Source organism: Cyprinodon tularosa, unplaced genomic scaffold (genome assembly GCF_016077235.1).
Source record: "Cyprinodon tularosa strain WSP-4 unplaced genomic scaffold, ASM1607723v1 ctg154, whole genome shotgun sequence".
Taxonomy (NCBI): Eukaryota; Metazoa; Chordata; class Actinopteri; order Cyprinodontiformes; family Cyprinodontidae; genus Cyprinodon; species Cyprinodon tularosa.
In genome coordinates, this window is record NW_024038375.1 from 2,363,368 (window position 1) to 2,485,263 (window position 121,896).

Below are 121,896 nucleotides of genomic sequence, written 5' to 3' on the forward strand. Positions count from 1 at the left end.
GAGTTTTCTGCTACACTCTTTCCTTCCCAATGAGGTGCCTTGATACAGCACTCTGGGAACAGCCTATTCGTTCAGAAATATCTTCCTGTGTCATACCCCCTTGCTTTAGGGAGTCAATGATGGCCTTCTGGACAGCAGTCAGGTCGGCAGTCTTACCCATGATTGGGGTTTTGAGTGATGAACCAGGCTGGGAGTGTTAAAGGCCTCAGGAGTGTTTTGCAGGTGTTTAGAGTTAATGTGATGATTCAGATGATTAGGTGCATAGCACGTTTGGAGACCTTTTTCATGATGTGCTAATTTTGTGAGATAGAAATATTGGGTTTTCATGAGCTGTATGCCAAAATCATCCGTATTAAGATTATAAAAGACCTGAAATATTTCAGTTAGTGTGCAATGAACCTAAAACATATGAATGTTCAAGTTTTAGTATTACATTATGGAAAATAATGAACTTGATCACAATATGCTAATATTTTGAGAAGGACCTGTACATATCAGTGAGGGCAAACATGCAAAAAAAAAAATCTCACATACTCTCCTTTGGACTGCAATTGCAGATGACTTTGCATCTTCTTTGAAGATCTGTTCTATTCATACGAACAAACATTATTTCAATTTGAAAACTCACACAAAGAGAAAAGACAATTAGGAGAAATTTATTGATACAATTACTTTGTCATTGGCGCTCAGACCTCGGCAGGAAACATAGCGCTTAATTTTGATAGATATGCTTGAACAGGAGTAAAGAACAGGGCTGTTTCCCCCCAGGCCTAAAACTGGTGGTGGAGTGGAGATGGATGAAGTTGGTCAGTCTGTAGACTGCTGGTTAACGAGACGGTATGCTGAGCTTTATGGGGAGATCCAGTGGACTGCATGGGCTGATACTACAGCTTCACTCAGGGACCTGGAAGATGGAAGTCAAGTTGGATAACACAGGTTGAGAGAACTTGTCCATGATGAGCAAGCATGAAGCAACAGTGGAGAGGAAAAACTCCCTGTTGGGAAGAAACCTCTGGCAGAACCAGGCTCAACATGGCGGTCTTCTTCGAACCGGTTGAGATGAGACAGGGAACGCAGTAAGAGTCCGTTAGGAATGACACTGATGAAGCTTTAGCTTCGATGGTGGAGGAGGGGCTGGAGGTGGGTTGAAACGGTGTCATCTGAATGAAGTCACACAACACATCCGCCGCCTGCCCACAGGAGCAGACAAGAGCGGATCGGACGCCTTTTAAGATGGACTTTGGATGCTGATTGGCTTTCGTGGAGGTGTGGTTCAAAGCTGATTGGCTGTGTTGCAGGTGGATGCAGGAAAGCAATGAGTTTCTTCAGCTGAGGCTCCATATAACATTTGAAACCCACAAACTATCTGAAGATCTTGTCCTAAGAATAAAGCAGCATTGAATGAAATTGAGTGAAAGGTGGCAAATCTAATTCTAAACTTTATCCAAAAGAAAATTTGTGGGGATTACATAATCCACGTGGTTTCTGAGGAAATGCCAAGTAATAAAGAGGAGCTATAGAAAGTGATTTAATTACCCTGGGCTGAAATGTCTATTGCAGATTTCAGAAGCTGAATGACTCAATTTTTCCATACACAGATCGTTCTTCAAGCATTTTTCATTTATTCAGAACATCTTCAGCTAAATTATTCCTTCCTTTCTGTATTGATAACTTTGACAATTTCTAAGTTCTGCTTTACAATAGACTGTGTAGCATTCCAAATAAGTTTACTTTTACCATCTTCTTTTTCAGTATTCCCAAGTACAGAATATTGCAATTAAAGATACTTTCTTAATCTGGTGAAATTATTTACAAAACAGAAACCTGATTAATGTTGAAGTTAAGATGAAGAGAAGTTTGGATTATAAAGCATCACAATAACAAAATCTAAATTCAATCCAGCGGTTGCCAGTGTCGTTTTAATGCTTAAGTAAAATAATCGTATATATGGCTTTCTTTAAGAAGGAAATAATTTTAATGCAAAGTGCTTCAGTTCAGATTTGATCTGTATTTTATATTCTTGACTAAAGAAATGAAAAAAAACAAAAAAACAATTAAACTTGACTCTGAAACCAATGTAATATATCATCTTCAGTGTCATTAACCAGCTTATGGCCGTATTTTCTCATACAATGCAAAGTCCATTGATTAAAAAAAACAAGAAAAGCCATTCTTCTTTCAAAGTTCTAAGTTCACCGGTAAATAAAAAGCTCTATTAATATAAATCTGTGATGAATTGGGGAATATAAAAAATCTCAAAACCCTTGTCAACATTCTGTGAAAATTGGTTTTATAGATATCTTAATCAAGTTTATATTGCTTCTTAGGCATTTGATTTATACATCTAGATGTTATTTTTCCCTGAAACTTGCAGAAATAAATAACTGGTAGAATTAGAGGGGACTGAGCTTACATCACCTTGATTAAATGGCTAGTTTCTTAACCCGATAAACCAATTCTTCAGAGGTCCAAAATCTTTCATATGTTCTTGTTTAACTTCTATTACATCAGGTTTAAGACATTGTTTACAAACAATAATCTCTGTAGTATGACAGTGTGAAAGCTCTGGTTCATGTTATGCTGAGTTGGCAGTTTCATTTTATCAGAAAGACCCAATTAAAGACGTACATTAAAAAAAACTCAAAGATATCTGAGTGACAGCTTAGTATCCATAACCCATCAACATTAATGGATCTTTATTAGAGTAATTAAATGTGCAGATCTTGTACAATTGGAGAATCACATCCGACGAGTCTGATGACGTCAACTGCTGTTAGTTCCGAACATGAGAACAGAAATAAGTTAAAATGAAACCGTTTCACTGCTACTGAACATATAAGCTTCTTTTCCAATAAAATATTAATTAAAAAAAACTGTTTGGCAAGCTTGATGAGAAAAAAAATCAGGTCATGTAAGCAGATTATCTCAGCATTTCCTAATATTACATCACTTAAACATTGGGTTGAAGTTCAGAGGATTCTTTGTCATCCGTCTCATTCATATGTGCGTCACTCCTCCCTCTTGATTCATAGATGTCCTCCGGAGTTTGACCAAACATGGCGGCGGTCCGCTTGAGGAGGTAAACCCCGGCATGTAAACCCCCAACGTTCACCCAAACAGTGTGCAGCTTCCTCCACAGTCCTCCCATTCTGGAAATAGCCTGGAAAGAAAAAAAAAAAGATCTTGTTAAAGCCCTCGAATAGATGAGACGTTTGTTTTATATGACATAAGAGCCCAGTGTAGACAAATGTAAGAGGGGGCGGACAGGTTTTTCCATGAGGCTGAGTTTAACCTGAACCACTTTAACCGCTGAGTGCTAATTTGCAGAGCGCTTCAGAACAAGCCCATTCATGTTTAGACTGTTTAGAGATGAAGGATATCTACATAAACATAACAGACTGTTGCTGGAGAAAATAAAACATCTGCATTGCCTCCTTCGGAATAGAAAACCATAAACTACTTTAAGAGAGTATTTATATAAATTGAAGGTTTTATTTCTATCAAACATTTTTGTAGATAATTAAATTGTATTTGACAAACCAACACAAGAGTAAAATCACTACGGAGATATATGTATCAATGTTTGTATGTATATATTTATGTAAAAAAAGGATATGAAGCATCTTATAACTTTATAATGATTCTATATGACACAAATTGAAAGAAATATAAGCTAATATACTGTAACTTCCTTCCCACTATACATTATTCATTCCCTCCTTTCCTTGCTGAATCAGAGATGGGTGTGGGAGGTGGGTCCCTCTAGAACATACCCAGACGACAGCCCAGACTGGGATCCAAACCCAACATGTTATGGTCCAGCTGTTTATACAGAAAATGTACTACAACCTGGATTAAAGTTCAATAATTTAAAGACACAGAAGCTGAACAAAAAACAGAACATTAAAGTTGTAGCAGGAAGTAAACAAACTAAATTATCCCTGAATCTCAACACCAGACTGCAGCAATTAGCAGTTTAACACCTTTTCACCTCATCAAGGCTTTCCCAAAAGATCCTATTATTGTTTCCTTTACAATCACACACTGAGCTGGTATTTCAAGGAGCATGATGGAGTCAGACACAAAGGAAAAGTGATCAAACTAAATTCTACTCTGACCAATGAGCAATTAACCATCTCAGTACCAGCAATGTAAAATACTATTGGTGGACTTTTCAAACATCAGAAACTTTTTTTTTGGTTAAACAACAAATGCTTTAACAAAAACAGCAAACATTTCCCCATTTTAAAGAACCTGTTGAGAGTCTAGACAATCTATATGTTGTCATAACCATCTTCAGCCTTTGGGGTCATCCTCAGTGCTTCCCTGTGAGATGATTGTCTTTCACAGAAAATGTCAAAGAGTTGAAAAAACGTCAAGGCTACATTGTTCTCCTTGGAAGGGATGTCAAAGGTCACCAACAGGTTTTCTAGTTTACCAACACTCCCCCCCCTCCCCCCCAAACCCTGTAGCAACATGAGACTTTCCATTAATGTGACAGAGCGTAAACTTACAACATAACTTGCAACACTTTCAGCATTAACCTGAGGCCCTGACATATTAGAACTTAGCATCAACTTCTGATTCCTGATTTATTAAGACAAATGCACTAGAAGCAGCTTTTCTTTGATGGCAAAAAACTAACTGTCAGGCAGGGCATGTTACCTTTTATAAAGATATTCTTTACAATATTTACACTCTCTATTTATCTTAAACATCCAGCAGAAGATTTTCCAGCTCCTGAAAAGGTTTCTCACAATCATGCTCTAATAAACAAACAGCCACTTCATTAGGTAGACCTTCCTGGATCCTGTTTTCCCCCCAAAGCAGCTGTAAATCTTTGTGTAAAGTTCTATTTCTTCTGTGGGTTTGTTGGTTAAACCATTGACCTGTCAGTCTTTATCAAAGCCAAAAGAGATCAGTGTTTACTGGTTACCATGGTTAATCTTTTTATTTGTTATCAATGACTAAGTGTGTGTTTTTGAATCAGATCTAGTATTGGAATATAACTAACCACAACTTGCAGAACTTAATATCAGGAACACCTTGCAGGACAGGACTTGTATTGAAAAACAGTCGTCATGAAGTCTGAACTTCCTGAAAAAATATGTTTAGCTTGGAAAAAAAAAAAGACACCTGGTATTGTATTTTACATGAGCTTTGGTTACCTTTGTAAAGCACTTTTTGTCCTGAGTCAGAATCACGGCTTTTCCTGAGCCTGGTCTGCAAACACGAGCCATTTCTCTGAGACAAGAAGGGTACAAGTCCCAGTTCTTCTTCCTGGAGCCCATTCTTCAATCAGACAGACAACAAAACAGCCACATGATAAAGCTGAATTATTCGTTTAATTTCAATGGTAAACAGGTTTTCACTTTAGCTGATTTCATCAAACTTTCCATTAATGTAACCGAATTGCTTGTAGCCACACCATCACTCAAATTCTTACTTAAAAACAGTCTGCATTCAGTGTTTAAGAGCACCATAAAGTATCTGTTAACAAAAATTACAACTGTCCCATAAGCCTTTGAAATGCCACAGTACCTCTTCCCAAAGGGCATGTCAGTGACGATGATGTCCACAGAACTGGTCCTCACGGGTAAATTGCTTAGATCCCACTGCACTGTGTCAATGGGTAATCCAGATGGGCTGGATGAAAAATATGCATAAACAGAAGGACTTCTTGGTATCTGTAAAACATGCAACTTCAATGCTGTATATTGTTAAACCTTAACACGCTTTTTACTGACACTTTTCTTTCTTTGCAGTAACACATTGTTTACCCTTCATGAGCTTCAATAGCACCCAGAGTGGGACTATCCAACATTTTAAATATAATTTCCTAAAAATGTTTATGTCCAATTAGGTTGATTTTGATTCAGTACAGTAAAAATAACAAATATTTATAACCCCTTTAAGTCCATTAGAGAAACTGTCTTATCTGACTTTGATAGGGTAGAACATGGGCAGAAATTAGATTTTTATATTTAGATTTCTGATGTAAAAATCTAGAACCATACCTCAACAAATCTGAAGGTTCCATTTAAGGCTGCAACTAACGATTATTTTGCAAATCGATTAGTCTCTGAATTAATCAATTAATAATCGGATAGCCAAAGGTTCCTTAAAGATTTTTTCTGAAATTAAACCAGTTGAAACCAAAACATTTCCACTTGAGGAGTTCTGGATAGAGAAAACTGACAACAAAAAGGTTTTCTTCATCTTAAATGCTAAATTTTTTATGTATTTTTTAAAATTTTGATAGAATCACTTTTCTAATTAGGTTGCTCTGTCAGCTCAACGCATGGTTTAGAGCTCTCTATGCTCCAGTTAATGACTGGAGCATAGAGATTGATTACTAAACTAGTTGACAATTATTTCAATATTCAATTAATTGTTTCAGCCCTAGTGTTAATGCAGCAAAAAGGGCTGGTCTAGAAAGTATTGAACTAGTTGTAGTTAATCTAAATGCTCTATGCTTTAAAGACTATTTTTTTTCTTACTACTTTGTGCTGACCCCATCACACTTAATCCAATTTAAAAAAAACAATGTAAGGTTATGCTTCAGCTCTGTCAAACTAAAGAAGTTGCAATGATATAAATCTTTCTAGACCAACTTATTAAAGGAATAGTACACCCAAAATATGATTAGCCTTCATTTTCTACTCACCTCCATGCTGAACAACACTCTGGAGTACTTTTTTGATATCTCAAATGCATCTGGAGATCTGGGAGGCTTCTTGCTGTCTGCTGACATTCAAATAATGGAGGTCTATGGTGACCGAGACAGAAAGGTCCATAAAAGTCCACAAAAAACGTGTCAATATTCCTCCATACTGCTCGTCCAATGTATTCCAAGTGTCCTGAGTGGGTAGCATCCAGAATTTACTCGAAACGAAGTCATTTAGAATGTTTTTAGAGCATAAACAGTAGTGTATAGGATTTCCTGAAAGCGCGCACCTGCGCGCTCACGACGCTACGGAAGCCGGCAGACCAAACCAGATGAAAGTGCGCATTCAGCGTCTGCTCTGCCAATAATGCAAGCGTAGAAGAAGAAATGTGCTGTTTACCTGTGCAAAGAAAGAAACAACGAAAGAAAAATGTCTGAGGACTTCAGTGTTGAGGAAGAGCATGAGTTCTTTGCCGAGCTGAATGCGCTGGTTTGGTCTGCCGGCTTCCGTAGCGTCGTGAGCGCGCAGGTGCGTGCTTTCAGGAAATCCTATAGACTACTGTTTATGCTCTAAAAACATTCTAAATGACTTCGTTTCGAGTAAATTCTGGATGCTACCCACTCAGGACACTTGGAATACATTGGACGAGCAGCATGGAGGAATATTGACACGTTTTTGTGGACTTTTATGGACCTTTCTGTCTCGGGCACAATAGACCTCCATTATTTGAATGTCAGCAGACAGCAAGAAGCCTCCCAGATCTCCAGATGCATTTGAGATATCAAAAAAGTACTCCAGAGAGTTGTTCAGCATGGGGGTGAGTAGAAAATGAAGGCTAATCATGTTTTGGGTGTACTATTCCTTTAATACAAAAAAAATAAATAAAAATGTTTGGTGAAACACTGTTGCAGCAGTTTGAAAAAGTAATATGAACCAGAATAGGTCCACCCAAAGCCATTTGCACAATCTGGAGTTGGAAAGAAAAAGCTGACGCTGGGCCCAGCAAACAGTTTCGGTTGGGAGATAACCATCATATTGCTTAATTTAGAAAAAAAAAAAATTAAGGAGGACAGAAAATAAATCTAACTTTGCTGCAAGAATGCTGGTAAAAAAATCTGAAGTGAAGGTGTTTATCATATGAGGGTTCCTGCTATATTAAAGATGAGATTAAGAAACAAAGTTTTTATTATATTTATATATACATCCCAAAATACTGCCTGACAAGATGACCTTCAAACAGTTGACAGATGAAGATTCCATCGTACTCCAAAGTAACACATTGTCAAGGATTTTCTGAAGTAATAAAGCAAAACCTGGATCTGATTTAAAAAAAAAAACTACCTGGAAGAAAATCAACATTTCCATGAAGGCGCTTCTGGGGAAAAGTTCTGAGGGTAGAACGGGTCAGTTACTCAGGAAATAGGTTCTGTTGGTCTCTGCTCACTCACCTGCCTTTCTCCGCCCTTCTTTTCTGAATGTGACATATGTTGTTGACTGTGCGGCTCACTGCCATGTCATTGTTATCTCCTGCAATGTAGAACGATTCACCAAATTCAATAGCACCCTGTAGACAGAAGACAAAGACATCACTGTCAACACGAAAGGTGGAAACCCCTCATATTATCTTGGTGGTGGTTATGTGATTCTGTTCTAATGTGGCCTTCAACTCATCTGCATCGTTGGCTCTGATTTCTGTAATCTTTCTCATGACAAAGCATAGATTCTCTACAGGTTGGTCATGGACAGCAGCCAATTCCTGCCTAAAGTGGGGTGGGATGTGTGTTCTGCTTTGATTATATGCCTCTCCACTCCTCACACAGATCCTGGAGCTGTGATTTCTGAAAGCAATTTGAAATTGACTTTGAACCGCTGAGCTACAGGGAAGAGCTAGTTCTCCTCAGCCAAGGTAAGACAAATCTGACAGTGTCTTTAGTTTATGAGTGGACAAACAGGACAAAGGTCACCCATGTCCAATATCTGGGCCATTTGTGGGGACTTGAAGTATGAGCTCTAGAGATCTCTCTATTCAAAATATCTGGAGTAGCGTTTGAGTTTCCAGGCCTATAGTGGCCCAAACAATTGTTGGCCTGGCCAGGATTTTGACTTACAAAAATGCCTCCTTCACTAAAACAGTGGTCAATTCAGGCTACTTTATCATCCATAAATTTGATACCTAATAATACGATGCAAATGTTCACGAAAAAGCAGTTGAAGAATTTATGGATTTAATGCTATGTTTGGCGGTCAGCAGATGTTGATTTTTATGATCAGCGCTCGGCTCCCAAAATCCTGACCAGTACATGTCTAATTAATTAATTGTTCTTTGGGGCCGCATAGTTGTCATGGGGCCTTAAGCAGTGGTTTAGTTTGCTTATGCCTTCAGCCAGCCCTGCATGGAAATGTACAGTCCCTCACATCATCTTTGACCCAATGCATACAGACTTTTTGGCAGAACTATGGCTGCATACAATGATCATTTATCTAAATGATTAATCTGCTGAACAATTTTTTGGTTATTGGATTTATGTCCAACAATAAAATGGTTCTCAATAGTTGTATACAAATGTATACATTTTTATAAAGTTTTGGCTTAATTACTGCTCTGAATGAATTTTTTCACTGAATAGTATCTTTTAAAGTCTGTTTACTACAGTTAATGATTACTGAGTTACTAAGTAATTTAACAAACATCTTAATTATGAATTATTCGCAGTTTATCCAGTTGTTTCAGCCCTAGTGAAAACACCCAAAGACACACATTTTATCTAAACAGAATTCCATATCAAAGCCTAATAGATTAAACAATGTGCTGTATGAAATGCAGTTCTTTTACATTTCAGCCTTTCAATGAAACATAACATTTACGAAAAAAAAAATTTTTTTTTTAAAACACGCTTTTCTTCATTCCTCTGCCTCCTCCATACCACCTGTATCTCACATAGCCAAATTACTTAATGTTTGTAGAGATGTTTTCTTTTCTGTTACTGCATGCCCAAAACTCTGAAGGGCGTTACAGCAACAAACAGTTAATCACACCCATTCTGAATAAATGTCGTAAAGCTGAACCTCATCCAGCCAGCTGATGTAATGAAAGGATCATGAATTGTCTCACCTCTAGTGGTATGGCTCCAGTCCCACACATTGGATCCAGTATTATATCAGACTCCTGAGGTTTACACAGCCTGCAGACATACATTAGAGGATAAATATAGTCCCAACATCAGTCCAGAGCTACGTAAAGAAGCAAAGACCTGTAGAAGTTACTAACATCCTAATTGGTCCAAATAATAAAAATCATATTTGGCCAATTACCAGATAAGATTCATATTAAAGGAGATCTGGTATTAACTCAATGCAGATAGATCTTTGTTATTAACCTAATGGGAAGTTCTTGTGTGGGTTGCCTTGAGGCTAAACAAACTCGCCTTCAATCTACTGGCATTTTAATTTCAACTGTAGGAGTTAAAAATGACACCTAGACTGGATCCCTCTTCTATAGCTGTATTGAGGGTGACCCCCACTTGAAAAGTTTTACCTCATCTCACTCCACAGAAAATATTTTGGTTTCCAAGCAAACAGAATGTGACCATAAATGGAAAATGGTTCTGTTATTCAACACTCCTGCCCTAGACACAAATACTGTGAGGAAAATAAGTATTTTAACAACCTGCTATTTTGCAAGATCTCCCACTTAGAAACAATGGAGGGGTCTGACATTGTCATTATAGGTGCATATCAACTGTGAGAGAGATAGTCTAAAAAAAAATCCAGAAATCACAATATTATTTATTAACTATTTATTTGTATGATACAACTGCAAAAAAGTATCTGAAAATCAACTCGGTTGTTTGTAATTACAGAGGTTAAATTTTTCCTGTACTTTTCACCAGGTTTGCAAAGACTGCAGGAGGGTTTATGGCCCAGTCCTCCATGATTGCTAATTGGGAGAACTTGCAAAATAGCAGGGTGTTCAAATACTTATTTTCTTCACTGTATTTGTGTCTAGGGTAACTCCCAGTTTGAACATTGGCTTGCCAATTTAAACTGCAAGCACGTTTGTCACGTCTGAAATACCTGTTTGTCCTTAATGAAAACATTTGTAGCATCAGTACTTACGCTGCATCACATTGTTATGCATTCAATGTTGGGGAGGACACTGTGCACTTCGGTGGCGCGTGCAGCTGCTAACTTTAACTTCTGAACAGAAGAATCTAAAAAGGCTATTTTGGACTACAAACTGACAGGACGAGTAAATGTTTAAAGGTCAAACTATTTACTGGAGCAGTCATTAAAATGTAGAAATGCATGCTGTGAGGTCCACTTTTTTTCTAATGAGCCTTAAAACAGAGAAATAAAAAAACTCTTCACATGTGTAATGGTGGGGTTTCTTTAAAATATGAAACAGAATCAGAATGTGCTCAGCCAGCTGGATGTTAGGGAGGCGTCCCAGGAAAAAAAAAAGAGACTAAGCTCAGCAAGCTTCAAAAATCACACAACTCCAATATGAGTTCTTTAGGAGGCAGTGACTGCTGCTAGTGTGGTAGTTAAGCTATTTGATTCAGACATAGCATGAGAGCTTGGAGACTGACGAGTAGCAACCCAGAGAAATGCAAGCTGGAAATTGGAAAAATCAAAGATGGAACTGGTTTTCAAAGAAGAAAACACAATATCCAATGTATTTCAATGCTTAGTGCCAATTTGTCCTCTGGGTTAACTCCTTGTTATCTTAAAAGGCAATTATTTAGATATACTGTAGATTTGAATTCTGTCTTTCATTGCCTACACGATTAGCTCATTATATTTTAAATATAGAACTCACTTTAAATATAGAACAGAATTCTTTATCAGTATCAGAATTCAGTATCAATCCTAGACTGATCACACCCAAATAAAACAAGCATAATTATTAAAGAAATGCACAACAATAAATGCAACATACCTAACAATAATAAACTGCATAAATAGAGACAATAAAATTCTTTCGATAATGATGCTCATGGAAAATATCACCCAATACGACAGCCACCTATCTATTTAGTTACCATGCCTAAAACAAACAAGCTTTGACGTACAAGACAATTTCTTTTGTCCTCCACAGTGATGCACTTGTTCGACCTGTAATTCATCCAAAGCACATATGCTCAGTCAACCTGCCCTACCTTATTTCCAAAACATGAGTGACTTCATGAAAATAGCATAAAAAAATGAAACATTTGCGAGGCCCCTAGGATCCTGAAAAACTAGCCACCTGAGCATGCCGTAGCACAGGGTAGAACGCAGGGTAGTAGGTCCAAAGTGACTGATGTTCCTCCTGTGAAGACTCTCCTCTGTGAGTGCGATCCCAATCACCACCTCTTCATTATGTATGTTGAGCAGAACCTGCAACAAATGATGCAGATTTAAGATGAAATAATTACAACCATCAACAGACAGCATGAGCAACCACAATTAAGCTCTACCCAACAATTGCTTCCTTTCCAGGTTTTTTTATTAGATATTCAGCAAATGAGGATTGAACCTTCCCTCATCACTCATACACAGGTGAAGCATCTAAAGACTACATAGTTTTACACCACTAGCTGGGCAATAATAATAAGAGAATACATCCAATAGAATATTATATAATTTTACTGAACTTCAATCAAGAACTAGATTGCATTTTGGGGAATAAAGGGAGAGGAAAGGATTTCACCAAGTTATTGTTTACGGCACTAGTGGATCGTTTATTGTACAGTGGGCTGACAGGAAAGGGGGTATGAGAAAGGGGGAGAGACACCACTAAGGACCACAGGTCGGATTCGAACCTGGCTCTGCAACTAAGACAGACTAAGGAGCCTAAGGCCTCTGTCATACAAGGATTGTGCACGCTAACCACTGCGCTAGAGAAGCACGTCACCCTCACCTCTTTTTAACAGTTTAAAGCTCTAATGGAGGATGTTCTATTTTCGGGTGGATTGTCTAAATAAGTGGTCATTCTGGTGATGTGTTTACGCAAGGCCGTCCTACGTGCTCGTCCCCATTTTAAGTTATCAGTGGTTAGTCTGACATAATTGAAAATTTGCAAATCTTTTGGTAAGTAAGCTTGTATGAGTGATGCAAACTGCAACTTTTGAATAGAGCGTGCACGAGGAGAAATGATGTCACACGCATTTAACAGGCGTTCCCTCTTGGGAGTTGGTACAGGGTTGTGCGTGTGCATTTTTTATAAAGCGGAGAGGGCGGGTCATTTCAAAATATGAAAATGAAACAAACAGCTTATTAATAATTATAATTATCAACTGAGATGAAAGGCTGACATCATGATACATTTCCTATTCCCTCTACCACCTAATGACACTGAAGTTGTTTAATTCAGAGATTCCTATTCACACTAGCTTGGAAATCAAAGACACATAAACTCAATGAACTATCAGTTAAATGTCGCAACACCACAAAACTAGGAGTCTTCAATTTTATCACTAAATTCTCTTCTCATCTGCCTTTTTTTCTTTATTTGGATTGTAATTTTTCTTCCATATTTATCAAAGAGAAGACATGGTTAAAATGTTACAACACCTGCAGTATTCCCCTTAGTTCCTCTCCATCCACCACATGTATCATTGGTTCAAAGTGAACTAGAGGGTAAACGGAGAGCCGCTTAACTAATGGAGATTTAAAATACTGAGGTTGGAAACAATAAGGCACCAGACTGGAAAATCCAAGTTTTTCATAAACTCTCATATTATTTTATATTAGAAAATACAAACTTTAACAATGAGGCCTCCACAGGACTTTACCATTTTTGCAGGAAAATTCATCCCTGATTAGGCAGACAGCCTTCACCAAAAATTTTCTTATTCAGCCCTCTTCTGGCTGAACTCTTCTGGTTTCCAGTCCCAGTCCTCCTGAAGGCCGCGACCCCACAAACCTCAACCATGACAACCAGTTAGAATTTGTACAGATAGCGGCTAGAAGCACAGAATAATACCGCAGAAGAAGACCCAGGCTTGAGTGATGGGCTGCTACAGACTGCTCCGGACAGGTTATTTCCCATTATGATAGCATAAAGTGCGTGATTTTAAAACGGCGCATTTTGAGCAAACATTAGCTAAGAGGTGGAGAAAGGCAGTGAGAATGGGGAAGGTTTTTTTTTTTTCATTCGTGAACCTCACACAAAGGCTTCAGGACAATATATGACTGACACTAAATAGTTATAATGTGAATTTTACATAATAGAAAAAGTTTAAATGTAGGACTCTATATAGACAATATAAATGCAATTCAGCTTTTCGCAAAAACATGCGAACATAGAGTTATTAATAACATACATACTTGAAAAAGACTCATAAATAAGGTCAACTATCTACTAAAGGAGCGCTCATAGGTAGTCATTCATCATTTTGATCATTACAGGCTGACTGGGCTCTTGACAGAGGGCTCCTGAATCCCTACATAAGCTGCTGGGCTGATAGACACCAAAGCTACAAATCTTTTGATTACATCGTCCACACTGGATAAACACCATATAAATCTTCACTTTGAAATTAAATTTTAATTTTTGATTTCACCATCACTACTTCAGTCTAATTTATTTAGTGAATGTTGTATCTTTTTCGTTGATGTTTCTTTAGAATTTTTTTGTTATCAACTTTGTACATTTCAGCAGAGTACTTAGTTTCCTTGTCTTTGCTTTTTTCTCTCTCAGTATTTCTCAATTTTGGTCAAGGACACAAATATAGTTATTCTGAAGAAAATATGTTGCTAAGCATGATGACAAATAGCCTTCTGTCAACCAGCTTTTCTCTTATCACGTTTCTTGCAGACACGTGATAAGATTTTAAATTATAGAGAGAATGGAAAAAAAAAACAGCCATTTTCAAAACCTTTTACTTCACATAGCCATTTTTCAGTTTTCCAAAGAACTAAAAAATTGCACCTAAAAGGAAAATGCCACCTAATACTATTCAGATAAGATCTTTTGAAACTCCCTAAAGTAAATATGAGCTAATCCCTTGCATGTTTACCTCAGTAAGCAGAGTTTTTCTTGGCTTGGATGCTGATATTTAATATGTCCTCTGTTAAGTCTGAACAAGCTTTCCTACCTCAATGTCAAACTTCGTCATGTCTGCTTTCCACTGGAAGAATTCCTGCACGGCTCCTCCGAAGTCCCTGGCTGCCTCATTAGAAGAAAAGCTGTGTTTGTCACCGGCCCTGTTGCATGTCACACGGAACTTGATGACTTTGGCATCGTTTGCAGTCTCCTCCAAGTCCTGCTGACACGTTTCTGAGTCTGGGGTGACCACTGACTTGGTGTCACTGTCGGCTAGAGACATCTCCTGAGGTAACTTGTGCGGCGCTGCTTCAGCAGAAGCAGAAGCAGCCACATCACTGGACGCTGCTTTAGATTTTGCTCTAGTGGTGTTTCCCACTTTTCTGTGACCTTTCTTCTTCTTAAGGGTTCTGTTAAGTCTCCAGACCTCAAGAGCATTAGTCCAGGGAAGCGTAGATGCAAGCTCCTGCAACTCCTTCAGGGTCTCCTCCTGTAAGGACCAAAAGTCAAACATAACATTATGAATAATATGAAGCTTAAAATCAGGGGGAACAGCTCAGACTGACTCACCTTAGATTCTTTAAACTGATAACAATCAAATTCTGCAACCACAACAAACAGATTGTCCACAGAACACAAAAGATGAACCTGCAACATAGAAAAAGATAGTTAGATACTGTGCATCTTGAGATATGCATCCTCTGCACAAGGGTATGCACTGGTTTGAAAAACAAAACAAAAACATCACTAGATCCTATATAAACAGAGAGGAAATATTAAGCTGAAACAATGTAAAGATCCAAATCCCTAACATCTTATTTTCAGATCCTTATGCAAATTTCCAGGTATCCTAGAGGTTTTTAGTAGCTTTGTTTTGACTTTCAGACAGAATGACAAATATTTACAGCAAAAGAACAACATCAGAAAGCTGTCTTTAAAAAAAAAAAAAGGAAATCAAGGCCCAGAAAACAGCTGATGTTGGATCTGTAAGATGAGAGACGATTGTTTAGAAACTATCACTAAGAGAAGTTTATCCTTGTAGCACAATAGTATTTGTCTTATTTAGCTTGGGGAAAAAAAAAACTATCATAGTAAATACAGGAGGTACATAAGCAGAATAAGGCCCAGTCCCATTTCTCTAACTTGCGGTTGTTTTAGAGCCTAGCACTCGGTTTTGCGGGTTCACGTGCAAGGTTAGTGTGTCCTAGTAATTTTAAGAATTAGGGGAAAGTGCCCTTCAACCCTTAAAATTATCCCTTCAGACCAAGTGAGTCGGGAGCTGACTTAGGAACGGAGTGGCTTCCCAGAACTCATTCGGTGAATGGAAAAATGCCGTTCGGTTGTTGAAAAGAACTGCGCAAATGTACGTATATTTTTAAACTTAACCACGCATTTTTTTAAAAATAGATTAGACGTCAGCAGGATCTAGCTCACGGTTGATTACACTAACCGATTATGGAACAGAGTCATAAACACCTTCGATGACTATGTTGTGGCATCAGCCATCTATGGAGCAGCTATGCAGCTATGGACCAATGTCCATAGCTGCATATTGGTTATTTATTCTACAGGTGCACAGTTTTTTATTGTTAAAACACTTTACAGTACAGTATTTAATGGTTTATCTTTTAACTCTTCATCATTATGTTATTCTTATACATTTTTCTAAGGTCCACATTTGTGTGACAATTCTTTCTATAATCTTTTTCTGCTGCAAACACCAGAATTTCCCCATTGTGGGACAATAAAGGCAATTTATATTCTATCTATTCTATTGCTAAATTACTATTTGATATCTCCATTTTTTAATCTTTGCTTTTCATAGATAGAGCAAACAAAATGGGCTTATATTTTTTAAAGTGCACAAGCTTGTATTCCAATCCTCTTCTCTGGAAGGTTACCTTTATTTAAAGAGCAATGGAAATCAAGCTGTGAAAAAAGAAAAACGATCATTGCTCACAACAAACAATGAAAATATAGCAGACTAAATGTTTGCAACTGGTGGTATCACACGGAGCTAGTTTTATCTTCTATATGTACACATCTAAGAGCAAAAAGGGAATCAATGATAGCACTTTGGAAGCCCAAGAAATGGATTGCTGTATATACATTTTTCAAAATTAAAAGCTTCATAAAAAAAGAATTTAAACAATCAATAAAAGCAATTAATCACTTAGCCCTAATTTGCACCAGAAAGCCCTTCAGGGGTTGTCAACACAAACCCCTTCAAAACATTCCACTCAGCAGCGTAGAATGTGTAGCTCTCATGTTATTTTTCTGTTTGAAAAAATAATGTCTTTTTATACAATAATATAATATTGTGAATTACATCTGGGATAAATAAGTTGCTTCTTAATAAGTTCATTCTCTGCATGTGTCTCTTGCATAGAATAAGCACTATATAGAGCTACAGTTTACAAACCTGTTAAAAATCTGTATTTTGTGGGATAAAAATTAAACCCCGATAAATCTTTCAAAACTCAAATCCATAATTTGACATCTAGTCCATATCATTCAACTGAAAATAGAATAAATATTGAAATAACTTTAAATAAAGGTTGAGATCATAACCTGGTTGTATACATGTGAACACCCTAAGACAGACTAATACTTTGTTGAAGCAGCTTGTGATTGAATTACAGCATTTAGCCTTCTTTGGTAGGATCAACAATACAATATTTTCATATCCTTTCTTTAAAAAAGGTCACAATATAAGGACATCTCTCATCAATGCTATTGTCCCCACAGATAAGTAGTAGATTTTATTTGTAAACTTTGCCTGTTCTTTATAAATCCCATTTTGCATGCTTGGCTCCATTGTAATGCTGAATAATAAAAAGCCAGGTGATGATATTTTAGGTTTTCGGGTCAAAACTGGTTTGGAAAAGTTCTTAATTTGATTCAACTCAAATACCTTGGTTCCACCTGAAAGTTATCCCAGATCATGATACTGCCACCACCATGTATCTTAACATGGTGGGGGGAGTCATTGTGGGGCTGATTCAAGGTTTTTCCATTCTTTAAACTAGAATGAGAAAGGCAATGACTTACTTGGAAGAGCTTGTCAGTAGTGATGGGAAAATATATACGGCCTCTATCTTTGCTGATTCGAGCATCACTCCCAATCTTCTCTTTGACCTCCTCTGCAGCAGTGTGCTCAAATCCAGTGGGCACGGTTGCTCCAATGGTGATGGTTATGATTGCTCCAGTGCTGGGATCAGTGTCAGAGGATGGTGAAGAGGTGGGTCCCTCCACCGTGTTCTGCTCCACAGCCTCATCTTCCAGGGAGGACATAGTGAGGAGTTATTGATCTGTGGACTGCTTCTGTCTTGACAAAAGGTGTCAGTGCAGAGTGACTGGCTGGGGGGAAGCTCACCTGTAAACAAACGTAGTATATATTCAGATACTGTTGCATGCTTTAAACAAGGAAGGGGAATGCAACTACAGAAGTTCTGTTGGTATATAAATCTGTCATTGAGTTAGCTAGCTAACGTTAGCTTCAGGGTCTGATGCTTATTAGTTATAGGTATGAAAAAAGGTAACAGTACTTTTTTCATATCAAGCACATTGTTTAGCGATGGATGGGTGACTGTACTGTAACCCTAATGCATTTAAATAAAATTCAGCAATCCTGTAGGAAGCCTACCTGCAACGCACGCGGTAACAACGAGCTGTTTTCGCTTAACAGCAACCAACTTCCGGTTTAATATTTTCAGATTAAAAGACTCACAGCACATCCAAGTACATCCCGCTGCAGCCTGCGGGTCAAGCCCCGCCCACATCAAGGACAGCCATATTGGAAATGCTGACGTAACAGGGCAGGGAATATGTAAAGATATGTTTTCATCTTAATTGTGAAAAGTTATCCCTCGAGCCCTGACGTAAATAGTCTGTAAATTTAAACAAAATACGCCGCACAGTGCTGAGGCATCATTAGAGTGTTCAGCTTGAATCAGCATGTTTGAGTAGCAGGTCGACCGCCCAATATGGCGGCCGTAATTCCTGCGCCGCGACAGCCAATCCAATCCCGCATTGCTACTACTGATTTTATTTTTATTATTTTTTTTTTTTATTTCACTTAAAGTCAGACAACAATATATAAACAAACAAACAAACAAATAAATATGCCAGGGGGTATGTCACAATAAACAAGTACAGTTAGGAGAAAAAAAACCAAGCAATTATACAAACATATGCGCTGGGGAGTGTCATATATATATGTGTATGTATTATACAAATAAATATATCTTTTACAACATTAAGTTGTCTAGAATTTCTAGTTGGGAACAGATTGTTATGGTTTTTTGAGCTGTCTGATGAGAAGAAAGATGAATTGTATGAAAATATTGTTTGACTTCTATTAAATAAGCTTTAAAGTCCGTTTTTTTTTTTTTTTAGAAATTTAAATTTATGCAAGTGAAATTTGGCCAACAAAATTAAAAGATTGATAAGGAAAGGTTTGGGAAACATTTTACTTTGCAGTTGAAAGCCAAATAAAATGTTTTTCCAATGAAGCTGAAATTTTTTCATAACATTTGAATTCACATAGTTGCAAAAGTGTAACCAAAACGTCTTAGAGTATGGACACAACCAAAACAAATGTGTTACAGTTTCTGGGAGAAGATCACAAAAAGTGCAGTTCACAGGAATATCAGGTTTAAACTTTTTTAGGTAGTCTTTTAGAGGATAAATCCTGTTGGGGTCTACTGATATTATATTATTATTTGAACTTCCGCACCAGCAAGTATTTGGTTATATTGCTTTTCTTAATCAACGCTGGAGATAGGCACGAGCAACCCCCGCGACCCCATGAGGGATTAAGCGGGTCAGAAATTTGATGGATAGATTTTTTCTTAATCTGCGATGAACTGGGAATCTGTCCAGAATCCACTGCACCAGCCCTAACGACACCATTATAGGGATAAGTGTGCGTGTATGATAATTATTGGATAGATAAATGTGTCCTCAATGTAATGTACATTTGTCTCTAAACTACAAATTTAATTTACATTTTATGACATTTGTTTTTCATAGGGTTTGAGGATAGATGAATACATCTTCATAATAATTCCTTATTGTTGTTTATTTTAGACTGTTTGTTACTAATGTTATTTTAACATCTGAAAATTTAATAAAGATTTAAAAATAAAAAGGACATACCACGTGACAGACATGTGACATAACAAATTTTTTTGGCCATTTCTCTCGCCAGCGCCTATAGGCAAAAGCGGTCAGCATTTCCAATATGGGATGGCAGTTATATTAAGCTTACATTGGGTAGAGGAGGTTCGACCAGACAGGGTGGTGATATGTACAGACTCTAAAGCAGTGTTAGAAAGTATCCAGGGAGAAGGAAATAATAGGAAAGAGTTAGTATTAGAAATTATGCATAGTTTATTTAGATTATATAGAGGTGGCATTAATGTCTGGTTCTGCTGGGTTCCAGCTCACAAAGGGGTTAAAGGAAATGAAAAAGCTGATAAATTAGCAAAAAGGGCTTTAGAAATGACAATGAAGATGATAATTCCTTTCGGGAAAGGGAAATCATGTATTAAAATGAAAGAAATAAAAGAATGGCAAAAAAGGTGGAAAGAAGATAAGAAAGGGAGAAAATTATATAAAGTGCAAAAGTCAGTACTAATTAGAAATATTGATGAGAGAAACAGAAGGGAAGAAATAATTATGACTAGATTAAGTGTAGGACACACCTATTTAAATGACACTTTACATTTAATAGGGAAGAAAAGTAATGATAAATGTGAAGGATGTGAAGAGAAAGAAAATGTAGAACATGTATTAATGAACTGTAGAACATATGAATCTGAAAGAGAAAATCTGAAAAGAATTGTTGGAAGGACAGGAAAAGAAGTGAGTCTTAAAGGAATATTAGGAAATGAAGGAAACATAATGGATATTTATAGAGTAAGGAAAGCTTTATTTACTTTTCTTAAAAACACAAGATTAATAAATAGAATTTAATAAATGTAGAGAAAATGTTGCTACACACTCGTGTACAGTAGGTGGCGGTATGCACCTAAAAGTTACTTGCAATCCGCCATTAATGAGAAGAAGAAGAAGAAGAAGAAGAAGAAGAAGAAGAAGAAGAAGAAGAAGAAGAAGAAGAAGAAGAAGAAGAAGAAGAAGAAGAAGAAGAAGAAGAAGAAGAAGAAGAAGAAGAAGAAGAAGAAGAAGAAGAAGAAGAAGAAGAAGAAGAAGAAGAAGAAGAAGAGGAGGAACCCGGAAGATGGCGGAGCGAGCAGACGTGCTGTGAATAGCTCAGAGTAGCGAAACCTTGCAAGTCAATAGAACAAATGTATGTCAACGAAACCCTGACTTACTAGATGTAAGACTGGAGAGATCTTACTTATATATCACAGAAACGTGTAAGTAACTCTGAAAACCTCCCGGAAAACGTTATTGTAGAACATGGCTAACGTTAGCACCAAAGCTAACGCTAAGATGAAGGTGCTGCAGACACACGACTATTGTGGTCCGGAAAGGATGGAAACTAACAGTAGAGGAACCAAAAACACTTTAACATCTCCTGCCAAACCATCACAGAAAAAGACCAAAGTGGACGACGTGGTAGGTGCTGAAGCCCGTGTTGAAGAAAACTCTACCGCTGCCATCCTGTCTGCCATCGGCACGCTTCAGACCATGATGCAGGATTTCAGAGTGGAGTTGAAGCAGAACACACTGACTATAACCAACATTGCCAAAGCGGTGGAGTTTAACTCTGCCGAAATCAAACAATGTAAAGAACAGTGTCAAAAACTGGGCGTGGAGGTGAAACAACTCAAAGAGGAAAACGCAGAATTTGGAAGAAAAGCAGCAGAAATGGAAAAAAGAGCTGCAGAGATGGAGCGCTATAAAAAAAAATGGAACCTGCGGGTTATTGGATTACCGGAAGGAAAAGATGAAAACACGAGACAAGTCATTTCTGATATCATCGGAAAGATAGCACCACACTGGAGGGAGAAGATAGATTTCATCCTAGATTCTGTGTACCGACTGGGACCAAACAACACCAACCGCCCTCGTCAGATCATCCTGCAGTTCACAGGACGCCACTTCAGGGATGAACTCTGGAGGATCACCAAACTTCACCCCGTCTGCAAGGAGCTGAACATCCGCCTGGCAGAGGATCTCACCAGGGAGGACAGGGAGGCACGGAGGGCTGTGTGGCCCAAAGTGGAACAAGCAAGGAAAGCAGGACTAAAGACGGTGTTCCGAGGCCCCCATGCCTTCATTAATGGTCAAAGAGTCTCACCATAGACACAACCGTTCAGGGTTTTTAACCCCAAAATAAGTAAGTTTGAATGAAAAAGTATTTTCAGGGTTTTGCTACTGTCATATCTCCCTAAAAAGGAACCGTTACTGTTCTAAGCTCAGGAATCTAGTGTTGTTGATTGTTAATTTGTTTTTGCTCTATGTTCAGTTTAAAGAGCAATATTCTTTTAATTTCTGTTAATGCAAGGGGTTTAAGAAACATAACAAAGAGAAAAAGTTTTTTTTTATTTTGTAAAGGGAAGAAGTCAAATATAATTTTTTTGCAGGAAACTCATTCTAAGAATGATGATATTGTGTTTTGGGCCAAACAGTGGGGAGATGATGCTTACTTTAGCCATGGTACTCCAAGATCAGCAGGTGTCGCCATCCTCCTAAATAACTTTAAAGGTCAGATAATGTCCCATATAGCAGATGAGTATGGTCACTGGATCATTCTTATTATTAACATTGATGGTCTAAAATTCATATTAGTCAACATTTATGGATACAACGTCCGCAGAGAAAACCAAAACCTACTGGATGAAATTGGCTTACATTTGGACAATCTCAAATTAACATTCTCAACTGATAATGTCATAATTGGTGGTGATCTAAACCTAGCTCATGATGATTTTTTAGATAAATATCCTAGTAGATACTCTGCAAGTCACCCAAACATCACATTCACAAACTTTTACGAAAAACATAATTTGGTTGACATTTGGAGACATTTAAATCCAGGATTAACTAAATACTCCTGGTTTAGCGCGAACCATAAATTTAAATCCAGAATTGACCACTGGCTGATTGCTAATCATTTACTATTATATAATATTAGCTCTGATATCTCTGCTGCACCTCTAACAGATCATTGTATGATCTTACTGCAGATCAAACCTAATGATAACACTGTCCACTCACACACATATTGGAAGTTTAACTCCACTTTGCTTAAAAACAATGACTACTGCCAGAAAATCAAATCATTAATTAAAGAAATATCCAAATTGGAGGAACTAATAAATGCTACCAAAAAATGGGAATTTTTAAAATATAAAATACGCTTATTTACCATTTCATTCAGCAAAATTGTTAAAAAAGATAGGGAAAAACAAGAAGTAGACATTATTAATCAGTTAAATATTTATTGCAACAGGCCTAACCCAACTGAAGACGATAGACAGAAGATTCTAAACCTCCAACCTAAACTAGATGAAATTTACAACCGTAAGGCCCAAGGGGCCTTCATCAGATCCAGAGCTAAGTGGATAGAGGAGGGAGAAAAAAATTCTGCATATTTCTGTGGTCTTGAGAAAAGGAGACAGGAAAAAAATAGCATCAGATCCTTAATGGTTAATGATAATGAAGTCACGGATGAAAAATTGATCTCTACTGAAATCTTTAAATTTTATAGCCAGCTCTATAGCTCTAAGTTCTCTCACATGGACTGTGAACTTTTTTTTCTTGAAATAATCAAACATATTCCCCAAGTGGAGGACAGCCTCAAACAAACATGTGATAATCCAATAACAATTAGAGAACTTGATGCAGTGATTGGTCGTCTCTCTCTTAACAAAGCCCCAGGATCTGATGGTCTCACAGGAGACTTTTACAGACACTTTTGGACAGATTTAAGAGACCTACTGTTACAAGTTTTTACTGAAATATTTGAAACCTGTGCGCTTCCACCAACAATGAGACATGGGGTTATCGTCTCAATTCCAAAACCTGGGAAAGATCCCAGAATCATAGATAACAGAAGACCCATTACACTTAGAAATTCAGACTACAAACTTCTAACTTACATCTTCAAGTCTCGTCTCCAAACAGGTATTTCAGATCTAATTGCAGATACACAGTCAGGATTCTTAAAGGGAAGATCAATCCATAATAATATTAGATTGGTAATGGACATCATTGAATATAGAAACCAAATAGAAGATGATGGCTTCCTTCTCTTCCTAGACTTCTACAAAGCGTTTGACTCTGTGGAGCATCCATTTATTCTTTCGACTCTCAAACACTTTGGTTTTGGAGTCAAGTTTATAAAATTTATCGCTGGATTGTATCGTGATATTAATAGTTGTGTCCTACTGCCCAGTGGCACCACCCCAAGCTTCAAGGTTAATGTGGGGATTCCTCAGGGCTGCCCCATCTCACCATACCTGTTCATCTTAGCCACAGAAATGCTAGCTATCTATATTAAGAACTGTAATGATATCGAAAAACTTAATGTACTTGGCACAAACATAATAATTAGCCAACTAGCAGATGACACAACTATATTCCTGAAAGATAGACACCAAATTTCAAAAACTATTGATAAAATTGAAAAATTCTCCAAAGCCTCAGGCCTAACATTAAACATTAAAAAGTGTGAATTACTGGCTATACATGAAACCCCACTGAAAGACATCTGTAATATCCCTGTCAAATCTGAAATTAAATATCTGGGTATCCATTTATCCAAAGACCAAAAACAGAGCCAACTTCTGAATGTAGAAAATAAAATAAAAGAAGGCAAGTCACGACTAAACTTATGGTTGCAGAGGGACTTATCAATACTAGGACGGATCTACCTAACTAAGATGGAATGCTTATCTAGATGTATCTACCCGGCTTATTCCAATGCCATTCCAAAAAGATTAATTAAATCTATCAACCAAATCAACCTAAATTTCATTTGGAGAAATAGACCACATTATATGAAGAAAAGCAGTATGGTTAAAGACGCAAAAGATGGGGGTCTCAAAGTTATTGATTTTGACTGTCTAAATGGGACCATAAAAATAAATTGGTTAAAATCTTGGATCAAACACAGCAACTCCTTTTGGTTTTGTATTCCAAGGTCCTTGTTCAAGAAAATTGGAGGATTGGATTTTCTTCTTAGAGCGGACTTTAATGTTGACAAATTGCCAATAACACTATCAGAGTTTCACAAACAAATCCTCTTGTACTGGAAAATGTTATATGTGCATAACTTCTCACCCCACACAACTGTTCTCTGGAACAACAGATATATTCTGCACCGCAGCAAATCTTTGTTCTTTGAAGACTGGTATGGGAGAAATATATGGTCCATAGTAGATTTAATGGATGCCAACGGAGCCTTTTATAATTATAAACAATTTTGCATTAAACATCATTTCAAACCTTTAGAGTCAGACTTTAACAAATTACATAGAGCACTACCCCAGGAATTTGTTTTTTTAATCAAAAATACTTTGGCATATCATCCAATTCACCCACAATTAGCTACTCTGTCAATTCAAGGGATTAACATTATGGATAGGAAATGCACTAACCATTTTATCAGAAACTGTTTTAATGAATACCTTTACCCTGAAAGACAAAATAAAAATAACATCCTACAAAAATTTGATAAAAGCTCAATAACTAAACTAAGAACAATGTATCTAGCACTTCCTATACCCCCAAAGGTGAAAGAAACACACTTCAAAATAATGAACAACATTTACCCCTCTAAAGAATTATTGAGACTTCGCTTTGGTATAGATGATAACACATGTACGTTCTGTGAAAATGACATTGAAACTACGGACCATGTTTTCTTCTCATGTTCAGTGGTGCAAACATTTTGGAGTGATTTGCATAGGTGGATTAAACAACAACAATTTTCATTCCCAACCGTTATTTCCAGGGACGATATCACTTTTGGTCTAATATTGCAAAGTAAAACTGATGAGCTCTGTATTAATACGATTGTATGTCTAGCTAAATTTTTCATTCATAAATGTAGAATTGTCAAATCATCTCCCGAACTTGTTGTTTTTTTAAACGAGTTTAAGCTATATATAAAATCATTAAAGTTTCTGAAAAGTTCTAAAGCACAAAAAATATATGATACCCTAAAACGCTTCCCTACAGAAGTAAACAGCTAAAACAAAGACTGAATTCTCCCCTCATGTTATACTTTCTTATTTTCCTTTACCTATATTATTGTTTATATTTTAAAATTATCCTTATAAATTTCTATTTTATTTATTTATTTGATTTTATGTCTTTGATGTTTATGTTAACAGCCCTCTATAGCAAGTCTATGTTATAGATATATTTCAATCTGTGTGAAGAGTTGTTCCCCCTGGCTATATTTTCTATGTAACCTAACTTGAAGAAACGAAATCTATGCAGCCATGTTTGTCTGTAAATTTTGAAGTTTTCAATAAAAAAAAAAAAAAAAAAAAATAATAAAAAAAAAAAAGAAGAAGAAGAAGAAGAAGAAGAAGAAGAAGAAGAAGAAGAAGAAGAAGAAGAAGAAGAAGAAGAAGAAGAAGAAGAAGAAGAAGAAGAAGAAGAAGAAGAAGAAGAAGAAGAAGAAGAAGAAGAAGAAGAAGAAGAAGAAGAAGAAGAAGAAGAAGAAGAAGAAGAAGAAGAAGAAGAAGAAGAAGAAGAAGAAGAAGAAGAAGAAGAAGAAGAAGAAGAAGAAGAAGAAGAAGAAGAATTTCCAATATGGCTATCCTTGATGTGGGCGGGGCTTGCCTTCCCGCAGGCTGCAGCGGGATGCTTCTCCGAAAAGTGGGCTTTAAGACACTGTTGTCGATGGCAGCTAACCGTTTGTTTTTTTATTCAGATAGAGGTTGTCTCCAGAGCTCTCTTTTCATAAATAATAATAATAATAACATATATATATAATAATAATAACAAGATTAAGGCCAGACTGTTGAACTTTTTAATCAGTGAAGCTAAACTGGCTATTTATTTGTCCCGTAGAGACAGACTGCAGGAGAGACCTCACCTTGACGCCGTGGCTCTGTGGAAGTGCAACCTTAAAGCCAGGATCAGGCTGGAGTTTCACTTCCATAGAGCCACACAGAACATTGAGGATTTTATTCAGTTGTGGGGTTTTAAAAACATTTTATGTACTGTGTCAGATGATGGAGAACTGCATTTTAACAAGCTCCTTATTTAATGATTTTTAACTGACACTTGTTTTACTATAATAGGGATTTTAACTGACACTTGTTTTACGTCAATTGTATATATGTTGTGTATTTGTGTGAATTGTGTAAATAAAGTGTTGTTAAAAGTAAAAAAAAAAGTCATAAATAATGCAGATACACAGCATTCAGAAGAATTTTTTTATCTACCTGTGAATTTTGTGTGTTTGAGGGGGATTGTTAAACGGGAAGGAGATTTTTTGGGTGAGGATTTGACCATGATAAAAGTACCAAGATGGATATTGTTTAAGGATATATCCATTTTCACTTGTATTTCTATAGTTTTTTGTTTGTTTGTTAGTTGTGGGTTGTTGTTTTTTTTACCCCTAATTTGTTTATTTTGACACTCTAATGCTTAGAATGTTGTAAATCACTGCATCGTCATATATGAAAACTGTGGTGTGATTGGTTCGATCAGTTTAGAAACGGTTCGGGATTGGTTGTAAAGTTTAAGGTGGGTGGGACTTGTCGCTAAAAATTGAGCGCTCCATCGACAACTTTTTTGTACTTACTGAGCAATTTAAGATATTAGCTGTAAACGACCAGAAGATGGCGACACAACACAATACTCTGATCAGAGAGGAAGCTCCATGTACAAAAAAAAGAACCTTAAGCAACTGAGTTGTAGAATCATTAATAATTGCAAGAAAGAATACCATATCTTTACAACAGTATACATTTGATAAAGCATGCAAGCATATCTCACAAGCATGGGAAAATTTAGTATCATTCTAATTAGTCTAAAAAGGTATATACATTCTTAAAATAAACCTTTTCCCCTCATGTAAGAAAAAGAAAAAAAATATTATGAAGCCTAATTTTTGCAAGCATAATGGGCTTACGGTTGAACAGCACTTCCCTTGCACCTTTTGTTGTTGTTTTTTCTGCAATAACATTAAAGATATTTGAATCTAAAACATATCAAACTAATCATACAAGACAACATTATGCAGTCATGCTATTAAGATTCTATCAACTCATAACAGTTTAATATTTTCTCAAACAGTATTGTCAATCCACCTGGCCTTCGCATATCTAATTGTAGTCCCCCATAATCTCCTTTCCCCATTTATCATTTATGATTAATGAAGTTTATGTTCAACATGATGATAAGCATAACTAACTTCTCCTCTGTGTCACATTTTTCCTCAGTGATTAATAGCTTGTCTAGGCAGGGACAAGTGAAGAGCTCTCCTGAGCAATAAAGTCATGCCTGTATTTATCATCTTTGTTGAAAACTAATGCTTAAACCTTTATGTTTTTTGTTTTCCTAACTTTCTATTATAGGTCAAATGATTAGTAAGTGTGAAGTCTGAGAGAAGTGGGTGTTTGCTCATGATTAGATGAGAACAATCCTGCACAGCAGATGGCCAATATTGCACAGAGTGCATCCACACCCTGATAAAAAAAACTTCTGACAAATAATGATATACAGTATGTAATGACCTAATCAAACATGGAAATACTTTTTTGTAAGTCTGCATTTTATGCTAACCTCCAATAATCATTTTTGCACAGCTACACAGTAAACCAGTTTGCTTTAAAAAAATCTTTCCTGCCTTCTTCACATCGAAGCATTTGCTCATCATATGCTAGCTGTTTAAAGATCCCCACCGGCAGATATCTCAAATTAAATCTGATCCAATTACAGGAGCGACAACTTACAATAGTTCCCTTAACACCTTCACTGGAATCTGTGTAAATGACTGTCAAGATCTAATTGGATGTGATGTACAGTGTCTCCTACCATGGCAACAGTAACTGAATTCCCTTTTCAAAATTAATCAGTGATGAAAGTTTCAGTTATTGTATAAAGAAAAAGTATAAACAGAAAACAGAACGTGTCATTTTAAAACTTGACTGTTTGGATCGCTGTGGGGAGTCGTGTTCAGCGTCTCAGATCTAAACCACGCAGAACAACCAACAGAGTTTTAAACACAAACAAAAGCAGGATACAGTGAGTTTTTCCTTTTCCACAAGTGATGTGTCCTCACTGTCTCTCTTCACAGGCCAGACATATCACAGATACATAAAGTCTGGCAAACAACTTACTACTAACCGCTGGAACCACAAAGATGCACAAAGATTGTGATTTATGCAGAGAAACACAAAACAATACTCCGTCTGCCTCTGATTCACTTCCACAGATAACACAGACAATTCACACTACCAGAGAACATTTCAAATTCTTTGAAGGTTTTTACTGTGAGAGGGGATTCATATAAATTGTGCTTAATTGGCAGGTGATATCTTGAAATGTTTAGGGGTTAAGAAATCCAGGAAAAAGCACAAAATCTTTTTTTTTAATCTCTGCTGAAAGCCTAATACCAAGAAGGAACTGTTTATCTAACTTCACTTTATTTGTGCAAAGCAAAACACAGAAGTTTTATGTTTTTTTTCGATAACTCTTGTTTCTACAGTAATTAGGAGTTTTCACCAATAAATGCAAAAAATAAATAAATATTTCGAATCAGGTCAGTTTTGAAAATCCAAGTGGTTTTACAAAGAATAGATTTTAGAGAGCAATGGCATAATGTACTCAAATATATTTCTCCACAATTTTATTTTTCTTTTGCTTTGCATCTGAAGCTGCAGTTAAAAATGTTACACACATATCTCCTGTGTGTCAGTATGCGGTTTTACACTGACACAGGATCTGAGTTAACAGCATGCTCCTTTTTGAGCTGAGAATAGCTAAGGTGACAGATAACAAACACAGTGTTACCCCCCTCACCTACTGCTCTACCCCCATCACAAACAATGAGGTGTCATCCAGATGACATATCTGCCAGTAAGGGTGGAGGACAGGGGCGTTGCTAGGCACAAAGCTTTACTGGGGCACTGGCCCCCTAGTGCATATGCCCCTCCTTCCATACATAAATACAGACAAGCACACTGCCCCACCCTGATACATTCCTACCAAAATTACCAGTTGAGATATTAATGAGTATAAGAGCATATTTGTTTTAACAAATATGAACATTTTCAACATTGCAGCTATAAAAAATAAGACATCAACAACTTTGACAAAAAAAAAGTTTCCTTATACACATTCTGAAGTAATCATTAATTCCTAGGTTACAAAGTTTTAGTTCGGGGGAAATTTTAACTCATCCTGAGCTAAGTTTTCCTTTTATTTTTTTAGCATTAAAGTGTACCTCCTATTTATCATTTTTGCAAAGCGGTCAATCACTAGACTGTGACTCAGCTTAGAAAGTTCTTCCTTTTCAACTGATAAAATAGCAAGATGATGGAGCCTATCTTGTCCCATTGTGCACCTCAGCCAAGTGTGGAACCTTCTCAACACACTGAATGACCTTTCACAACTCCAGCTGTAGACTGGGATTGTGAGGGAGATCTGGATGACCTGCATTAGTGTTGGGAATATGATGTTATCAAGCAAGTTGAAAACACACTGCATATCCTTGATAACAAGGCTTTCTTTTTTAACCAGGAAAAGCTCAAACCATTTTGAATTAAATGAACGTTTTTTTACTCCAAATTTGTGCTGGGGATGGTGGGACAACTTCACTTGTTTAGGACCATCATGCTTTCTTCCTAAGTCACTAATGTCCCCTTCTTGTTTGTGGAAGCTGGTTGTTGCATCCTCATCACCTTCATGGTCCTGTCTCTCCTGTCCTTCACCTGTCTCTTGCCTGTCAGTCTCGCCTCCTCCTCCCTTTGTTTTACTGCTTCCCTGTCTCTGCTTCGTGTGAGGAATTTCCTGATATCCATCTACAAACCAATGCAGTAATTTTCAGATAGCGATAGTAGCCTATAAATCATGTGGTTTCACTGGGGAAATAATAAAATTGACAGGTAAGAAACATTACCAGAACTAAAAATGCGTCGTGGCCGCACAGTGTCCCATCCAAAACAGTTGAGAGCAGCGTGTTAATTTACCTGCAGTTCATGCAGTGACATGCGCTGACGTGGGGGCGCTATTACATCCTCAATTTGGAGTTACCAACACACTTGCTGCGCATTTGATGAGAAATATACGTCTCCTTCCGTTGGAAATATCTAAATTGATGCAGTAAAAAAATGTAATACTGTTGCAAATATTCATGAGATTTATACTGGGGCACAGCTCATTTATACTGGGGCACGTGCCCCAGTAAATGGGGTCTGGCGACGCCGATGGTGGAGGAAGAGACCTGTGTCTGTCACCACATTGCTTCCAAAGGTCCTTCTTTTTTGGTAGCATAAATTTAAATCCTCTCAGTTTACTTTTTGTTGGATGCAATATATTCATTGCCTTCCAAAGACTCGTAAATAGATATATTTTCAGCTATTAGCTTTGGTAAAACTCAAAACACAAGGGAAGAATTTTGGTGTTAGTAGAACACCAAAAAATTACATACCATGGAAACACCATCACCAAGGTGAAACATGGTGGCCAAGTCATGCTATGGGGGATGCCTTCCTACCATCAACATGAGCAACTGGACAGGATGGATGGTGGGATGAAGGTTCATGTTAACGATCACCACATTAAATCAAAAACTACTGTATAATGTATTAGTTTAGGTCACATCTTATTATGGCTCAGTTAGGGCTACAGTATATCTAACTGAGGATCTGTGATCATCTATTTAGAAATAGATTGAGCCACTTTGTAAGGAAGATTGAGCAGAATATTCAATATCTAGATGTGAATAGGCTTATGTAGTATACAACCCACACTTGATGTAGGTATTGATAGTAAAGGCAGAAACGATCTTCTGTAGTGGTCTGTCTTGCACCAGATCTGAGGAAGACTCTGACTCAAGACACTCTGCTGTAGTTTAACGAGCTTATAAAGAGGATGCTCACTATAAAGTTCTTCACTTATAACTCTTCTTTGTTAAATCATAGCTAGAGGTTCAGTGGAGCTCTTTGAACACAGCAGACCTTTATCGTTATCTATTTCCTGCACTTGGGAGATTTTCATTTGCTTTTGTAGCATTACAATTTTACACTTCTTTGTGTTGACCTCCCTCATGAAATCCTTGTGGCAGTGTATAGAGAAAGCTTTTACTGAACCATTTTATTATAAGAATGATATTTTCATAATTAACAACAGCTATGACCTGATCGTGGTAAATTCAATAAAAAGAATGCATGCGAAAGTGATGCATTTGATAAGAGTGGGCTGCTTGAAATGTTGGTAAGTGATGCACCATGTCCTCTGAGGTGCAGGAGGGGACTTTGGGTGGATGGAAGGAGGGTTGGGTGATGTGAACAGGCTCACGTGATGATTTTTAAATTCCTGTTTCCCTGCAGCGCAGTTTGTCAGCTCTGTGTGTGTGTGTGATGCCTTGCTGCTCGTACGCATGTCTGTTGATTCCTGCCACAGAAGGACCTGCCTGAGACCTTCCAGCTCCGCTCATCATCATTATGTTCTCCTAGTCCGAGGCTCTTTGTTTTTCCCGCTGAAGCCTTTCAGTGGACTCGTAGCCGAAGAAGAAAGGAAGACCAGAGAGAAAAAAAAAAACATGCAATAGAGCTGTGCGCGCGCTGATATCAGGGCAGCGGGAATACAATAGCGAAAACCTCTCTTTGCTTTTTTAGAGGCCACAAGAAGGAGGAAAAAAGGAAACGCGCTGAAGCTCTGCAAGCCGACAGTAAAGCCTCGACTATCGGGGGTCTCACCCTGAAGCCTAAGGAGCCATGTCATCCACGAAAATCAAGAAGGATAAGGAGATCATATCGGAGTATGAGACCCAAGTGAAAGGTGCGTCAGGATCTTTGATCATGTTTGTTTTTTTCCCCATAATAATCCAAAGTGTCTCCACCTTTGTACTGCAGAGCAGAGCAGAGCCTCCAGTCAGGTGGCAGGTAATCACTGACAGCCACTGGATGGACTGACATGTGTTTTCACTTATAGATCAGAGTCTCCTGCTTTCATTAATTCGCCTGTTGGGTGTGTGTGTGTGTGTGGGTACATTTGTTAGTGGGTTGAAGGTGGCCTTGTTACTGGGTGTGTGTGAGAATCACTGCAGAATGCTGATCTGGTTTGCATTCTTTATTCTATGAGTCTGATTGGCTTGTTGTTCTGGCTGGTATAATAGTGCATGCACATTATTACAATCTGCATGCACTATTTAGAGGTTAAAGGGTTGAATATCATTTGGTAGGGTTACCTCCATCCTAATACTCCATTGAGATTCCAAATAAAGGAACTGACTGGTGGTCATTTTTATTGGTTGACTGGTGTTTACTGTTGATGTATGGAGCACTGCCCCTGCCCTGTTTGTTACTGCACATTACCAGGCATCATGTCTGGAAAAAAATGGTATCTGCAATTATCTTTCAGTAATAAGAAGCGATTAATTTGACTGAGATGTTTACGTTTTTCTCATCTATAGCTGAAATGAGTTGACTACACTTTGTTCTCAAGTGGAACACATATAAATCCATAAAGCAGTTTTGAAATATAGATGCTGAGCTAGTTTGTTAAGCAGCAGCCTGCAGGCTAGTTACCACAATAGATACGCTGACAAATAAACCAGCTAAAAACAGTTAGGTTAGCCTTCGATTTAAGCCCGTTTTGTGGGTTCCATGACCAAGACCACTGAGAATTTACACAGACATCAGTTAGGTTTGCATTTAAAAAGAAAAATAGGGATAATTTAGGAATCAATCATCAAATTTATTTAGTTTTGTTGTTATTATGTTTTTATTTTTTTTGCACAAACTCAGCGATGCAAGATATTGGAATTTTGACTGACATCTCATATAATTTTATAACTAAACAGATGTTTTGGTTTTTTTTTGTTGCTTTTTTACTGTATCTCAGTAATTGAAAGTGGTGGAATGGCCAATGTTTGGTAATCAGTTTTTTCTACCGATACTGATAGAAAACAAAGGCTAACAAAACTGATATTTATTTTTGGATAACACTGTTATCTACAATGGCCAATGGTGCAAATAGCATAGTCTGCTGCAAGCAGTAGCCTACATTACAAATGCAAACACCAAAAACAAACCATACATTAAAAAACCCCGCAACCTCAGAAAATGAGACGGAAGCATAAGGGAAATTGCTGCATGGCAAAAACAAATTAGGCTAGTAAATAAGCATATTTATCCACACTGACATGGTGTTCTATGATATTGTAAAGAGTAACTCTATATAAAAAAAACATAAAAAATATACCTCTTTTTTTCATCCATCTTACTTCTGCACATCCTGTTAAAGGGGTTCATCCAAGAAGTGCTGATTGGTAAGGGCTCTTACCAAGAAGTGAAACATTGATTACCATGTTTAGTGCCATCCAAATTGTGCAAGCAGTAAGAGAGGAGGTAAGAAAAAGAAGCAGGAGACTTCCTATCAATAAAACATTTAGCGTAGCCCTCCTGACGTTTCTATCCAATGCATAGAAGCTATATGGTTGCCCACAATCCACTGCCTGGGAGGACGTAGAGCAACAGCCCACATAATCTTTTTTCAAGACCTTTATGGGCAACAGTGGCATCAGACGAATAGGTTTGCCCTGAAACCTAAAGGTTGTTGGTTCGAGCCCTGTCTCTGGCTTTTAGTGTTGTTGTGTCCTTGAGCAAAACACTTCACCCGCACCACCTTCAGATCAGATGGTGGTATCATCCTCACTTCTGTCAGTGCGCCCCAGGGCAGCTGTGGCTCCAATATAGCTTACCATTAGCGTGAATGGGTGAATGAATGAATGTAGTGCAAAGCGCTCTTGTCACACAGGCCATTTACCATGTAACGTGTTACACATGAAAATATATGCAATTGTTAAAATTAGCAAATATAACATACACTCACTGGTCACTTTATTAGGTACACCTGTCAACTGCTCGTTAACACTTAATTTCTAATAATCACATGGCGGCAACTCAGTGCATTTAGGCATGTAGACATGGTCAAGACAATCTCCTGCAGTTCAAACCGAGCATCAGTATGGGGAAGAAAGGTGATTTGACTGACTTTGAACGTGGCATGATTGTTGGTGCCAGAAGGGCTAGTCTGAGTATTTCAGAAACTGCTGATTTACTGGGATTTTCACGAACAACCATCTCTAGGGTTTACAGAGAATGGTCCGAAAAAGAAAAAACATCCAGTGTGCGGCAGCTCTGTGGGCGGAAATGCCTTGTTGATGCCAGAGGTCAGAGGAGAATGGCCAGACTGGTTCAAGCTGATAGAAGGGCAACAGTGACTCAAATAACCACCCGTTACAACCAAGGTGGGCAGAAGAGCATCTCTGAACGCACAGTACGTTGAACTTTGAGGCAGATGGGCTACAGCAGCAGAAGACCACACCGGGTGCCACTCCTTTCAGCTAAGAACAGGAAACTGAGGCTACAATTTGCACAAGCTCATCGAAATTGGACAATAGAAGATTGGAAAAACGTTGCTTGGTCTGATGAGTCTCGATTTCTGCTGCGACATTCGGATGGCAGGGTCAGAATTTGGCATCTACAACATGAAAGCATGGATCCATCCTGCCTTGTATCAATGGTTCAGGCTGCTGGTGGTGGTGTCATGGTGTGGGGAATATTTTCTTGGCACTCTTTGGGCCCCTTGGTACCAATTGAGCATCGTTGCAACGCCACAGCCTACCTGAGTATTGTTGCTGACCATGTCCATCCCTTTATGACCACAATGTACCCGACTTCTGATGGCTACTTTCAGCAGGATAATGCGCCATGTCATAAAGCTGGAATCATCTCAGACTGGTTTCTTGAACATGACAATGAGTTCACTGTACTCAAATGGCCTCCACAGTCACCAGATCTCAATCCAATAGAGCATCTTTGGGATGTGGTGGAACGGGAGATTCTTATCATGGATGTGCAGCCGACAAATCTGCGGCAACTGTGTGATGCCATCATGTCAATATGGACCAAACTCCCTGAGGAATGCTTCCACCACCTTGTTGAATCTATGCCACGAAGAATTTAGGCAGTTCTGAAGGCAAAAGGGGGTCCAACCCATTACTAGCATGGGGTACCTAATAAAGTGGCCGGTGAGTGTATACTTCAACATAATAATAGTTATTTTTAATCAAATAAACTAAATCTAAACACCAGCATTCATTTTACAGAAATAGGTTCAATAAATAGCAATTAAAGAGATAAGAAATGATTGATAGGACACAAAATGGATGTCAAATGTCAGTAAAGTGTGATATAAAAGCTAGACTATGTATACAACTACATTATTTACACTATTTACAATGAGGCAAAGAGAACTTGCAACTAGAGCAGATCACCTGTCTTCGCCTGGCACAACTCCTGCACATATCTTTGCCTCTATGCTGTATGTTTTTGAGGTACACTATAGGTGCAGCTTCTCTGCACCTGCAGTGCCTCCTTTTTTTAATTTACTGCTTGCTTTTCCTACATGCTTTTTCCACATGCCTTGAAGGCTGTCTACCCTCCATAAAAAAACCCAGCAATGGGACTTCTTAGGATTCCACAAACCATCTCCTTCGCCATCTGATCTGTGATACACCTTGTGTTATCATAATAACCGTATGCACAGATTTGCTGTCGGTCTATCAGTAGTGTTTGAACCTATCTGCAGAGCTCTGAGAATGTCAAGATTTTTGCATGACTTTAATTGATAAATAATCAGCACTGCATATCAGCATTTCAAAACCCTTGTGAACAGCAGCTTCACTTGTTGATTGGTTGAAGGTCGCAACTTAGACAATTTCATTTCAACTGCACAGTCTTCCTAGATAGTTAACAAGCTGAACAACAATCCACAAAGTCCTTCACCCATTTACACCATCACTAAGAAGGAAGCTTGGGAAGCCTCCCTTTTGACATCAGGTGTACAGGAGGTAGTTCACTACATCTGTCATATTATAAAGTTGAAATGAATGATTAAACTAATGTTGTCATATGGAAATTCAACCTTTACTTACATTATTAGAAACCTGCTGATAAAGCCAACATACCGCCTATAGTTAGTCCAGCGAAAAGCCCCCCGAGGTGAGCGGGGGACTGTTAGAGGACATAAGGCATCTTGTTTCCCTCGGGACGTCCTACTTAAGCTGCAATTAGGGCTGAAACAATTAATCTGATTAATAGTGATAAATTGATTGTTGAAATAATTGTCAACTAATTTAGTAATTGATTAATCAAGTATAGAGAATCTAAGACATATCTTTAGCTGAAAGAGCAACCCACTCAAAGCAGATATTATAACAAAATTGTAAAAAGTCTTAAACATTTTTGCATTCAATATGAGATATCTTTTATATATTTATATGCTCTATCAAGAATTCTTCAAAGGACAAAGTTTGAGCTTGACTATGTTTAAAATGTGTGTAAAATATCAATCTAATCGAATAAAAAAAACCAAAAAGACAGATTATTCAATTAGCAAAATAGTCATTAGTCTTTTTTCCAATCAAATTAATTTTCCAGTCCGGATTGTGCACACATCCAACATTCAATGACTTAATTTGTCGTATTTCTGTATTAAAATACAAATCTTGCAAATTTTATCTTAATAAAAATGTTTAGTGTGGCATGTTTGACATGCCCATAAGGTCCATGCGCCAAAATTATGTAATTTTGGGCTTCCATGCTCCTCGCCACGGCGTTCTGTGGACAGAATTTCCGCACCACGCACCTCGGAAAAATTTGTAACTACGCGGACAGGTACATGCGGCAAACATGGCGCTTGAGCAGTTCGAGTGCCTCAAAAGTAAACATCTAGAGACATCCTGTGATTTAGCTCATAAAAAATATCAGCGTTATCAAAAGATTGTGGAAAAAACCATTGAAAGAAATGACTATTGCTCTCGGACGACACACAGGGTTTTGGAAAGTTTCATACAGCTGAGTTTTCTACTTCCTAGTATTGTGTGGTGATGTCACGCCATAGATTGTATCTCGTAATAACAAAAAATTCTGGTTAAAATGAAAAAAATAAATGGTCTTTCTTATGTGAGGGTTTTCTGGTTAAAAAGAGAAAGTATCTTCTTAGATTGATATAGCTGTCTCGTAAGTTAAAGAAACGTTGTCATTCTATGAAGATGCATCTGAATAATAGTTTTAAATCTTCTACTTTTCTAAGTGTTCTGCACTTCCATACAACCAATCAATGCTTGCATTGAAATAAACAGTTAGACACTGCAGGGGTTTTAGTGACATTAAGCTAGTGTTGAATATTTACATTTGTGGGTGGGTTTGCAGATGCATTTTCTTTCATTACATTTGTATGTGGGCCTTGAAAGAAATCTCAAATTTTAAGAGTTAATATTGTAGCCAGATTTCACCCTTAACTGGAAATATGATCGAAGTTGGAAAATTTAGACTTTTTTCTTTGTCTTGTAAATACAATCTCTTGAGAAAGATTACTGTAAATATGTCACCATTCATCCAGTCCTTCTTTCTTTCTACCTTTCTCTGAGCCATTTCTGGTGACTCAGGTATGATTTATTCAACTCAGATGCAGTATTATAGAGGCTGAACTGCTCCCTTGTCACAGATATGGCCCCTGCTCGTGGCCTGTTTTAACTGTGGACGTTAATTTACGCAGACCGCTGCTTGGTTCTCATTCACAGCTGGTGTATTTCACATAGCCTTCGGACACAGAGATTGCTCTCACTCACAACAGCCACCACCTCACAAACACAAAGACAACGAGCCCGAGCAGGCAGTGAGTGAGACATAATGATATTCAGATTGGAAATTGCACCTGTCTCATTGTGAGTTATTACTTTATGGTTAATGTGCAGTCAACATGGCAGATGGGGCCATTTCATCCAAGTGTCACTGATTAGGTCATAACAAGACGGCAGGGTTGCTTTATTATGTATGAGCTTTAATAGACAAGTGACAGAAAAATGGCTGGTTTCAGCTTAACCAACAAAGGATAAACAACTGATAGTGCATTTGTCAATGATACATAATAAGCTGAAGATGACATGAAATGTAAACCCTCCCTTATAGAGGTAAAACCCACTGTGCTAAAATGTTAACCTCCAGCCATTGATGAATTCCTGCTGACCCCTGAGAACTGCTGCCAAAGCTGAGACCTCTTAAGGACCATGGGTGAGGGTGTTCACTTTGTGCAAGCTGTTCAGCTGGCTGATCTTTCATTTGCATGTCAATAGAGGAGGGCTCCACAGAGAGAGAGAGAGAGTCGCTGAGGAGTCTGGACTCTGTTTTGTTGCTAACCACCATGTGGTTGCTGGACTGCAGCACTGCCTCCCCCTTTTCGCCAAGTTTTGCAGGCAGCTTGTGAAGTGGGCTCAACTAATAGCAGCTGCTTGACATTTACGATAAAATCTGTGGCCATAAAGCTATGCTCCCTCATTAATATATATATATATATATATATATATATATATATATATATATATACACATATGTGCTTTAGAATGTTTTTGAAAAAAAAAAAAAAAAACGGGCAGCGGAGGATAGAGGGGATATTTCACTAAGCTTTCAACTAAAACAGTCAATTACTTGAAGTCTTGTTGATGACAGTATTTGCTTTTATTGAAACGGTTTATTTTTTGGGTCTTTTTTTCCTTTTTTGGGAGCACTTTAAATTGACTTAATTAAATGTTGGATCTGTTGGCTGCGTTTTTTGAGTCCCACACAGCAATTAATCACTGATTCCACTAAATGGAGTTCAGTAAAGCTTTGCCCTTACTGTTTCATCATGAAAACAGTAGGGCTTAAAGTGATGTTGTTCCTTGGTATATGCTTTACATGAAAAGGGGATATGATCTACTTTCTCAAATTGTTCAATTTAAAACTGCAGAATCTCATACTTACTTTTTGTTAAAATAATTTAAACTTGTTAAAATATTCATATCACTTTTTTTTTTTTTTTTTTTTTTTACTAACAATGAATCATGATTTTTAAATATACAGTATATCTCCCTATAAATCCAGATGAAACTAACCCATTACATAGATTACAGGGATGTCTTGAAGGCATAGAAACCTGGATGACTCATAACTTACTGCTCCTGAATGCAGACAAATCAGTAGTCTTTGAAAAAGAAGCCGTTTAGTTGATCTCAAACAATAAAGTAAAAAATCTTGGTTTTATATATGATCAGCACCTGTCATTTAAATCCCTTTAATATCAGGAAATCCACAAACTAATCCAAGCTAATCCAAGATGCTGCAGCCAGAGTCCTGAGTAAAATTAAAAAGAGATATAATATTTCTCCTATCCTAGATTCTCTTCATTTGCTAAGTAGTTAGAGCAGTGTGCTTGTGCCCTGAGAAGGTTGCAAGTACCTGGTTCCATCCCCACAGCCAGCACTCTGGGTCCTTGAGCAAGATCCTTAACCCCACACTGGTCCCCGGGCGCAACACAATGGCATCCCGCTGCTCCCCAAGGAGATGCCATCTTACATCAGAGATATGATTGTTCCTTATGTTCCTAATAGAGGAATTCACTCTCAATCTGCAAGTTTACTAGTGGTTCCTAGAATTTCTAAAAGTAGAATGGGAGCCAGTTCTATTTGTTATCAGGCTCCTCCTTTGTGGAACCAACTAAGAGTTTTAGTGCGTGAGGCAGACACCCTGTCTACTTTTAAGGGTAGGCTTAAAACTTTACTTTTTGATTAAGCTTATAGTTTGAGTGATTCGGGTTATCCTGTGCTATCTCTATAGTTATTCTGCTATAAGCTTAGACTGATGGAGGACATGGGGTCCCCTTTTTCTTAATTCTGCATAATTTTTTCTCTATTCTCCCATTCGGCTATATCTGTTGGTGTAACCGCAAAATTTATGCTCGCTCTGCTTTTACTCATCATAGCAGCTTCATCTGGTCTGTTCTCCCGGAGAGAAATGTCAGCTGTGCTACTGCCATCCATGTCTTTGTTAGATATTGAAACTTGGCCTGTTTTTCACTGTAGTCCTATTTCTCTGACTGACTAACTGCATGTGCTGTCTTTCATCCTCTGACCCGGGAGCTGGCTCGGAGCTCGTCTGCCTGGCTGTGTTTTTCCTGATTGGGGCCCTCTGTGGAGCTAGTTAACAGTTCCTTTTTATTTACCTCTTCTTTTTCTATGTTCATTTCTGTCTCCTTGAACCCCAGTTGGCTCGGCACATGGCCAATCACACTGAGCCTTGTTCTGCCGGAGGTTTCTTCCTGTTAAAATTGAGTTTTTCCTCTCCACTGTCGCTACAATCATGCTTGTTGTGATGACTTTCTGAACAGTCTATAAGTCGATGCAATCAGCTGGTTTTCCTTAGATAGAAAACTGAACCAATCTGATTGTATGATCTGGTTGGCTCTGTAAAGTGTGTTGAGATGACATGTAAATTGCCACTAAATGAATAAACTAAATTGAATTGAACTGAGACTGATACAATTGTGAACACACACTCTTTCACCTCAAATTAAATTAAACATTAATAATAATGTATGTCTGTATTATATGTAGGGTGGATATAGTAATATCCAGTTTGTGTTGATGCACGTGTTTCTGGTCTGTCACATGCTTCCAGCTGAAGCCCTGTGCTGAAGGCCGCAAAGAGGCGATAGGGCCAGAGGCTGCTGTTGAATGGGATTCCTAGTAGCAGCGCACCACCGGTATGTGGGGTTCTCAGTGGCTATGACAGAAATAATATTTGAAGACAGGTCTCAGCGGCTATGAGAGAAATAATATTTGAAGACAGGTCTCAGCGGCTATGAGAGAAATAATATTTGAAGACAGGATGGTAATCTGGATGAACTGACTGCACTGTCATGTTTTCAGGTGGATTTTTTCACTTTAAAATTGATTCAAAATACTTTTTACCCACTGATCACAGCAAATATAGCTGCCATTGTTACGGGCAAAGAAAGGATAGGGTAGCTCCGCCCAACGTGCATCAGACCCACTTTTTCCACCGCGCAGCCAGAGCAGCAGAGATGCTTCAGCCGCGCATCAGAACTAAACTTGTACAAGCATCAAAAATGAAGCACTTGGCGCGTTTTTGCTGTTCTTGCTGCTTTAGGTGTGAACGTAGCATAACAGTGGCTAGCTTCCAGCCATGGCGTCCTGCACGGGCATTGGGGGGTGGATTCATTCATGTGTCAGGGTACGTGCACAGGGGGAGGGACTAGCAGATGACCATGATTGACGTGTCAGGAACCAATAGTTTAAAAACGGACCATGTTTTGTGATTGTTGGAGGTTACTCATTGATTTCACACGGTAGCGGGACCATTTATTTCAGTTTCACTTCCAGACCTTATATTTGACTGCTTGCTATGCGACTGTGGGGAGATCTTCAAGCCCCATGGTAAAAAATGCCTCAGAAAAGATCTCCTACTGCACTTTAAAAAATTGTGTGGACTAGATAAAGTCAAATATTTATTCATTTATTACTAAGTGGCCTCAATGAGCTTTTAAAGGTTACAGAAAGCTTTAAAAAATGAAACATTTTGCAACACATTTGTAGAAGAGCTTTTAAGATTAACCAAAGCTTCATCTTGCCTTCATTAGACATGTCTACGTAATGTGGGCATGAATGTAGGCTATGTATATTATTAGTGTAAATGTAGGCTAAATTTTTTTTTATCTAAGCTTATCCAACAACATTTATGCTAGGATTTTAATTTGAATTTTCCTTTGTATTAAAATAATTTATTACTAAAATGTTAATCATAGCAGCAGTTAAATGCTACTGTTTGTGGTCCTTGAATTTGAGAGAACTGGTTCTGAAAGTCCTTGAAAAGATGATGTTGATGTTTGATCTCATACTCTATATAGGTTTGGGCAGCCTGTAGAAAGTATAAGGAGCTATGATACTCTGTTCAAAACAGATAGGGAGGAAGAAATATGTGTAATTTAATGGTTCATGGTGCATCATGTAAAGAAAGCGTCATGACAAGCTACCAGTGATTAATAACAGAGATGGTGCAGGCAGCTTATTAAAGCAACCTGTACAGAACTGTTCTTATGGCATTTTTTAACAGGAAACTGCCACACCAGTAACATTTACAAACAATCATAATGCACAATCTAATGTTTTAAGAATATCAATAATATTCCAGGTCAAATTCCCCTTTTGACTCTTCACTAAATCGTTAATTGGTCTGAAACATAAAGAAAGCATAATTTATTCTTATTGTCTCATTATCATGTATCTTCAAACACCAGTCCTTACGCCATCAGTAAGGTCATATGTGCAAATAGCTTTTAAATATATGCATCACTAATGCATCAGGCCCTAGGGGTGTCATTTTTTTGCAGCAACATGCCATATGCCGCTGCATTGCAGAGGAAGAAATCCGTGCAGAATACTATCCAGTGTGGATGTTTCTTGTTCAGATGAAATTAGTCACATTTGTAGCATTATTTTTAGTGCAGTGCAAAAATTTTAATCAACACTTTCTATGTAGTTACAGCTACAAATCATCCAGGGTACAGTATGTTTCTATAAGATTTGTACATCTACTGACTAATATTTTGACCCGTTCTGCTTTTTAACTGACCAAAACTCAGATTGGATAGAGAGCTTATGTAAACATCAGTTTTCAAATTCTTAATTTGAGTTATTTCTGGGATTCACATGGACCATTTTAATAACTAATTCGCTTTGATCTTTTTGCTTGGGGTTGTTTTCCTGCTCAAAGGTGATGCTCTACCCCAGTCTTGAGTCTTATGAAGCCTCCTACTGGTCTTCTGCTCAGCATTTACCTGCATCAACCTTAACTTTTACCATAAACCACTTCTCTGTTCCCACATAGTGATCCATGTACTCACAACATTTTGAAGTGGAGATAAAATAGCAGACTTCGAACAGGAGTTCTTAAGTCTCTCTTTCAGTAGCAGCTGTCTTCCTGACACTCTCCCATAAAGGACAGATGCATGCACTGCATACTCCGTGTCTCCATACCTTGTCCAGAGTTAACATGGACCTCTTTGTTGTCTCTGGTTAATGGTTTTCTTTGTTGTCCTGTGAATTTAGGTGGATGAACATTCTTGGTAGGTCTGCAGCAGTGTCTTAATTTCATATTGACTAATTTGATATTGCTTTATTGGAAAACTGGGTTATTGTCTAACAAGCTTAATATTTGTCCAAAACTTTGTAATATTCATAATTCTGGTTGTTCCCTGATGGTATCTAATGAACCTCTAAGGCCTTCAGAGAACAGCTGCTTTCATACTGAAATTAATAAAATGTGTAAATGTTTGTCAAAACATGATAAAACATAAGCAATATGCATGGGTCATGAGTACCTTTGCAATGCATAACAGATTTGGTCCAATGACTGTTGAAACAAAGTTTTTGTGGTTGGATAGTTGTTGAGGAGTTGCCAGGCAGCATGAAGGTTGCTGTGCAGAATCAGGCAGAGGAGCTGATCACGCTGACTCATTTACTGTGGATTTTCAAGCTTCCTGCTTGTTGGGCAAACCTGCTGCAGACTAAGGGAACATTGGCAAATGAGATTTTATTAATTTGCTGTTAGGACATTAATCTTGAGTGGGACATCTTGTTTATTGTATGATCCAGGAATTTCCCCTTCTGTTGGGTCTGTTTTGGTCTCTGTGAAACTAGACTGAGTGGTTAAAAAGTGAAAAAGCTGCTTAGGTTGGATTATTAGATTCCTATTATTGATCACAAAAAACCATTTACTAAATGTACTTATCTACAATTGAAGATAAAATCAATAATGTTACAATGATTTGTTTTCATTGTCATTTGTTTTCATTCATTTTCAGTTTTTCTGTTTAAATCTTCAAAACTATAACTTTTTTAACCTAAAAGTGGCTAATTATGTGATAGGTTTGTAGATGTTGATGAACAAATACATTTTCAACATAGGAATAGGAAAATATCAAGTTCAGTTACTGTTTGTGGATAGATTCCACCTCACATCCCAGACACAGCACTAAAAACCCATTAATGAGTATTACATGGAGAAAGTTAAATTATCTGCTTTTGACCTCACAATAATATTGCAGCTGTAATAGGAGCAATTAATTCAGCAGTCAGAACCTCGTTGATAATTTCTCTTCTTGTACATGTTTGTGCTCATAGTCATTTTTCTCGGGTGGAACAATACACATCATCACACAAGTGGCTTTTTGGTGTTTTACAAGTTATAGTATACTTGCAAAAAATATGAGCAAGCCATATAAAACGCATAAACTTTAAAATAGGTGTTGGTCTGTACAAAATCGACTTTTCTTGTGTGAAAACAGCCTTTATAATTTTGAATAGAAAGGTATAATTTTTCTGAATTTATTTAACAGCAACAAACAGCAACATTTTTGTTGTAACTTTTAACATCTGCTAAAAGTTAAAGACATATTTTGATAGAATGGTTATAATCCCTTAATTTTATGTTGGATTGAAGATAATTTCTTCAATGTTTGTTGCATTTGATTGTAACAAAGCTAACTAGAAAAAATATTACTGTCATAGTCCTTAGACTATAACAATATCTTTAAACTGACTGATACCGTTAAACAAGGTATCAGTCAATAAAAAGCCTGATGTGTTATATTTTACCCACCTGGTACTCTGGGAAAACACACCCACCTTACCAGCAGCTAGTAGCTCTGCATTTTCTCTTTTCTGTCATATTGTTCTTCCCTTACTCACTCTTTGCAATGTTATTTTGCTACTAATATAAATAGTTAAAGACCATCAAAGACCTGATTTTTTTTTTCTCCCAGACTGACATGAAACTGTTTTTTGGCCAAGTCGATTAAATCTTTGGAAAAATGTCACAAAAAGTTGACTGGAGATAGTTTCTAACTGAAATAATTCGAATAAGTCTCATAACCTTATTTGAGAAACAGCTGAGTCACAACATGTTTGTGTGTACTGTATCAGCCCCCTCTGAACTTGAGTTTGAGTTGTACTTCAGAGACCAGAATCAGCTTTAATTTGTTTCTTTTAAAGCTCAGTGTGATGGATGCAGCTGTGGCCAGATTTAACAGAGACTTTTTGTGTCCATTTCACAAGTTTTCTGGATAGAATCAGTCTTTCATAAAACTGCAGATCTGTCAGGCTTTGTTTATCATTTGACAGTGTTTGAATATTTCTTCAATGCCTGTGTTGGCATTAATGAAGTTAACAAAGGCTCTATTTAAGCAAATGGCTTCACTCTCATGGTTCTGTAGTACCAGTCAGTGCAAACGTTTACTTCTCATTTAAGTCATTTAAATAGTTTGGAACAAATTTGAATCAGTCATTTTTTGTGGAAGTGTTGCTTTTAGCTCAGTCCACTAATAGTCTGCTGTGTACTGAAAAATAAAAAAAGAATATTACAAACACTTTTATATATTTGGAGTCTACATCTGTATTGGATCTGTAAAAACTGGTATCACATTCTCTCTATTTCTTTTATTTCTTTTATTGCCTTTTATTGTATTTTATACCAATTAATGTCTTAGTAAGCAAACTAAATAGCATTGATAATTATTGTTTGTCTGTGTTTATCTTTCACAAATATAACAGGAATCTTAAAATAAAATAAAAAAAGGAAAGTTGTGAAAGTGAGAGCTTCACTAAAAGCAGTGGTTTTCATCTGTGGTCCCCAGGACCCCCTGCCCTGCATGTTTTAGGTTTTTCCCTGCCGCCACATACCTTAAATAACTTAAATAAAGGGCCTCTTCAGCTCCTAAAACCTGTTGAAGGGGTATTGCAATCGTTTGACTCAGGTGGGCTGGAAGAATGGGTTCTGAATGGAACTGAGGACCCGAGTTGAAGACATCTAACTTGAAGGGTGTAGACAGACAATCATTTTCGGTTTAGTTAAGGCACCACAGAGATACATCAGCCAAAGAGTAAAAAAAATGTTTAAGCTGTTACAAACTTTTTTGTGGCTTGTGATTGGCACAGTAAATGAGGTAACAGCAATGGATAGCAGGGCCAGCAATGTTAGGATGTAATAGTGCATTTGGCTCCTTTTGAGCATCATTGAGAATGTGTGAGAATGAGAGGAGGGGTCAAATGCATAGGTGAATTTCTCTAATGTGAGCTCATTAAAGTTCAATAACAATAATAATTATTATTATGTTATCAAGTTGGCTAATGCATTTACCAAGAACATCACTAAATGCCTTTGGATCATGTGTTCCCGCTTATAAATTAAGGGAGCCAACCAAAAAGACTGCAAAACTGCTTGTGTAATAATGCTTTTCAAAACACAGGGGGAATGTTTTTAAAGAGAGCAAGAACACAGTGCTAATATCAGCAGAAAGCAGTGAGTTAAAGCAACATAAATGTGCCTCAGAGGCTTCTTAGAGCTGTATTTCTGTAGCTTTCCCCAGGAAAGGTTTTCCCTCTTTTTTTTTGTTTTGTTCCTTCTACTTCGAAGATAATAAAACTGCCCTTGACAACACCCTTGATTTGTTAAAATTGGAATCTTCTAAATTAACATACAGGTGTTGAAACCATAGCAACAGAGGAAACATGGTAAAAAAGGAGAAAACTGCTTAAAATCTGTCAAAGCTCTCTATCTGACAAAGTAATAAGCTAAGTGGTAATAATTCAAGATACAGAACAGCTAGATTAGGTCTATCTTGGGATGTCCCACAGAAGACTTTAGATAATTAAAAACTCCACCTATTTGCAGCTTACAAATCCCTCTTGTACACGACTGAGTATAGAATGGAATCAAAAACGGCAGAGTCTCAGAAGGATGAAACTGGAGTCTTATACTGTTTAGTTTTTTTTTGTTTTTAAGTAATTTTTTTTTTTTTTGCTTTGAGTTTGGTATTAATTGCAGTCTTTTTTTTAATCAAAACTTGTTGGGGGGGATAAACCTGAATGATCACCACTTTTCTATGTCCAGGATACTCCACTTCACACAGCATGCCACCTATCCATACTTTCCTCCCATAGGCTTCTCCCCTGAGACAAGTTTACGCCTATGTTGCCATGGAGACACATTGCAACCTGGATGCTGGATGCAGCAAATGATTAGAGCCTGGGTGGGATTCTTCAGATTCTCTCTGGATTTCCCCATGTATGGTTGTGAAATTATCTAATTATCAAAATTTACAACAAAGCAGTGTGTAAAACAGGGCAGTTATTTTATCATCTTATTTTTTTAAAGAAGGTTGTTATTCAAGCTTTTTTTTATATAGTATTGTTGCAGTTGATAACCTTTTCCTTGGTAATATCTGTTTTCAATACAAAGAGGAGCTTAGAAAAAAGCCTAGGGCTGGTCAACATAATGCACAACTGTCTGATCTGTTTTCTTTCTTTTTTCTTCAGCCCAGATTGATTTTTAGTTTAGCAGCAGAAAATCCTGTGGAAAATCCAATAAACCAGCTGATAATTAGGAGGACTAACACAGGAACTGACAGCTGACATCTTGCTCTACGACGCTCCAACTGTTCATCTCTACCCAGCTATTGATTGGGCTCAGCTAAAGTTCTCTTATCTCTGCGCACACGTGCTGCAGCAGCCTGGGCAAGAGCAGGGACCAGGACCAGGTCAGATGGAGACAAACGAAGAAACCTGCTGCGACATCAGCTGCACAGAGCCACAAATCCAAAATTGTGCTAATCACCAGAGGATTAAAATTGAATATAGGAGCAGAGGGATTTAAACAGCAAAGTGGGACTTTCATTCTGAGGCAGAGCGAGTGAATTGCAGTGCGGATAAGGGCTGCTTTCTTCTATGTGTACCCCTTTTCACAAGAATTTGCCTTTAAAGTGTAGAGTCGCTGGAGTTGGGGATTAGGTTGGAAAAATAAGGCTTCTAGTTTCTTTTGTCTGTTTTTTTTCCTTTGCTCCTGCAGCACTGTGACATGGTGACACTTTTGACTGCAGCTATCTTCAATAAGGAGATGCTTTCACCATCAGACTCTCTTATTTTCAATCCAAGCATTACTTCCACTCTACCTAACTGATTTTGAAAGAACAGCCTATATTGTCTATAAACAAGCAGGGAAAATCTTGTTTTTGTGCCCATGTTTACTAAATAAAAAACATAATAGCTTGGATTTTGAAATATGAACAGGTACTGATGCACTGTGAGCAAGAGTGGGTTTTAAAATGGTAGAAATTAAGTGCTCCTAAAAAACCTCCTGGTTTAATTATCTTTATCATATCAGTGATCTGGGGACCTATAGCGCATTTCAGAAATATTCTTACGCTTTCAAGGGTTTTTAATTTTCTGTGTCAGTCTAGCTCCAATTTATTTATTAGGATATGTTAAACTCAAAATTACTCATAATTATAATATAATAAAAGTATGTGTTGTTGAAAACAAGACATTAGTGCTGAAACAATCAGATTAGTCGTGATTAATCATTTATTGAAAAAACTGTCAACTAATTTAGTAATCAATTAATCGTTAACTGGAGTATATAGACTTTAAAACATGTCTTTAGCCGACAGAGCAACCCACTCAAAGCAGTAATTATATTAAAAAAATTTAAAATATATATATAAATATTTTGCATTTTAAAATGCAAAATGTTTATATATATATTTCACCTTTGCTTTGGTAAAAAATCTTCTTTAAGTAACCTTCAGCTCTTATTAATTGATTAATCGAAAAAATAATCAACAGATTAATCGATTCGAAAAATTATTGCTAGTAAACAGGGTATTGATTTATATTTAGTCCCATTAATCCCCGATACTCCTAAATACAATCCAGGATTCCCAATGTACTTCGAAGGTTACGTTGATTGTAAATAAAATCCACTTGTGTAATTTAATCTGAATACACATACATGTACATCCCCAGCTGAAAAGGCCTTCAGAGGTTTGTTAGTGAGCATCCCTTGTTAATACAGCAGAAGAAAATAATAGTTCAGGCTTTTAAAGACAACTAAACTAGGGGCGGGCTATAAACGTCATCATCCTGTGCCGCAGGAGTTATGTCATCACTTGTGTTATAGGTTATTTCTTAGTTTTTGGTCATGTGATATGTTGATATTGATGCTACACAGCAATCATGAACATACAGCCAGAGCTACATTGGAAAAAGAACTAGTGTTACATTAGGGTGGTCAGGTTACAATTCAATTTATTTGTACATTCACAATTCACAACACATTAATAACCCATCTAACAGCATTTCATATATTCATTTCAATCATATCATGTTGACAGATACGTTAGGTTTGCTAGGGAAATGCAGCTGATTATATAGTCATTGACTTGCAATTTCACTCCTCCTTCATGAGCATGTCAGCCACAGTCCATTTTCACCATCCATTCTGATAAACCTCTGGCTATTTCACCCAGAAATAATTGCCAAAAATGTTGGTTTTAAATGTGTGAGGTTGAAAGAGATATAAATCATATTGGTAATTACAGTGAAAAAGTTGGTACATATAAATGAATACTAGAGCTTTTTAAAATATTGTTTTAGAAGAAAATGAAGCTTTTTCCCTGCTTTATTATAAGTTGTCATATAAACTTTTCCAAAATTTAAGCTTGTGGCTGCAATGTTACACAATTTAAAAAAGTTTTCTGAGATGAGATTAGCATTCCTCTTTTGTTCTGCAGAGTTTGACAGTTCAACATAACTATTAGTAATGGAAAGTGCAACCACATCCAGAAGAAAGAATAGCATAAACAACTCTGGAAGGGTTACATACAGCAGGAAAGTGAATTTGCTCATCAAATCCTTAAAAAACATAAAAATTTGCATTTACCGAGTTGCACACATTTGCATTTGATCCACGTTTAATTAACTTTCATGTAGATCAGCTGTTTTGAACCCATGAGGGAAGTTGTTTGTTTTTATCACATCTTGTTAGGAAGTAAAGGTCGGTTAGAATGAAATTCCCCTGTAGGTTAATGGTTGTGATTGGGGGCAGAGAGGTGTCGGACTTGAACCTCTGACCTTAAATAAGTCAAGAGTGTTAACCGCTCTGCCAACACCACTCTCGAGGCAGTTCCAGTTAAATCTTGAAAAGAACTGAAGCACTGCATCTGGTAATGATTTTGCTGCCATTCTCTTGCCGGGGAGCCAACAGGAAGTCATGCAAATCGGCCAGAGGAAGTCTCAAATGCAGATGACTGTGCTGTGCAAAGACCGTGCCAAATAAAAAAAAAGTTCAATGCACATTTGAAAGCCTAAATAGCAAACATTTAGAGATACGATTCAGACATCAGTTCAAGCAGTCTTAGATAGTCTGAAATGGTTTCTTCAAATAAAAATGTAGGGGTTTCAGTACCATTTCTTCAGACATGCTACTGATCTCTGTAAAATATAAACCTTGTTTTGCTAAATGAGCTGAAATATCCCCCAGAAAGTGCTGCAGCATAGTGGCCCTTGCAGCAGTTTGTCTGCAGGGATCAAATATCATATATCTATGACATCCTGCCATTGTTGTTAGAGGTTTTAATGTTTCAATCCTATGACAGTCCATATGTCGACTGTTTTGGATGTATATATATTACTTTGTGGAGCATGTGTATGCACCAGAGCCTCTGTAATGATAATGATTAAAATGGTGAGGCAATCTACAATATAAACAAGTGATACTGACCTATTTAAGGTCAGAATCCCATAAATAGGTCCCTCTAAAACAGGGGTCCACAGGCACCACGGGGCCCTTTGCATCTTCTGAAAACAGTAAACAGCTCGCCAGTGGGCTAATATGTGAAATTTTAATTTATTCTTTTGCCCTTTTTTGAATCATATTTAATTTATAGAGATTTCAAAATTACTAAAAATGAAATAAGAATATTGAATTGAAAGAAGCATTAAACTTATCTTGATTATGCATGATTTTTTGGTGAACCATAGATCAGCATTGGTAGCCCTTCCTATCACTCATTACCCATCAAGTAGCTCTCAGCTTTAAATGGTTGGACATCCCTGTTCTAAAACTATGATATATGTCCAACGGAAACCCCTTTTATGGGGAGTCCCTCTCAGTTTCTGTGCAGAAGCTTAGCTTCTCCATAATACATTTTTTTTATTGTTAATTTGAACATAAATCATGTATTTGATCATGCATATTAGTGGCGGTCACATCCATATACAATTTAAAGTAAGAGCGATCTCCCAAATCTATGCTCAGGCAGGTTTTTCTCAGTGGATGATGAACTCTCCTGAGGCTTCTGATTCTTTTTTTTTCTTTCTTTTTTTTTTTTACAGATTGGTGTCTTTATGATACAGTCTCCAGTGTTGACTGTGCATCTTGCATTAGATTTCAAGGACATTCACCTCCTCTAGTTTTAATGTCATGGTTCTCGGCCAAAAAAACAGTCACATAGTGTTTTTGAGTCAAGGTTCATCCATGGGGCAGCTTGAAGTAGAGATGCTGCTTCCCGTCTTCTGGCATCTGATTAGGCTGTCTACTTTACAACTTATTGAAGGTTGTCTTCTCTGAAAAATGCAAAGTAGTATTACAAAACTGATCTCCATAAGTGATCAATGTAACACATTTACAGCACATACTGTGTTATACATAAACTGTAATTAAATTTTTTTTTTTTTATATATAATTAATCTATTACAATAATCATAAATGGTGTTTTGGAGTGTAAAAGAAGATGAAGAAATAAAATAGTTGAGTTATTAAAGCAAAATGGATCATCAGAGTGTGAAACTGGGCTGTGTGCTGGCCTATTTTTAATTAGGTTGTCATAAAGGTTTTAAAAGGGAAATTTATCCAAACAGAAAGGCATTGCTCATTAGTGTGATCTAAGTAGACTGTTAATCATATTTCAATCCCCCCCCCCCCCCCCCCCCCCCCCCCCCCCAAACCATCAGTCAGCCTCATTTCACTTCCGTCTCTGCTTGTATTAAAGAAAAGAACCCACACAAAAACCGAGCAGATGGCGGCATTACTGCTTGGAGATGACAAGATCCAACAAAGCAGAAACATTAAAGGCTCAACTTACTCATGTTCAGTTTAAGGAGTCGTGCTTTTGATTGATTGCCCAAATAACCCCATTCCCAACCGGATGTGAATGTATTTTTCTGTCTTCTGTCAATTTCTTACTAGAATTATCAGAAGAACTTTTTGAAATGATAATCTAACAGAAGCTGCTCCAAATAATAGTATAATAGTATAGTATAGTATGATAGTAATTTAAGAAGGGAAACATGAATCTGACTGATTTTGTGAAGCTTTGTCCAGCGGAGGTTTTTAGATTTAGCCAGTTCCAACTTCTTCAGTCAATTTCAAAAGCATTCTATTAATCAGAAAATGAAATGATGTGTTAGCAGAGCTTTCATTGTCCAAGTTTCACTTTAAACTATAGATGATAATGAACAGAAAAATAGTTTTTGTAAACTTTTAAAAGCAACCACTAGATCTATACTGATTACAAACTTATATCTTGAAAGACAGCTGTGTCTGTGCAAAACTGAAACTGCATGAAACCATTCAAATTTCCATGTTTTTACAAGGACAAAAATAATTATATCAACAAATCTAAATGTTTACAAGCAGGATGTTTGAGTATTAAAGGAAAGATAATTAATATTTACAAATGATTACCAAGCAATTATACTATTTTCCAATATATGCTGATGTCTCACTCTCCAGTGTAAGAGCCTAAATGGCCAATTTTAATTCGGAAAAAATACAGTGTTCTCTCAACCTTGGCTGAAAATGTGTTTCTGCCTGTTATCTACTGCAGAGCATTGTCAAACAGCTACATTCTGATATGATGCCTTCACTGGTCAAAGGAATTTTACATTTATAGGGTTTGAACAGCAGTTCTACTATGAGGGTTGGTCAAAGAAAAAAAAACAGATTGTGATCACTGGTTTATTTCTTGGTGTATCAAAATCAACAGTTTGTACTCACTGAATCCTTATTAAACACAAAATAATTACTTTTCCAGAACATCAAATCTCAGACCTGCAATATTTAACTTTGATTTAGATCAACTTTATGGAATCCATTTGATTTCCTGTTTCATCTGTAGCTTTCTTTCTTGGATTGTTTTTTTTTTTTTTAAGGTTTACGAAATCTCTAATTAACTTATTGATATAAAAAAAGAGGGGAAAAAAAAGAAACATGTAGCCCGAGGCAAAATGACAGAATATCATGGATAACCAAAATTGCAGTGCCTCAGTTTCATTAAATCTGATTTTATTTGACAGCTGCATTTAGCGTTGTTTAATCTATTCGTCTAGTTCCTTTGCAGGGACCATTTACAAAAGATGAAACATTTTCTGTGAATAAGGATAGGAAAGACAGAAACTGCTTTGATAGTGTTCAACAAGATAAACGTATAATCAATTTAACCACAGACATGCATTCACAACATTTCTCCTCTTCATAGGCTGAACATAGGCACAGAAGGGTCGCTCTCTTTGAATAAACTGCAGCGAATGAGGCTTCTTTGAGGGCTGGGAATAGCTAGGGAGTAATTCTCTAGTTGCTCATGCTCTATGAGTGGGCACACTTCGGATTGAATGCGCTTGTGTGTGTGACCCATTTCTTTCTACATTCACATCTTTAAAGGGTGAGGCAGCAGCTGGTGGTTCAGAGTTGCCTTTTCAGAAATGTTTTCAGGAGTAAATCCTGTCACTCATGCACATCAGTGTCACAGTTTTCCTCAGGCAGTCGTCTTTACTTGCCTGGTTTGCATTTCTCGTTTAAAAAAGAACAGAAAATAGGGAACACAACAGCGCATCTAGCACCACAAGTCCTGAAAGGAATGGATTAGTAAAGTAGTGCCTGGTTCCAAGCTTCCACTTTAAACTGAGCTTTCGGCCCTTTGGGATGTTGCAGAGAAAGGGAGGCCCCTGGATAAAGAAGAGGGCAGAAATAATGGTTAACCACAGAGTGAGGAGCAGCATTTAGGGCTGAGGCCAGGCGGCACGACATCAATGAGGCCGCCGCTGCACAACAGCACCATTTCCTCATCACATATCTATGATGAGGGCTTGGCTCTGACCAAATTGCACCCTCGACAGCATGAAAACACAGACTGTGTGGTTTTATCATTCAGCTAGCAGCTCCTCTGCCTGCCAAAAACTACCCTGTTCTTGTTATTTCTGAGGCTATTACTTGGAGTGAGTCATGTTGCAACAGAAGGGTGTCGCAACATGATGTGACTTTCATTATAAAGTTCAAGTTTCTATATGTGATGTTAACATAACAAAATAAGGTTGAAAAAAAGTATATTTTTTGGAAACATTTTTCATATGTGGACTCTGTAACCAACCCTGGCAATAAAATGAGTTAATCAAAATAAAAGCTGTTGATGCATTCAACTTTATTCCATTTTGGTCTTTCTTTTAATTTGTAAAACAGATTAGAAAACACTTCTATCTGTCCTGGATTCTTTCTTTCTGAGAAGTGACAACATTCATTATTTCTCTGATAAATCCTCCTTGACGTTCTCCCTCTTTTATTTTTTTAGGTCTGATGGAGAGATCTGTCTCTGTCTATGAGTTTAGGTATCATTCCTGCTGATGACAGCACTATAAAGCAGAATCAGGTTCCAGTGGTGGCTCCCACAGGCACGAGGGTTCATGCTCTGCTTGGTGGTGTCAGGTTCCTCTTGAAGAGAAATGTGACTTGTCTCCTTTTCCAGTCTGGGAGTATATTTCCCTCTCATTAGATCAGTCTGTTCTAACTGTAAATCCACAGTGCGGACGTTTATAAGAAGCTATTGATGCAGTTCATCCTAGTGACTGGGCATAAAACTATGTATTTTTTTAACCTTGCACAATTTGCTGTTTCATTTATCATAAGTGTTCCTTAAACTCTAACATAATCTAAGCAGAAAACATTTTTTTTCTCCGTCTGTCCTTAAAGTAGTGGCATGGCATGACATTCTAACTTTAGTCATTAAACCAAACTCTTAACTGATCTTCAAAAAAGTGTTTCAAAGAGTTGAATGTATCGTGTTCTAGAGAAATGCAACACTTTTCTTGTTTAACACCTGTGTTCCCCAGCTCCAAACTGTTATTAATAAAGTGCAGTTTTAATTTACAACCTCTGCAAACTCCTCTTGATATGGAGGAGAAGTGGCTCTAATCCAAGCCTCTCCCAGATGACGAAGCTCCTCCCCCTGACCTCTAAGGGGGGTACCCATCCACCCTGCAGAGGAAGCTCATTTCAGCCACTTGTATCTCGTTCTTTCGCTCATGGTCCTGATTTCATCAACCGTAGGTGAGGATAGAAAAGTAGACGTACCAGTAAATCGAGAGCTTTGCCATTTCGCTCAGCTCTCTTTACCACAATAGACCGGTGCAGTTTCTGCATTATGGCACCAGGTCCTGTACCAGAAGCTTGGAAGCTTGATGCTTTTTTGCAGTATCTTGGCTGTCCCTAGAACTGAGCCATATTGGACTGAGATGTTTGATATTTCTCAAGGTATCTGTTGGAACCACTGGGGTTACTGCCCTGTTTGCTTTGGTAAACAAGGGCACTACAGTTCTCTTCACCTTCCAGGCTCTTTCAAGTGAATTCCTGAGCCCTTGGTGTTTCTCCAGTTTCTCATATTTCCATCATTTATGATAACTACATCCGCCATTCGATCTATCCTGCGCTGCATATCAGTGATCACAATGTCCTTGCCTCTACCATTTTTGTACCTGCAAGTCCCGTAGGATCTGAGCTCTTTCATTCTCCACCACCTTGGGAGGTGGCTCCCATTGTGACCTGGGGGTCTCCAGCTTGAATTCTGCACAGATGTCTCTGTACTCTATACCAGCCACCCGGTTATGACATTCCACATATTTCTTTGTTTCCAATAACTTACGTCCTGCTGTGAGATGATGGATTGTTTCTGGTGCCTCTTTACATAGCCTGCACTTTGGATCTTGCTTCTACTGTCCTAGTGATCAAGGCCTGCTCCTCTGCTGCCATGATCAGTGCTTCTGTGCTGTCCTTCAGCTTGGCCCTCTCTAGCCATTGGTAGGATTTGGTTATATCAGCCCCTTTAGCTGTCTGTCAGTGGTACATCCCATGCAGGGTTTTTCCTCCAAAGATGGTTCTTCCGGTTCTTTGTCTTTCATTGTCTGAGACACCCACTCAGCTTCATTTCTCAGGACCATCTTCCTCATGTATTATTGGAGCTTGGATTAGCATAAGCATCAGAACCAGTATCTTCAGTGGTGGTAAAGCAGAGTTAAATCCCAGGACCTGTTCTGTTCAGTCAATACAGTTTTCCTCTTAATGTTTCTCATTACCTTTATGCAGATAATCTCTTATCTTATATCTCATTTACATCTACTCTGACAGAAACTTTCTTTTTTATTAAACAGTGGTTTAGTAACAAAATCTAGTTTAAAGCAGAAAAGAATTAACTCTTTGCTGTTGAAATTGAACAATGCCTGTCTGATTCAAATCAATTCAGTTTATTTTATAGCGCCAATTAACGACACATGTCACCTCAAGGCACTTTACAGTTCACCAGGTCATACAGTCAATTGATTCAAAGTCCTTTCTATCTAAGGACTCTTTGACTCGAATGCAATCCCTCACACTATTAAGAATGTATTGTGATCGATTCTTTTACACCTGTATAAAGGTAACTGTTTTTTATCTGTTTATTTGGGAAGACACTCTCCAGTCAGTTTTGATTACTGCTTTTAATGAACCCATTAAATGGAAAACATCATTAACCTGTTAGTCAGCTTGTGCTTGTTACCATAATATGACCTGTGTTGATCTGCTTTTGTTTACATCTCTGACCTCTTGGAGCTACGTGCCTGGTATGACCAAAAGATGCAGATCTTTTTGAGCCATGGCCCCCTAGGTTATGGGTTGTGTTGCCTTACACTTATTTAGCCCTGATTCAAATGTGTCTTTTACAAGAGAGTTTTGACAGTTAATAGATTTTATGACTCTTGGTTGCTTTATATTGTTTGTATGTTTTATTTATGGGCCATTTGGTGTATTTTAGTTATTTTTGGTCTACTTACTTTGCATCTAGTGAAAACTGCTATATTGATAAACTTTATCCACTCTGTTTTCTTTTTTAATATCGTCTGAATTTAGGCTTTGAAAACTCATTTCCTCTTTAACACAGTCTTTAGGAATTGCTTTAATTATCATTGCCATTATTTTTTTCCCAGTTGTCTAATAGTGTCATTACTGTGTTGTTGTTTTATAATCAACAGAGATCCGTAACCAGCTTGTGGAGCAGTTTAAATGCTTGGAGCAGCAGTCGGAGTCTCGTATCCAGCTGCTCCAGGACCTGCAGGAGTTCTTCCGTCGCAAAGCTGAAATTGAACTGGAATACTCTCGGAGCTTGGAAAAACTCGCTGATAGGTTCTCCTCCAAGATCCGCAGCTCCAGGGAACACCAACAGTTTAGGTGAGTTTTCCCCTCGCTGCAGGCAGAACACAGTATTATAGAACTTGCATTATCACAGCACTATCTGTTTACGTGTTTGGTGGAGTATCAAAGCTTTGTCACATTGTGTTTTTAACATTTTTTATTGAAACAGTTTTTCATGGTGAAAGTTGAGCCTGTTTCTAGAAAATGTGACTCCTTTTGCTTTGAACAAAATTGTACCAGCCTTTGCTGTGTTTTTACTCTGTTTGGAAAAGACCTTGGTATCTTTCTGGTCATAGTTAAGAGAGACATATTTTATACAACAATGAACACGAATCCGTAAGACATTCAAGTCTGTTTTGCAGAATAACTACAAAATTCTGGACTTTCATACAAAGAGAATTTAAGATTTGAGAGTAAAAAAATGACTATCATACAATTTGAAATATATAACACGTGAGCAATATCTGATCATCTAGTTTTTAAAAGTTTTGGTTAGATATTTTTAGCAGTCTCTCATTACTCTTTAATAACTTTAATAAGATATAAATTTAGCTTAGAAGGTTTTTTTTATACTATTCTAATGTGATTATCATACATTGAGGCAGCTCCATGCATATTTTGGTTCCACTACTCTTTTTACTATCATTTCCAAATTATTTGAAATTATGATGATTGTTTTTTTATATAATCAACATTCTATATTTTGATTAATAATTAAAAAGCCTTCCTTGTGTGTGTGTGTACTTCCCTAAGAATGCACAACAGGTGACCAAAATCTTTAAATCCAGCAGGTTCTGTAACAGAGGTGGAATGAAATGGATGAAAGTCTGTGGCCTTAATGCAATCCACTGAAAAGTCTTGCCCCGTCTCAACTTTAATGAATACCTTGACAGTTCTACTTTTTGTGAAAAATATATTGTAGCCTCCTTTGAAACTGCTTCATGCATCCCTGCCATTCTTCTGACTTCACTTATCCTGAAATCATTTAACTTTACAGTAAAGAGTCAGGTTGTCAGTCTGACCTGGTTGTGCTTAGATGCAAAGTATTTCAATAAATGGGAAAAAGTCCCAATTTTATTTTCTGATTTGACAGTCACTGATCAGGACTGATAAAACTGGAAAAAATCAATTCAGATCTCCAGCCAATTCCATGCCACATCTTTTCTTTTAAATAACTAAACTAGACTAAGTGCTATTCTTTCAAACATAATAGATATACACATGCTTTATCTAATATCCATCTGGATATGTACCTTCTATTAATACTAATTAAATTGATTAATGTCTAGAAGTAATATTCAACTAATTTCTGATTCTAGATCCAAAACTAAATTTAAAGCTGATGTGCTGTTTTTACATTTATTGAGTCATTTCTGTAGTGAAATAAATAACACATTTAACTAGCAATCTAAAATATATATTTTTTTGTTTTGTTTTATCTTAAAAGATAATTTGGTTGCGCATACACTTTCCCTATGTTTGTATGTAACATATGAATGAATGGGTTACCTGAAGTCAACAGTGGGTAAAACAGCCTCTTAATACAATTTGGTATTATTCTGGTCTATTAAGTATCAAACCATTTGGATTGTCTGGCTTTGAAATTTCTAAAATGTGCAAGAGAAGATATTTGGCTTAATTTGACCAAAATTTTCTACCAGCTCACAGCTACATGGCTCACACAAGGCATGAAATTAAGCAACGCTGCCCTCCAAATCTAATACCTACGGCAAGCAGGAGAGCTTAGCTATGTCTGGTAGAGGGAGCAGCAGTCCAGCTGCGAACTGGCAGCATTTCCCAAGCCTAAGTCTGCTCCAGCATTTAAATGCTCTGACTGCATGGATTTGGATCTTTTTTGCTGCAGAACCGTATATGCTTTTTTTTTTTTTTTTTTATCGCAGGTGAATATTCTCTTTTTTTCCTTGTGTTAATCCTACTTTAAAGTGGATTTTTTTTTTGAGTGTGTGTGAATAGACATCATTGATTCTGTAGCACCGTCGTTACAGGGTAACAAGAGTAATTACTTGCAGTAATTGTTGTTTAAAATAAAAAAATAAAAGATTGTTTGGACAGATTCCAGTAGTGTTCAGTGATGGAAACAAACAAACAAACAAATAATGTGTATATATATATATATATATATATATATATATATATATATATATATATATATATATATATATATATATATATATATATATATATATATATATATTCTAAAACTTTACTTAAAATGCAACCTCAATGGCCAAAAAAAAGTAAAGTGTGTTACATCACATTTCGTTTGCATCACAATTTTATGATCGTTGGGGAACTGAGAACACTAACTGAAGCAGTTTCGCAAGGAGAAGCCGTCTCTTTGTTTTTTTCTGCATAAAACACATTTTTTAGAATCTCAGCAGTGTGTGGTTATCTACTCCTCATGATGCAGGCTACGTTTTTAGGCTGGGAAAGGTCTGAAGTGGTCAAAGCACCCAATAGTGTCATCATCTCTGCAGAATTTGTTCTTATAAAACAATCTTTATAGAAGTGCATGCAATCCCCCCCCCAAAAAAAACATAATGCTTTGGCACATATGCATGTCAATTGTACCTCATGCAATGGTGCATACTACGCACTGATACAGTTTTTAATGAGCTTGTGTTGTTCTTTTCTGTTTTGTACCCGCAGCCATGACATCTGTTCTTGCCAATAGCACGCTGATGCAGATATAAACTCTTCTGACCACAGAACATCTGTCTGCTGGCTTGTGGTTCTTCCTCTATGAGAAATTACAGGCAGACTACTGCTCTTTGTGTGAAATTCACAGTGATGTTCTGGGTTAATCCATCCCAGACGGTCATGAGGAGCAAGGGCTTATAACTGTGTGGAGCTGATACATCACTAGTGTAACATTTGGAGTCATGTTTAAATGGGAAATTAAACTTTACAAAGCCAAGATCATAACTTCACTAATGCCTATACATGCCTACATTTTCAATCACATCATCAACATTTAAGTACATTAAATGTATAGCGGTTGAAGTTATTTTCTGGATGGATCATTAAAATAAGTGGTCCTCCTAATTGTCAGTTATTCTGGTGATAAGTTTACGTAAGGCTGTCCTACATGCTCGTCCCCATCTTAACTTACTGGTGGTGAGTCTGATATAGTGGAAAAATAGCAAATCTCATTTGTAAAATAAGCTTGTATGAGTGATGCAAACACTAACTTTTAAACAGAACATGCATGGAGAAAAATGGGCTCTTGCAGGCTCTCGCAAACGTTTAATAGTCATTTCCTTTCAGAAGCGAGTTAAGGGTTGTGCATATGCATTTTTTTTTCACAAATATCCTCTACTATAGCTTTAATGAAAACATCCAATATATTTTTTTACAAAACATTTTCTTAGCTCAAAATAGGTTATTAAAATTGGATATCATGAACCAGCCTTATGACTAAAAGACGGAATCAGTGGTAAGATTTGTAAATGCCCATCAGATTCTACATCTGTTCAAACACTCAACTTTTAGTCAGAATCAGCCTCAGAAAGCTTAAATCAATAACCTGGTAAAACTACATGGTAGAGCCGATATAGGCAACATCGGCCCTCTAGTGCCACTGTCCAGCAGCTTTTGCACACATCCCTGCTCCAACACATCTGGAACTTAATCTCCACCTTGGTGTGTCAGTAAGTTTAGCAGAGGCCTGGCCATTTTACCTCTTTTAAGGTGTGTTGCAGAAAGGATTCATGCAAAAGCTGCTGGTCAGTGGCACTGGAGGACCGACACTCAAAGGCTTGAGATGAAATGTTGTGAAGGGTAGCTTTACAAAGTGTTGACTCAGACAGGAAGTATACAAACCATGCATCCTTTTCCTTCCCTTTACCATACTGCCCCAATTTTTGTTAAACTACCTCAGATAAATAAAACACAGGGGTTTATTGTTGTCATACCACAAATTGTAAAAGTATTTTTAGAATGAATTACATTTTTGCAAAGGAACTGATGGGATGCACTTGCAGATATTATGAAGAACTCATCAAAACAAGAAGTACAAAAGAACAAGGTATAAAGTCAAGAAAATGAATCTTCACGTGTCAGGAAATGGCAACTAGAAAAACAGCTTTCTGTCTAAAGTCGTCCATACTGAGCAGTTTAGTATAATTGGGTAAAAAGGAATTTTTAGTTTTATGTTACAGGATTGAAGAACAGATTTATTTACAAACCCCTTTGGAAGTAAATGTAGGGGAACTATATATATGAACTATATGTTTTTGGTAACCTCACTATAACCAATGCTTATTAAACCCTACCTGAGTGGAATGACTATAAAGCCAAGACTTGAAAAGACATTTAGCATCCATTTCTTTTACATATTTTTTGCATATATTAGAGTTTTAACAGGATTACTTTGTGATACCCAACAGGATTATGACCTCGGTTTTGTTCCAGTTAATTGCTCTATTTCCACTCCTCATGTGAGTTTTTGACAGTGCAACATAAAACATGCCAAGCAGTTTTTCACCTCATGTGAACCCTAGTCACTGTTAATCATCTATAACATACCCACTGTTGTGGCTTTTTCCCCCCTCTTAAGAGTAGTTAGGGAGATGATGAGCCACCAAAATGAGCCCTGACATGAAAACCACTTCTGTTTGTCCAATCAGAACATTTAGCTGGCAGAAAGCCCAAACAAGCTGAATGTCTCATTAGAAAGAAATACGAAGCCTTATGTTTTGATATTTGATAATAAATGTATGTCTCAATGTTAATTAAATGATATTTGGACTGTGCAGCCCTCCTCCTACAGGAGCTTTTAATTATTTTTTACTTTGTCCTTCTTAGCTTTTTTTCTTATGCTGAGTGATTGAATCCTAATAGGGAACAAATCATAAAACAGCACAGCAGAGTCATCCCAACCAGGATGGACTTGCATATGTCCTGGATGCAAGCCCAAAGTGTGTTGTCTAAACCCTTCTACTGCTGATTCATTAGCAAGCTGCAGCCTCTTGTGATTTACAGCTACTGCAGCTATAGCCACACCGCAGCAAACCCAGCCATGGATCATTTTGCTCTTCCCATTTAACCTCAGTTGCAACAGTGAAACCAAATACTTTGAGATAACTAAGCTGCCCTATGCTTCACACCACAGTTTTTCCGTGGGAAAACATAATAATAATAATAAACATGCAACACATAAGTTTATATACAGTTCTGGTCAGACATTTACACGCACTCCTCATCAGCATCATTTTCATTTTAACTTTGTTTTTTTTTATAGTGAAATGATTATATGACATGATACTTTATTTCATTTACAAAACAGAAATTAGATGCACTAGTTTGAACACAGTATATTGTGAGTTCTCTTAAATCCACAAAGACTTAATTAATTTCCACTAAAAGGAAATGTTTTTTAAATTTTAAAGTATGCTCACACTTTATTTTATTATAAACAGTTTTTGCATTATTATTATTGCCCTTTTAATAATTTTGTTTCAATTAAAATTTATTCAAGCACAATGCTTAGCATTTTGCATAATATGTTTGGGTCTTTTGTCAACCATCCAATTTCACAAATGATAAATACAAAAATAAATTTTGAAAAAAAAAAAAAGTTTTTAGATAGAAAGGTTTGATGCTTTGATGAGGTGGTTTTTTTCAGTTGCATTGAAATTGTTACATTTGCGAAACTGCCATAGAAACCCTTTTTTGCATCACACGAGCCACATGATTGGAAACTGGACCTTACTGCCTTGTAAAAAGACGAAGAAGACGGCTGGAAATAGTTGGCGGGTGACAGCGCCCACTAGAGGCGTGGCTGAAATAAGGCTACATCTAATTTTGTTTACATCCCCATCGACCATGTTGTTTTCAGAGTTATTGCATGATCAAATATGTACACATACAGTTTTTATTGTATTATTATTTTAATGGAAATACTGCAATTGTGGAACTTTACATTTTACAATTTAGCAGAATATTGACATAGCTTTCCGCAAAGTTTTAAAGGAAATGCAGCTTTTGACTCCTTTGAACTGTTACTAATTCCTATGATTGTGGTTTCATACCTCAATGTTTGTCTCTTGTAACCTTAAACCTTATCTAGAAGGCATTTATTTTTGCTCTACTGGTCAGACATTGATGCACAATTGTGCTTAGTTTAAACGTAAGGATTATGGAGTAAGGTCTATCTCCATTAGCACCTTCCAGGTCCATATTGAATTTAAAGTTACTTCACGAAAGATGGTGGCAATGGCAGGGCAGCTTCTTCACGTTTACAGCAGCCTTTAGTCTGGATGGTTCCTCGGTTATTCATTAACATCCTAATTAGTTTCATGTCATCTTATAGGAGGTATTTAGGTGAGAGGATTGAAATTGGCACATCTTGGTGTTACAATTAGGGAATGTGTTTGAAACATGTATGCATCATTTTAGCCTCTATCTGCTCAATATTGACTGCACAGTGAATCCAAACTTCCTCACTTATTACTATTTTTTAAAACTGAATTTTAAATATCATAATCATGCTTACCAGGAAATGAAGTGTTCATGTGTATCTTCAGAGCCCCACATTAATATATCTGATGAGTGGATGAAAACTTACAACAAACTTTATTTGGAATTTTAATAGTACAAGTATGCCCTATATATACGTTTGTTTTTTTTTGTTTAAAGTCACATGTTCCCTGTATATGATGTGTCTGAATACATAATATTGACCTGGAAATTGTTTTATCTTTTGTTTGAAAAATCTCTTGGAGCTGTTATCCTCTTTAGTTGCTCTGTATTATGGTAGAACGTTTTAATTGATGCTGTTGGATGGTGCTTCAAACATTGACACAGACTGACCTGCTCAGCTATATACCCATTGAGAGTAGCTATCTTCTTGAAGTATGGCCCCTTTCTGGTGATCTGTAGGGCAAAAGGTGAGAGGTTGAGCTATATCTCATCAGGCTTTGTTTGTTTGAATAGAGATGCCAGTACTCAGCTCTTGTCAGGTTGGAAAGCTCAGCTTGCAGAAGTCAGCTCACAGACAATCCATCTGTTTAATACCTTGTCTTCTCTTCACCAATTCTGCTCTATTCTCCACCCTGCTTTGGCCTGTGTCTCTGAAAAGCTGTGTAATATGAAATGATGAGAGTCTTTCTATTAAGAAAAAAGGCTCAAACGGTGAAGCATGTAGCCTAATAAAGCAAACCCTTAAAGATTCACACTGCATATTTGTTCCAAAGCTAGCAAATGTGTCCCCTGGTTTATTGTAGTTGTTGTTCTCTTTCTTTCCATTTCTTTGTTGTTTTTAGAAGTTGAAGGGAGACAGTGTTGAAGGTATTAAAGGCTTCACACACTCCTGGCTCAATAAATACTGACCTTCTTCTGGGATACCTGGCTTGGACACTGAGTTGTCTGAGTTATTGGATGCTCGGAGTTGGTACGACTATAATTAAAGCAGTGATGTTTTATGATTACCCCTGATATTGGCTGCAAGTATTATGAGGGCAGGGTTAATATTTGTTTTTCCTTTTGTGGAAGAATCACTGGAAAGTTCTCCAACCAGACACCTTCCTTTGCTGATCTTTAAGAGTTTAAATAAGGAAATTTGAGTATTTCTGGATTATTCTCTATTAATCCAAATTCTGGTGATTTGAGGTATAATTATATTTTTTTAAAACAAGCTAAACATGCATACCGTGTAAAACTAAAGGAGGTATACCACGCATGTTTAAGTTAGAGATTTGCGATCCAGTCTTTTTTGATCCAATCCGATACAGATACCTGGGCTGAGCTTATCAGTCGATACTGATCTGATCCAGCTGTAGAATAGAAGAACCATATGTAATGCTGTGAGAGTGAAAGCTTTAGCCTTGACATAAGTATTATTAAAATTAGGTAACAAATTACCACGGATATAAATGTACTTTTTTATTATTTTTCAACAAATATGAGGCAAAAAAGAAAGAACAGTTCCATGTATGTGCACTGGATTGGACCTCCGATATCCAGTATCAAATCATGATATCAGTTCCAGCTAATCAGTTAACATCTGAGTTGAAATCCGATTCAGGTATTGGATTGATGCATCTCTAGTTTCAACAACAAACTTGTAGCAATTTATTTTATTAGGATTTTATGCCATTGTTTTGGGGATTTAGGTCCAGACTTTGATTCGGCTGTTTTAAAAAGTTTCAGCTGCATCTTGAGTGTTGCTCTCTTAAAAGAATTGAAAAATATGTCTTATTCTCAAGTCCTGTGCAGCCTTGAACAGGTTTTCCCCCAGTGTTATCCTCTTCTACCACTTTTCATCTTTCAATGGACTTAATTAGGAAATGCCGTATGAGGCTGCCAAAGTGATGCAACATTTCTCTGTAGGGATGGTGTCCACAGTGAGACATACCATGGGACCCTAAGCTACTTTGCGACTTATGTTTTCTTTGTTTGGCTAGTGATTTTAGGTTACTAGCAATGGCTTTGTGGACTTTATGTTGATCCATACTGTTTCCATTTTTAAACAAACAACTGAACATTGCCATTTTAGATGTTTAATGCTTGGCTCTTCTGTACAACTTTCTCCCTGGTGTGTTCTTTAGTCTTCCCTATGCTGTTCTCTAATGTTCTCATAAACCTCTGAGGTCTACACATGCTGAGACAGGATTACACACAATTAGGTAACTTCTGAAGGCAATTGATTTCACTGGATACATAAGAGTATCAAAGTAAAGTTAAGGAGGTAAAGGATCCCTTTTACCGCCGAGATTTTTATTAGCTATTCATTTTTAACTCAAGAATCGTTTACATTCGTCTTCTAATATAGACATTATTTGTTCTAGTCAATCACAGATAATCCCATAAGATACATTTAAGTTACTAGTTTTAGCTTCCAATATTTAAAAAATTTCAAGATACAAACCATTTTGCAAGAAGCTGGTCAGTTGCTGCTGGGTGAGAATGGCACAATATTAGCAACAAGACTGGGCTTAATGCCCTTTTTTCTCTCATATATCAAATGCAACCTTTCCACACATAGTTTGTCTTTTCCTGCTTCTTAATCATATATCATTATTAGACATCACCAATTCTGCAGGTCATCTATGAGAAGATGCAAGAAACAGGAAAGGAGAACAGTTGTGATTGACAGTCCCCTAAAGACGTAGAAAAGGGTCAGTCTTAGGGCCATTAAACAAGACAAAGAGCTACAATTAGTACAGTGTTAACGGACTCAGCTCCCAGAGACTCTGCTGTTATAACACTCCAGCCTAATTAACGGCCTCCTGCTCCTAATTTCTGTGAAATGAGGGCAGAAGTGAGGGAACAACAGATTTTGTCCTTTTTTTTTTCTTTTATGTCTTCAAAGCTTTCCTCCTCCTGCACTCTCTGAAGTTTCAGACTTTCTTTATCCTAAACTTAATTCTCATCCAGACACCATATTGTGTCATATCCTATACTTATACTTTCTTTTTTGTTTAATTAAGTATTTTTAACAATTCCAAAGTGTTAAGTAGCTTGAAATGTGTTTTCATTTTGTATAGGCCATTGCTGAAATATCACAAAGTAAAAAAAAGAATCAAGTAACATTAGGCAATCAGTTACTTATATCCAATTCTTAATAACTTACTCCAAACATATAAATATTTATTATTCCTATAACATTTGCATACTTGTTTAATAAAAAAAGTTAACAAAATAAATCACTAAATCAATGCATGCATTTAAGAACCAGCCTGCACTTCCTTTAATGGAGCACTTATACTGAATGGTTCTTATAAAATGCTGATGCTACTGTAATTGATATACAGATTTTATTGTGTTGTTTTAAGTAAGTGAACCCGTTGGAGTGACAACAGAAAAAGGGTCTGTCTGACTGTCGAATTAGAGTTTTACCCTCAATATATCATATATGTTGTGAGAGAGATGGAGAGTGTGATGAATAGATGGCTGGATGTCTGGAGATGTACAGTGCAGGTATGTCTGTGCATTAATAGGAGATTAAGCACAATGTTGTCATGCCAATTTATCTTGAGCTCATATTAAGCATTAACAGTAATTTTCAATTGACTGTTTTTGGATCAAATATTTTTATTCTTTTATTTTTACTTCTGTAACAGCACAGCCACGGGATTTACAACTCTAGAGATTTATTTCCCTGGGTGGCTTTTTACTCCTTCTTTAATTCTGCTGCACAGCTCGAAGTCAGACCTCGATCTGTGAACCTTTAAGGTTTTACTTCTTCATGTCCAATGCGATTTCTATTAATGAACATGAGAGGGTGGGAATTCATACTCTTATATGGAATAATTGAGGCGCTAAATATGCAGTTTTGCTTTTCTCATGATCATGCACTTACTTACGCACTGCATGAAGTTTACAAGGATAAGATATGATCACTTACTGAAGATAAGAATGTTTGTTGAATCTGACGTGTGTCCTTCAAAGGAGCTCAGGATAGGAGAAAAAGTTGAGAAATATGCTATAAGAATGTGAAAATGTTGTTGCATGGGGCCCGATGTGTAGTAATGTACTGTAGTAACCTCTCTATGTAGACTTTGCATGTGTTCTGTTCACATCTTCTGGTTTCCTCCAGTATGATTATGAAGTTAACTGGTCTATCTAAAAGGTTTAAAGTAGTTTTTGTTCAAGGTTATTGGTGTTGCCCTTTCCAGGCTGTACCTGGCCTTTTGTTCAAAACCCTAATACTCTGATACCAAAAATAAAATGACAGCCACCATCTGTCTCTGGAGCTCCCCCTTATTAGTAAGGATAGCTCACCTGTATCTAATCCAATATCAGTATACAGATGTTCTAAAAAATAACATTTAGCGAAGAAACAGCATAAAAAAAGCCAATAAATCCACCAAACAAAAAGCCTGTCAGGTTTATGGTTTAAGATAGCTTAAAACAGTGTGAGTTTGGATCGCAAATCAATATATAAGGCTTTGAGCTTCTTTTAGAGCTCTGTACAGATCATTATCTAAACACTTTAAATAATTAAGTCATAACTGCAAAGCTAGTGAGGCATGGCAGGCCACCCACCTAAACTGACAGCTGGATAATAGTTTCAATCAGTGAAACATCCATGAGGCCTATGATAAGTTAGAAGGAGCTGCTGCGAACCCAAGCTTAGAATGTAGAGAGGAAAACCCTGATCTTTATACGAGAGTGGCGAAAGGAAAGCTATAGTTCCCTCACAGATATCTCATCTGGTGTGCCGGTTGCAGCATGGTTCCTCATTGTTGCATTTAAGGGTAAATTAAAACAAACAAATAAATCCTTGGTAATGCCATCATAGTGCTGTTGCTGTGTAAAGCTCCCTGAGTCACTTATTTCCATTTCCCACCTTATGAGAAATATCTATTGTTGAAAGAAAGCCGGAAAACAAAACAGTGCAAAACAGTGTTTGTGGAGGAGAAGTGACACTCCAAACCATGAACACACCAGTCACACACTGAAACACATTGAAGCATATGGAGAGTGTTTTACTGCAGAGCTGGTTGGAGATAATGGGGATAATTAGTAATCTAAATAAACAGAAATCATAGATTAAAATCTAAAAGATTTCGCAAAACATTGAAGAGGGGTGTCACACAGAGGTATGGTTTCCAGTTGTAAACATACAACCTAGGCTGCAATAGAATGGTTTAAATAGATGCAGGTTCATGAACTGCAAAAAATTATATCTATCCATCCATTTTCTCCTGCTTAGCCCGTGTCAGGGTCATGGTGGAAGAAATCTTTTTAAGTAACTTTTTTCTCATAAATGTATTTTTGCTTGTGAGACATTTTGCCAAAGGAATATATTTTTTTTTTACATTTAATCAAGAAAAACCGACTGCAGTATCTTATATCAAGTACATAATATCTAATGATCTTATTTTGAGAGTAAAAATACTCATTCCATGTGGCAGATCATCTTATTTACCTACTCAAATTAAGGGTAAATATCCTTATTTTGAGAAATACTAATTTTAAATCCATTTTGCAGTGTATTGTCATGTAAACCCATAGAGTACATATAACTGAATTATATGCAACAGTTTTTAGTGCTGTAGGCACCTAGTTTCTCTGAGCTTAAGGAGGTTTATTGTTATGGTTGTTGGATATCAGTCATACATTTTGATTATTTTATTTTAAAGTGTGCAAATGGTATGTTTTTTTTTTTATTATTAGCTTGTTCAAAAGTCCAAAAGCCATGACAGTTTTAATAAAATATTGATTATTATCATTATTATTGCTATTTTCGGTTTTTATGGTTAAGAATAGATAAGCACCTTTCAGGGAAAAGAACTTCAGTACAGTAAATGTTTAGATGAAATATAAATGAACAGATTCAATTCTACAGAAAGGAAATCCTTCTCTGCTTTACACCCATACTCTTAGGACAATATGGTATCTTGGTTCAACTAGATATAATAGTGCAACCACTATAGCTGCCAATGATAAGCTTCATTCAATGTGATTAGCGTTATGAAAGCTCTCTGAAAAGAATGCCTTTGATGTTGGTGGTACTTAACCATTTCTTTTCTCGGTGAAACCCAATTCCCCATTCTGTCCTGGTTCTCTTCCTCCCTTGCTCTCATTCCCCCCCCCCCCCCCCCCCCCCCCCCCCCTGCCCTGTTGTGTCTCCTTCCCTCCTCCTGGGATGGTTGATTGATTAAAACCTGATATGGTTGAGACGGTTTTAAAATGATTACATGTTTCTGTATGCGTCTGTCCGGCTAGATAAAAAGGCACCTTGTTCTTTCTGTTTGAAACCACCCAAAGCAGAATATTTAAACTGTTTATGGAGCAAGTCTCATGATTTTCTGGATTATTATGGACACCAGCATTAAAAACATATCCTCTACTAAAGATATTATGCAGCAGTTTAGTAAATACTTAAAGGAAAAATGATAGATGAACTAATGAAGGAGATCTTACCACAAAAAATAGATTATTAAAACAGGCCTTGAAAAAAGTGATGTTATTCCTAATGAAATAAATATAAGAATGAAAAAAAAATTGCCAAAATGACATCTTAGCCAAAAGTGTGTCACTAATTAGCATCACAGGTGTCTACAATCTTGTAATCAGTCAGTAAGGCAAGGCAAGGCAAATTTATTTGTATAGCACAATTCAGTACAAAGACAATGCAAAGTGCTTTACATGATTAAACTATAGGAAAATAAAACAGACCAAAGCAAGTAGGAAAAAAAAATAATGCAGAAACAAAAGTAGGCCTAAATGACATGGTGCGTGCCACACTCAACATGGACCAGAGGAAGTGAAGGAAAGAGTTGGCTCAGGAGTTTAGAAATAAAATTATAGACATGCATGTTAATGGTAAAGGCTATAAGACTACATTTGAGCAACTTCATGTTTCTGTGACTACGGTTGCTTACATTATGCAGAAATGTAAGATCTAAAGGATTGTAGCAAACCTCCTTGGACATAGTGCAGGACAAAAATCGATAACGACAAGATAATACGAAAAACTTCTACAGAGATTAAAGGTGAACTTCAAGCTCAAGGAACATCACTAGCTACATTTGGATATATATCTAATATTTGCATATTTTAAATTTCCCAGGGCCAATCTAATAATTTAAAGATTTTGAAGCCAATGAATAAAAATTCAACACACTAAATTAACTTAATCTAAGCCTGTTCTAGCTATTCCATAGCCAGTATGATGCATCCGTGTTTTAGAGTTGTTTTTACTGATTAGCTACATTTACATGCGCAAAATTTTCTGATCCGATCTAAGTATTGGATCAAAATTTCTGTTTACATGGACACTAAATAATGTTATCCGATCATGATGTGTGTATGAATGTACCAAGTAGGGCTGAAACAACTAATCAGATTAATCATGATTAATTGATTATAGAAATAATTGTCAACTAATATAGTAATTGCTAAAACTGGAGAATAGACTCTAAAAATGCCTTCAGCTGACTTAGAGCTGGTATTATAATAAGATAAAAATAAATATATGAACATTTAGCATGTAAGATAAAAAAAAAATGTCTTTGTCTGTGTGTATACTCTATCCAGCCTCCTCAAATGGAAAAGTTGTAGTTTCACCTGGTTTTACCTTTGGGTATCTAAGTATCAAGCGAAAAGAAATTGACGAATTAATCAATTTGCAAAATAATCGTAAGTTGCAGCCCTAGTACCAAGTGTTCCATCAGATGTTAGAGGATTCATGGAAGACAAGTTTTCTGGAAATGCTTTAGTACTAGAAGAAGAAGCTGCCTGTTTTATAAACAAACCCGTACTTGTTCACTTTAACTACTCTTTGTGCCCCTGGCCTTCTTTGTCTTCAGTTTTTCAATTGTTTTTTTTTTTTTTTTTTTTTTTACCATTATTTGTTGTCCAGGCCTGTTGCATTAGTTTTTTTTTTTTATCATTCTGTTGAAGCAAGGCTGAACAGCAATATCTGGCTTTCATTTGTTAATTTTCATGGAAATGTAATTCATTATTGCTTTTGTGAGATTCAAGTTATTTCAGTGACCATTCTTGCTCATCCTTCATTCAACAAAGAGTATTAATAATTTTGTCCACGTGTGTAGGTCTACATATGTTCACAGCTGCAGAAGAACACCTCGATGCTTCTGGTTTAATCTAAGAATTATTCTGAAAATCCAGTATTGCTGTTTTTATTTTGCAGGAAAGACCAGCACTTGCTCTCTTCCGTAAACTGCTGGTATCTGTTGCTGAACCAGACAAGACGTGAGAGCCGAGACCATGCCACCCTCAGTGACATCTATACCAACAATGTCATTGTACGTTTGGCTCAGATCAGCGAGGATGTCATCCGCCTGTTCAAGAAGGTCAGTTATGCTCTCAAACCTCATCGCTTTTAGAGTGCCAAAAGGGTGGAATGCAGGGACCAAAAAATACATAAAGAAGTAAAGTTTGTTAACTTTTAATAACCATTTTTCTTTTCATTGCTGTAAAACACTTTTACTGTAAAACACTATATATAAGCTGATACTAGTTGTAAAATGCCAAAAAAAAGTTAAAAAACAAACCACTGGACTTTGTTTTCCAAATTTGAAGACTTTTATGCTTCCCATCCAGGAAGCTTTCTCAAAAATTTTAACTTTTTAAACTTTTTTTGAAATGACTATGACCTGGATGACTGAGAATCTTGATCAGAGTTGTGAAATCCGGTCAAAACGCTACAGATTTGCTTGAGTGGTTATCATGGTTTGTCTGCTTCATTAGTTAGTAAACAATAAGCTTTTTATGTTAAAAACACACATGCTAACTCATCTAGCTTGTTCCAAATGTTTTTTATGACCCATTTCTTCTTAAGTAAAGAGGGAAAATGCTTCTCTGGTCTCCAAGACAGCACTATCTTTCCTATTCCTATTAACAAAGCTGGATTTAGTCATGGCTTTCTTTTTATTTTCTTACATAAGCGTTTCTCTTCATTTAGCGGTCATAGTAGTGCTGAACGATTTTGCCAAAAATCAAAATTGCGATTAATTTTAACCAATATTGCGATGGAGATTATATTGTGGTTCCCTGTTTACACCAAGCACAAATATGTACATGTTTCACTTGAGGGTTTCAGTTTTTTCATGACCAATTTTACACATATTGCTGTCACCTAAAAGGCTGGAGGGAGAAATGTATCTACCTAATATATCTTACTCTTGTTCAATGTAAGGTGACCAAAATTGAGTGCCTCTGCGATTTCAAAATTGCATTTTGCTGAATTGTGATTATATTGCAAATGCGATTAATTGCCCAGCATTAATACAAAGCTGACTGACATTTTGGAAAAAGAAAACGCTAGTTTACACTCTGATTTAAGAAATAGTTTACTTAACTAATAAGACATCAGTGTTTGTTTGTTTTTTTGCTACTTAAACCAGTTTTTTTCTAATTTTACACCCTGGAAATGATCAATGTGTTGTCACCTTTAAGAAAAAAAAATTCTCTGATTTTGTTGATGTAGGTTTGACTGTATTGAAAAGAGTGAGTTCAGTGCAGTTATCTACGGTTTGTAACTGGTCTGATTTCTGTATGCTCTTAGGAGCCTTAAAATCCAGTCAGGACCTCAGAATAAATGTGTTTAGACCCCCTATCAGCCCGAGCTCTACTTCCCTTATGAGTGTGAGCAACATCTGGCCGACAGTCAGCACATAGCAGAAATAACTGGGGTCTTATCCAAACACCAGAATGCTGTTTTCACCTCTCAGGCTTTCCTGTAGGTAAAAACTCAGATATATGTGTCGACACCTTTTCCAGACCTGAAAAGGAATACACCCTAAATGATCAAGCTGGTCCCTTCCTTTTAGTTAACTGTTTTCATATATATGAGGAGGAATGTGTTGGTTGGCTGTAGCTCTAGATGGCAGATACTGTTTATTAAAGAGCAACAATACTTTTCAAGACCACAATTGATTTAAAACCATAATGAATCTTTTTTAAGCCAATTTTAGATTTTAAAAAGTGCTAAAGTACAGTGCCCTTAGAAAATTTCACAAACCTTTGTTTTTGTGTTCTTGGATGTCTTTTAAAACATATTTACATTGTTGTAAGTGTTTACATCTAGATAAGTGGTCCTCCTATTTGTCAATCATTCTGGTGATATGTTAACATAAGGCTGTCCTAGAAAAAGTGTCTATGAAATGTATGAGAAGAAAAAGAAAGGCATCAGAAGAAGCGGATATATCCCAGAGCAAAAAGCAGTGATCATCTGTCCGAACGGGCAGTTAACTGGGTTTGCTATAAAGTCCACTATATACAGTAGTCCCATCTGTATGTGGACACAGTAAGCTTGTATGAGCTGTGAGAAAAGCACATTTTAAACAGGGCATGCACTAGAAGAACTGGGCTTGTGCATGCTTTTGCACACATATTTTATTTTTTAAAGTGGAGAGGGTGGGTCTTTTAAAAAAAACATCTACAATACATTCAAGCACAGCCTTAAATCCTTTTATTTCACTTTTAGGATATGCATATATATATTAAGGGTCATATATTATCAACAGATAGCCATGGATAAAAGCCCTTGCTCTGACTGGAAAAGTTAAGAACATAAGAGAGAAGCCTTTGCTTTATTATCTCAACTGTGTGTCTATTAGTTGAATTAATTAATTGTTATTCTGAGTTTTAGAGCACTCTGGAGTAGATTTTCTTTATAAGTGTCCATAACTGAATGCTAACCTTGCCCTCTATTTAGAGTCATCCTGAAGTTGCTACAACCACTATGCCTACTAGGACAGGACAGTATTAGACCTTACCTGTTTATCTCTAAACATCTTGGTCCAAAATCATAGCTTTTGGTTTCATTAAGCAGGAGAAACAATTAGATTAATTCTAAATGAAGTGGACAAAGATCTTTCTTGACAGATTATCAACAAAGCCCAATTAGCTAGTGAAATTATTTATTTGGTTTTGAAGTATACTTTATGCATTTCAACTAACATTTCAGCCATTTTTTGCAAAATAAATACAACATTTTAAAATCAGTGCTTTTTGTAGATACTTTAAAAATCACTCAAGATGTTCCAACTGTGCCAAAGTCATATGTGTAATTGTTTGTGTTGTACAGTTTCTGCATGACATTAAAACAACTGTGAAAATAACTGATAATGAAAACATTGAACAAAACATGTGCTGTCACTGTCCAAAGACCATTGGTCAGTCACTGCTTTTTTTCCCTTCTACCTGGTCAGTGCATCAGAGCATCTTCTCTATTACGTTTACCCCGTTGGACTCAGGCTGTTTACTTTGGATGCTTCTGAATAGGGGAGCTGTTCCTTTATGAGCTGAAGGCATACCATGGATTTGACCACAGCCTGTCAGTACACACAGTTATCATCAGTTGTTTTCATTAAACGACAGCAGCTGTCAGATGACTTAAGGGAAGAACCTACAACTGGTGGGACTAGGAAGAGCATAACAACCAGATGTTGATGGGTAATTATTACTTAAATAAAAAAAAAAATTGAAAACTATCTAGGTGCCTCTTCTTTAACAAATATTGCAATGGCTATTTGTACCTTATAGTCACCCTTACTCACTGATTATATTCAATGTATAATATCACTTAGTTTTGCATACCGGTATATAACATAATATAATTGGTTTTGTCCAAGTTTTATTTGGAGTTTTCATTGGACTTATCTCGGTTCTTGTGTTCTAGGTATTTTTGATTGTATTTAAGTTCTTAGATATTTCCTGTTTGCCCTCGTGTTTCAGTCTCCTTTTCCCTAACTCCCTTCTTGCTTCTGTTCACACCTGCTCCCAATCTGCTAATTAGCCTGGTCTTTGTTTCTCTCTCCCATATAATCTCCTCCTGTTCAGTCACTCTTTGCTTGTTTGCTGTCATCACTTTGTCCCCTTCTTGTTGTGAGTATTCTTGGTTTTCAGCATTTTTGCAGATTTATGCTTTTGGATTTTTGCTTCTGTTACCCTTTTTGTTATTAAACATTCAAGTAACCACCTCAAGCTTTTGTCTGCATTTGGGTCCTTTCAAACCAACTCCACAATTTCCTTTTTTTTATTTGATTGGATCCTAAATTTTAGTTATGTGTGACCTATTTTGAGCCTCTTATGTTCTGTTTCTTTCCGCAGCTCCAAAAAAATATTTGCATATATGTCGTGTGACATTAAAAATAGTCCCCCTGAAACCAGACCATATAGGAGTTTTCAGTCATGTTAAGCCGGGCATACACTGTACGATTATTTTTTTTTTTTGCCTTTTTCAGGCTGATTTTCTAGTCGTGCAAGAATTTTTCGATCTGACCAACTTTCAGCCTGATCGTGCGTCCTGCGTCTTGTAGTATACAGTGGGAACGAGGGGCGATCAGCAACTAACAACGACCTCCCGATCGTCGTGAGTGTTTTCGCCTTCCTTTCAGACGAAAACACAGAAGCATGGCAGGGGTGCGAGTGAAATTGAGTTCTTTCTGTAAAATTGACAGATGGTAGTAGCCACGTTCGCTCAAATACATTGACGCCTTTTCTTTTTAGGGCTTTCAGCTTCATATTCCCCTTCTACATGTTTGGCTTCTGGATAGACTGAGCAGCGCCATCTCACTGCAGAGCTGAATATGTTGTTGTAGGAGCAGGTAGATCGTATTAGAGCGTCAGGCAGCAACTTTTAAACCCTGTGGTTTCGTTGTACAGCATGTGCTGTAGCTGCATGCGACGATTAAAACAATCATACAGCGTATGCCCGGCTTTAATAAAACAAAGCAGAGGATCGGCTTCAGCTGCTTCTTCATTTGTTATCATGTTAATCTCATTTAATAAGCTGTCTTGTTTTAATTTGACTAGTTCAGTCTGTCAGGATCCAGAGATATCTACAGCAGCTCTACAGTTTGAATAAAACCAAATTTAGGATATTTCTTATTTTCCCATTTTAAAGATTCCCTGCATCAGTTTATATGTTGATCATGGTTAAAAGACTGCGGAGAGGAACAATAAATTATATAACTAAGTTTCCCACCTGTCAGCTCATTTAGCCTCACTTACAAAACTATTCATGGGACATTCATGTGAAACTTCTGTGCGTCTAAAATATCTACATCTACAGGGTGTTACAACCCACCTGTCACAGCTCTGAGAGTGTGTGACTCGTCCCCGCTCCAAAACCTCTGCAATGCATGCTGCAGTGTGTCTCAGCTCAGAGCCACTGATGCATACAGATGCTGTTCACCAGCTGCCGGTGCCCTCAGAGGATGCATCATGTTTATGGAGTTCAGAGAAGGTTGTTTGGATACAACCTGATGCTTGCTCTCCTCATCCCCTTCCCTGCTCTGGAACCCAAACGGCCCTCTTTTTTCAAATCTGTTGGACTTGAACAGGCTCAGAACAGATTTTGATCTCCCTTTTGCAAGGATAGAAGTCGAAGAAATGATTTAATCTTAGATTTAGTGGAAACTAAAATGGCTATGTAATCATGACTGATAGAAGGTCTTTTTCATTTTATAAACGTATTTTTGTGTGTTTGTTTTTTCAGAAGTTGAACCTTGCAGAGGTGGAAATTATTTAGCAAATGCAATGGCAATTTATATATTGGTAGCAATTTGTAAACAAATACCTTATGGTATCCAAACTGACTGCTTATAAGTCAGTCCCATTGATAAGTATGATTCATGTTCTCCCTTTGGTTGTTTTTACTTAAATTTCCAATATATGCCTTTTAAAGTGACAAAGTCACGTATTACACCCATACAAAATAAGACCAAAACCAAAGCATTTCATGATATAAAAAAAAGCTATATATACTGTGTCTGTCCTGGTATTGTTTTGATTGGCCTTTTTTGAGCCTAGATGATTTTCATCACTGAGCATCAATAAGCAGACATAAAGAGATATGTCTGCCGTCTGCCGATAGTAATGAGGAAATATAAGAAAGCCAGATGGCGGCTAGTGACACAGAACTATGTGGTCAAGGATCAACGAATATTAGGGAAATAAACTACAGTCAACTTATTGGAATGACTGTAAATTAAAATGCTATTTCTACAGTACGTGAATTGTCAAATCTAATCTTTGTTTTCTGATTTTTTTTTTTTTTTTTGGGAGAGGCAGATTATTATAATGTAATTAGCAGATTGTAGTGTTTAAGAAAAGTTATTATGACCAGGGCTGGACAGGCCATTGGGCATACAGGGATTATGCTTGGTTGGCCAATGCCCGTTTTTGGGCCTGCCATAGGCTATCATAATGTAATCAATAATGTATTTGTCATTACATATTTAATGTATTTATCTATATTAAATCATTTTCCAAATAATAATTTAATCAAGGGATTTAAGAATAAAGACCCTCCCTTAAAAAATGAAATAAATAATAATAATCAGAACACAGTTTCTTTGGTATTTTCTTTTTCTGTCATTACAATGACGGAATTTGCCACCACTTTTACTTGTGTTTAATTATATATTTTCTATAAAATTGCAAATCAGAGGGCAATATCAGCTACTCAATATTTAAGAATCTTTATTACAAAATAGTAATTTGACGTTTCAGTTACTTCTTTACTTACATATTTCATTGGCAGCTTAAAAGCCTTTGGTACATATCCCTCTAACAGGGATAGATTAATCACATCTAAAATGGAGGATGAGATCAAAAGGAATAATTCCTTAAATAACCTGTTTGGAACTGGATCGAACATAAAAGTTGAAGGCTTAGATGAAGACAATAGTTTGGCTAAAGTTCAACTGGATCAAAGCAGTCTAAACCCGGTTCTGATTCTATGGCTGCCACAGAGGCTGCCTCACCTTCCAGAAATGAACCAGTCAAAGTTAGAGGACTGCTAATGATCTTATTCTTAATAAGATGAATGTTACTTTTAAAGAATCCCATAAAATCATTACTGCTAAGCGCACATCTGAAGGACAGTTCAACAGAGCTATGGCTCTGGGTGAGTTTGGCAGCTGTATTAAAAAGATATCTATTATGAGGAGAAATATGCTGCTCTACAAAGGGTCCTCTTATACACTAGTATACAATTTTTCCAGACTAGGTAGGATTTCATAGGCCTGTGGAGCGCAACGTTGTTTCCTAGCATTTTGCTTCAGAGTGTGCAGCTCTACATTAAACCAGGGCGCCAGCTTTCTATTTTTATTTTCTATTTCTAGTTTTTCTTTTTCAAAGGGGCTGCGTTGTCTATGGTAGTATGCAGAGAACTAGCCACCCCATCAACAAAATCATCAACCTGTGAGGGGGAATAAACTCAACTTTTGCCCTCTGCAACACTGCTCAGCAACACAGAGGAGAGAGAAAGTGAAACAGATTCTTGAATATTTATAACTGCACTATTTGATAATGATCTGTTAAAGGGAAAACCTCTTTTGGGGGAGGAGAACTCTGTTACAGTAATACTGAAGGTTATTAAAAAGTGGTCAGAGAGGACTAACCTGACAACAGCCAGATGCATGTCTCACTCCGCCTAGCTCCGCTCACATACATCTGGGAACCCGCCATAGGAATTGCCTTTACTGAAGGCTGGGCCTTATCAAAACTCCTTGCATATGATTGGATAAGCCACTTGTCTGTCATCTTTATCGACGTGCTATTTCAACCACTCACACCGAAGCTAACCCGTGACGCTGTGAGAGGAGGAGCCATTTGGTAGATCAAGCTCTTGCCAAATCCGGTCGGGAGAAGGGCGAAAACATCGTTTCCACCAACAAAAGCCTTCAAAGCCGTTCTCTGATGTTCTTTTAATTAAACAATATCAGATAGATTGGACAACACAGAAGAAATAGCAGCATCAATGCTAACGCTTGCTTCCTCAATGCGAGCCGCCATTGTTGTTGGAATCTCACGGTCGCTTCTCCACTCCAGGACACACCCACCCTGCGTCCTGATTGGACAGACCATAAATTCGGTTGGGGAAATCACTTTCAATGAGCGGGTTCCCAGATGTATGTGAGTGGAGCTAGGCGGAGCGAGACATGCATCTGGCTGTTGTCAGGTTAAGAGAGGACAGGGTTGTGAGGAAATACTGTTATTTTCACATTCTCTGCCATATGTGAGCACAAGGTCCAAGGTATGAAGATGAGAATGTGTGGGACTATTGACATTTTGAACTAAGCCCATAGCATCTAAGATAGCATTAAAGGCTGCTCCTTAGCTATCATGTTCAATGTCAGCATGGATGTTAAAATCCCCCACTATGATGACCCTGTCAGTGTTTAATATCAAATCAGAGAAGAACTCTGAAAACTCATCTAAAAATTATGTTGTTACCATATTTTAATTTGACAAACTGGATCTTCTCAGCTTTTTTTTTCCCTGTTTGGTGCTATTGCAATTGTGGATCTTGAGCTGGCCGGACCAGAACGGAGCAAAAATAGCTTGGCTCTGTATTTTGAATGTGACCGACGGAGAAGACGTACATGGACGGTGACGTGCGGAGGAGTAGCGATCGATGTGGAACAGTTCTCATTGATTAACAATGATTGCACAAAGTACGTGTATGGGGTGGAGTGGTGAGGGAGGATGTGAAATCTGGGGGTTACCCCTGCACTACCACAATGCCCAGTATAAGTAATAAGGTCGTTTACGCACATATTCATCAACATAACTACAGCTACAGTGACATCTGAGTGTCTCTGTAGCTTTAGCTTCGCTTTAAGTAACACCAATGTTCATGCTGTATTCTGAGCAATATTTAAGTCTTATCCCTTTGGAATCATTGTTTTTTTCAGAATTGCAGCATTTTAATTGTAAAAAAATTGTAAATAAACACAAAATACTTTATTTACACACAGTATGAGCAAAAGAAGTTTGAAGGAACAGCATGGTAGTCTTAACTTTGTATACAACTGGAGTGAGCTACTGCCAGGTGAATTTTTATTTTCTATAGCCATTTTCAAATTAAATAATCATCAGTCTTATATGTTTATCGTTAAGTCAGAAAATTTTCAATATCATAAACTAGCAATCAGTTAAAAACACATACGTGACATTTGAAAGTTGAGATTTTAAAAAATCCTTAGAATAGAAAATATATTAAACTGTACAAAAAAAGAGAGTAAATTTCTATCAGATTATGATCCACCCATTATTTTCATGTTAAACTATTCTGTGCTTAATGTCACATCTCAACAAAGTGAAACCACTGCTGTGTTTGCAGAGGTGATGCTTGTGTTTTGCATTTTTTTATGTGACACCATCACACTGACACATCCTGCTTTTTGTGCATTTTCACACTTTAGATAAAGGCTCCCCACCTCCCACACAGACAATTATTGCTTTCACTGTGACAGGTATATCTGCTTCAACACAAGCTGTTTTGTGCATTTTCGAATGTGGAGCATCATCATAAGTTATAGTTTTTTTATGTTTATGTGTTTTTGTGTTTGCTTGATTCTAAATAGTAGATAGACATTTGTTTAAGACAAAAAGAACTAAAATATAGTTTTCTTTGAATTTAACAAGGCAATTTCAATTATTTGTAAAGTCTAGGTTTATTCCAGCCACATATGATGTGCCAGATTGTTTTAAGCTATTGTTTTGCTGCACTTAAAGCTTTACACTTTTAACTCTTGAGTTGCTTCTCAATCAAACATCACAAGGACCGAGTAAATTCTGTAAAGAGTATAATTGTCAATGTTAAATAAAACAAAAATCTAACGATCCCTATTTTGCAAGTAAATTACAGGAGAAAGTAGTTGGAATTGTATAAAATGTCTAATTTATTTAATAATCAGTGAAAGACTGATAAAAGCTTTTAAATTTGTTTAACATAATCATCTTTTATTACCTTAGTCTTAAAGGCACATATCTGGATTTTCTTACAACTCACGCTGTTTGTTTAGTGTTCTGACTTGTACTTGAGATATTCTGGTAATATTTAATGTTTAAAACAGAATATTTTAAATTCATGATAGAAAAAAAGAACCCAGCTTAGAACTTTTTGCTGAAAAAAAGCACCAACCGTCTCCTTGCTATCCTGAATGCTTTAGCTGCTTGACCTATCTGTTGCAACCTGCCATAAGCTGTGGGGTCCTGGGTTGGATTTTTCCATCCATTAATCCCAACATATTTGTTGTTTCATGATCCTATAAAAAAAAAAGGTATTGTCAAGCAGGGAGAGTATGTTTGCTGGACTGTCTCTGCATTTTCTCATCATAGTAGCTTCATCCAGTCTGTTCCTATTTAGCTGTGACACTATCCTGAAGAGAAATATCAGCTGTTTTGCTGCCATCTACACCTCTATTTATAGATGTTGGAGCTTGGCCTGTTTTTCAGTGTAGTCCTGTTTCTCTGACTATGACTAACTGGATGTGCTCTTTTCATCCTTTGACATGAGAGCTGGCTTGGAGCTCGTCTGCCTGGCTGTATGTTTCCTGGACGGGGCCGCCTGTGGAGCTGATTGACAGTTGCTTTTTGTATCTCTGCTTCTTTCTGTATGTCTCCTTCAGTCTCCTTGAACCCCAGTTGGCCTGGGCAGATGGCCGCTCACACTGAGCCTGGTTCTACCAGAGGTTTCTTCCTGTTAAAAGAAAGTTTTTCCTCTCCACTGTTGCACAAGTATGCTTGGTGTGAGGGAATGCCTTCGACTCAATGAGTTGATACAATCAGCTGGATTTGGAAAACTTTGAATCAATTTGACTGTATGATCTGAATTGTATTGAATGAGCCCAAATCACCCTTTTATTTCCACACAGAGTCCCCCATGTTTCCAAAGAAAATAACCATTGATGCAAAACATAAAAACAAATCTGATCAATCATAGGATGTTTAGCTAGTGGACATCCACCTGACCCTCTTGCTCATGTATACCAGCTAAAGCTGATGGTAAATATTTACCCCTTCATCATCTCTACTCATCCTCTTGATGCCCTTTTAGTAGTTTTAGAGCTGGTCTAAAGAGCTCTCTTTCTTCTCTCTCTATTATAAACAGAGGGTTGGGTCTGCAGTAAGATTACCCTGCAAACCTGCAACACCCACCTCTGCAGCCCTACCACAGGACTATCAGCTGACAGTCCTGTGTGGTGTTGAGAGTTAGAAATTGAAGCCAGACCAATAATAAGCGAACCAAGCCAGGCGTCCACTGGGTTTGGGCCATTTCTGAATTGCTTCCTATTAAAGTCAATATGATAGCTGGTCTGGCCACATGTTTCATGATGTGAATTGGTCTAGAACTGCCTGAGGAGATGAGGAAATGTTATGTTTCTTTTAAAATAAATTTCAACTTAATCATTAACCAGTGACTTACTGCTGAATAAGCCATGTGAACTACTTTTGGTCAACATCAAAACTGTTGTAGCAATAGTTGTTTGACCCACCAAAGTCATCCTGTCAGCACAATAGACTCTGCTTGCTTTATCAGTTTACTGCTGAGAAACACCTTTTTTATTTCTTCCTGCTTGTTCTTTTTCAGAGCAAAGAAATTGGAATCCAGATGCACGAGGAGCTTGTGAAGGTGACAAATGAACTCTACACTGTGAGTAATAGACTGCATCTCACATAGATTGATCTGCTGAATCTCTTCTACAAAGTTTTCCATGTTTCCAACACTGTCCAGTTTGCCCTTTCTTTTTTCCTTCCTACTTCCTTTTTTTTATTTCTGCACATTATTGAAGTCTCCAACTACTTCATGTTTACACTTTAACATGTTTTTAAATAATTTAAATAAAAGCCAAATAAAGGCTTTGCTTACTTATGCTGTAAGAATTCTGACTGTTAAAAATATCTGAAATATTATCTTGGACTGCTGTAAATATATAGCCTGATAAACTAGACTAAATGTGAGATTAAATGTGTAATTTAGTCTGGCCTCGCTGAATGAGACACTGGCAGATTGTTGATGAGAACAACCCATTGTTATTCAAACCATGTCCGTGCCTATTGGCCAACGCTCTGACCAATGAGCGGAACTGACTGTGACGTGGTAAGCACAACAGAAAGCTGGTGGGGGAGTGTAAACAAACAGCCTGTCCATAAAACGGCGAATACGTCCTTTTTTTAAAATAAATGAGAGTAGAGCCTCTTCCTGCTCACGTTTCAAAGAAAACCCCAAGTCTAGTCCTTCCTAAACTGATTCCAAAGCTGAGTCAAACAAGATCTGTTCAATAGTTGTTGCCATCTTCCTTGTTGTACTTTCTCCAGCATCACGCAGCTTTGTCATCACACCCTCCAAACCCACCCGCTTTGCATCCAGAAATTCAAAACACATCTCTGCTTTGTGATTGGCCCACCAGTTCTAGGGCCTGGGGCATTGATCGAGGCTAGACCACTCGCAGGCAAAAATGATTTTGGCCACTGGTGGATGGGGCTAGTTTACTAGGCTAGTAAATATACAGTTTCTCGTTTCTTTTGTCCTGATTAGTCTCAGGTGTTGTTAAAGGTTTTGATTGATTTTTTTTTAAATTCATTAACGAGATTTTTCTTCCATCTTGTTTTGATAAAACTTCTACTATAGTGGCTTAGAACAATCGAGTTGAGGAAAAGAAGTCAAGGTGTTTTCAGTTTAAGGAGGTAGGATTCCTGTGTTATACTGAGTACATTTTATATTATATCTTAGTTGTTTATTAATTTAACACGATGACTAACTTATGGGGATTTTAAGAGACATTATTGAGCATTTTGAAAACTTTGGATGTCTCCTAACCATTATGCCCAGACTGATGGCAGCAGTAACTGTTAAACACTGCTGTTGTTTTTTCATCAGATTTTTTAAGGTGTTCATACTTCCCTGTTAATTGGGGACATGTGATTAGAAACAAGGGCCACTAACGTCATGGTTCATACAGAAACAGTAATTGATTCTAGATGTTATGTAGTTTTAGATCTTCTAAAACCAATTATAACTACCATGATGAGAGCAGCTCAATTCAAATGGTGTAGTTTTATGATACCTAATAATTTAGCCTCATTTTGCAAACCTGTTGGTGTGTTTTTTTGTTTTTTTTGTTTTTTTAAATAAAAAAATAATAATAATTTCTAGTTTTGGAACATTGTTCTTTTAGATGCAATCACTTAGATGTGTGATTCATATTCTAGGTGTATATGTAGGCTTTATAACCTGGTATAAACCACTTAGGTTGAATCTGTTATACTATCTTTTTTTTGTTCTCCTCTTTCAGCACACATAGAATCTTGAGTCCCATCTGATCCCTGTTCCTTAGAGTTGAATATTGACACAGCCTTTGCAGCTATTTTATTTTTATTTTTTTTAACAAGGAGACTGCTATGGAAATGTGTGGCTATTCTCGTAGAAGTGTACTTCTAGGTCAGACACTAATGTGGGATAAGAAGTCCTGGTTCCTTGTCTCTACTCGAATTTATCCCAAAACTTTCCTGTCATCATGATTTTTGCACTGACCTGTCAAGGTTTTTTTGTTTTGTTTTTATTTACATCAAGAATGTTTATCTTTTTATTTACTCACCCAGGTTTTGCACTGCTGTGCTGTCATAATCCAAGAGAAAGCAGATAATTCCCAAACTGTTTACACAAGTTTGTGATCATAAGAATGTAAAATGTGTTAAATCTCAAAAGGCGTTGGTATAGTGAAGCATGAAGAGTGGAACCAAGGGGTTTATCCAACTCCTAAATACCTTCCTAACCATAATCTTCTCTGCACCAAACTTTGCTACTTCTGTTATTTGCTGCTGTTTCTCAAATAAAATGCATAACGATATAACAGCCTTCATTGATTTATTTCAAAATTAAAATATTGTATAGCCTGTAAGGTAAAAAAAAAAAATTACAAATTAATCAAATATAATCATATTGTGGTGTAATCTTCAGTATCGAAAATAATGAAATCGTTGGGTCAGGAAATGTGAAACATGATGGGTGTGATTTACACCCCTAGTGGTAGCCTGCTTTATACCACTGTATCTGACGCTATGTATTCCATTTAGTGAAGTAAGGTTGGATGCAGCTACGTGGCCATGACAAAGATTTTTACACATTTTGCCTAAGCTGAGGGTTATACAAATATTTAGAGGTTTGTACCTATTGAATGTGCAGAAAGTTGGAAATGTTTTCAAACTACATGTCTCAGCATACACTGGTCCTTAAGCCGGGAGATTTCCAAAAGGACATATTTCAAATACAGCATGTCCCAGAGGAGACCTCATGGAGCAAATAGAAGAATACATTTGCTGCAATATATTAAGCTTTCTATTATCTTCTGACTAGGAATGTAAACAAGTAATCTTGATAGCTTATTAGATATTTTTTTCCCATCTGATTAACTGCTAACATCTGCTTAAGAGGAATTTCTTTGAGTGTTTTAATGCTACTGCCGTCCACATGAAGGTGCCGCTGTTCATGTTTATGTAGAGCCTTACTGGTATTTAAAAGAGAAATAATGCTAAGGGGGATTCAAGCTAAAGCTGGAACATAAATCGAGCTGGAGCCTGGTCTGGTATTATTTACGATGTCTAATGGCGACAAGGATACAGAATAAACTTAACAGGTTTCTGTTTATAAATATAATCACTCAATAAACTCCTTAAGTTGTCAACTAAATAGCGCTCATTTAGCTGAGCCTCATGGCGGAGCATCGAACTTCTCTGCTGTGCTCAGAAGGGGAAGATGTGGAAAAACAGTAATAGACATTATGCAAAACATCTGTACCATGATAGAAAAAGAGAAGTAAGCAATAAGTGGGTTGGATTGGAAAGGTTATTGTGTGTTAATGCTCTTAATGGAGCCAAGTTTTAACATTCGTCTGAGAGCAACTATAACCGCGTGTTTAGTCTCTCCCACAATAAAGGCCAGATTACACATGTATAGATTATAATCCCAATCCACTTGATTGAAACATAGTGCAAAAAGTCAGCATGCCAGCACCAGATAATCTGTCTTCTAATGATAATTTTACATCTCCATACATTGGAAAACATAAGTAAGTCACATATGTTATTCTCCTTTATTCAATAACTTATTAGGTTCCTTTTTTGTTATATTTTATAAATTAAAAAAATTTAAGAAGGCATATTTTTGTTTATTCAGTCAGTATTTAATATATATATATATATATATAAAAAAATTTCAAACAAATGCAATCATACTTCTTACATATATTTCTCCGTACTGTAACAGCTTGGATGATTAGCCAATATGTTCTAGTCGAAAGCAGTTTTCAGAAACTCCTAACACATCTTTGTGCTTTCCTAAGTTAATTTTTAACCCCTGACTGGTCGTGTAAGTAGCTACCTGGGTTTTTTATCCTCTGCGGCAAATTCCATACAAAAGAGTGCCTTTGTTAGCATGTCCTTGGAGACCCTTTAGATGCATCTTTTTATCTTTCCTATCTTGCATGTAACACATTCAGCATTTATCAGCTGCAGCAGGTCTCTGGTATATTGCAGCTACATCCATATGCTTGCTATAAAATCAGAGCTCCTGAGAGTGCTCAACAACGTTATGGGTGGATCATTCTTGTCATGCATGGTAATTATTGTTTACTATATCCATCTTCAAAATATCGCATACAATAGCTATTGTGTTGTCTTCATAATAGTTGTGATAAATCATATGTTTGGTGCTTTTGCAAAAAAGTTAATATTTCCAAATAAATAAGCTTTGAATTTGAAAGAGAAAAAAAAGGGATTTTCTGTCACTGTAGCCCACACTTGGTTAACTGTGTCTTTGTGGTACATTTTTACTGAGAGGCTCAAAACCTGGACATGCTCAGAGCGAGTTCAGCAATCTTTTGCTCCCTTAGGAGAACCAGAAGTCGGGGCAGAGCTGAGACATGATTTATTCATCCGAGTTGTGTGATAAGAGTCGAATAATCGAGGGGCACCACTGGCAACTTTCCCTGATTGAGCCATCTGTACGTTTATGTGGTGCAACAGACAGAATTTTCAGATCCAAGTGCTCTCAACAAACACAATTTAATTCCTTTAGGTTTACTAGGCTATACTTCAGCCACTTCTTTTCATTCAGCAACTGTTCACTTACCAATTATTTACCCCTCTTCTTCAGACAGCATGATAATCTTTGTTTTTCCCTTTTCTTATGCTCTGCTTGGCCCCTTTTAACGTTTGACAGATCCATTAGTGTTTTTAATCAGAATCCTCATTCCCTCTACATATGACACAGGTTGTGGGAGTTTCCTTAAACGTTGCAGCTGGGATAAAATAAAATAATAATAATGTTGCATCAACACAGTTATGTGAATATTTGCAAAAAGAGAGCCATTCTTAAAACAAAGCAAAAAAAGGTCACATGCATGATTGTTGTGTCGACCGAAACACAATTTTGTAGAATAACTTCATCCATCCATTTTCCATCACGCTTTCCCAAGCGGGGTTCGATAGGGGTGCTGGTGCCTATCTCCAGCTGTCTACGGGAGGGACGCAGGGTACACCCTGGACAGGTTGCCAGTCCATCGCAGGGCAACACAGAGACACACAGGACAAACAACCATTCATGCACACACTCACACCTAAGGCGAATTTAGAGAACCCAATTAACCTAACAGTCATGGAGAATAACTCATGACAACTCAGTCAGTCCAAATATGTATTTAAATTAAAATTGAGAACCTTTTGCAAGACTTAAAAATTACTGTTGATATAGATTCTATACAACATACAAGAATTTTTTTTAAATGTAGATGTAAAAAGCTTTTTAAGTTAGACCCCAAAAGATGTACAACTGTAACACAATTGTACCATTCTTCATTTTTTATGTGTAATTTTCAAGTTAATTTTTACATTTTTACATTTTACATTTTTCCATTGATCTCTCCCCTAAAATCTCAAGTTGCTGCAGAATTGTCTATTTGTACCAACCAGCACCTTTTTAACAGCTGTACTCCTGATAAACAATGTGTTGAGTCGAGCTGCAGTTTACGTTCCTTTAAAAACTATTCTGTTTCCAATATAATTAGCTTGACATTACCGCTGGCTGTGACATGAGAAAATCAAAGTCATGAGTTGGCACCTCCTGACGCTGTCATCATCAACACGGATCAAGTGAAATATTGTTCCTCTGGTTCCTACCTTTGTTAATTTCCTGCGGTGGCGGCAGCCTCTCCACATTGGATCAATAAGAACTAGCTCATCTTATCTCAGATCTTCCGCCTCATGTCTTATAACTGCGCCTCAGTCTCACATACAGGTAATCTTTTGTCAACATCGACAACGCTGTCTCAGAAACTCTGTCGCTGGTGAATTGTGTTGATGTAGTTTTAATCTTTCGCTTTGTGCTGTCACTCATTCATTGTTCATAGGAGTTACAGTGAAATTAATTTGTTCTATTCAATTCAGTAAAGTTACTAGTCCTTTTGTGTAGATTGTGTTGTCTAGATCCATGAACAGGGCCCACTTTTGTAGTGATTTGGTAACCGCAGCTTAAACTCCTTGTACATCTAAGATTTAATCTAATGCACACATTAGAAAAGTCTCCTGCCTTTTATTTCTCTGTGCCACAGAGTCTCTGCTCAGAAACTAAGCAGCCTTTGGCTGTTTTCACAGGACTTCTTGTAGAGACAGCTAAAGCAAAACATTTCTGCAAATTCCACGGTCTTTCTAGATATATTTAAGAGTCAGTGACACATGGAGGTTTAGGAAAGGTTTCCCCAGCTGAAGATTGAGGTTGCTTAGACGGTCAGAGTGGGACGTGTTAACATTTGTATTGAATGTGCTTTATTTTTTTAAATCCCTTTAAATCGTGTAACAAACTATTCACGCAACAATGTTTTTTAAGAACAAGCTTGGTTGTTTTGTACGTACCATTTCATCTCACCATTGTGAGGATCTTTAAAATATCTTTAAATATCTTTAAAATATCTGAGTTTTAAAGAGGGCGAATCTCATCAACAGACCTGTATGTGAGTTCTGCTTTTGTAAGCAGTAATAAATCTGGATGGGTCTCCCAAGGTATTCCTCGCCTGAAGATTCTCTTTTTTTAATTTTATTTTGTAAAGAAAAAAGGTGTGTCATAGTACTTAAATTCTTCTGTACTGTTGACATTTATATCAACTATTAATTTTATAGATATGTTAGAAATAAAGAGAGGCTTTAAAGAGGTGCTGATGCACAGTCATGTTTTAAGAGGAAGGTTTCAGTTCCAATCTGCCCCAACAAAGTGAAGCATTGAAATCCCAAAATGTTTTGTTTTGCTGAAGTATTTAGAGTTCCTTTCAATGGAACTAAGGGGCCAAGCCTGAAAAACAACCCCATACCATAACCCCCCCTCCACCAAACTTTTCACTTGGCTCAATGCAAGCGCTTTTTTTCAGCAACCGGCAAACTCTGACTGGTCTATTAGATGTACAGATAGAGAAGCACAATTTGTCACTCCAGAGAATGCGTCTCCACTCTCTGGAGTCCAGTGGTTGCCTGCTTTATATTGCTGCATAAATCTGACACTTGTCATTGCATTTGATGATGCATATGGTCCACCATGAAAATCCGCGAAGCTCTCTGTTTATGAGCTAATCTTAAAGCCACATGATGTTGTAGTGGTTGACTCTGAAGAAAGTTGGCGACCTCTTTGCACTGTGCGCTTCAGCATCCACTGAGCCACCACTTAATGACTGGGTTAGTGTCTGTGATGGTCACATGGTCAGTAACCCCACACAACACCACTTTTTCATAAGTTTTTTTTAAATCAGAGTAGCATAAATATATTGGTTTGTTTTTGACAATTTTGAAGACATTAGTTCCAATTGTAGCGCGCACATTTGGTTAACTTTTGTTTATTTAATTTTGTCAAATGCTTAATATATTTTCTGCTTTCTTTTCTGGTGCTGTGGGAGTGCAATCAACTGGGGGAATGTGGCTGACATCATGGACTGATTGGGTGGTACCATCTAGAGTTCCACTATGGGGGAAGACCATGGACTCCACATTTTAAAATATGTTGCATAATTTCTTCTTCTTACTTTTGTGATTTGCTCATTTTGTTAATTTGTATATTGATTGTTATTTAAGTTTAATCCTTAAGCTAACTGTTTAGTTATTTTTTTGTTAATTTGTTGTAGATGTTCTCCCTACCTCTTCCTCAGTGTGTCAGTCTGGTCTGATCAGCCAGTATTTAAGTCCCCTTTGTTTGCTGTGTGTCAGGTAAGTTTTTTGTTTGTTCAGTTAGTTTGAGGTTTCATATGTTTGAACTTAAAACTTTTTGCCCTTAGTTAATTTCTTCATTTGACCTCTTTTAAGGGCCCTGAATTTTTTGTTTGGATTATTGCTACTTTGGGGAAATAAAACCCAGTTTTTTGACAATCACCACTGTGTCCTCATGCTTGGCTGGCTCGGTCCCTCACAGTGTCATTCCCAAATACTTCCATTTTCTTATAATACAACTGATGATTGACTGGCATAAGTAGGAGGGAGGGAATTTCACATCTGGATTTGCTGCACAGGTGGCCTCCTATCACAGTTCCATACTAGAATTCATTAGGCCTGTTCTTTCCCAAATGTTTATAAAAAACAGTCTACATGCATAGGTGCTTGATTTTATCCACATTTACTTTAACCACATAGTGTATATGTGACTGTAAAATTTGTGCGTAAAAAAGGCAGTGCTAGAGAGTTATTGACGTTAAAGTTTAATATTTTATATGCTATTGAAATGAAAGCTAGATAGTGTGTGAAAGTAGCAGGAAATTATAGTTTCATAACTTCAAAAATTTAATGTGCAGCTACCAGATGACAGGTACCCTGCATTTCAATGACTGTTTATATAGGCTGTCAAACATCCTATGGTGTTTATAGAAAATCATGTCCGCATTAAATGTTTGAAGATAGTTCTCACATCTGGGATTTTCTTTACAAGGCTAAAAGATTGAAGAGGATGCCTCTTAGCAAGCATCTGGGACAAGTTAAGACTTATTAAGAGATCCTCTTTCTTTCCAACTGTGATTTTTTTTTTTTTATGTCTTGAAGAGGAGGTCAACTTTTTATAGTGTTGGAAGAGATCAAAGTAACACAATAATTGCAGAAAACATTAAAAACAACATCAGAACTAACAGAAAAGTGGGAAGAGAGCTGGGGGTAAGACGTTAAATTGGAGATTTGCGAAGTGAGACTAAACTGTAAACAACCCTGGATCCAATTAAATAATCCTCAGGTTGAGTCATCTGTGTGTTCTGGTGCGTTGACATCTCAAACGGATCCAGCAGGCATCGACGGAAAGGGAGAATTCAAAGGAGACTTGTAAAACCATGAACTCTGAGAGGGAAATTATATTTCTTTTAAATATATACATTTTTTTTCCTTTTCATGCTGCAGGCAGAGATAAGGAGGCATCAGACCAACAATAACACTGATGAAATTCATTTTACAAGTGTGGTTTGTGTGTAAGTGAGCACAGCGCTTTGCAGTGCATTTTGGAAGGACTCTAGTGACAGCTATGAATCTTTCAGCTTGTGTTTGTTTATGTGCAACGGACCTATCATGTTTAGTCAGTTTAAGAGGGAAAAATACATTTAAGGCTTTTTTGATTCTGAAATAATTGTCAGTTTGCTTTTTGAAATTTTCCTTCATCTAATCTTGCTTATTTCTCACTATCTTTTTCCTTTATCGTTGTCTTTGCTCTATTGTCTCTGCTGTACATTTGTGTACATTGAGGCATTTTCTTCCTTTATTCAAGACCTTATTGTTTTTGCATGTTCCAACTGAACAATCAATAATTGTGCTACAAACAGCATAACATGCCTGTAACCTATTGCGAAATTTGAAAAGTTATATTATTTTTTCCATTGTCATATTGATTAGGTGGTTTGACTTTCTCATGAACTAACAAGCAAGAAATTATGAAGCACAACTGTATTTAATAGAAAAAATAACCTTTAAATAATTATAGTTAAGTTATAATAATTCAATATCTGCCACTATTTGCATGTATTTGGATTTTTTCAGCAAATGTAAAAAGAATCTAAAAGTTTAAAAAGAATGTAAATAATAAAAGTAAAAATAAAACAAGTGTGTTTCATGTCAGTGTTAATGGCAGATCTTTTATACTAATACTAACTTTCCACCTTAAAAGCGATGTGGTTTAATGTTTTTTTAAAGTTGTCTTTCACATGAACTATTATGAAGTTTAAGAACTATTATGAAATGTTAGTATCTGCTTTGTGTTTGTGTTACAACTAACTGATCTCAATTAAGGTCACGGCAGACATTTTGATGAGGGCTGCCTTGTTAAAAATTAACATACAGTGGAGCTGAGTCAAAACAGCTGCTGTAAAATAGGTCTTAATTAACTGAGGTTATTTCAACAATAATATACAGCAGATAAGAATTTTCTGGGTTGGCCCCTCGTGGGCGTCTTTGCTCTTGGGATCCCTTTGGACATCTGGGGCTTTGGGTCCCCCAGCACTTTCCACAGCGCTCTGGAAGGGCACGTCTTTGGCTCTTCACAACCTCTATTGAGAATTTTTCCTTTAGATAAACTTTACATGCACAAGTGAACTCTCACAAACAACTACAGGTGCTTGGCTCGAGGTACTTAGAGATTCACTTCCATACAGAAAGCCCATATTCTTATCTTCAGCTACCACAGTGTGCATGTCAGAATAAAAAATACCACTTTTACTTCAGCTAGAGTATTTAGGTGTTACTTTATTGTATCTCTTATACTATATCTGTTGGTTGTTTTATCGTTATCTCCCTTTTATCTCCTCTTTCTTTCATCTTTTGTCCTTTTTTTCTGTTTCTCCTTTACTGTTCTACTTACATTGCAGTGTCCATAAATGTAATGTAATACCTGTACTCCCTGCATGAATTATAATAAAGCTATTTATATGCATTAATCAAGCGGAACAGTATGGCGATTGCCGTACTGTTCCACTTGTGAAAGCTAAATTTGTTGGCCTCTTTTTGGCATCAAGACAATTATTCTTATTGCCACATCGCCAGACAGGACACTGTAAAAAAAAAAAAAAAAAAAAAAAAAAAATATATATATATATATATATATATATATATATATATATATATATATATATATATATATATATATATATATATATATATATATATATATATATATATATAAAATATTATCCGCTTGTATACCATGGAATGATGATTAATGTGTCTTTTTTTATTTGCAGGTGATGAAAACATACCACATGTACCACACTGAGAGCATCAGCGCAGAGAGCAAGCTGAAAGATGCTGAGAAACAGGAGGAAAAGCAGTTCAGCAAGTCCGGAGATCTTAACGTCAACCTCCTACGGCACGAAGACCGCCAGCCGAGGCGCAGCTCTGTCAGAAAAATTGAGAAGATGAAGGAAAAGGTAAGAGCGTGTTAGAGGAGAAGCATGTGTTACTTCTAACACAGACTTATGTATTCTTACCTATCAACTCTTGAGTTAGACTGGAAAAACCTGAGCTTCTTGTTAGTTTTGCATTTTTATGGTCTGAGCTGGAAGATCTAGAGAGAAAGAGACCTGCAGAGAGAGAGCCATATAATATCAGACCCTCATAAGAGTAGTCTAAGGTCCGCAGCCTGACACATCCTCTCAGGCTTATGCAGATTTCTGCTTTCGCTGCCCGCAGTGCCGCATCTGCAGCCCTTTGTCCTTCAGATGCTTCCATACGTTTTACATTCTGAGCTCAACACTGAATTTCTTTGAGCAAATATAAAAACTCCTATTATATCTGAAGTACATGAAATCAAAGCTTGGAAGAAATAACAGTCCTTTCTTTCTTCTGAGTCTGCTAACTTCAGTAGCTCTACCTCCCCTGGTAGCTCCACACTATTTATAAGACAGTCACAATGACTAGCGTTTTACTTTTTTGTTCCTCAATTCTAAGCTTTTCTCTCATTACTGTGCATGGAAATAGGTTGAATGCAAAGGAAGGAAGAGAGTAACCAACTCTTTCTTTCTACAATGGGCACAATAACTTTTTGAAACCAGAAATAGAAAACCAATTCAGTGTGTTGAGGAATGTACAAAAACAATAATGGAAATTTACTTTTTATTGGATTTGTTCATGGGGGTACTTGAAACTGTCAATAGAATTAAAGAAACAGTGTGTAATATTTATCACCATTTAGTGGTGCACTAAATGAATTACAAATGATAGATTGTTGCTTCCCCTTTAAGCGTGAGACCTTCTAAGTAAGCCGCAGAGTGACATCTACTTACAGCAGCTAAAAACTGGATCAGAGCTCATCCAACAAACTAGCCATCTCTGTCTTGCTTCTAACGTGACAACAAAATTAACTTCACTGTTATATTGAATTCTGCAGCAATGTTGTTTTCTTCCTGGTTATTATGTCTTCTTTCTTTGTTTGTTTTGCCACTCACTTTACATAAAGTACACAAGGCCAACAAGTTTGTCCTCTTTATGCTTCTCTCATCAAAAATGCCGACAAAACCTGGCATCCCCCATTGGGGTGCACCATCCCTTATGTAATTATAAACTACTAGCTCTAAGCTTTGAGAATGCTCTCATTTTTTATATCGTCTTATTACTTTTACAGAATATATTTTTGTTAAATCAATACTAGATTTTTGCTAATAGTCAGATTTGTTACCCACTGTCCCTTTAACCGTTGATAAGGTAAATAGATGTTAAATGAATGTTAATTTGATAAATATCCTCATGGGATGTTGTTACAATACATATGAGTTGTCAAATTAAGAGAGACAGCAGGAGCATATCGATGCAGCGGCACCTGCCACGTTACCGGAGGAGGTGCCAGACCTGCCGTGGCACAGGAGCGAGCTAGTGGCACCTGCCACTGATTTCCATGTCCTGCCGTGGCGCCGGAGCAGGTGCCACTGATTTCCGTTACCGAGCGGAATCTGGTAGTGGCACTTCTGGTGGCAGCTGGACGTAATAGTGGGGATGCCAATGGCACTTGGAGAGTAGTGGCACTTCTGGTGGCACTTTCACTGGCATGCGACTGCCACAAGGTGTCTACCTGCTGCTCTACTATTGCTGTTTATAGGCAAATGTTTTGATTTTGTGGTTATTAAACGCCTGTTCTATATTTACACATCATTAATTGAAAATAAATATGGAAATGGGCTTAAATAACCTCAAAATCAAACTGATTAAGCCCATAAACGGCAACAGAAGTGCAGCAGGTGGTCTACCAGCTTAGTGACACCTAGTGGCAGGCGGCTAGTGAAAGTTCTGCAAGTTTTTATTTGAAATAATAAAAATAAAATATGATTATTTATTATGAGGAATTAGTTATAGACCAACAGGTGATGGGCGTCTCTTAACAAACCATTTACCCATAAACGCCATAGGAAGTGCAGCACGTGGCCTACCAGCTTAGTGACACCTAGTGGCAGGCAGCTGGTGCGGGTTCTGCAAGTTTTTGTTTGAAATAATAAAAATAAAATGATTATTTATTATTTGGAATTAGTTATAGACCAACAGGTGATGGGCATCTATAACAAACCATTAACCCATAAACGCCATCGGAAGTGCCACTATTAGATCCAGCCACTACCAGATGCCACTGCCACAAATTGAGCTCGGCCCTGCTACAAATTAATGTAAAAGACCAGCACAAAGTAGTGCAGTACTAGAGGATACACACAGTGTAAAACCTTCCCCCTTGCTTCAGTTATTTGGTTGTTATCTATATAAAGTGGAACTACAGCACTTTGGAGTGAATCAGTCCTCATAGTCGTTCTTTATCCAGCCCTTTTATCATCTTCTTACATGCATCTCATTTTAGACGCGCTCTTTAAATCCAAATTAGGTAATATTTGTTTTTTTTATAGGAAACCATACTTTTTCCTCAAAAATTTTAACAGATGTCATCATGAGGAGTTTCCCGTTAAGCCCTACAAACTTTCAAGACAGAGGAAGAACAGAATCAAAGGAAAATATAATCTGAAACAATAACATGTGTTTCTTTTAGAATTACAGGCTGCAAGAAAAAGTTAAATTCATAAACAAATATAATGATCTGGCCCCGAATGCTCAGGCTGAACTGAATATAAAGCAAAGGAAACAGGTGAGAGGAATAAACAATAATTACGGCAGGGAGGAAAAATGGCAGGTGAAAGAAATAAACTATTAAGGTGGGGGACTCAGGCCAGATCCTGAGATAGAGGGCAGGACAGTTGGGTCCTGGAGATGATGTAAGATCACAGCTTCAAACCACAGACCATAAATCAGAGTCCTTGAGCAAGACCCTTATCCCCACAGTTGTCCCCAGGTGCTGCAAGCAGCCGACTGTTCCCTAATAGTTGGGTTAAATGCAGAGGACACATTTTGTTGTCATTTTAAAATGAACTGATAAATAAAGTTTTTTTTTTTTTTTTTTTGTGGCAGGTTCTCTAGAGTCTCTTTATAGATTTTCTAGGCTGTCTCCGTCATCCTTCAGAGGCTACAGTTTCTTTAGAGAACATGAAAACTGCAGTTGCTCAATGAAGCTGCACCTTCACGTTACCTACTTCTCCTGTTCTCCTCTTTCCTCCTCAGAGGCAAGCCAAGTATTCAGAGAATAAGCTGAAATGCACCAAAGCTCGGAATGACTATTTGTTGAACCTGGCAGCCACCAATGCAGTGGTGGCAAAATATTATATCCATGATGTCTCCGACATGATTGATGTAAGTATGCTCTTGGAGCATGTGTTTGTTTGTGTCTCTCAGCTGGGACTTCTTGTGTTGATTTTTTTCTCTGCAGCTCTGTCACTTTTCTCACCATCTGTTCTCATGTCTCATTCCCTCTTGGTCTGTTCTCTGCTTGTTTTCAAGCTGCTCTGTTGGACTCAGTAAACGCAGATGCTGTCATTTATTCATTATTAATTGCTGTATAACAAACCTTGATGCTGACATTTTGTGACTGTCCACAATTGACACGATATGTTTGTTCCCATTCAGCAGAGTAATATGTAATCATGTTTGTCAACAATGATTTAAAGACGTTTCATAAGTGGTGACAAGATGAAATCTGCTCTGTATGTTTCTGTTGTTACTTTATTTTGGGTGTTCAGCAAATTCATGGGAATACAAAAAAATCAAAGATTCACTGGCATTTTATAAATAAAGTAGCATTACGGCTGTGAACTTTTTTCAGTGGTGCTTGTTTTGCAAAGTGTCTCTTTAAGGAGGCTCAAAACCTAATGTAAAATGAGAGCAAAGTTTGCAGTTAGTTATTAAATAATGGAACCAATCCTATTTTATTTATTTTTTTTTTTACATCTAATGCTCTTATAGATTAATTTATGCAGTTTGGCTGTACATTCTTGCTATTATTATTTGATTTTTCTCCCAAATTGAAACATATTTTCCTCTCAATACGCAATATTGTTGCTTTTTGACACATATATTTAATTATTTTATGGTATAGTGGAGGTTTTTTGCAAATTTTCTAAAAGACCCGCCCTTTCCACTTTAAAAAAAAAAATGCACATGCACCCGAGAGGGATCGCCCATTAAATGTGTGCGAGAGCATGCACAAGCCCTTTTCTCCTCGTGCACGCCCTGTTTAAAAGTTGCTGTTTGCATCGCTTATACAAGCTTACTTTCCAATGTCAGACTCAACACAGCTTAGTGAAAATGGGGACAAGCATGTAGGATGACCTTATGTAAACATATCACTAGTATGATTGACAATTAGGAGGACCACTTATTTTGATGATCCACTATACCTTTAAGATTGTCAAACCCTTTTTATCAATGTTTTATCTATTAAATCAAGTTGAGATAATCACAAGCAAACAGAAATCGGCCTTCAACTGATGATGTCATTTATTAAGGTAGAGAAAACAACACATCTAAACCAGCCTGGGCCCATGCAAAATAATGGAGCTTCCCCACTTGTTTAACCATAAAACAGCTCTGATTGACCACATCATTTGAGCCCTTCTTTTGTCAGGTTTTATGAGTTGTTGGATGATATGAAACATTGAAATATAACAAAAAGTAACAAGCTAAATGCCTCCAGGGCAAGTACGTTGTATGTCCTCATGTTTCCAGTCAGACTGGAGCTCAGTGATTATAGAAATATAGTCATATTTCAATGAACAGAGCTTATTAACAAGCTCATACTAAGCTATTTGCAGTCACTTAATAACATAAAGATGATAGATGAAAGTAGTGAGAACAGCTGCCTCTCCCTGTATTGTTGGGTTGCTCTTGTGGATTCTGTTTCTGGACAATTTATCGCCTGTGTCATCCTGCTAAGCTGCAGCTATTTGAACAGTAACTCTGATCTTTCCTTCGCACCAAGGTAATAATGGGAACAAAACAGACGGTTTGTCAAGGTGTCAACTGTGCAATAGGACTCAAGCTATGACATTTCTGAGCCCACGTTGTGGGTTTTCACACAGAAAAACAACCTTTTAGATGCGTCTGCTGTTATGCTGAAAGATTTTGAGAGTCATTTTCAACAAGCTGATTAATTGTTACTTGCAAGCTGATATTTACTTAACAGAAAGCTGTAATCTAGATATTAAAATGTCTTTAAAGAAAATAAAAAAAAAGTTTAAAAAACAAACCACTGGACCAAGTTTGAAGACATTCTGGCTTCCCATCCAGGAAGGTTTTTTAATTCAAAATGTCTGGATTAGCAGTGAGTTCCAAGCTTTGTAGAGTAACCCAAACAAAGGCTTGTTTTAGCTTAGAAAACATGCAAATTAAACCGAAAGAACAGGTCCACCCCTTAGTAATGGGGAGTCGTTGCACTGGCCTATACATCTGAAAAGGCAGTCGTTAGGGTCATTGCTGGCGTGGCTGACCAGTCGAGGTGTTTTGGTCCCATGCATAGGGATGGGGACTGAGATGATAGTGGGAAGGAATCAACTCTATTGCTGTGTTGTAGGTTATTGAAAGTTGGAACCTGAGTCCACCCCCTCTGTTTAAGGTTGTTTTTTCAGTCTTAACATAAAGGGCTTCCTTCACGTCCCTTTCAAACCACCTGTCTTCTTGTCAAAAATGTGAACATCCTGTTCCTCTAACGAATGTCCATTGTCCTTAAGCTGTAGATGGGCAGCCGAGTCTTGTCAGGAGGAGGTTGCCCGTCTGTGTTGAGAAAATGTTGTAGATTGGCTTGGATTAAAGATTCCTCACTCATCTTCTACTCCTGCTTCTGGATTATTCAAACATTTTCACTGTCTGCTTATTTAAAAAAAAGGCCAATTTGCTCCCTTCAGACTTTGGGCTACTGAGCCGACTTGACAGAGTGGGAATGATGCCTGTGCAGACGGGGTTGAGACAACTTCCTCAGCATTAAAGAGTTTTAAAGAGTGTTTACTTGGTGATTTACAGTGCTGTCAGCTGCCCCAAGCTCCCTTTAAACTTCTCAGTAGCATCCTCTGCCTAATTAGGTTACTTCATACAGCTCTGTGCGATAAGACCCTGTAATTATCCCTCGTGTCGCCTTGTGCCAGCTTCTGTAATTCTATGAACAGAAACTTCTATTTTCTGAACATTAGCATGTAACAGGACATGATTAGGAATTTAGCCAATTAGAGGCTTAAATTTAAACTCTTAGGCATTCTTAATAACATACAGTACAGAAGCAGGGTTTTTTTATATTATGAGGACTTGCTTGGAACACATAGTTTAATATGTTTAGTGTAATGTAATATCAGCAAAAAATGAAGTGTAACATTATTATTTTTTTGTTTTATAAATGTAGAAAGTTTTATAAAATATAGAAAATACTTTAAATAAATGTAGTAGTTACTTTTTATTTATTAAATTCTTTGCTATTCTGCAACATGTCGATATCACCTTGTATTTAAGCAGGCTATCTGCTCCAGCAAGCCTGCAGTAAGCTGTATAACGCACATGCAGAATGTATTGTGCTAATTCTTTTCTAAAAGGGCATGTTTTTATTAGGAGTAATAATCTATGCTACTTTAACTCCCACACCTTCACCATTTTGTTTTTGCAAAAGAAAATATCTCCAAACACTCGAACATGTTAAACCAATTAAGTAAAACTCTTGGGTAACTCAGGTGATTTTTCTTGCATTTCATTAAAAAGAATTAATGTTAAACAGAAATCATTAGTTTCTTTTTATATAAAGATTTAACTCCTTTATTTATATAGTTAATGGACACTAGCCCATTCTTGGGAGTGAAAGATTGCTGATTGGTTGCTTGCTTCAGCTTAGAAATGGACAGCGCTCTGTTTCCTGTTAGCTTACAGGTGAAAACATGCAGCAAAAGACACGGCAACTAAGAATTATACTGCAAAGACTTGTATCAATTAAACATGTAAATGCAAAAAAAACAAATGCAAAGGAAAAACAATTCTAAAGAAAAAAGGCTACAATCAGAAAACAGACTGATGTTTTAGAGCTTTAACTGTTCGTACGTTTGCAGGGCTTCAGCTTTAATTGCTTGTTTGTCTATGTATGAACACAAACGTAGATGCTTCCACACTTTCTTTAGAATCTAACTATGGTGAAAACATAAGACCGCTTATTACTGTAAATTTCATTGCTTTTAAAACAAAACATATGAACTCTTTGATTTTATCGTTTAAAATCCTTTTACCGGTACTAATCTAATGGTAGCCAATCCATTCTTGTTTCAGAACCCCTAAACAAACTGGAACCACTTATGTTAAACTATAAACTTTCTTGAAATTAAAAAAGATTTCAATCATCAGATTTTAGTAGCCTATTTTTGTTATTTCTGGCCCCTCATGAACATGGGTAATTGTCATTTGTCCCCTTTTTTGTCTTTTTTTTTTTTTACATAGTGCTGTGATCTGGGCTATCATGCCAGCTTGGCGCGCACCTTCAGGACATACTTGTCTGCAGAGTACAACCTGGAGACGTCGCGACACGAGGGACTGGATATCGTTGAGAATGCGGTGGACAACCTAGACTCTCGCAGTGACAAACACAAGATCATGGATATGCATAACCAGGTGTTCTGTCCTCCAATGCGCTTTGAATACCTGCCACACATGGGAGATGAGGTGAGAGGATCTGAAAGTTTTCTTTCTCTCTCCTCTACAGCGGGGTATAGGCTATGTCAATCTATATTAATGTATGCATTTAATGAATATAATTATTAATTTCGATCTAGAAATAAAGGAGGAATTATTTCACATATGACATATTTATAGAAGGATTCTCAAATGGTTAGAGAACCTTACTGTGGTTTGGGTCTAGTGTCTTTACCTCCAAAAATCCATCTTGATCTCTACTTTTGCAGCTGCAGCTACTGAAACAGGCCTGAAGGTTTTAATGTAGCTGGGTACTCTTTCTTTTAATTTGAAAAAGAATTGTTCAAAAAGGATTTTTCTTATTTTCGATCAATTTTAGGGTATCAGTCTTCGCCTCCAATTTAGCCAATTTTGCTTATTTGGTCGCTCTTTTCTTCTGAGTCTCAGAGCTTGGCTTTCTTATTCTAAGCTGTCACGGAGCTGGTCGTCCTTATCTGAATTTTTGCTTTGCTCACAGGCTCAACTCATAATGGACAACGTTAAAGGTTTTCTCATGGAGTAAGATCTTTTTATGTTAGGGCAGGAACTTTTGCAATCAGAAGTCAATGTGAATCTCCAGTACTCAATCTGTATCTGTATGATTACAAGTTTGAAAGTAAAATTCATTCATACATTTAAAAATTATTTGATGTGAAACTGAATTTAAAAAAAAATTTAATTATTGAAATAATTTGCTTTGAAAATGTTTTTTATTTTTGCATTGAAAATTTAGTTTGACTAATTTCCCGTTTAGTTCTAGGATTCGATTTTATTTTAAGAATTTTTCTGGCCACACATTTTGGTGCTTTAGGCAGAGTAATCGAACAAAGCTCTAGGCTGTGCACATGTTGAAGCTTCCTATGCAGCTGGAGAAGCGGAGCCAGAAGGAGCTCGGTGGATCTGAACAGCAGCAAAACTCGGGTCTGAATGAAATCTATGACATGCATTTAAGTGTCAGGTAAATAAATAGGCCAGCTGTAACAGCTGTGCTCAATTATTTGAACAATGTTCTATTACTTGTTACTTTTTCAAGGACCCCGATGTGTCGAACAAAAAAATCTGAAATTTAGAAATGAAATTGGATCCTACAAACGAAACTGGATTTTCAGTGCAGAAGTTTACAGTAAATTAGTTCAGATTCAAATCATTAAATGCAGTTTTTACTCAGTTTGACATTATTAGATACTAGTTTTTTGTGAAATTCACTTAACCAATACTTTTAATTTAAAATGTGCAAATACACATTCATTTTTATTTTATATTTTTCCGGAATGCGACCCCCAAAATACTTTGGATAGAGCATTTCTGAATTGCATGTTCTCCACTGACAACATACAGCAAGCTTTCTTCAGCTATTTTTTGTTTGTTTGTTTGTTTATTTATTCAGATTAAATCCCTATATCTGCTGTAAAATACCAACAATTTCTTTTAGCTAGAGAGGCCAACGCTCCTGCAGATAAGGGGCATTGGGGGAACAAATTGCAATAAATGATTGATCAGTTGGATATGATTCTCTTGATTGATTTACATCCCCATAATGTGTATAAAACCTAGTTTGATTATCTACCATTTTAGAATTGTTCCTTAAACGTAGTGATCTCCTGAATTGTGAGAATGTCTGCATTTATGTTTTATCATATTATGTTCATTATTTTCACTGATCATTAGTGACTTGGATGGAGTAGTTTACAAATCCTTTCTGAATTTCTACATTGGTATAATTAGAAAAAAGCATTTACTATATCTGATGTTTAGAGTCCAGTGACAGCAAATATTTTTGCTTTTGTATCAGTCTTTTCGTAAAACTGCAGTTTAGTTTCTGAGTTGGAAAATTGCTTTACGCATTGTAAATATTTATTTTTGCATATCCTCCACCCACAAGATGCGCAGTTTGTTCATGAGAAGATAATATGAATATTGATGACACATACAAAGGAAGATTTGCAAACACTGCTGAATTGCAAACACAAATCACTTTAAAGATCGGCCCTAACGTATAAATATGTTTGCACGTGTGCACAATGATCTATTATTTCTGTCATTAAGGAACTGTGGAAATGTAGGTCTTATGGCTGAAAGGTCAAATTTTGGTTTGTTCTGTTTATTAAACTGATAGATCGGTCTTTCATAAAATAACTGTAAACACTTCATGCGATTTGCATAACCCAATCCATTTTTTCTTCCCAGGTTTGCCAGGTCAGCGCCCAGCAGCCGGTGCAAACTGAGCTCCTGATGCGTTACCACCAACTGCAATCTCGGTTAGCAACACTAAAGATCGAAAATGAAGAAGTAAGAATTTATTAGCTTTGTCTGCCTGGTCCTCATTTTCCCTAGAGCTATCACGTCACTGAAGGGCAAATCACCAAGCAAAATATCCGCATTACCATCTGCTTTCATTGCAATTACTCCCCAATCCCCACAGGTCTTCAAGAGCCAAACCCTGTATGTCCCTAAGACTGGCTGTTTTGTCGTCAAGCCAAGGCTTTTCTCTCATAAATAGCAGACAGATGTAAGCAGTGGTGGTAATGACTCTGTAGCCCTGTCATCCTGTGCTGTATTAACAGAGAAGATTGAACAGCTGTGCCATTACCCATTACCTACATAATGACATTTATTAATCAAAGAGCCTCATAGTCATGTCAAAAACATTGTGGTTTATATTAGACGTGCAGCCAATTCTCAAATTATCCCATGATTATATTCTGATCTGTCTATTCAGATAACTCCGGGATGATCTATTATTTTAATGCAGTCAGCAGAAGCTCAAACCCGTACTGATAAAATCACAATTTCTTTATCTTCATCCCTTTCAACACCCTGCCTGCATCCAGGTGAGGAAGACTCTGGATGCTACCATGCAAACCCTGCAGGACATGCTGACGGTGGAGGACTTTGATGTGTCGGATGCCTTTCAACACAGCCGCTCCACTGAGTCCGTCAAGTCCGTGGCCTCTGAGTCATACATGAGCAAGCTCAATATAGCCAAGAGGAGGGCAAACCAGCAAGAGACTGAAACCTTCTACTTTACGGTTAGTCTGTGTTTACCTGTTTGCAGACCAAGATTCCTAATAAGTGATGTTTTTTTAGGTTTACTCTAAATTGACTTTTTTCCTGTTATTGATGCTGACCATTTGATTGTTTGAGCTCTATTTGATTAATTCCTCTGTTTCTTCTCCTAGAAATTCAAAGAGTACCTGAATGGTAGTAACCTTATCATCAAACTGCAGGCGAAGCATGACTTACTGAAGCAGACGCTGGGAGAAGGTAAAACCAGTTTAGTTTTTTACGGATTATTTTTTAAAATGGCTTAAAGGCTTCAGTTGCATTTGTTTTAATTACATTTTTAGATGTGCCAATACGAGTATTTAAGTTAAAATATTATTATGGTGAGATAATGCTAGTGATCTTAGTTTAATTGAGGTAAAAACTGCGTTTGTGTCTGTAGCTCCACAATGTTTTTTTCTTTAACTCTGCATAAAAGAGTAGAGAGAAGTGATCACATGTACCTTGAGCTGCTCGTTTTTTCTTGGTGCTTATCTCTGCTGGGTAGAGTGTTATCCATTTAGTGCCTATGCTTACTGGTGACCGGGCAGGTTTCCATTTACATCCTGTAAGGGAAAGGGATTACCTTTGTTCCACCTCTTGCCCCAAGGGACCTTCCTGTCACCTCGATCATGATGAACAGCATTATTCCCAATCAATCAGCTGGATTAAACCAGGGTCCGTTCCTGCAGCTGCTCCTCCATCAGGACTTTGTATAATATAAAAATGTCCAGCTGAGACCTGGAATTGCTTTAAAGAACTCCACATGTTTTAGAAGATTTCAAACTAGAGGCACATTCCTAACAACCTAAAATTGCACTTTTGATTGTTATCAAGCTGGTAAAATAGTCTGAGGCAAACATTTTATTCTGTGGTCACAGCGGAGCAGCTGAGGCTCACAGGAGCATATGGTGCCCAAAAGGTACCACCCATGTTTAATTATTTAGTCAATAAATTACGGTAGAGTTGTGCTCATTAGCTGGCCACCTCACACTCCAAACACTGTGTCTGTGTGTGGGTGGTGTCAGGATGACACAGGGAACGGGATGAAGCTGGTTAGTGCCACATGGCATTTTCATCGGATTGTGTGTGTTAATAAAAACATAATATCAAGGTCTGCCCTTGTGTGGATCAGGTGGACTCTTTTTCCAGGTGCATCATCAAAATAAGTGGTCTTCCTAACTGTCAATCATTCTTCAATCTTATTTTGCAAAGTAAGCTTGTATGAGCAATGCAAACAGCAACTTTTATACAGAGCGTGCACAAGGAAAACTGGGCTCTCGCATGCAATTAATAGGCATTCCCTTTCTGGAGCAGACACAGGGTTGAACAAGTGCATTTATTTTTTAAAGTGGAAAGGGCTGGTCTTTTCAAAAAGTATGAAAATCCCCCACTATACCTTTAACGGTGATGACATCCCTTTTCTTTATAGAGATGAATTATTAGACATTGCTACAAAGACATCTGTGTTAGAAGAACTTAATATTAAATGTGAAGTGTCACGTTTTTCACAGCTGTGTAAAAGCAGTCTGTGTTGCTGAAACGCCACAACAAAAGGTTCAGTGAACCGGTAGAGACATCATTCACTGTCACCACAGATGCAGCCCCTCCCCACACGACCCTCACGCTGCAGTAACGGCACACCCCTGTTTTTCTGCTCTGAGAGAAGGTCTTAGGCCTTTCATGGGGCCTCCTGTGTCCCCTGCTCTCTGATGACCACTTACTGGTTTCCCTTGAATGGTGTTACCACATCTTTTTTTACCTTGTCCTTAGCAGCAATGTTGTCTCTTATTTAACTCTTTAGTGGGACAGGATACTGAAAGACCCTTGCATAATGTAACGTAAAGATATACCGTAAGAATATTACAAGTCCTTCCTGTTCTTTTTCCTCAGGGGAAAGAGCCGAGTGTGGAACAACAAGGTAAGATATTGCTTATGATTCCAGCTGTACTGTCTGGATATAAAACTGTTAAAATCCATCCTCCCATCAATCTATTTTTCCAAGCTCTTCTCCTGATTTTTCTTCACGATTTGTAGATTTTGTATTGCATATTGAAGCCTCACCGTTGAGATATCGCAAAATCATAAAGTGAGACAGAAAACAACTACAGATTGTAGAAACTTGACTCTAGAAAGCATAGAAATTTATTTAATAGATTTTTATAAAATGTATTATTTTGCTTTTCTGATTTAAGCCCTTTCATAAAAGACTTTCCTTTCCTATAAACTAGCCATCTATCAGGCCAACAGTATTTCTCTCCTTCATCCGTCTATTCACCTATTTTTCCTACTTCTCTCTTCCTTTTCTATGTAGATTCAGTAAGTTTTAAATTCTATATTTTAAGCCTGACTAATGAAGAAGTATCTTAAAATAATCTGAAAAGGACAGAGAATTCCAGATTTTAGACAAAAATGTAAAGAATTTTGATAAGGATATGCATAGGAAGCTTGTTCTTCTAAGGGACGTTATATAAAAACATCAAAAAACATATAAAAGCTGATGTTTTTTTTTTTGGTTTTAAGTTTAGATTCTTAAGAAAAAAAGATTGAGCAATGTGCAGAAACAATGATCAATTATCAAAATCCCAATATTCTACCTTCATTTATTTATTTATTTAGTTAAAGCTTAAATCCTGTTTTTTTTTTTAGATCGACATTGTTATTCATCCAGCATATTTTAAATGTATAGGTTTGGATTAGCAAATAGGTCTTTATGTTTGTTTCTGTGTTCTATACCATTTTCATATTGTGGCATTTTTTTCCCCCCTTTGTCAATCATTCCCAGGCCACCCACTCTTCCCCCTAAACCACAGAAAATCCGGAAACCTAGGCCACGCTCCCAGTATAACCATAAGCTGTTTAATGGCAATATGGAGACCTTCATCGAGGTACCCCCTGGTGGTGCTGGTGTATGGCATTTCTTGAGGACATGGAGGGATTCATCCTTCACTGTTGTTCTTTTCCGCTCCTCCCTTTTCCAGACGCATATTGGTGTTAATAAAACGCTTTAGTTTAACCTCTAATTCTACTTCCTTCCATAGTCCTGCTGGCGTAGACAGAGTAACTGTCAACTGTCCCTTTATTTCCCTGCAGAATAATTGAACATATCCGGTTTCCTTTCTAAACCCAGTGACTCTTTGATGAAAGATACAGTAGAGAAAATGCTCTCTGCTCTATCTCTGTCTGCACCCAGTACTGTCTGCACCTTGTAGCTTCCTATCATGAGTCCCTGTGTTTAACTGCCCTTAAGCCGCAGAGGGGTCAGTAATGATGTGATCTTCTTTTTCTAACCCTCTGCTTTCTCTGTCCCTTCTTCCTCTGATGCCCTCTGCTTTCCTGCTTTCTGTCCCAGAGGAAGAAGGAACGCCCGTACCCGTATTCAGGTAGCACTGTTGTTGGAGAATGTTATGACTGACAGACTAATTGACATACTGATTGTCTTCTGCTGCCCTGCAATTGAAACTGTGTTAGTATGTTGTGCAACTTCAGTTTCTGTCACTTTCTACATTTATCTAACTGAGCATGTTACAGTTCAAGATTGGTATTATGTGATAGATGTTACAGTGCTTGACAAAGTCTTCATATCCCCTGGATACTGTAAAGATCTCTTAAATGTTTATACTGCAGATACAAACCTTATAGTTTTTATTCTGTTTTGTGTTGTGGTTAAACAACACAAGGGGTCCAAAAGTAAGGAAAAAAGGTTCAATTCAATATTAATTCAATATAGTTTGTCTATATAGCTCCCATTTACAGCACATTTGATCTCAGGGCAATTTACAGAGACATTTCAATTAGATCGTACAGTCAGATTGGTTACAAGTTTTCTATCCAAGGAAAATCACCTGATTGTATTGACTTGATAGCAATCCCTCACACCAAGCATGCTTGTAGTGGCAGTGGAGAGGAAAACTCCCTTTTAACAGGAAAAAACTTCCAGCAGAACTATGCTCAGTGTGAGCAGCCATCTGCTAAAACCACTGAAAAACAGGCCAAGCTCCAACATCTATAAACAAAGGCATTTATGGCAGCAGCACAGCTGATATTTCTTTCCATTATGTTGTCTCAGCCAAACAGCAACAGACCAGATGAAGCTACTATGAGAAAAAACAGAAAGCATCATATTAGAGATTGACTTAACAAAAATTGCAGAATGAGAGAATAGAGATAGAATGATGAAAAGTGATCCCATGTCCTCCAGCAGTCTAAGCCTATCAGCATAACTATAGTGATAGCTCTGGATAACCTGTGCCACTCTAACTACAGGCTTAATCAAAAAGGAAAGTTTTAAGCTTAGCCTTAAAAGTTCATAGGTTGTCTAACTCAAGTCAAAGGTTTTTTTTTTCTCTTTCTATCAAACTAAAACATAAACATGGGTTTGCATTTGCACCCATATCTCCTTTCACTGACACCCCTAAACAAATTCCAGTGGAAGCAATTATCTTTAGAAGTCACCTAATTAGTAAAGGCCTCGGTTTTTTTGTATAGGACAGTATTGAATAAACAGCTTCTCGACAACCAGGGAACTTACAGTAGTAGATGTATTAGGGATAAAGCTGTTAAGAGTAGGCTAGGGTTAGGTTATACCCTAATGTCATAAGCTGCAAGATATTGCCATTCACCTAAAATGACAAGCCAAGGAAGGAGAGCTTTAACAAGAAAATCACATGGGTGAAGGACTTTAAACAGCACCCATTATGCCTCAATCTGCTTCTCAGTTATGCTCTACCTTGCGTTGGTCAAGGGGGCACTGTACAGGCAACATGAACCATAATTAGGATTTGCATTGCTTATTTATGAAGAAATAATTGCTGTTTGTACAATGTTTCAGGATTCAGGTCAACCGATTCCCCTTGTCGTTGAAAGCTGTATCAGATACATCAATCTGTACGGTGAGTGTCACTTTGAGATTTTCTCACTGTTACTTTATATTTAAAAGGCAGCAATATAAGTCAAAGATTCATTGTCCTTTTTTAAACGTTAAAATGTCAATGAGTTGCTTATAAAGAAAACCGACTCAACTTGCACATCACCTACTGTAAATCTTTTGGTTTCATGACTATAACTTGATAAAGTAAATAGAAAAACAACCTTGTTTCAGTTTGGTTCAGTCTGTCCCGTAACATCTTTAGACGCCCCCAGCCCCCCAGCCCTACTCCACCCCCATCTACCTTCAAATCTATCTTTGGCTCGTTGCTTTGGCTTACAGGACTTTGCTCTGAATCTGGACCTAATGAAACTGCAAAAAACTGATTAGGAGCCTCTAACTTAAACCACATGTTCCTGGCTCTCTGAGGGGGCCCTCGTCTGGCAAAATACGCATCTCCCTCTTAATGACTAGATTATATTTCCTGCACTGTGTTATATGTTTTCAAAGCTCTGTCATGAAGCTGATGATGCGGTATAAAGAAACAACTAGAGTAGCCCCAAATCAGGCAAATCTGCTTTGGATTTCTCCTAGGGTTGCAGCAGCAGGGGATATTCCGTGTGCCAGGATCACAGGTGGAAGTCAACGACATCAAAAACTCATTTGAGAGAGGTGAGTCCATGTCTGTGTTCTCAATTGTTATGTCCAGAGCATTTAAAGAGGATAAATCAGTTTAGCCACAACATTGGCTCAGCAGATGTTTTTGTTTAGGTGAGGATCCCCTGATTGATGACCAGAATGATCACGATATAAACTCAGTGGCAGGAGTCTTGAAGCTGTATTTTAGGGGGCTGGAAAACCCCCTCTTCCCAAAGGAGCGTTTCCTGGATTTCATCTCCACCATCAGTGAGTCCACAGAAAAATGTAGAGAAGAAGCTGTTTTTAGAAGATCATAAAAAGAAAATAGAGTCCTGAAGTTTTCTTAGAAAGATAGCCTTTCTATGCAGCACATGGAACCGATGATAAATATGAGAGAACTAGATGGATGGGAACAGTTTATCAACAAATAGCTTACAACACAGTCTACAAGTGTTTGTATTTACATTAAGGTATTTTCCAGCTTTAGAGAAAATAAAATATGGAAAAAATATAAATATTTTCCATCCTAGTTTTAAGTTTCTTCCATCTGTCCATCTCCATCCATCCACACTTAGAATCTGATAAATATTTTAAAAATATGCATATTTCATGTCCAAACCTTCACCATTTACCTAAATAAGAACTGAGAGTTAAAAAAAACAAACTAACTCAAACAGTTATCAAATCTTATTTGTTTGTTCTTAGGCCACGTCAAAATGAACTTAGTTTGTCTTGAATTATGTTTACTATCTTTTCCTTTCTGCTTTGTCAGAGCTGGAGTCTGAAGCAGAGAGAGCGCATCACATCCAGCAGATCGTTGTGACTCTTCCTCGGACTGTCATTATCGTCATGAGATACCTCTTTGCGTTTCTCAATCAGTAAGTTTCAGCCCTTCAAAGCTGAAGCTACTTTTTTTGTAACAAACAGGATACAAAGAGGAGTTTATGCTTTGCATAATCCATACAGAGGATATGACACTGAATCTTGCACCATACTTTGCATGCAAATGTAATTTTCTTCCATGTTGGGTAAACACCATGTAGATTGTAGATTAACGGATGAGGCTGAAATTACAATATATGCAATACTATGTTATTCTAAGAAACTTATTTGGGAGTTTGGAAACTCATATCCCTTTGCAGCAGTATAATATTCCACTAATAATGGATATTATTTATGCTGCCTTTACTTGCTGCATGCAGAAAAAAGATACTGAGTTTATATTCTGTTAGCTAAAGCTATTCCAACTGTGCTGTTTCTGCACAGCCTTAGTCTGTAAAGGATATCCAAAGACTGATGATGATTTTCCACTGCAGCACTGAAAAAAATTTGTTATTACTCTGTATTGTATGCTGGATAAGTGGATTTTGATATTTTGGATGATTTCAATTCATTTTAAGCAAGCATCAAGAGCTGTGAAATGAAGCATGTAAAAATCAGTACCTTTAAAAAAGTCCAGATTCCTTTTTTACTTTGCAACTCTGTTCCTTTCTGCTCTGATCTTTCCTTTCTCGCCACATTAACCTCACTTTAGCCACCTCTTTATCATATTCAGTGGAATTTCCTACAGTTTTTATAGTCTCTCAAATCCTGTTTGCTATAACTTACATATAGATTGCTGCTCTCTTCAACAACAAATATCCTAGCTTAGATGTGTGCAGACACTAACCTCTGTTTTCCTGCTCCTCAGTCTTTCCCAGTACAGCGATGAAAACATGATGGATCCATACAATCTAGCCATCTGCTTCGGTCCAACTCTGATGCCCATCCCAGACGGCCAGGATCCTGTGACTTGTCAGGCCCATGTCAACGAGGTCATTAAGACCATCATCGTAAATCACGAAGTCATCTTCCCAAATCAACGTGAGCTGGATGGACCAGTCTATGAGAAGTGTATGACTGGTGGGGAAGAGTACTGGTGAGTAGAGGCTTTATCATGAAGAGAAATGCAGCAAATTTCAGCTTTATGTAAAGGTTGATTGCTTTGTTCCATATTAGGGGCCTTTTTTTTATGTATTAATTATTAATTAGCAAATTTCCCGTAACATTTCCTTCTGTAGTGACAGTCCCCACAGTGAACCCGGAACCATTGATGAAGCTGATAATGGAACTGAGCCACACACTAGTGATGAAGGTAAGTACTCGGTTAAGATCCTATTCTGTCTACCTGTAATATGTTTTATCATCAGTTTATTTGATAAGCTCTTATAATGTTTGAAACAAGTAATAAAGCCTCCTCAGTCAGTAGAGGCAAAAAAACCGCCTTCTTCCTGTCTCAGTCCCTAAATCCTACAGAAAACTTGTGGAGTAATAAGAATAGAAGAAAGCATTAAAGGTCAACAGTCAGCTGTCCACTCCAACTTTTAAATACTAAGAAGACTGGCTGCTGTTCATTTTTGAAAAAGGGTTTGTTCTGGTGATTGATGCCAAGGGTGTGGCTGTTGTTGTTCTTACGAGAAAAAAACAAACGTATTTTGTTCTGTACAGAATAAATGTTTTTGTTTTGTTTTCTTTCCATTGCGCTGAAAAACACTGTAATAAAAGATGATTTCTAAACATCTTTACCAGGAATGCCATTGAGTCCGGAGGGCACTCTGCTGCATGGATTTTAGACAAGATAGCATCCTTACAGCCTTTTTAGGGCAGAATGTCTTAGAGTATACTGGTCTCTTGTATTAAAAGCTTTTTGTTTTTTGTTTTTTCACTGTTGAGTACATGAAGTATGGGCTGCAGCAGCTTCTGAAGCCAAACAGGCTTATTTGATGTTTGAAGCTGAAGGCAACTTGAGTAAACAGTGCTGGCATGCAGTGTAGCCCCTTTGATCCATCTTGCTGTGTGTATGTGAGCGCGTGCGCCCCCCCCTACTCACTTGCTCTTTGTTCGGTGTTATTCAGCAATTCTCCTGGGACATTTTCCTTTGTATAGTGTTTCCCCGTTTGTCCTCTGAGCTTTGAATATATAACCAGGCCACGCACAGGAGCCAGAGTTATACACAGAATGATATCAGCTGCACTGTCAGTAAAGCTGACCTCTTTAAATTTCAGCTTTGTTGGTTTTAGAGTGCTGACCTAATCTATTTTTCTGTCTTATTCTTACTTGGAAAAGGAAGAAAAGCCTCTTTGGCTGCACTTCATAAGTGTTTTTTTTTTCTCTCTCTGATAGTAACTCAGTTGTCATGAATTCAAAACAGGCAGACGATAATTGAGTGTATCCCCTGCAGTGCTAAGGTTAGACTCTTATCATCTAAATTGCATGTGAGCTGTGGCTTTATTCCATAATGCCTAAAAATGCAGCTCAAACATCTAGACTTTAACATGCAGGGCGTTTTCCTCACAAATTGTGTTTTTCCTGCTCACTGATGACGCCTGTAGAAGAGTTAGCTCTGACTGACCCCTGCTGGCCTGTTGAAAAACATGCAAGTCTGTGAAACTCTAATGCTGTGAAAGATTTTCAAAACTTTAATCATTTTCTTTTTAAATATATATATATATATATATATATATATATATATATATATATATATATAAAAACTGTTTTCTCACCCCTCGTGGGGTGGTATGTGTCATCCTCAAGCTCGGGTCCTCTACCAGAGGCCTGGGAGTTTGAGGGTTCTGCGCAGTATCTTAGCTGTTCCTAGGACTGCGCTCTTCTGGACAGAGACCTCTGATGTTTTACCTGGAATCTGCTGTAGCCACTCTCCCAGTTTGGGGGTCACAGCCCCTAGTGCTCCAATTACCACTGGCACCACTGCTGCTCTTACTTTCCACATCTTTTCTAGCTCCTCCTTCAGTCCTTGGTATTTCTCAAGCTTCTCGTGTTCTTTCTTCTTGATGTTGCTGTCGCTTGGGATTGCCACATCTATCACTACTGCCTTCTTCTGCTGTTTGTCGATCAACACGATGTCTGGTTGGTTAGCCATCACCTGTTTGTCAGTCTGGATCTTGAAGTCCCATAGGATCTTAGCTCGGTCATTCTCAACTACCTTAGGAGGTGTCTTCCATTTTGACCTTGGGACTTTCAGCCCATACTCATGGCAGATGTTCCTGTACACTATGACAGCTACCTGGTTGTGGCGTTCCATGTATGCACTTCCTGCCTGCATTTTACACCCCGCTGTTATGTGCTGTATTGTTTCTGGGGCATCTTTGCACAGTCTGCATCGGGGGTCCTGCCTGGTGTGGTAGACCCTGGCCTCTATTGTCTCTATAGTATCTTGTACTGAGTGCCTGTTCTTGTGCTGCCATGATTAGTGCCTCTGTGCTGTCCTTCAGTCCAGCCTTTTCCAGCCACTGGTAGGATTTTTTGATGTCAGCCACTTCTTTCGGTTTTCTCCTGCCTGAGGTATTCACCAAGCCATTTGTCTTTGGGGGCCATCTTCCTGATGTACTCCTGGATCTTAGTTGTTTCATCCTGGACAGTGGTCTTGACACTCACTAGCCCTCGGCCTCCCTCGCTACGCTTGGTGTACAGTCTCAGAGTGCTGGATTTGGGGTGGAACCCTCCATGCATTGTGAGGAGCTTTCTCGTCTTGATGTCAGTAGCCTCTATCTCCTCCTTTGGCCAGTTTATTATACCAGCGGGGTATCTGATGACTGGTAGGGCATATGTGTTGATGGCTTGGATCTTGTTTTTCCCATTCAGCTGACTTTTCAGGACCTGCCTTACTCTTTGTAGGTATTTAGCTGTCTTTCTTGCCATCTCCTCGTGGTTTCCGTTAGCCTGTGGCACCCCAAGGTATTTGTAGCTGTCCTGAACATCTGTTATGTGGCCTTCTGGTAGTTCAACCCCCTCGGTTCTGATCATCTTCCCTCTCTTTGAGACCATGCGACCGCACTTGTCCAGTCCGAATGACATCCCAATGTCGTCGCTGTAGATCCTGGTAGTGTGGATCAGTGAGTCGATGTCTCGCTCACTCCTGGCATACAGCTTGATGTCATCCATGTAGAGGAGGTGACTGATGATTGTTCCGCTTCGGAATTGGTATCCGTAGCCAGTCTTTGTGATGATCTGGCTGAGGGGGTTAAGGCCTATGCAGAACAGCAGCGGGGATAGTGCATCGCCTTGGTATATGCCGCACTTGATGGTGACTTGTGCTATTGGCTTTGCATTGGCTTCCAGACTTGTTTTCCACAGCTTCATTGAGTTCTTGATGAAGGCTATTAGAGTCCTGTTGATCTTGTACATTTCCAGGCATTCCAGTATCCATGTATGTGGCATTGAGTCATAGGCTTTCTTATAGTCAATCCAGGCAGTGCACAGATTTGTCTGCCTGGTCTTACAGTCTCGGGTGACTGCTCTATCCACTAGTAGCTGGTGCTTGGCTCCTCTGGTGTTGCTTCCTATTCCCTTCTGGGCAGGGTGCATGTATTGAGCCATGTGCCTATTCATCTTAGCCGCTATGATGCCTGACAGGAGCTTCCATGTTGTACATAGGCAAGTTATTGGCCGGTAGTTGGATGGGGTTGTTCCCTTCTGCGGATCCTTCATGATCAGGATTGTCCGTCCTTGGGTTAGCCATTCTGGGTGGGTCCCATCCATCAGCAGTTGGTTCATTTGTGCTGCAAGGCGTGCATGAAGTGCGGTTAGTTTTTTCAGCCAGTAGGTGTGGATCATGTCAGGGCCTGGTGCTGTCCAGCTCTTCATACCTGCCGCTCTTTCTTGGACATCTGCCGTTGTAATGGTTACTGGTTCTTGTTCTGGGAGATTGCTGTGATCTGTTCTTAGATCTTCCAGCCACTGAGCATTGGTGTTGTGGGATGCCTCCTTCTCCCATATGTTTCTCCAGTACTGTTCAGTCTCAGCCCTGGGTGGATCTGATCTTGAATTACCCTGCCACTGTGAGTACACTTTGGATGGGTTGGTGGAGAACACCTGGTTTATTCTCCCTTGTATCTCTTTAGGCGGGTGGCCAGGGCGGCGAGTCTTTGTTTGGCAGTTTCCAGAGCCTCAGGAATCGACAGCTTGTTGTACTTAGGTAACCTCTTCCCTACACCTTTCTGCAGGTCTGAGAGCTGACTAACCTCTCTTCGTGTTGCCTTGATCTTGGCTTCCAGCCTTCTTCTCCATGGGGGCTCTGCTTTGTGGCCTGTGGTGTTTATCTTATAGCCAAGCATCTCTAGGATCACTGTAGCTGTGGCGTAGGTCAGCTCATTGGTTTCAGTGATGTCCTTAGTAGGGATAGTATGTACTGCTGCATTTACATCTTCTAGAAGGCTTTCAGAGGGTACTCTGTCACTTAGCCTTGGCAGTCTTGGTCGTCGTACTAGGGGATCCAGTTTCTGCTGTCGCAGGTCAGCTGCCCTTACGTTTAGTGGGCCTGTTGTAGTTGGGGCTGGGGACCCAATCTCTGTGTGTTGGGATGATGATATTTCCCTACTGACCTGTTGTCCTGACTCCCCCTTGCCGCAGCATGTCAGTTGTACCTCGTCAATTTCTAGCTGTGAAAGCAGCTGCCGTTTGCGGATGTTGGAACACTGTGTTAGTAGTTGTTTCTTTGTCAATGATGACAATGGTTGTTGGAGCTGCCATAATTCCCATAGTCTCTGCATGTAACCTCTCTCATTGGGCATGCTTGTGTAGTAGCATTTCATCAGTACCAAGTTTTCTGCTCTAGTCCATCTATGTCTTGTTCCAGTAGCCAATTTGTCATCAAGTATATATATATATATATATATATATATATATATATATATATATATATATATATTATTTTGTTTTGTTTTTTTTTTTTTGTCGAAAAATATCAAACCTGCATCAAACTGCAACAACAGTTTTATACTGGTTCTCATTTACATTCGTACTTGTCAAATTTCACTTTTCATGGAGTGAGTTGTGGATAACAGAACAATTTTTATATGTTTTATGATTATGATGAATATATGTATTTATAAATTAAGTCAAAGTTTTGATATACCTTGCTAGTTTTCTTTTCCTTGCATTTAATTTCTCAAACTTTAAAGTCTATTTAACCTCACAGTGTCTTAAGTATTGAGATATTCTATCACCAAGATTATTTTGGCATCACTTTTTATCTCCAGTGTTTCTTTGCACTTGTCTTAACTTGCAATGAAACATCCTCAAATTCAGCAATTGCATAAAAACATAATCAGTTTCCGGATTAGATTGTTCTTCGATTTTTTTATTGCATATTAGAAAAACCAAAAGAGAGTTTTAAACATTTTAATTCTTTTTGCGTTTCTTCCTGTCTATACTTAAAAGTAATCTTTGCTCAGATTTTGCCTGTTGAGAAGAAAAAAAATCATTATGTCTCTAATAAAGTGTGGCTTTAGTTTCTGAAATATATTTTCATGAAATTTGCCTGTGTGTGTTTTTTTCAGAGGTCGAGCAAATTGAGGCAATCGCCAAGTTCGACTACACAGGACGCAGTCCCAGAGAGCTGTCCTTCAAGAAGGGAGCATCTCTGCTTCTGTATCACAGGGCCTCTGAGGACTGGTGGGAGGGTCGGCACAACGGGGTGGATGGCCTCATCCCCCATCAGTATATCGTTGTGCAAGATCTGTATGTAACATTAGTTTTAAGTAGTTATGTTGCATGAAAATGGATTCTATCCCTGCATAGCTGTAAACATACAACCACTGAATATAGCTTACTCTGCTGTTTCAGGGACGACGCATTCTCTGACAACCTCAGCCAGAAAGCAGACAGTGAAGCCAGCAGTGGACCATTATTGGAAGAAAAGGGTTCTTCCAAAAATGACATGCCATCACCGTGCGAGCAGTCACCAGATTATAACTTTGGAGGAGTCATGGGGAGGTGGGAAAAAAAGAGAAAATATAAAAAAGTTTCTAATGTTCTAAGTTCATCTACAGTTTTTCTGATTTTTTTGTTTGGGTTCTCCTCTCCAGAGTCAGGCTACGATCCGACGGAGCAGCAGTCCCTCGTCGTCGAAACGGTGGTGCAGAGACCCACAGCCCTACCGGAGTGCCTGACACTCCACCACGGGCTGCAGCCTGTCCAAGCAGTCCTCACAAAATCTCAATCAGCAAAGCTCGCATGGAGAGTCCAGAAAAAAGGCGGCTTGGTACTTTTGGTAGCGCAGGCAGTATTAACTATCCGGACAGGAAGTTATATCCTGAGGGCCACCCACTTAGACCAGTGCCAGGAGCCACTCGGCATAGCAGCCTGGGGGACCACAAAACACTGGAGACGGAGGCTCTGGCTGAGGTAAGTTTTACACTAAAAAGCAGGAACTTTAAAGTATTTTATTGGTATCTGTACATATTTTTTGATAAATCAGAATCTAATCTTCAGTTATCTAACTCTTATATCCCTAAAATAGGCCCCAATCTACTAAACTGTCTTCAAAAGTCAAATAATTGGTAGATTCTGGCTGTGTGTACTTTAACCTTAATATAAATCCAGTTGTTCTGTAAAGACCTCTGTCACATTAGTGAACACACAGCATCAGAAAGACCAACTGCAAATCTTTCAATACAAGAGCGACAACATATATAAATAGACAAGGAGAGCATCAAATGAGAAGCAACCCATGATCCCTCTGGAGGAGCTGCAGACATCCAAAGGTGAAGACAGGAGAATCTGTTGACTGAGTAACTTTTTGTCATAGACACCCCAGATCTTGACTTTATGTGGCTTTAAAAATGTCTGTTGAAGATATCCAGCAGGGCAATGACCCTGAAGCTTGTTACTCCACAAGAACTAAGAAATGAGTTCCTGTTCACGTGGTGAACTAACAGGGAAAAAGGTCTGGTTTTATCTCTGAGTGTTTACACTTAACAAGAACATCAGCAACCAAAGTCATAGAAACTCCCGTTAACTGCTAGGGTCTCACCTACAAAAGAAACAGATCAACAACATAAAGGCAGAGGAGGGATTTTTCAGATTGATGAAGCAGGAGGAGGAGAGCACAATGCTTTATATTATTCAGGAGATATATCATATGTATATTCATATTTTCCATCCGGCCAGACATTCCTCATACATACACTTACTGTACAGATTTCTGACAGATTTTTTCTAGTTAACAACTCCCATCCAAATCCTGACCGATCGCAAAAGAATATTTGCCTAGACAATGTTTTGATAACAAGCAGTGAGATTGCCGTAGGTGAAGCTGCAAGAACAGATGTGAGACCTAATCAGTAGGGGCCCTAAGCCTGAGCTGCAATGAAATGGTTTAATCAAACCTTAGTCATACACTGGTCTAGTTAATGTCCCAATCCAAATGAATTAAAGATTGGATGAAAAGTTAATTTTTTTTTCACAGCAAGGACTAGACAGTTATTAATGAACAAAATTTTTCAGGTTGTTCAGTAAAATCCAAGAATGCGCCATAGCAACCGAATGCTTTGGCTGTGGCCACAAAACCAGTGACGTCACGCCAGTTATTCAGCTCTCTTCTGAGAGGAGCTACAAAGAGTGTGTTTTAGTTCTGATCAACACATTTTTGCTGTTATGTGCAATGACATGGAGATGTGTAGCAATATTTTGCTCTAAAGAGCATAGAGTGCTCTTTGAGTGGCCTTAAGAAAGCCTAAAAATGATCCTCCTCTGGCGAGTCGTCAAGGTCAAATTTATGGAACAGCAGTTGCAGGACCTGCTCTTTAACTGAATTCAGTTCTTGATTCATTGAAATACGCTCACTAGATGAAGATTCATAATAATAAGATCCATAAGATTTTTGGCATATTGCCATGTGGGTTAGCCAATCTCCTGCAGTGATGTCACACTTCTGGCTGTGGTCTATTAATAAGAAAGAAATGGAACTGGCATAAGATCATTCTTATTTTAAAATATCTTCTCATCTGAACATCTCCATATTCTTGTATCGACTGTGATAAACGACAGGAAAGCACTTCAACATTTCATCCTGTCTTTAAAAATCCATAGAGACACTTGAAACTGTACAATCTTAATCGTTAATGTGTATCATTTTAAATGGCAGAAGATTAAATAAAATACACACTTTGTTCTTTGAATTTTAAAGTGCTTCAGAAGAGTTTTGAATATCCAGTTTTATTTCTCTGGTTGTCAGGACATAGAGAAGACCATGAGTACTGCACTCCATGAGCTGCGAGAGTTGGAACGACAAAACACGGTGAAGCAGGCCCCCGATGTGGTCCTGGACACCTTAGAGCCAATGAAGAACCCAACCAGCTCAGAGCCTGGCAGTCCACTTCACACCATCATGATCCGTGACCCTGATGCAGCCATGCGGCGCAGCAGCAGCTCCACGTCTGAGATGATGACCACCTTCAAACCTGCCCTCTCTGCCCGGCTGGCCGGGGCTCAGTTGCGCCCCCCGAGCATGAGACCAGCACGTCCCGCTACGACACAGCATCGTTCCAGCAGCTCCAGCTCCTCAGGAGTCGGCAGCCCTGCCGTGACTCCCACTGAAAAACTGTTTCCCAGTAACAGCTCAGCTTCAGGGTCTAATGTGAATCTTTCAGGTGATGGCGGGGATAAGACTGGTAGCATGTAGCAGAGGTTGAATCTGTTCTGAAAGGGAGAAAAGCGTATTAAAACAAGAAAAAAAATCCTTTAAAGTAGAAAGAAATATTAACCTTACTGTACAGGAATCTGCAGGTTACTATGGTGGCAAAGCAACAGATGATGCTGTTGGCGTCTGATGGCGTACAGCTCCTTGAAACTTGACCTACTGTGTATAAGACTCTTTAACTTCAGCTATACCTCAACTTCAACAGAAATCTCTAGCCATGTTCTTGTTTCAGAGACTCATTGAGTGCCAGTGAAGCAATACCTATGTGAAAAAAAAAAAAAAAAAAAAGAATTGATCCCCATTCATTGAATTCAGTACAGTTGACATTTTCCATCTCTCCTGTCTGAAAACACTTCACATGGATGAGCATTGGAACACATCATCTGATTACCAAGCTGGGTGCTGGCCTCATGGCTCTACATACCGGTGGTTTATATGTACTAAAGTATCAACAAAAAGGACGTTGATTTTAGTAATTTGATTGAAAACGTAAAACTCATTGATTCCTCACAATACAACCGGATATATTTCAAGTGCTTGTTCCTCTG

The 121,896-nt window shown here is 37.6% G+C and overlaps 2 protein-coding genes across 4 annotated transcripts; one reads left to right on the top strand and one right to left on the bottom strand.

Moving 5' to 3' along the window:
- Positions 1-2,655: 2,655 nt before the first annotated feature.
- thumpd3 (THUMP domain containing 3) lies at positions 2,656-18,025 on the bottom strand. 2 transcript variants are annotated; one of them, XM_038279968.1, is made up of 10 exons: positions 17,749-18,025; positions 15,268-15,345; positions 15,019-15,187; positions 14,750-14,976; positions 11,917-12,047; positions 9,781-9,850; positions 8,117-8,232; positions 5,542-5,646; positions 5,169-5,292; positions 2,656-3,160 (listed from the first exon to the last, which is right to left on the bottom strand). In XM_038279968.1, the coding sequence occupies exons 1-10, from the start codon at positions 17,989-17,991 to the stop codon at positions 2,951-2,953; spliced, it is 1,473 nt and encodes a 490-aa protein (XP_038135896.1). In that variant the 5' UTR covers positions 17,992-18,025; the 3' UTR covers positions 2,656-2,950. The 2 variants fall into 2 exon arrangements, with proteins under 2 accessions (XP_038135896.1, XP_038135895.1); XM_038279967.1 differs by having other exon boundaries at positions 14,750-15,187.
- A 14,168-nt stretch (positions 18,026-32,193) lies between these two features.
- srgap3 (SLIT-ROBO Rho GTPase activating protein 3) lies at positions 32,194-121,621 on the top strand. 2 transcript variants are annotated; one of them, XM_038279970.1, is made up of 22 exons: positions 32,194-32,640; positions 57,875-58,070; positions 72,661-72,823; positions 83,863-83,925; positions 94,508-94,693; positions 97,854-97,982; positions 102,090-102,311; positions 104,508-104,609; positions 105,152-105,349; positions 105,500-105,584; positions 107,256-107,283; positions 108,148-108,250; positions 110,194-110,254; positions 110,824-110,901; positions 111,001-111,135; positions 111,641-111,746; positions 112,559-112,786; positions 112,929-113,002; positions 118,206-118,386; positions 118,492-118,641; positions 118,734-119,052; positions 120,884-121,621. In XM_038279970.1, exons 1-22 carry the CDS (start codon positions 32,577-32,579, stop codon positions 121,328-121,330), a joined length of 3,318 nt encoding a protein of 1,105 aa, XP_038135898.1. In that variant the 5' UTR covers positions 32,194-32,576; the 3' UTR covers positions 121,331-121,621. The 2 variants fall into 2 exon arrangements, with proteins under 2 accessions (XP_038135898.1, XP_038135899.1); XM_038279971.1 differs by lacking the exon at positions 108,148-108,250 and adding an exon at positions 108,715-108,745 and having other exon boundaries at positions 32,195-32,640.
- Positions 121,622-121,896: the final 275 nt, after the last annotated feature.

What these genes read in the sequence shown, in the direction of transcription:
- srgap3 (XM_038279970.1), top strand. Translation starts at nt 32,577, where the DNA reads ATGTCATCCACGAAAATCAAGAAGGATAAGGAGATCATATCGGAGTAT. An exon ending in CTGAAACCTTCTACTTTACG is followed by an intron (nt 105,350 to 105,499) that starts GTTAGTCTGTGT and finishes TTCTTCTCCTAG; the next exon opens with AAATTCAAAGAGTACCTGAA. An exon ending in GAAGCAGACGCTGGGAGAAG is followed by an intron (nt 105,585 to 107,255) that starts GTAAAACCAGTT and finishes CTTTTTCCTCAG; the next exon opens with GGGAAAGAGCCGAGTGTGGA.
- thumpd3 (XM_038279967.1), bottom strand. Translation starts at nt 17,991, where the DNA reads ATGTCCTCCCTGGAAGATGAGGCTGTGGAGCAGAACACGGTGGAGGGA. An exon ending in ATCAGTTTAAAGAATCTAAG is followed by an intron (nt 15,188 to 15,267) that starts GTGAGTCAGTCT and finishes TGGTCCTTACAG; the next exon opens with GAGGAGACCCTGAAGGAGTT. An exon ending in CTGGAGCCATACCACTAGAG is followed by an intron (nt 8,233 to 9,780) that starts GTGAGACAATTC and finishes TTCTGTCTACAG; the next exon opens with GGTGCTATTGAATTTGGTGA.